The 115,274-nt window shown below is 54.7% G+C and overlaps 1 protein-coding gene across 2 annotated transcripts; it reads right to left on the bottom strand.

Annotated features, from left to right (window-relative positions):
• Positions 1-15,394: 15,394 nt before the first annotated feature.
• LOC140387197 (uncharacterized) lies at positions 15,395-107,766 on the bottom strand. 2 transcript variants are annotated; one of them, XM_072470176.1, is made up of 7 exons: positions 107,550-107,766; positions 96,003-96,074; positions 89,708-89,761; positions 85,545-85,565; positions 80,276-80,359; positions 44,934-45,060; positions 15,395-15,675 (listed from the first exon to the last, which is right to left on the bottom strand). In XM_072470176.1, exons 1-7 carry the CDS (start codon positions 107,740-107,742, stop codon positions 15,558-15,560), a joined length of 669 nt encoding a protein of 222 aa, XP_072326277.1. In that variant the 5' UTR covers positions 107,743-107,766; the 3' UTR covers positions 15,395-15,557. The 2 variants fall into 2 exon arrangements, with proteins under 2 accessions (XP_072326277.1, XP_072326278.1); XM_072470177.1 differs by lacking the exon at positions 96,003-96,074.
• Between the last annotated feature and the right edge of the window lie 7,508 nt (positions 107,767-115,274).

The raw sequence follows: 115,274 nt of genomic DNA on the forward strand, positions 1-115,274 counted from the left end.
ACTGCTAATTCTATAATTCTATGATCTAACCCTGCCCACTGCTTTGCCAACTCGGCTCCAATGTCCTGAAAAATTCAGACCTCATTCCCCTCCAAGTCGCAGGTATGCTTCTCCCTGACCCAAAGCAAAATCTTCTCTTTCTTCACAAATTTGTGGAATCTCACAATCACAGCCTGTGGCGGCTCCCCAGCACTAGGCTTCTATCTCGGGGACCTATCCGCTTGGTCCATTTCAGACGCCTTATCTAGCACTACTTCTGCCACCAGCCCCGCCAGCATCTTCGAGACGTACCACGTGGCACTCACTCCTTCAGGCAGGCCCACTGCCTTCTCGAGGTATTCTCCTGCCCCTCCACCTTTGCCCTCAACGTTTTACACAGGTCCCCTAGCAGCCCCACCTCCACCTCCAGAGCCACCACACGATCACTGTGGTCCGAAATCACTCCTTCAATCTCCCAAATTTGTGACCACTGCACCTCCAAACACTTTTCCACCCGTTCCAAAGAACTCTTCAGAGGTGCCACAGCTCCCTCGATGGCCTTCGAGTGGTCCTCCCGCATCTCCTTCCTCTGCTGGCAGAACTCCTCCTTGATAAAAGTCATCAACTGCTCAATCTGGGGCCTTCCAACTTTCACCAGCCCCTCCACCGCAACCAGCCTTAAACTAGCTGCTGCAGCACATTTTTTCTCTAACATTTGGCCAGGTCTCTCACCGTCTTCTACCGGGTTTGGTAACCAGTGGACATACCACTCTCGGGGGAAATTACTCCTCCAATCTTCACTTCCGCCTTTTCATCAAAATTCCACCCAGTATCGGGTAGAAAGAGCTCTTTCCTGTGCACTACAGTGCAGAAGGAGGCCATTCGGCCCATCGAGTCTGCACCGACTCTTCAGAAGATCACCCTACCAAGGCCCAATCCCCCGCCATGTAATCCCAGCCTAAGCGGCAATTTAGCATGGCCAATTAACCTGACTAGCACATCTTTGGATTGTGGGAGGAAACCGGAGCACCTGGAGGAAACCCACGCAGACTCAGGGAGTAAGTGCAAACTCCACACAGACAGTTACCTGAAGTTGGAATCGAGCTAGTGTGCCTGGTGTTGTGAGGCAGCAGTGTTAACTGCTGTGCCACCCAAAGCTCCCTCAACACTGTCCTCATTAAACACTCCCAGGACAGGGACAGCTTGGGATTAGTTACAGAGTAAAACTCCCTCTACACTATCCCCATCAAACACTCCCAGGACAGTTACAGCACGGGGATAGATACAGAGTAAAGCTCCCTCTACGCTGTCCCCATCAAACACTCCCAGGACAGGTACAGCAGGGAATAGATACAGAGTAAAGCTCCCTCAGCGCTGTCCCCATCAAACACTCCCAGGACAGGTACAGCACGGTGTTAGATAGAGTAAAGCTCCCTCTACGCTGTCCCCATCAAACACTCCCAGGACAGAGACAGCGCAGGGTTAGATACAGAGTAAAGCTCCCTCTACACTGTCCCCATTCAGCACTCCCAGGACAGGCATAGTACGGGTTTAGGTTCAGAGTAAGGTTCCTCTACAGGACACAAATTATACTACGTTGGATGTTTTCCTGTCTCTCTTGGTCTCTATTTGATAAATTTTGTGAATCTTTTGTAATTCTCCCCGGAGCGGAGAAACTACGACATCTTCTTCACAGCCTTCAACACGTCATTGATGAAGATGAACATCTTGCCAAGATCATCCCCACACCCCCTTGCCTTCAAGCCAACTCCTCAGCTAAACCTTCAAGGCACTACTTGCCTTCAAACAACCGCGCAACCTCAAACAAACCATTGTTTGCAGCAAACTACCCAACCTTCAGAACATTGACCACGACACCACACAACCCTGCCATGGCAATCTCCGCAAGACGTGCCAGATCATCAACATGGATACCACCATTACACGTGAGAACACCACCCACCAGGTACGCGGTACATACTCGTGCGACTCGGCCAACGTTGTCTACCTCATACGCTGCAGGAAAGGATGTCCCGAAACGTGGTACATTGGCGAGACCATGCAGACGCTGCGACAACGAATGAACGGACATCGCGCGACAATCACCAGGCAGGAATGTTCCCTTCCAGTCGGGGAACACTTCAGCAGTCAAGGGCATTCCGCCTCTGATCTCCGGGTAAGCGTTCTCCAAGGCGGCCTTCAGGACGCGCGATAACGCAGAATCGTCGAGCAGATGCTTATAGCCAAGTTCCGCACACATGAGTGCTGCCTCAACCGGGACCTGGGATTCATGTCGCATTACATTCATCCCCCACCATCTGGCCTGCGAAATCCTACCGACTGTCCTGGCTTGACACAATTCACACCTCTTTAACCTGGGGTTACCCCATCTCTGGATCTGTAAAGATTTAATCACCTGCTAATGCTCGCATTCCAAGTATTGTCTGGCATCTTTGAATTTGTCTATATATATGTTTCTGGAACATACATCTTCATTCACCTGAGGAAGGAGCAGCGCTCTGAAAGCTAGTGACATCGAAACAAACCTGTTGGACTTTAACCTGGTGTTGTAAGACTCCGTACTTTGTAATTTACCACAAGCTTAATTCAGGCTGTGAAATCAAAGTGTGTTTTCTCAGCAAGGGATTAATTATTTAAAAACTGTTCCATCTGTTTTCCATTTTACTTTGAAGTGTTGACTGAGGGGAATCGCTTTTGCATTCGAAAAATCCTTTAATTAGCTCTGGGAATGACAAATAAGAAAATACAGGGCTTTGTTCGAACATGCTGCTTCCTGTTTCCCTATTGTGGTTGATTCATTTACATCACAAGCCAACTCCTCAGCCAAACCGAGGAACAGGAGGAGGCCCATTCAGCCGCTCTCGAGTGGCAGTGCATGCTGTGAGGAGGATGCAAAGAGGCTGCAGGGTGACTTGGATAGGCTGGCTGAGTGGGCAAATACTTGGCAAATGCAATATAGTGTGGGTAAATGTGAGGTTATCCACTTCGGTGGCAAAAACAGGAAGGCAGATTAGTATCTGAATGGTGGCAGTTTAGGAAAAGGGGAAGTGCAACGAGACCTGGGTGTGATGGTGGAACAGTCACTGAAGGCTGGCATGCAGGGACAGCAGGTGGTGAGGAAATCTATTGGCATGCTGGCCTTCATAGCAAGAGGATTTGAATATAGGAGTAGGGATGTCTTACTGCAGTTGTACAGTACCTTGTGAGGCCACACCTTGAGCATTGTGTGCAATTTTGGTCTCCTAGTTTGAAGAAGGACATTCTTGCTATTGAGGGTGTCCAGCGAAGGACCACCAGACTAATTCCCAGGATGGCAGGGCTGACATATGAAGACTGGATCGACTGGGCTTGTACTCACTGGAGTTTAGAGGAATGAGAGGGGATCTCATAGAAATCCTGATGGAACTGGACAGGCTAGGTGCGGGAAGAATGTTCTCCATGTTGGGGCCATCCAGATCTAGGGGTCACAGCCGAAGAATAAGGGGTAAGCCATTCAGGACTGAGATGAAGAAATATTTCTTCTCTCATTTAATTGTGAACTTCTGGAATTCTCGACCACAGAAATATGTAGGGACCAGTTTGTTGTGTATATTCAAGAGGGAGCTGGACATGGCCCTCGCGGCTAAAAGGATCAAGGGGTATAGAGAGAAAGCTGGGGTGGGATACTGAATTTGCATGATCAGTCATGATCATAGTGAATGGTAGTGCAGGCTCAAAGGGCCGAATGGCCTACTCCTGCATCTATTTTCTATGTTTCTATGAACAGGAGTGGGCCCATTCAGCCCCTTTGAGCCTGTTACACAGGAGCAGGAGGAGGCCCATTCAACCCCCTCGAGCCAGTTACACAGGAACAGGGGGAGGTCCATTCAGCCCCCTCGAGCCTGTTACACAGGAACAGGAGGAGGCCCATTCAACCCCCTCGAGCCAGTTACACAGGAACAGGAGGAGGCCCATTCAACCCCCTCGAGCCAGTTACACAGGAACAGGAGGAGGCCCATTCAGCCGCTCTCGAACCTATTACACAGGAACAGGGGGAGGCCCATTCAGACCCTCACAACCTGTTACACAGAAACAGGAGGAGGCCCATTCAGCCCCTCCAATCTGTTACACAGGAACAGGAGGGGGCTTATTAAACCCCCCTCGAGCCGTTGCAAAGGAATAGCCCATTCAGCCCGCTCGAGTCTGCTGCACAGGAACAAGAGGAAGCCCATTCAACCCCTTGAGCCTGTTATACAGGAACAGGAGGCACATTCAGCCCCATGAGTTTGTTACACAGGAACAGAAGGCACATTCAGCCTCCTCGAGCCTGTTACGAAGCAACGGGAGGCGATACATTCAGCTTCTTCGAGCCTTTTCCAAAGCAACAGGGGGAGGCCATTTAGCCCCTCGAGCCTGTTACAAAGCTACAGGAGGAAGCCATTCAGCCCCCTTCAGCCTGTTGCACAGGAACAGGAGGAAGCCCTTTCAGTCCCTCGAACCTGTTACACAGGAACAGGAGGAGGCCCATTCAGCCGCTCTCAAACCTATTGTTGTGTTATGCTGCTTCGGATAACACAGGCTGCTACTTGATGCAGTCTTAACTAAAGGATGCTCCAGACTCAGAAATGAGTTCAACGTGTTTATTGAACACAGTTCCCAAATGAGTTTGACTCTCTGCCAATCTAACTGTAGTAACTCAGTCTAACTGTAGCAGCTTGCTCTAAGCCACGTGCTGGGGTGCGATGCTGCTGATCAACCCTGTCTAACTCTCTAGATGTCTGTCTGTGGAAAGAGGCAGGGTGTGAGTGCCTCATCCCTTTTACAGTGTTATGTCATGCCCCCTTGTGGTGATGCCACATCTGTGTGTCCTGACTGCCCATTGGTTGTGTCCTATTCTGAATGTTTATTGGTTGCATGTTTGCATATCATGACATCTCCCCCCCTTTTTTGTTGTTGTAGATATATACATGTGAATGTGTCTGTCTAATGTGACTGACTGAGGAATACAGAACAGAACAATCAAAACAAGTTCTCATGAGTCCAGTCTCTGAGGCTTGCGTCTGATCCTCGTCGACCGCCGGCGGTGGTGGAGGGGATGACGGTGTCTTGACAGGCGAATGGGAGGCACAACTGGTGGCCTCGTGGTTCGAGGTGTCTGGAGGTGGCAATTCAACATGTGGAAATGGAGGGGAAAGTGGTTGTGGGCAAGCAACTTTTTGCAGTGCCCATCGATTCCTTCGCACAATGGAGCCATCAGCCATACGTATGACATAGGATCTGGGCGCTGCCTATCGAACAACGACAGCCGGAGCAGACCACCCACCATCTGGTATCTTGATCCTGACGGTGTCTGCTGGGGATAGCACATCCAGATCAGTGGCATGTGCATCATAGCCCTGCTTCTGGCTGTTGCAAAGCTGCTGGTGACTAACGATCGACTACCGAGAACTTAATAAGGTAACCCCTTCAGCAGCCCCCATTGTTGCCACGAGTCCTGTGACCATGCTCAAACAGGGAGTGCAGGCAAAGTATTTCACAGTGCTGGACATAAGCAATGGCTTTTGGTCCATCCCGTTAGACAGGGCCTGCCAGTATAAATTTGTATTTACGTTTCACGTGGACATGCCTCCCACAAGGATTCCATAACTCCCCCTCCATTTTCCACCGACAATTGGCCAACGGACTTTCTAAATTTCCCTGACCGAATGCTTAATACAATATGTAGACGATCTTCTCTTGCATAAGGACACAAAAGAGGAACACGTAGAGCTCTTATCTGAATTACTAGGCCTACTGCAATTAAGCGGATGTCAGGTAAACCCCAAAATGGCCCAGATTTTAAAGGAAAAAGTTCTTCATTTAGGAAGAGAGAAATTGAGCAAAAACGGATCAAGTCCATCTTTCAATTTCCCCTGCCCCAAAATGTCACTGCACTCCGGTCATTCCTAGGTTTGGTAGGATATTGCAGAAATTATATAGATGGTTTTGCCACCAAAACAGCCCCACTCTCAGAGCTCCTTAAAAAGAACGCCCCATGGGAATGGCTTCCGCAGCACACAGACGCCATTGACGATTTAAAACGCGCCCTAGGCACAGCCCCCGCTTTACAAGTTCCAGACCCAGACTTGCCCGATGCCATAGAAGTAGCAACCACTGACTGAACCCTGTCAGCAGTGCTCCTGCAAGAACGACACGATCACCTAGGACCCGTAGCCTATGCCTCAAGATATTAGACCCCGTAGAACAAGGATTCTCAGCCTGCGAACGGCATTTGCTTGCAGTCGTTTGGGCAGTACAGTACTTTGCGTATATCACAGGACTCAGTCACGATCTTGACCGAGCACACCCCCACGCAACTATTACTCAACGGTACATTAAAGGATGGTTCAGTCAGCCAAATCAGAGCAGCTCGCTGGCCACTACTATTACAAAGCAGGGACATTACGGTAAACCGCACCAAAACCCACACATTTCTGGCCGATAATCTCCAATATGCAGGGACCCCACATGAATGCCAGATCATAGCAGCCCAACACCACACAGGACCCTTTATCCCAAAGTCACTACACCCATGAGCAGGCAGTAAGACACAGGATTCCCAAACCACAGGGGATACTTAAAAAATTTATGTAGACAGTTCTTCCACAATTGAAAATGGAGTTAGAATGACTGGTTGTGGAATGTATGTGGAAGACGCGCAGGGACGCCCCCTAGAAGAGATCTCTTTAAAATTGTCTGGCCACCATGGTTCACAAGCAGCAGAACTCGCAGCCATAGCCTATGTAATTCAGCACCCCATCTCTTTTCCAACCCCCACAGACAGACACTCGGACACCCTGTATGTGTGCAACAGTTTAACAGGATTCCTGCCCCTGTGGTAATCTCGAGGTTTTGTTTCAGCCGATAGAAAACCCCTACCCTCTGCACTGTTGTTAAAGTGCATTCTTAAGACAGCCTCAGATCGCACATACGGTATCATTGAAGTAAGAAGCCATCATCGCTCCTCTCCACCCGGTAATGTAAAGGCAAACGCCTTCGCCAAAGCAGGATCACGCCATGGTCACTTCTGGCAGCCACCCGAAAGCGAATCGATACACTCAGTCCCAGTTTCCCAGACCAATGTTGAGGATCTATCTCAATCCCAAAAAGCAGACAACACCCTCAAACAGGTTTTAGACGACACCTTCCCAGCCCCCAATGATAAATGGAAGGATGCACTGACTGTGCAGGACGGCATTGTTTTAAAAAACGGAATTTATGTGGTCCCCGCCCAGGACAGAAACCACCTCATTTACCAGTTTCATGACTGACACGGACATCAGGGGATAGACAATACCATTGCCCTTTTAAGACCTTTGTGTTGGTGGCCCGATTTAAAAAGCGAGGTAACCCATTATGTCGAGAATTGCCTTATCTGTGCTCAGAACAATCCTGAACGTTACTCAAAGGACAATTACATCACACCCGACCTGTGAATGGCCCTTGGACAAATTTGCAAATCGATTACATTGGTCCCCTTCCCCCTTGCAGAAATGGTTTCAAGTACGTGCAGGTTTTAATCAACACCTTTACTAAATGGGTAGAAGCATTTCCCTCATGGACAAACACAGCAAAGGCCACCGCTAAGGTTTTGACAGAACAGATATTCACACGCTGGGGTCTCCCAGCAGCATTGAGTCAGAACAAGGTTCCCAATTCACCGGCAGAGTCATGCAAAATGTTTTAACAATTTTTGGAATCAGGCAGAAATTCCATATAGCATATCACCCCCAATCCAGTGGCATTGTCGAGAGAATTAATCGAACTTTAAAAGCGACCATTAGGAAGATGGTGCAACAGAACAATACCACGTGGGACACAGTTCTCCCATTTGCTCTCATGTTTATTCGGAACACCGTTTCCAGTTCCACAGGTTTCACCCCCCACACTCTCATGACCGGACGTCCCATGAAGGGTATTGAATATTTATTAGGTCTCGATCTGGCAAGCCCTACAGTAACCGCCCTCACCCACGAAAAAGCAGTCCAACAGGTTACAGATAACATTAAAGCGGCACAACTCGCTGCAGCTGTCCGATTAGGCGCTAGAAAGAAGCAGAGTAAAGCCTGCTTTGACAAAACCGACCATCCCGTAGAGTACTCGGTCGGTCAGCAAGTAATGATTTCACTTTACAACCCCAGTTCTTTCCTCTCCCTCAAATTTGCAGGACCCTACTCCATTTCAGACAAAGTGAGCCCCTCCATGTACAAGATAACGTATCCCAATGGTAAAACTGGTTGGTTCCACATCACCCAACTCAAAGTCTACGGATCACAATGTAGCCACTCCCACCACATCTCTCTGGCAATAGGAGGTGATAAGCCCTGCCCATCGACAACCTAGTCCAACCCCTACGGCAACCCTCCCCCAGCCATGCCGGCATTTATCCCTTGTCTACGCCCACAGATCCAAACTTGTCTCCACCCACAGGTACAGACTTTCACCTTGCACTTGGCTCCGACGACAGCGAGAGCCTCCCCGAATTTGATTACAATCCCTAAACACTGGCGCGATCTCTCTGCCACCAGTCAGCCCAGCCCCTGGAACCATGACTTAGATATCTTTGACCCCCTATATGCCCTCCCCCAGCCACCGCCATATCCACCGCCCGACCACAGTAACTTGCCCTCCACTCCCACCGCCCCTATGCCTCACAACAAACAAGCCCCTCTTTGGCACCGTGACAGCTCTTGCAGACTGGCAAGGCATAACGATTCGGACCATCCGACGGCCCACGCGGCCAAGGCACAGAAACGGCAGACACGAGTCTGGCAACCGGGAGATGGTGATGATTCAGATACTGAGTCTTGTTTCGGTAATACTTTCACAAAACTGTTTGGTACAGAACCCGGAGGTGTCCAGATGATGAGAAAGAGACACCGCCTAAGTATTAAGGTGTCCAAAGTTCTGATGGAGCCTGCCCGCCTTTTTCCTTCTTCTTCTACTACATGGTTTTAATTCATGTCGCCCGACACAAAATTACTCTTCTGATTCGAGGGTAAGATACCCAATGTCAGTTAAAGGCACACGTTTGTTGAGAAACAGATCACTGTTCTCCCAGTCTTTATGACAGGTTTCCACATGACTACAAACTCTTCCCGTTCATCCAGGTAGGGAATCACGGCACTGATCCCCGCCCTACCTGAGGACCCCAAATTCATCCGGTCAGTTAAGCTCGGGTAGTGGAGTAATGGCACTAACCCCCGCCCTACCCGGGGATTCTACCTATTCTTCTCTTGCAGCGATCCACACGCACCTCATGTTCCCGTCACTTCATACACTCTGGAATGGTTCGCTACATTCTACGTCGCCTTTGGCAGGCCTTAGTTTCACCTCCTCTACTCTCCCTTTGGTTGTGGTATAAAGAATGTATTTTGCCACGTTCCGTACGCTCACCTCTTCTTTCCTTTACCTCCCGCGATCCCCTGGTCATTCCCCACATGCTATTCACACATATGACACAATTGGTTGCTGTTCACTGCTGCTATACATACACGCTGCTGCACACGAACTACCTCTGAGCCCTGGGAAGAAAATCTATAAAACTGGCCGCCCTGAAATTCGGCTGGTTAAGATAAGCCTCAACCACCACTGGTTGCAAGTAAAGAAAAGACTGGTTGAAGGAATTGTCCGATCACTCCCTGCATCGACCACAAGCTGCGAGAGTCTCTGTACTTCAAAAATTTGCATTTCTTGTCTCTCCAAAATTGTATTAAAAAAAAAAAAGAAAATGAGGGAGTCACACATGGTGACAATCATAACGGGTAATTGGAGAAAGGAGAGAACGACTAATAAAACAAGATCTTAACCAAAGATAATAACAGATACTATGCTTGCATCCCCAGGGTTACACAGAAAACAGACAACACAGGATGAAGCAAGGACTGTTGACATGCGTTTGGATCATCGCTGGACTTCTGCAACTGCGCGTGGGCAATGGACTTTTGTTACAAACCCCACACCAGCCCCGAACACTATCACCCAACAGGCCACCGCCAGCCTGGACACTGCAACACACATAAAGACAGACATCGAAACCCACACCTGGTACGAAAACATTGCCAAATGGAACCCCCTTTCATACATACTCGAGGCCCTTCTAGTAATTGCAATAATCTACAGTGTCATTCAGACACTCCGACTCCGTAAATGGCGAGCAAAAGCCTCCCGCTCCCCGAAATATACAGTCCGAGCCCCCTTTGGAATTCTACAAAATTGAACTCATGCAACAATCGCTGCTAAAAATAAACCATGTTCCTCTTTAACTTTATTAGGATTAAGTAGAAATGTGATGCTGCTGTTTTAAATTTTGTACTGAATATAAGTTCTTTGATATTCACCAGCAGCATGAGAGTAGCTTAGATAGCGTTAGGTAGAGATCAACTGTGCGGATAAATTAAATGTAATAGTGACCTAAATTATAGTAACCGTTAAAGATGAATTAATTTATGAATGTATTAATGGAATATTAAGTAAATGTCCCAGACCATAAGATAGAGAGTAGAGTAGAACCTTGCCTTGACCAAGGGTGACCGCTCCACCAAGGATGAACAGGGATCAATAGTGTGTTCCACCACGCTTCGCGTTCAGGATCAAAAGGACGGAATGTAGCCATCTAAGATGGCCACCTGCAAAGGACCATGGGAATTATGGTCAACCCAGGACTCCGACAGATACACCGCCTATGTGTATCTAAAACACAGGTAACCAGACCTGACCGAAACCCCCGCTCGTTTACATTTCAATGACCCATTTTCCCAGGACAAAAGAACTCCAATCAAGCAATCGGTACAGCCACAGACTGATCGGTGCCACTCCCCTTACTCAGAAAGCACAACTGCCAAGGTCAATGACTGCTAAGGACCCGCCCAGCTACCAAGGCACCTGCCCCTTTATTGGCCGAAATGGAAGAGAGTGATCAGAGCCCTGTTGAACTATTGGGTCCAAGGTTAAGGACCGCCCCAAAGAGTGCGAAATCCCAGGGAGATAAGAGAGAGCGCAGCCATGTGTCCTGTCTCTCTTGGATGCGGCCTGTGCCTACCCAATTGCAGCAGGACCAACCAGCTAAGTACAAGACCAACGATCGCTACCTTATGGATGAGCCCAGCAGAGACAGAGCCACTTTCTTCGAACCAGCCAAGTGAAATCCAGAAAAAGGCCTTTCTCCATTTGCACAGTGCCGGTCGCCCTGAAGTTAAGTATAGGTTATTGTAGCTGATAGGTGTAGTTTAACTCTTAGTAGATATTGTGTTTGCATGTTGAGATAACTCTTGTGTATGTAAATAACCCATCTTTTGAACTAACTAACTGGTTGTGTGGTCATTTGATCAATATGAGGGAAAGGCTTGTGGTTCACCGAGATAAATAAATAGTGCAACACCTCCACTATCCCTGATCGGCCCTACTCTCACTCTGATCATCCTCTTATTTCTCACATCAGTGTAGAACGGCTTGTGTTTTCCCTAATCCTTCCCGCCAGGGCTTTTTCATGCCCCTTTCTAGCTCTCCTCAGTACATTTTTGAGTTCCGTCCTGGCTACCTTGTAACCGTCTAGAGCCAAGTCAAATCCTTGCTTCCTCAACCTTACACAAGCTTCCTTCTTCCTCTTGACTAGAAGCTCCGCTTCGTTTGTCATCCAAGGCTCCTTCGCCTTACCATTCCTTCCTCGTCTCAGTGGGACAAAACTATTCAGCACTCGCAGCAAGTGCTCCTTAAACAATCCCCACATTACTGTTGTGCATTTCCCCAAGAACAATTGTTCCCACTTTCTGCTACTCAGCTCCTGTCTAATAGCAGTATAATTTCCCCTCCCCCAATTAAATACCTTCCCATACTGTGTGTTCTTATCCCTCTCCATGGCTGTGGCAAAGGTCAAGGAGTTGTGGCCACTGTCACCGAAATTCTCTCCCACCGAGACATCTGAAACTTGGCCTGGTTTGTGCCGAGCACCAAGTCCAATATGGCCTCCCTGTAGAAGCCAGGTATTTCGAGTACAACTAGTATAGGTAAAAGATAGCTGTTTAAATACTCATTTTAAAAATGAGAATTTTAGCACACATAAATTCAGGACTTCAACATGATACATGAAACAGCATAAAATTCCATCATAGGTTATAACAGCACAGTTGCAAAACAATTTGACACTGCTTGTGCTAATTGTCAAGGACAAGGACTGAATACCATAGCAACATGAAGGCACCATTGTCCACAATGCAGATAACAGCTAAGCTCGCTTAAAACCAGTCTATTGCTGGTAAAGATTAGCAGAATATCACATTCCATAACATGTAGACATGAAACAATTAAAAAGCTGATGTTGCACATTGAAGATGGACGGCTTGCCATCAAATCAAATGTGTTTGAGTCTAACCCAAACCAATTAGGATTATATTGGGGTGTGATTAGATGACTTAAGACAGATATGAAAGTGTATAACTGAAAGGTTTCCGCCCGCCATTTTGGTGTTGTCTTTAGTGTTGTCTGTCCTTAATTTCTGTCTTTGATTCTGTCAGTGAGTCTTTCTGTAGTGTCTTGGTGTTGTGTTGTCTTTCTGTTAGTTTAGTCAGTTTTGTCCTTAATAGTCTTTCTGTTAGTTTTAGGTTTTGTCTTTTGGGGGTTCTGTCAGTCTGTGTCAGTGATGAAGTGCACTTTTGACTTTGGGTTTGAGTTTAGCTGAAGATTAGCTCTCTCTCTCTCTCTTCATGTTTCATTGCCAGACTTTGACCTTTTAAAAGTTACTTTCGAGCTGTCTGCCTAAGCAAAGAAAGATAATGTCTGTAATTCTCTGAAAGCTTCGAATTGTCTACGAATTGCCTTTTAAATGACTTTCAAATTGTAATCAAGCGACTACAAATAAAACAATTCTTTTTGGCACCTGAGAAGTTTTAACTGAAGTTTCTGCTGAGTCCCAGTATTCGCAAAGTGCTACTGGTAACCGAATAGTAGAAATAATACAAATTCCTTCAACTTTACACAGTCGAATAATACAAGGAATCCAACAACTTGGCATAGTCGAGAAATATTAAATCTTACAACTTGTCGTATTGCGCCAGGACTTTGATTCATCAACTAAGCTTCCCCCAAACTTGGCGTAGTTCGACAGGTTAAGATCCTAGAAATTAAAGATTTCTACACTCCCCACTAGTCGGCCTATCTACATATTGAGTCAGGAATCCTTCCTGTACACACCCGACAAAATCTGCTCCACCCAAACCATTTGCACTAAGGAGGTTCCAGTCAATATTAGGGAAGTTGAAGTCACCCATGAACAACACCTCTGTTACTTCAGCACTTTTCCAAGATCTGCCACCCAATCTGTTCCTCTATCTCTCTGCTGCAATTGGGGGGGTCTATAGAAAACACCCAATAAAGTCGCTGCTCCTTTCTTGTTTCTGACTTCCACTCATACTGACTCAGTAGACAAACCCTCCTCAACTACCTCCTTTTCTGCAGCTGTGGTGCACTCCCGAATTAACAATGCTACTCCCCCTCCTCTTTTACCTCTCTCCCTATTTTTCTGAAAACATCTAAACCCCAGAACATCTAACAACCATTCCTGCCCCTGTGAAATCCATGTCTCCGTAATGGCGACAACATCATAGTTCCTTGTCCTGATCCATGCTCTAAGTTCATCTCCCTTATTCCTGACACTCCTTGCATTGAAACAGACACACTTTAACCCATTCCACTGAGTGCAACAGGAGGAAGCTATTCAGCCCCCTTCAGCCTGTTACACAAGAACAGGAGGAGGCCATTTAGTCCTCTCGAGCCTGTTACACAAGAACATGAAGAGGCTCATTCAGCCCCTCAAAACTGTTCCAGAGGAACAGTAGGAAGCTCATTCAGTCCCTCGAACCTGTGACAGAAGAACAGGAGGAGGCCCATTCAGCCCCTCGAACCTATTACACAGGAACAGGTCCATTCAACCCTTCGGGCCTGTTACACAGGAACAGGAGGAGGCCCATTTAGCCCCCTCGAACCTGTTACACAGGAACAGGAGGAGGCCCATTCTGCCCCCTCGAGCCTGTTACACAGGAACAGGAGGAGGTCCATTTAGCCCCCTCGAATCTGTTACACAGGAACAGGGAGGCCCATTCTGCCCCCTCAAGCCTGTCACACAGGAACAGGAGGAGGCCCATTCAGCCCCCTCGAGCCTGTTACACAGGAACAGGAGGAAATCCATTCAGCCCCTTGAGCCAGTTACACAGGAAAAGGCCCATTCAGCCCCTCGAGCCTGTTACAGAGGAATAAGAGGAGGCCCATTCAGCCCCCTCGAGCTTGTTACACCGGAACAGGAGGAGGCCCATTCAGCCCCCTCGAGCTTGTTACACCGGAACAGGAGGAGGCCCATTCAGCCCCCTCGAGCCTATTACACAGGAACAGGTCCATTCAACCCATCGGGCCTGTTACACAGGAACAGGAGGAGGCCCATTTAGCCCCTTGAGCCTGTTGCACAGGAACTGGAGGAGGCCCATTCAGCCCCTTCGAACCTGTTACACAGGAACAGGAAGAGGCCCATTCTGCCCCCTCGAGCCTGTTACACAGGAACAGGAGGAGGCCCATTCTGCCCCCTCGAGCCTGTTACACAGGAAAAGGAGGAGGCCCATTCAGCCCCCTCGAGCCTGTCACACAGGAACAGGAGGAGGCCCATTCTGCCCCCTCGAGCCTGTTACACAGGAACAGGAGGAGGCCCATTCTGCCCCCTCGAGCCTGTTACACAGGAACAGGAGGAGGCCCATTCAGCCCCCTCGAGCCTGTTACACAGGAACAGGAGGAGGCCCATTCAGCCCCCTCGAGCCTGTTACACAGGAACAGGAGGAGGCCCATTCAGCCCCCTCGAGCCTGTTACACAGGAACAGGAGGAGGCCCATTTAGCCCTTCGAGCCTGTTACACAGGAAGAGGAGGAGGCCCATTCAGCCTCCTCGAGCCTGTTACACAGGAAGAGGAGGATGCCTATTCAGCCCCCGCGAGCCTGTTACACAGGAAGAGGAGGAGGCTGTTCGCGTGTCTGATATTTATGCCTCAACCCACGCCACTGACCACCAAAAGGAAAACATAGGGTGGATCTGGGACCCGAGCAAGCGGCTGTTTGCGGAATCCTGCCATGGGCAAATCAGGCACGCGCATTTCCTACATGGGCAACAGCTGCCACCCTGCCGTGCAACAAAACAAAAGTCGCTGGTTGTCTGAGAAATGCGTTGGGGAGTTCTGGAGATGGCGCAAGGCAGGGCTGCCCCCATCTGGTCTCGTTAATTGTGATTCCACCCTCGGCCTGAACTCATCAGATAGCGAGTGACCCGAACGGCATGGTGTCTCCCAGCCCTGCCGCCCGCGCGGCTCAATAAACAGGCGAGTGCTGGCATTTGCTTCCTTGTTTGTGTGTGCGCATGTTTGTGTCTTTTAATTAAAGATTTTTTACATTATTTGAAATGTTTTTTTTTTCCGATCACGTCCATATGCAAGGAGTGCCTCGTTCAGTCCAGCAGATATATTCCTGATTCCGGTTCTGGGATTGGGAAGTAGCCATTGTGCCACCACCTTATCTGTACGTGGGGACCACCTTCTCATCCTTGAGGTAGCGGAATCCAACGTTGCACCGTGCTGTGTTCTCCCTGGTCTGTTTCAGCCACAGCAGGATGACGATCAGCACAGCCACGCTGCAAAATGTGAAAGACAGCGGAACAAGAACATTAGAACTTTCAATTCGCAGTCTCCCTTCAAACTGCAAATCAGCGGGTGTATATAGTTACGGACGGTCAGCACTGAGGAAGCGCCATACTGTCAGAGGGTCAGTACTGAGGGAGCGCCACATTGTCAGAGGGTCAGCACTGAGGGAGTGCTGCACTGTCAGAGGGTCAGTACTGAGGGAGCGCCACATTGTCAGAGGGTCAGTACTGAGGGAGCGCCACATTGTCAGAGGGTCAGTACTGAGGGAGCGCCACACTGTCAGAGGGTCAGTACTGAGGGAGTGCTGCACTGTCGGAGGGTCAGTACTGAGGGAGTGCTGTACTGTCAGAGGGTCAGTACTGAGGGAGTTCTGCACTGTCAGAGGGTCAGTACTGAGGGAGCGCCGCACTGTCAGAGGGTCAGTACTGAGGGAGTGCTGCACTGTCAGAGGGTCAGTACTGAGGGAGTTCTGCACTGTCAGAGGGTCAGTACTGAGGGAGTTCTGCACTGTCAGAGGGTCAGTACTGAGGGAGTGCTGCACTGTCAGAGGGTCAGTACTGAGGGAGTTCTGCACTGTCAGAGGATCAGTACTGAGGGAGCACCATACTGTCAGAGGGTCAGTACTGAGGGAGTGTTGCACTGTCAGAGGGTCAGTACGGAGGGAGTGCTGCACTGTCAGAGGGTCAGTACCGAGGAAGTGCTGAACTGCCAGAGGGTCAGTACTGGGGAGTGCTGCACTGTCAGAGCGTCAGTATTGAAGGGGGGCTGCATTGTCAGAGGGTCAGTACTGAGGGAGTGCTGCACTGTCAGAGCACCAGTACTGAGGGAGTGCTGCACTGTCAGAGTGTCAATACTGAGGGAGTGCTGCACTGTCAGAGGTTCAGTACTGAGGGAGTGCTGCACTGTCAGAGGGTCAGTACTGAGGAAGTGCTGGACTGTCAGAGGGTCAATACTGAGCGAGTGCTGCACTGTCAGAGAGTCAGTACTGAGGGAGAGCTGCACTGTCAGAGGGTCAATACTGAGGGAGTGCTGCATTGTCAGAGAGTCAGTACTGAGGGAGAGCTGCACTGTCAGAGGGTCAATACTGAGGGAGTGCCGCACTGTCGGAGGGTCAGTACTGAGGGAATGATGCACAGTCAGAGGCTCAGTATTGAGGGAGTGCTGCACTGTCAGAGAGTCAGTACTGAGGGAGTGCTGCACTGTCAGAGAGTCAGTACTGAGGGAGTGCTGCACTGTCAGAGGGTCAGTACTGAGAGGGAATGCTGCACTGTCAGAGGGTCAGTACTGAGGGAGTGCTGCACTGTCAGAGAGTCAGTACTGAGGGAGAGCTGCACTGTCAGAGGGTCAGTACTGAGGGAGTGCTGCACTGTCCGTGGGTCAGTACTGAGGGAATGATGCACAGTCAGAGGCTCAGTACTGAGGGAGTGCTGCACTGTCAGAGAGTCAGTACTGAGGGAGTACTGCACTGTCAGAGGGTCAGTACTGAGGGAGTGCTGCACTGTCAGAGGGTCAGTACTGAGAGGGAATGCTGCACTGTCAGAGGGTGAGTACTGAGGGAATGCAGCACTGTCAGAGGGTCAGTACTGAGGGAGTGCTGCACTGTCAGAGGGTCAGTACTGAGAGGGAATGCTGCACTGTCAGAGGGTGAGTACTGAGAGAATGCTGCACTGTCAGAGGGTCAGTACTGAGGGAGTGCTGCACTCTCAGAGGGTCAGTACTGAGAGGGAATGCTGCACTGTCAGAGGGTGAGTACTGAGGGAGTGCCGCACTGTCAGAGGGCCAGTACTGAGAGGGAATGCTGCATTCTCTTGTCAGAGGGTGAGTACTGAGGGAGTGCCGCACTGTCAGAGGGTCAGTACTGAGGGACTGCTGCATTGTCAGAGGGTCAGTACTGAGGGAGTACTGCACTGTCAGAGGGTCAGTACTGAGGGAGTGCTGCACTGTCAGAGAGTCAGTACTGAGGGAGTGCTGCACTGCCAGAGGGTCAGTACTGAGGGTGTGCTGCACTGTCAGAGGGTCAGTACTGAGGGAGTGCTGCACTGTCAGAGGGTCAGTACTGAGGGAGTGCTGCACTGTCAGAGAGTCAGTACTGAGGGAGTGCTGCACTGTCGAAGGATCACTACTGAGGGAGTGCTGCACTGTTGAAGGGGGCAGCCTCACCGAAGAGTTATTGAACTATCTATTCTATTCTCGTGAGCATTGTCAGAGGATCAGTACTGAGGGAGTACTGCACTGTAAGAGGGTCAGTACTGAGGGAGTGCTGCACTGCCAGAGGGTCAGTACTGAGGGTGTGCTGCACTGTCAAAGGGTCAGTACTGAGGGAGTGCTGCACTGTCAGAGAGTCAGTACTGAGGGAGTGCTGCACTGTCAGAGGGTCAGTACTGAGAGGGAATGCTGCACTGTCAGAGGGTGAGTACTGAGGGAATGCAGCACTGTCAGAGGGTCAGTACTGATGGAGTGCTGCACTGTCAGAGGGTCAGTACTGAGAGGGAATGCTGCACTGTCAGAGGGTGAGTACGGAGAGAATGCTGCACTGTCAGGGGGTCAGTACTGAGGGAGTGCTGCACTCTCAGAGGGTCAGTACTGAGAGGGAATGCTGCACTGTCAGAGGGTGAGTACTGAGGGAGTGCCGCACTGTCAGAGGGTCAGTACAGAGGGACTGCTGCATTGTCAGAGGGTCAGTAATGAGGGAGTACTGCACTGTCAGAGGGTCAGTACTGAGGGAGTGCTGCACTGCCAGAGGGTCAGTACTGAGGGTGTGCTGCACTGACAGAGGGTCAGTACTGAGGGACTGCTGCATTGTCAGAGGATCAGTACTGAGCGAGTACTGCACTGTCAGAGGGTCAGTACTGAGGGAGTGCTGCACTGCCAGAGGGTCAGTACTGAGGGTGTGCTGCACTGTCAGAGGGTCAGTACTGAGGGAGTGCTGCACTGTTGAAGGGGGCAGCCTCACAGAAGAGTTATTGAACTATCTATTCTATTCTCGTGAGCATTGTCAGAGGATCAGTACTGAGGGAGTACTGCACTGTCAGAGGGTCTGTACTGAGGGAGTGCTGCACTGTCAGAGGGTCAGTACTGAGGGAGTGCTGCACTGTGAGAGGGTCAGTACTGAGGGAGTGCTGCACTGTCAGAGGGTCTGTACTGAGGGAGTGCTGCACTGTCAGAGGGTCTGTACCGAGGGAGTGCTGCACTGTCAGAGGGTCAGTACTGAGGGAGTGATGCACTGTCAGAGAGTCAGTACTGAGGGAGTGCTGCACTGTCAGAGAGTCAGTACTGAGGGAGTGCTGCACTGTCAGAGGGTCAGTACTGAGAGGGAATGCTGCACTGTCAGAGGGTGAGTACTGAGGGAATGCAGCACTGTCAGAGGGTCAGTACTGATGGAGTGCTGCACTGTCAGAGGGTCAGTACTGAGAGGGAATGCTGCACTGTCAGAGGGTGAGTACGGAGAGAATGCTGCACTGTCAGAGAGTCAGTACTGAGGGAGTGCTGCACTGTCAGAGGGTCAGTACTGAGGGAGTTCTGCACTGTCAGAGGGTCAGTACTGAGGGAGTGCTGCACTGTCAGAGGATCAGTACTGAGGGAGCGCCATACTGTCAGAGGGTCAGTACTGAGGGAGTGTTGCACTGTCAGAGGGTCAGTACGGAGGGAGTGCTGCACTGTCAGAGGGTCAGTACCGAGGAAGTGCTGAACTGCCAGAGGGTCAGTACTGGGGAGTGCTGCACTGTCAGAGCGTCAGTATTGAAGGGGGGCTGCATTGTCAGAGGGTCAGTACTGAGGGAGTGCTGCACTGTCAGAGCACCAGTACTGAGGGAGTGCTGCACTGTCAGAGTGTCAATACTGAGGGAGTGCTGCACTGTCAGAGGTTCAGTACTGAGGGAGTGCTGCACTGTCAGAGGGTCAGTACTGAGGAAGTGCTGGACTGTCAGAGGGTCAATACTGAGCGAGTGCTGCACTGTCAGAGAGCCAGTACTGAGGGAGAGCTGCACTGTCAGAGGGTCAATACTGAGGGAGTGCTGCATTGTCAGAGAGTCAGTACTGAGGGAGAGCTGCACTGTCAGAGGGTCAATACTGAGGGAGTGCCGCACTGTCGGAGGGTCAGTACTGAGGGAATGATGCACAGTCAGAGGCTCAGTATTGAGGGAGTGCTGCACTGTCAGAGAGTCAGTACTGAGGGAGTGCTGCACTGTCAGAGAGTCAGTACTGAGGGAGTGCTGCACTGTCAGAGGGTCAGTACTGAGAGGGAATGCTGCACTGTCAGAGGGTCAGTACTGAGGGAGTGCTGCACTGTCAGAGAGTCAGTACTGACGGAGAGCTGCACTGTCAGAGGGTCAGTACTGAGGGAGTGCTGCACTGTCCGTGGGTCAGTACTGAGGGAATGATGCACAGTCAGAGGCTCAGTACTGAGGGAGTGCTGCACTGTCAGAGAGTCAGTACTGAGGGAGTACTGCACTGTCAGAGGGTCAGTACTGAGGGAGTGCTGCACTGTCAGAGGGTCAGTACTGAGAGGGAATGCTGCACTGTCAGAGGGTGAGTACTGAGGGAATGCAGCACTGTCAGAGGGTCAGTACTGAGGGAGTGCTGCACTGTCAGAGGGTCAGTACTGAGAGGGAATGCTGCACTGTCAGAGGGTGAGTACTGAGAGAATGCTGCACTGTCAGAGGGTGAGTACTGAGGGAGTGCCGCACTGTCAGAGGGCCAGTACTGAGAGGGAATGCTGCATTCTCTTGTCAGAGGGTGAGTACTGAGGGAGTGCCGCACTGTCAGAGGGTCAGTACTGAGGGACTGCTGCATTGTCAGAGGGTCAGTACTGAGGGAGTACTGCACTGTCAGAGGGTCAGTACTGAGGGAGTGCTGCACTGTCAGAGAGTCAGTACTGAGGGAGTACTGCACTGCCAGAGGGTCAGTACTGAGGGTGTGCTGCACTGTCAGAGGGTCAGTACTGAGGGAGTGCTGCACTGTCAGAGGGTCAGTACTGAGGGAGTGCTGCACTGTCAGAGAGTCAGTACTGAGGGAGTGCTGCACTGTCGAAGGATCACTACTGAGGGAGTGCTGCACTGTTGAAGGGGGCAGCCTCACCGAAGAGTTATTGAACTATCTATTCTATTCTAGTGAGCATTGTCAGAGGATCAGTACTGAGGGAGTACTGCACTGTAAGAGGGTCAGTACTGAGGGAGTGCTGCACTGCCAGAGGGTCAGTACTGAGGGTGTGCTGCACTGTCAAAGGGTCAGTACTGAGGGAGTGCTGCATTGTCAAAGAGTCAGTACTGAGGGAGTGCTGCACTGTCAGAGGGTCAGTACTGAGAGGGAATGCTGCACTGTCAGAGGGTGAGTACTGAGGGAATGCAGCACTGTCAGAGGGTCAGTACTGATGGAGTGCTGCACTGTCAGAGGGTCAGTACTGAGAGGGAATGCTGCACTGTCAGAGGGTGAGTACGGAGAGAATGCTGCACTGTCAGGGGGTCAGTACTGAGGGAGTGCTGCACTCTCAGAGGGTCAGTACTGAGAGGGAATGCTGCACTGTCAGAGGGTGAGTACTGAGGGAGTGCCGCACTGTCAGAGGGTCAGTACAGAGGGACTGCTGCATTGTCAGAGGGTCAGTAATGAGGGAGTACTGAACTGTCAGAGGGTCAGTACTGAGGGAGTGCTGCACTGCCAGAGGGTCAGTACTGAGGGTGTGCTGCACTGACTGAGGGTCAGTACTGAGGGACTGCTGCATTGTCAGAGGATCAGTACTGAGCGAGTACTGCACTGTCAGAGGCTCAGTACTGAGGGAGTGCTGCACTGCCAGAGGGTCAGTACTGAGGGTGTGCTGCACTGTCAGAGGGTCAGTACTGAGGGAGTGCTGCACTGTTGAAGGGGGCAGCCTCACCGAAGAGTTATTGAACTATCTATTCTATTCTCGTGAGCATTGTCAGAGGATCAGTACTGAGGGAGTACTGCACTGTCAGAGGGTCTGTACTGAGGGAGTGCTGCACTGTCAGAGGGTCAGTACTGAGGGAGTGCTGCACTGTGAGAGGGTCAGTACTGAGGGAGTGCTGCACTGTCAGAGGGTCTGTACTGAGGGAGTGCTGCACTGTCAGAGGGTCTGTACCGAGGGAGTGCTGCACTGTCAGAGGGTCAGTACTGAGGGAGTGATGCACTGTCAGAGAGTCAGTACTGAGGGAGTGCTGCACTGTCAGAGAGTCAGTACTGAGGGAGTGCTGCACTGTCAGAGGGTCAGTACTGAGAGGGAATGCTGCACTGTCAGAGGGTGAGTACTGAGGGAATGCAGCACTGTCAGAGGGTCAGTACTGATGGAGTGCTGCACTGTCAGAGGGTCAGTACTGAGAGGGAATGCTGCACTGTCAGAGGGTGAGTACGGAGAGAATGCTGCACTGTCAGAGAGTCAGTACTGAGGGAGTGCTGCACTGTCAGAGGGTCAGTACTGAGGGAGTTCTGCACTGTCAGAGGGTCAGTACTGAGGGAGTGCTGCACTGTCAGAGGATCAGTACTGAGGGAGCGCCATACTGTCAGAGGGTCAGTACTGAGGGAGTGTTGCACTGTCAGAGGGTCAGTACGGAGGGAGTGCTGCACTGTCAGAGGGTCAGTACCGAGGAAGTGCTGAACTGCCAGAGGGTCAGTACTGGGGAGTGCTGCACTGTCAGAGCGTCAGTATTGAAGGGGGGCTGCATTGTCAGAGGGTCAGTACTGAGGGAGTGCTGCACTGTCAGAGCACCAGTACTGAGGGAGTGCTGCACTGTCAGAGTGTCAATACTGAGGGAGTGCTGCACTGTCAGAGGTTCAGTACTGAGGGAGTGCTGCACTGTCAGAGGGTCAGTACTGAGGAAGTGCTGGACTGTCAGAGGGTCAATACTGAGCGAGTGCTGCACTGTCAGAGAGTCAGTACTGAGGGAGAGCTGCACTGTCAGAGGGTCAATACTGAGGGAGTGCTGCATTGTCAGAGAGTCAGTACTGAGGGAGAGCTGCACTGTCAGAGGGTCAATACTGAGGGAGTGCCGCACTGTCGGAGGGTCAGTACTGAGGGAATGATGCACAGTCAGAGGCTCAGTATTGAGGGAGTGCTGCACTGTCAGAGAGTCAGTACTGAGGGAGTGCTGCACTGTCAGAGAGTCAGTACTGAGGGAGTGCTGCACTGTCAGAGGCTCAGTACTGAGGGAGTGCTGCACTGTCAGAGAGTCAGTACTGAGGGAGAGCTGCACTGTCAGAGGGTCAGTACTGAGGGAGTGCTGCACTGTCCGTGGGTCAGTACTGAGGGAATGATGCACAGTCAGAGGCTCAGTACTGAGGGAGTGCTGCACTGTCAGAGAGTCAGTACTGAGGGAGTACTGCACTGTCAGAGGGTCAGTACTGAGGGAGTGCTGCACTGTCAGAGGGTCAGTACTGAGAGGGAATGCTGCACTGTCAGAGGGTGAGTACTGAGGGAATGCAGCACTGTCAGAGGGTCAGTACTGAGGGAGTGCTGCACTGTCAGAGGGTCAGTACTGAGAGGGAATGCTGCACTGTCAGAGGGTGAGTACTGAGAGAATGCTGCAAGGTCAGAGGGTCAGTACTGAGGGAGTGCTGCACTCTCAGAGGGTCAGTACTGAGAGGGAATGCTGCACTGTCAGAGGGTGAGTACTGAGGGAGTGCCGCACTGTCAGAGGGCCAGTACTGAGAGGGAATGCTGCATTCTCTTGTCAGAGGGTGAGTACTGAGTGAGTGCCGCACTGTCAGAGGGTCAGTACTGAGGGACTGCTGCATTGTCAGAGGGTCAGTACTGAGGGAGTACTGCACTGTCAGAGGGTCAGTACTGAGGGAGTGCTGCACTGTCAGAGGGTCAGTACTGAGGGAGTGCTGCACTGCCAGAGGGTCAGTACTGAGGGTGTGCTGCACTGTCAGAGGGTCAGTACTGAGGGAGTGCTGCACTGTCAGAGGGTCAGTACTGAGGGAGTGCTGCACTGTCAGAGAGTCAGTACTGAGGGAGTGCTGCACTGTCGAAGGATCACTACTGAGGGAGTGCTGCACTGTTGAAGGGGGCAGCCTCACCGAAGAGTTATTGAACTATCTATTCTATTCTTGTGAGCATTGTCAGAGGATCAGTACTGAGGGAGTACTGCACTGTAAGAGGGTCAGTACTGAGGGAGTGCTGCACTGCCAGAGGGTCAGTACTGAGGGTGTGCTGCACTGTCAAAGGGTCAGTACTGAGGGAGTGCTGCACTGTCAGAGAGTCAGTACTGAGGGAGTGCTGCACTGTCAGAGGGTCAGTACTGAGAGGGAATGCTGCACTGTCAGGGGTGAGTACTGAGGGAATGCAGCACTGTCAGAGGGTCAGTACTGATGGAGTGCTGCACTGTCAGAGGGTCAGTACTGAGAGGGAATGCTGCACTGTCAGAGGGTGAGTACGGAGAGAATGCTGCACTGTCAGGGGGTCAGTACTGAGGGAGTGCTGCACTCTCAGAGGGTCAGTACTGAGAGGGAATGCTGCACTGTCAGAGGGTGAGTACTGAGGGAGTGCCGCACTGTCAGAGGGTCAGTACTGAGGGAGTGCTGCACTGTCAGAGGGTCAGTACTGAGGGAGTGCTGCACTGTCAGAGGGTCAGTACTGAGAGGGAATGCTGCATTGTCTTGTCAGAGGGTGAGTACTGAGGGAGTGCCGCACTGTCAGAGGGTCAGTACTGAGGGACTGCTGCATTGTCAGAGGGTCAGTACTGAGGGAGTACTGCACTGTCAGAGGGTCAGTACTGAGGGAGTGCTGCACTGCCAGAGGGTCAGTACTGAGGGTGTGCTGCACTGTCAGAGGGTCAGTACTGAGGGACTGCTGCATTGTCAGAGGATCAGTACTGAGCGAGTACTGCACTGTCAGAGGGTCAGTACTGAGGGAGTGCTGCACTGCCAGAGGGTCAGTACTGAGGGTGTGCTGCACTGTCAGAGGGTCAGTACTGAGGGAGTGCTGCACTGTTGAAGGGGGCAGCATCACCGAAGAGTTATTGAACTATCTATTCTATTCTCGTGAGCATTGTCAGAGTATCAGTACTGAGGGAGTACTGCACTGTCAGAGGGTCTGTACTGAGGGAGTGCTGCACTGTCAGAGGGTCAGTACTGAGGGAGTGCTGCACTGTGAGAGGGTCAGTACTGAGGGAGTGCTGCACTGTCAGAGGGTCTGTACTGAGGGAGTGCTGCACTGTCAGAGGGTCTGTACCGAGGGAGTGCTGCACTGTCAGAGGGTCAGTACTGAGGGAGTGCTGCACTGTCAGAGAGTCAGTACTGAGGGAGTGCTGCACTGTCAGAGAGTCAGTACTGAGGGAGTGCTGCACTGTCAGAGGGTCAGTACTGAGAGGGAATGCTGCACTTGCAGAGGGTGAGTACTGAGGGAATGCAGCACTGTCAGAGGGTCAGTACTGAGCGAGTGCTGCACTGTCAGAGGGTCAGTACTGAGAGGGAATGCTGCACTGTCAGAGGGTGAGTACGGAGAGAATGCTGCACTGTCAGAGAGTCAGTACTGAGGGAGTGCTGCACTCTCAGAGGGTCAGTACTGAGAGGGAATGCTGCACTGTCAGAGGGTGAGTACTGAGGGAGTGCCGCACTGTCAGAGGGTCAGTACTGAGGGAGTGCTGCACTGTCAGAGGGTCAGTACTGAGGGAGTGCTGCACTGTCAGAGGGCCAGTACTGAGAGGGAATGCTGCATTGTCTTGTCAGAGGGTGAGTACTGAGGGAGTACTGCACTGTCAGAGGGTCAGTACTGAGGGAGTGCTGCACTGCCAGAGGGTCAGTACTGAGGGTGTGCTGCACTGTCAGAGGGTCAGTGCTGAGGGAGAGCTGCACTGTCAGAGGGTCAGTACTGAGGGAGAGCTGCGCTGTCAAAGGATCACTACTGAGGGAATGCTGCACTGTTGAAGGGGGCAGCCTCACCGAAGAGTTATTGAACTATCTATTCTATTCTTGTGAGCGGGAGGGAGGGGGGCAGTAAGATTGCACAGTCACTGTTTGAAAGATGAGCTGGGGAGGCCAATATCTTTCTCTCAACACACTGGCAATAGCAGGTGATCAAAATCATTATCACATTGCTGATTGTGGGAATTTTCTGTGCCCGAATCGACTGCTGTGTTTCCTACATTACAAGAGAGACCTCACTTCAAAAAAGTTGTTCACTGGCTCTGAACAGTATTGGGATGTGTTTGGGTGCCTGAGAAATGGAAGTGTTTCATTTTTAATGGCTTGTGCTGTAAAGCACCACCACCTGGTGGCCGCATGCCAGTATTACAGTGACTAAGCCTGTCGCGATTCAGTCCACACCAGGGAATGAATGATGTGTCTGCGTGCAACTGCAATTGCCCCTTTTGAAATTTCCCGTTGAATCTGCTTCCACCGGCCATTCAGGCAGCACCTTCCAGATCACAACAACTCGCTGTGTGTGAAATAGAAATTGTCCTCATCTCCCTCCCTCTGGTTCTTTTCCCGATTCTTTTCAATCTGTGTCCCCTCTGGTAACCGAGCCTCCTCCCGCTGGGAATCACTTTCTCCTCACTGACTCTATCCAATACGCCTCATGATTTTGAATGTCTCAATTCGATCTCCCCCTTCATCTCCGAGGAGGAAATTCCCAGCTTCTCCCTGTTGCTCCACATGAACTGAATTCCCCTCATCACCCGGAACATTCTGCAATGCCCGAGCTACACAAAGGGGTGTGTCATGAAACAGCTTGTATTTATATAGCACCTGTGAAATAGTATAACATCCCCAAGTTGCTTCACGGGTGGGAAAATCTGGTAATTTCTCACCCCAACCCATTCGGGACAGGCAACCAAAGGTTTGCTCAAAGAAGTCAGTTTACCAGGAGCGTCTTAAAGGAGAGAGTGAGGCAGGGAGAGAGGGGCGGAGAGGTTTAGGGAGGTAATTCCAGAGTTTAGGGCCCCAGGCAGCTGAAGGCACGGCCACCATTAGTGGCTCGATCGGAATCTGGGGAAGCTCCATAAACTGGGATTGGAGGAGCACAGAGACCTTCGAGGGTTGTAGTGGCTGGGAGAGGTTACAGAGATAGGGAAGGTTGTAGTGGCTGGAGGAGGTTACAGACATGGGGGGGGGGGGGGGGTTGTAGGGGCTGGAGGGGGTTACAGAGATAGGGAGGGTTGTAGGGGCTGGAGGGGGTTACAGAGATAGGGAGGGTTGTAGGGGCTGGAGGGGGTTACAGAGATAGGGAGGGTTGTAGGGGCTGGAGGGGGTTACAGAGATAGGGAGGGTTGTAGGGGCTGGAGGGGATTACAGAGATAGGGAGGGTTGTAGGAGATGGAAGAGGTTGCAGAGATAGGGAGGCCTGTAGGGGCTGCAAGAGGTTGCAGAGATAGGGAGGGTTATAGGGGCTGGAGCAGGTTACAGGGATGGGGGGGGCGGTTTCGCGGTGAGAAGGGTTTTTTTGGGAGCGGGGCCAAGGGTGAAGTTGGGCTGTGCAAGGGTCGCTGAGGAGGGGGTTTGAAGTGGTCAGGCATGAGGTGGGGCTGTGCGTAGGTTGCAGAGGTGGCGTGTTTGTGGAAGGGAGTCAGAGGTGAGGAGGGGCTGACTGGGGGTTAATGAGAAGGAGGTTTTTGGGGTTCAGGAGTGAGATGGGGTTGTCCAGGGGTTTGGAGGAGGGGCTTTTGGGAAGGGGTTGGATGAGGTGGGGTTGTGTGAGGGGGTTTTTGGGGAGGGTGGTCAGGGGTGAGTTGGGGCTGTGTGGGGGTTGTTGCGGAGAGGGTGTGGTGAGGGGGTCCAGGGGTGAGGTTGGGCTGGTCGGAGGTTTCTTTTGGGAGGGTGGTCAGGAGTGAGATGGAGCCATGCGGGGTCGGTGAGGAGGGTGTTCTGGGGAGAATGGTCAGGGGTGAGTGGGGTTCAGAGAAGGGGTTTTGAGAAGGGTCAAAGGTGAGGAGGGGCTCTGCGGGTGTCGCTGAGGAAGGGGTTTTGAAGGATCAGTGATGAGGTGAGGCTGTGCGTGGGTTGCTGAGGAGGGGTTTTTTGAGAGGGGAGTCAGAGGTAAGGAAGGGCAGACCCGGGGTCACTCAGGAGGAGTCTCTGCGGGGGGCGGTGAGGAGGGGGTTTGGTACAGGAGGTCAGGGGTGAGATGGGGCTCTGCGCGGGTGGTGAGGAGGGTGTTTAGGAGGGGGTCGGATGAGGTTCGGCTGTGCGGGGCTCAGTGAGGAGGTGGGTTTTTGAGGGTGGTCAGTGATGAGGTGGGGCTCTGCGCGGGGCGGTGAGGAGGGGGTTTGCCAGAGGGGGGCAGGGGTGAGGTGGGGCCTAGCGCGGGGCGGTGAGGAGGGGGTTTGGGAGGGGGGGGTCAGGGGTGAGGTGGGGCTCTGCGCGGGGCGGTGAGGAGGGGGTTTGCCAGAGGGGGGCAGCGGTGGGGTGGGGCTCTGCGCAGGGCGGTGAGGAGGGGGTTTGGGAGGGGGGTCAGGGGTGAGGTGGGGCTTTGCGCGGGGCGGTGAGGAGGGGGTTTGGCAGAAGGGGTCAGGGGTGAGGTGAGGCTTTGCGCGGGGCGGTGAGGAGGGGGTTTGGCAGAGGGGGTCAGGGGTGAGGTGGGGCTCTGCGCGGGGCGGTGAGGAGGGGGTTTGGGAGGGGGGTCAGGGGTGAGGTGGGGCTCTGCGTGGGCGGTGAGGAGGGGTTTGGGAGGGGGGTCAGGGGTGAGGTGGGGCTCTGCGCGGGCGGTGAAGAGGGGGTTTGGCAGAAGGGGTCAGGGGTGAGGTGAGGCTTTGCGCGGGGCGGTGAGGAGGGGGTTTGGGAGGGGGGTCAGGGGTGAGGTGGGGCTCTGCGCGGGGCGGTGAGGAGGGGGTTTGGGAGGGGGGTCAGGGGTGAGGTGGGGCTCTGCGCGGGGCGGTGAGGAGGGGGTTTGGTAGAGGAGGTCAGGGGTGAGGTGGGGCTCTGCGCGGGGCGGTGAGGAGGGGTTTGGGTAGTGGGGGTCAGGGGTGAAGTGGGGCTCTGCGCGGGGCGGTGAGGAGGGGGTTTGGGACGGGGTCAGGGGTGAGGGGGGCTCTGCGCGGGGCGGTGAGGAGGGGGTTTGGGTAGTGGGGGTCAGGGGTGAGGTGGGGCTCTGCGCGGGGCGGTGAGGAGGGGGTTTGGGACGGGGTCAGGGGTGAGGTGGGGCTCTGCGCGGGGCGGTGAGGAGGGGGTTTGGGAGGGGGGTCAGGTGTGAGGTGGGGCTCTGCGCGGGGCGGTGAGGACGGGGTTTGGGAGGGGCGTCAGGGGTGAGGTGGGGCTCTGCGGGGGGCGGTGAGGAGGGGGTTTGGTACAGGAGGTCAGGGGTGAGATGGGGCTCTGCGCGGGTGGTGAGGAGGGTGTTTAGGAGGGGGTCGGATGAGGTTCGGCTGTGCGGGGCTCAGTGAGGAGGTGGGTTTTTGAGGGTGGTCAGGGGTGAGGTGGGGCTCTGCGCGGGGCGGTGAGGAGGGGGTTTGCCAGAGGGGGGCAGGGGTGAGGTGGGGCCTAGCGCGGGGCGGTGAGGAGGGGGTTTGGGAGGGGGGGGTCAGGGGTGAGGTGGGGCTCTGCGCGGGGCGGTGAGGAGGGGGTTTGCCAGAGGGGGGCAGGGGTGGGGTGGGGCTCTGCGCAGGGCGGTGAGGAGGGGGTTTGGGAGGGGGTCAGGGGTGAGGTGAGGCTTTGCGCGGGCGGTGAGGAGGGGGTTTGGCAGAGGGGGTCAGGGGTGAGGTGAGGCTTTGCGTGGGCGGTGAGGAGGGGGTTTGGGAGGGGGGTCAGGGGTGAGGTGGGGCTCTGCGCGGGGTGGTGAGGAAGGGGTTTGGGAGGGGGGTCAGGGGTGAGGTGGGGCTCTGCGCGGGGCGGTGAGGAGGGGGTCTGGGAGGGGGGTCAGGGGTGAGGTGGGGCTCTGCGTGGGCGGTGAGGAGGGGGTTTGGGAGGGGGGTCAGGGGTGAGGTGGGGCTCTGCGTGGGCGGTGAGGAGGGGGTTTGGGTGGGGGGTCAGGGGTGAGGTGGGGCTCTGCGTGGGCGGTGAGGAGGGGTTTGGGAGGGGGGTCAGGGGTGAGGTGGGGCTCTGCGCGGGGCGGTGAGGAGGGGGTTTGGGAGGGGGGTCAGGGGTGAGGTGGGGCTCTGCGTGGGCGGTGAGGAGGGGTTTGGGAGGGGGGTCAGGGGTGAGGTGGGGCTCTGCGCGGGGCGGTGAGGAGGGGGTTTGGTAGAGGGGGTCAGGGGTGAGGTGGGGCTCTGCGCGGGGCGGTGAGGAGGGGGTTTGGGAGGGGGGTCAGGGGTGAGGTGGGGCTCTGCGTGGGCGGTGAGGAGGGGTTTGGGAGGGGGGTCAGGGGTGAGGTGGGGCTCTGCGCGGGGCGGTGAGGAGGGGGTTTGGTAGAGGGGGTCAGGGGTGAGGTGGGGCTCTGCGCGGGGCGGTGAGGAGGGGGTTTGGGAGGGGGGTCAGGGGTGAGGTGGGGCTCTGCGTGGGCGGTGAGGAGGGGTTTGGGAGGGGGGTCAGGGGTGAGGTGGGGTTCTGCGCGGGGCGGTGAGGAGGCGGTTTGGTAGAGGAGGTCAGGGGTGAGGTGGGGCTCTGCGCTGGGCGGTGAGGAGGGGGTTTGGGTAGTGGGGGTCAGGAGTGAGGTGGGGCTCTGCGCGGGGCGGTGAGGAGGGGGTTTGGGACGGGGTCAGGGGTGAGGGGGGCTCTGCGCGGGGCGGTGAGGAGGGGGTTTGGGAGGGGGGTCAGGTGTGAGGTGGGGCTCTGCGTGGGCGGTGAGGAGGGGTTTGGGAGGGGGGTCAGGGGTGAGGTGGGGCTCTGCGTGGGCGGTGAGGAGGGGTTTGGGAGGGGGGTCAGGGGTGAGGTGGGGCTCTGCGCGGGGCGGTGAGGAGGGGTTTGGGTAGTGGGGGTCAGGGCTGAGGTGGGGCTCTGCGTGGGCGGTGAGGAGGGGGTTTGGTCGAGGTGGTCAGGGTGAAGTGGGGCTTGCACATGTATCGCTGAGAAGTGGATTTTGGAGAGAGGGGTCGGGGTGAGGTGAGTCTGTGCAGGGGTTGGTGAGGAGGGGCTTTTGGGAGGGTGGTCAGGGTGAAGTGGATCTGTTTGGGGTTCGATGAGGAAGGGATTTGGGGAGGGTGGTCATGGGTGATGTGTGGCTGTGTGGGTCAGTGAGGAGGGGATGTGGGGAGGGTCAGGAGGTCAGGGGTGAGATGGGGCTCTGCGCGGGTGGTGAGGAGGGTGTTTAGGAGGGGGTCGGATGAGGTTCGGCTGTGCGGGGCTCAGTGAGGAGGTGGGTTTTTGAGGGTGGTCAGGGGTGAGGTGGGGCTCTGCGTGGGGCGGTGAGGAGGGGGTTTGGCAGAGGGAGGTCAGAGGTGAGGTGGGGCTCTGCGCGGGTCGGTGTGGACGGGGTTTGGGAGGGGGGTCAGGGGTGAGGTGGAGCCTAGCGCGGGGCGGTGAGGAGGGGGTTTGGCAGGGGGCGTCAGGGGTGAGGTGGGGCTCTGCGCGGGGCGGTGAGGAGGGGGTTTGGCAGAGGGCGTCAGGGGTGAGGTGGGGCTCTGCGCGGGTGGTGAGAAGGGGGTTTAGGAGGGGGTCGGATGAGGTTCGGCTGTGCGGGGCTCAGTGAGGAGGTGGGTTTTTGAGGGTGGTCAGGGGTGAGGTGGGGCTCTGCGCGGGGCGGTGAGGAGGGGGTTTGCCAGAGGGGGGCAGGGGTGAGGTGGGGCCTAGCGCGGGGCGGTGAGGAGGGGGTTTGGGAGGGGGGGGTCAGGGGTGAGGTGGGGCTCTGCGCGGGGCGGTGAGGAGGGGGTTTGCCAGAGGGGGGCAGGGGTGGGGTGGGGCTCTGCGCAGGGCGGTGAGGAGGGGGTTTGGCAGAAGGGGTCAGGGGTGAGGTGAGGCTTTGCGCGGGGCGGTGAGGAGGGGGTTTGGCAGAAGGGGTCAGGGGTGAGGTGAGGCTTTGCGCGGGTCGGTGAGGACGGGGTTTGGCAGAGGGGGGTCAGAGGTGAGGTGGGGCTCTGCGCGGGTCGGTGAGGACGGGGTTTGGGAGGGGGGTCAGGGGTGAGGTGGAGCCTAGCGCGGGGCGGTGAGGAGGGGGTTTGGCAGGGGGCGTCAGGGGTGAGGTGGGGCTCTGCGCGGGGCGGTGAGGAGGGGGTTTGGGATGGGGGTCAGGGGTGAGCTGGGGCTCTGCGCGGGGCGGTGAGGAGGGGGTTTGGCAGAGGGGGTCAGGGTGAGCTGGGGCTCTGCACGGGGCGGTGAGGAGGGGTTTGGGAGGAGGGTCAGGGGTGAGGTGGGGCTCTGCGTGGGGCTGTGAGGAGGGGGTTTGGGATGGGGGTCAGGGGTGAGCTGGGGCTCTGCACGGGGCGGTGAGGAGGGGGTTTGGGAGGGGGGGTCAGGGATGAGGTGGGGCTCTGCGTGGGGCGGTGAGGAGGGGGTTTGGCAGAGGGGGTCAGGGGTGAGGTGAGGCTTTGCGCAGGGCGGTGAGGAGGGGGTTTGGCAGAGGGGGTCAGGGGTGAGGTGGGGCTCTGCGCGGGGCGGTGAGGAGGGGGTTTGGGAGGGGGGTCAAGATGAGGTGGGGCTCTGCGCGGGGCGGTGAGGAGGGGGTTTGGGAGGGGGGTCAGGGCTGAGGTGGGGCTCTGCGTGGGCGGTAAGGAGGGGGTTTGGGAGGGGGGTCAGGGGTGAGGTGGGGCTCTGCGTGGGCGGTGAGGAGGGGTTTGGGAGGGGGGGGTCAGGGGTGTGGTGGGGCTCTGCGTGGGCGGTGAGGAGGGGTTTGGGAGGGGGGTCAGGGGTGAGTTGGGGCTCTGCGTGGGCGGTGAGGAGGGGTTTGGGAGGGGGGTCAGGGCTGAGGTGGGGCTCTGCGTGGGCGGTGAGGAGGGGTTTGGGAGGGGGGTCAGGGGTGAGTTGGGGCTCTGCGTGGGCGGTGAGGAGGGGTTTGGGAGGGGGGTCAGGGCTGAGGTGGGGCTCTGCGTGGGCGGTAAGGAGGGGGTTTGGGAGGGGGGTCAGGGGTGAGGTGGGGCTCTGCGCGGGGCGGTGAGGGGGGGTTTGGGTAGTGGGGGTCAGGGCTGAGGTGGGGCTCTGCGTGGGCGGTGAGGAGGGGTTTGGGAGGGGGGTCAGGGCTGAGGTGGGGCTCTGCGTGGGCGGTAAGGAGGGGGTTTGGGAGGGGGGTCAGGGGTGAGGTGGGGCTCTGCGCGGGGCGGTGAGGAGGGGTTTGGGTAGTGGGGGTCAGGGCTGAGGTGGGGCTCTGCGTGGGCGGTGAGGAGGGGGTTTGGTCGAGGTGGTCAGGGTGAGGTGGGGTTTGCACGTGTATCGCTGTGAAGTGGATTTTGGGGAGGGGGGTCGGGGTGAGGTGAGTCTGTGCAGGGGTTGGTGAGGAGGGGCTTTTGGGAGGGTGGTCAGGGTGAAGTGGATCTGTTTGGGGTTCAATGAGGAAGGGATTTGGGGAGGGTGGTCATGGGTGATGTGTGGCTGTGTGGGTCAGTGAGGAGGGGATGTGGGGAGGGTCAGGAGGTCATGGGTGAGATGGGGCTCTGCGCGGGTGGTGAGAAGGGGGTTTAGGAGGGGGTCGGATGAGGTTCGGCTGTGCGGGGCTCAGTGAGGAGGTGGGTTTTTGAGGGTGGTCAGGGGTGAGGTGGGGCTCTGCGCGGGGCGGTGAGGAGGGGGTTTGCCAGAGGGGGGCAGAGGTGAGGTGGGGCTCTGCGTGGGGCGGTGAGGAGGGGGTTTGGGAGGGGGGTCAGGGGTGAGGTGGGGCTCTGCGTGGGCGGTGAGGAGGGGGTTTGGGAGGGGGGTCAGGGGTGAGGTGGGGCTCTGCGTGGGCGGTGAGGAGGGGGTTTGGGTGGGGGGTCAGGGGTGAGGTGGGGCTCTGCGTGGGCGGTGAGGAGGGGTTTGGGAGGGGGGTCAGGGGTGAGGTGGGGCTCTGCGCGGGGCGGTGAGGAGGGGGTTTGGGAGGGGGGTCAGGGGTGAGGTGGGGCTCTGCGTGGGCGGTGAGGAGGGGTTTGGGAGGGGGGTCAGGGGTGAGGTGGGGCTCTGCGCGGGGCGGTGAGGAGGGGGTTTGGTAGAGGGGGTCAGGGGTGAGGTGGGGCTCTGCGCGGGGCGGTGAGGAGGGGGTTTGGGAGGGGGGTCAGGGGTGAGGTGGGGCTCTGCGTGGGCGGTGAGGAGGGGTTTGGGAGGGGGGTCAGGGGTGAGGTGGGGCTCTGCGCGGGGCGGTGAGGAGGGGGTTTGGTAGAGGGGGTCAGGGGTGAGGTGGGGCTCTGCGCGGGGCGGTGAGGAGGGGGTTTGGGAGGGGGGTCAGGGGTGAGGTGGGGCTCTGCGTGGGCGGTGAGGAGGGGTTTGGGAGGGGGGTCAGGGGTGAGGTGGGGTTCTGCGCGGGGCGGTGAGGAGGCGGTTTGGTAGAGGAGGTCAGGGGTGAGGTGGGGCTCTGCGCTGGGCGGTGAGGAGGGGGTTTGGGTAGTGGGGGTCAGGAGTGAGGTGGGGCTCTGCGCGGGGCGGTGAGGAGGGGGTTTGGGACGGGGTCAGGGGTGAGGGGGGCTCTGCGCGGGGCGGTGAGGAGGGGGTTTGGGAGGGGGGTCAGGTGTGAGGTGGGGCTCTGCGTGGGCGGTGAGGAGGGGTTTGGGAGGGGGGTCAGGGGTGAGGTGGGGCTCTGCGTGGGCGGTGAGGAGGGGTTTGGGAGGGGGGTCAGGGGTGAGGTGGGGCTCTGCGCGGGGCGGTGAGGAGGGGTTTGGGTAGTGGGGGTCAGGGCTGAGGTGGGGCTCTGCGTGGGCGGTGAGGAGGGGGTTTGGTCGAGGTGGTCAGGGTGAAGTGGGGCTTGCACATGTATCGCTGAGAAGTGGATTTTGGAGAGAGGGGTCGGGGTGAGGTGAGTCTGTGCAGGGGTTGGTGAGGAGGGGCTTTTGGGAGGGTGGTCAGGGTGAAGTGGATCTGTTTGGGGTTCGATGAGGAAGGGATTTGGGGAGGGTGGTCATGGGTGATGTGTGGCTGTGTGGGTCAGTGAGGAGGGGATGTGGGGAGGGTCAGGAGGTCAGGGGTGAGATGGGGCTCTGCGCGGGTGGTGAGGAGGGTGTTTAGGAGGGGGTCGGATGAGGTTCGGCTGTGCGGGGCTCAGTGAGGAGGTGGGTTTTTGAGGGTGGTCAGGGGTGAGGTGGGGCTCTGCGTGGGGCGGTGAGGAGGGGGTTTGGCAGAGGGAGGTCAGAGGTGAGGTGGGGCTCTGCGCGGGTCGGTGAGGACGGGGTTTGGGAGGGGGGTCAGGGGTGAGGTGGAGCCTAGCGCGGGGCGGTGAGGAGGGGGTTTGGCAGGGGGCGTCAGGGGTGAGGTGGGGCTCTGCGCGGGGCGGTGAGGAGGGGGTTTGGCAGAGGGCGTCAGGGGTGAGGTGGGGCTCTGCGCGGGTGGTGAGAAGGGGGTTTAGGAGGGGGTCGGATGAGGTTCGGCTGTGCGGGGCTCAGTGAGGAGGTGGGTTTTTGAGGGTGGTCAGGGGTGAGGTGGGGCTCTGCGCGGGGCGGTGAGGAGGGGGTTTGCCAGAGGGGGGCAGGGGTGAGGTGGGGCCTAGCGCGGGGCGGTGAGGAGGGGGTTTGGGAGGGGGGGGTCAGGGGTGAGGTGGGGCTCTGCGCGGGGCGGTGAGGAGGGGGTTTGCCAGAGGGGGGCAGGGGTGGGGTGGGGCTCTGCGCAGGGCGGTGAGGAGGGGGTTTGGCAGAAGGGGTCAGGGGTGAGGTGAGGCTTTGCGCGGGGCGGTGAGGAGGGGGTTTGGCAGAAGGGGTCAGGGGTGAGGTGAGGCTTTGCGCGGGTCGGTGAGGACGGGGTTTGGCAGAGGGGGGTCAGAGGTGAGGTGGGGCTCTGCGCGGGTCGGTGAGGACGGGGTTTGGGAGGGGGGTCAGGGGTGAGGTGGAGCCTAGCGCGGGGCGGTGAGGAGGGGGTTTGGCAGGGGGCGTCAGGGGTGAGGTGGGGCTCTGCGCGGGGCGGTGAGGAGGGGGTTTGGGATGGGGGTCAGGGGTGAGCTGGGGCTCTGCGCGGGGCGGTGAGGAGGGGGTTTGGCAGAGGGGGTCAGGGTGAGCTGGGGCTCTGCACGGGGCGGTGAGGAGGGGTTTGGGAGGAGGGTCAGGGGTGAGGTGGGGCTCTGCGTGGGGCTGTGAGGAGGGGGTTTGGGATGGGGGTCAGGGGTGAGCTGGGGCTCTGCACGGGGCGGTGAGGAGGGGGTTTGGCAGAGGGGGTCAGGGGTGAGGTGGGGCTCTGCGCGGGGCGGTGAGGAGGGGGTTTGGGAGGGGGGTCAAGGGTGAGGTGGGGCTCTGCGCGGGGCGGTGAGGAGGGGGTTTGGGAGGGGGGTCAGGGCTGAGGTGGGGCTCTGCGTGGGCGGTAAGGAGGGGGTTTGGGAGGGGGGTCAGGGGTGAGGTGGGGCTCTGCGTGGGCGGTGAGGAGGGGTTTGGGAGGGGGGGGTCAGGGGTGTGGTGGGGCTCTGCGTGGGCGGTGAGGAGGGGTTTGGGAGGGGGGTCAGGGGTGAGTTGGGGCTCTGCGTGGGCGGTGAGGAGGGGTTTGGGAGGGGGGTCAGGGCTGAGGTGGGGCTCTGCGTGGGCGGTAAGGAGGGGGTTTGGGAGGGGGGTCAGGGGTGAGGTGGGGCTCTGCGCGGGGCGGTGAGGGGGGGTTTGGGTAGTGGGGGTCAGGGCTGAGGTGGGGCTCTGCGTGGGCGGTGAGGAGGGGTTTGGGAGGGGGGTCAGGGCTGAGGTGGGGCTCTGCGTGGGCGGTAAGGAGGGGGTTTGGGAGGGGGGTCAGGGGTGAGGTGGGGCTCTGCGCGGGGCGGTGAGGAGGGGTTTGGGTAGTGGGGGTCAGGGCTGAGGTGGGGCTCTGCGTGGGCGGTGAGGAGGGGGTTTGGTCGAGGTGGTCAGGGTGAGGTGGGGTTTGCACGTGTATCGCTGTGAAGTGGATTTTGGGGAGGGGGGTCGGGGTGAGGTGAGTCTGTGCAGGGGTTGGTGAGGAGGGGCTTTTGGGAGGGTGGTCAGGGTGAAGTGGATCTGTTTGGGGTTCAATGAGGAAGGGATTTGGGGAGGGTGGTCATGGGTGATGTGTGGCTGTGTGGGTCAGTGAGGAGGGGATGTGGGGAGGGTCAGGAGGTCATGGGTGAGATGGGGCTCTGCGCGGGTGGTGAGAAGGGGGTTTAGGAGGGGGTCGGATGAGGTTCGGCTGTGCGGGGCTCAGTGAGGAGGTGGGTTTTTGAGGGTGGTCAGGGGTGAGGTGGGGCTCTGCGTGGGGCGGTGAGGAGGGGGTTTGGCAGAGGGAGGTCAGAGGTGAGGTGGGGCTCTGCGCGGGTCGGTGAGGACGGGGTTTGGGAGGGGGGTCAGGGGTGAGGTGGAGCCTAGCGCGGGGCGGTGAGGAGGGGGTTTGGCAGGGGGCGTCAGGGGTGAGGTGGGGCTCTGCGCGGGGCGGTGAGGAGGGGGTTTGGCAGAGGGCGTCAGGGGTGAGGTGGGGCTCTGCGCGGGTGGTGAGAAGGGGGTTTAGGAGGGGGTCGGATGAGGTTCGGCTGTGCGGGGCTCAGTGAGGAGGTGGGTTTTTGAGGGTGGTCAGGGGTGAGGTGGGGCTCTGCGCGGGGCGGTGAGGAGGGGGTTTGCCAGAGGGGGGCAGGGGTGAGGTGGGGCCTAGCGCGGGGCGGTGAGGAGGGGGTTTGGGAGGGGGGGGTCAGGGGTGAGGTGGGGCTCTGCGCGGGGCGGTGAGGAGGGGGTTTGCCAGAGGGGGGCAGGGGTGGGGTGGGGCTCTGCGCAGGGCGGTGAGGAGGGGGTTTGGCAGAAGGGGTCAGGGGTGAGGTGAGGCTTTGCGCGGGGCGGTGAGGAGGGGGTTTGGCAGAAGGGGTCAGGGGTGAGGTGAGGCTTTGCGCGGGTCGGTGAGGACGGGGTTTGGCAGAGGGGGGTCAGAGGTGAGGTGGGGCTCTGCGCGGGTCGGTGAGGACGGGGTTTGGGAGGGGGGTCAGGGGTGAGGTGGAGCCTAGCGCGGGGCGGTGAGGAGGGGGTTTGGCAGGGGGCGTCAGGGGTGAGGTGGGGCTCTGCGCGGGGCGGTGAGGAGGGGGTTTGGGATGGGGGTCAGGGGTGAGCTGGGGCTCTGCGCGGGGCGGTGAGGAGGGGGTTTGGCAGAGGGGGTCAGGGTGAGCTGGGGCTCTGCACGGGGCGGTGAGGAGGGGTTTGGGAGGAGGGTCAGGGGTGAGGTGGGGCTCTGCGTGGGGCTGTGAGGAGGGGGTTTGGGATGGGGGTCAGGGGTGAGCTGGGGCTCTGCACGGGGCGGTGAGGAGGGGGTTTGGCAGAGGGGGTCAGGGGTGAGGTGGGGCTCTGCGCGGGGCGGTGAGGAGGGGGTTTGGGAGGGGGGTCAAGGGTGAGGTGGGGCTCTGCGCGGGGCGGTGAGGAGGGGGTTTGGGAGGGGGGTCAGGGCTGAGGTGGGGCTCTGCGTGGGCGGTAAGGAGGGGGTTTGGGAGGGGGGTCAGGGGTGAGGTGGGGCTCTGCGTGGGCGGTGAGGAGGGGTTTGGGAGGGGGGGGTCAGGGGTGTGGTGGGGCTCTGCGTGGGCGGTGAGGAGGGGTTTGGGAGGGGGGTCAGGGGTGAGTTGGGGCTCTGCGTGGGCGGTGAGGAGGGGTTTGGGAGGGGGGTCAGGGCTGAGGTGGGGCTCTGCGTGGGCGGTAAGGAGGGGGTTTGGGAGGGGGGTCAGGGGTGAGGTGGGGCTCTGCGCGGGGCGGTGAGGGGGGGTTTGGGTAGTGGGGGTCAGGGCTGAGGTGGGGCTCTGCGTGGGCGGTGAGGAGGGGTTTGGGAGGGGGGTCAGGGCTGAGGTGGGGCTCTGCGTGGGCGGTAAGGAGGGGGTTTGGGAGGGGGGTCAGGGGTGAGGTGGGGCTCTGCGCGGGGCGGTGAGGAGGGGTTTGGGTAGTGGGGGTCAGGGCTGAGGTGGGGCTCTGCGTGGGCGGTGAGGAGGGGGTTTGGTCGAGGTGGTCAGGGTGAGGTGGGGTTTGCACGTGTATCGCTGTGAAGTGGATTTTGGGGAGGGGGGTCGGGGTGAGGTGAGTCTGTGCAGGGGTTGGTGAGGAGGGGCTTTTGGGAGGGTGGTCAGGGTGAAGTGGATCTGTTTGGGGTTCAATGAGGAAGGGATTTGGGGAGGGTGGTCATGGGTGATGTGTGGCTGTGTGGGTCAGTGAGGAGGGGATGTGGGGAGGGTCAGGAGGTCATGGGTGAGATGGGGCTCTGCGCGGGTGGTGAGAAGGGGGTTTAGGAGGGGGTCGGATGAGGTTCGGCTGTGCGGGGCTCAGTGAGGAGGTGGGTTTTTGAGGGTGGTCAGGGGTGAGGTGGGGCTCTGCGCGGGGCGGTGAGGAGGGGGTTTGCCAGAGGGGGGCAGAGGTGAGGTGGGGCTCTGCGTGGGGCGGTGAGGAGGGGGTTTGGGAGGGGGGTCAGGGGTGAGGTGGGGCCTAGCGCGGGGCGGTGAGGAGGGGGTTTGACAGAGGCCGTCAGGGGTGAGGTGGGGCTCTGCGTGGGCGGTGAGGAGGGTGTTTGGTAGAGGAGGTCAGGGGTGAGGTGGGGCTCTGCATGGGCAGTGAGGAGGGGGTTTGGTAGAGGAGGTCAGGGGTGAGGTGGGGCTATGCGCGGGGCGGTGAGGAGGGGGTTTGGTAGAGGAGGTCAGGAGTGAGGTGGGGCTCTGCGCGGGGCGGTGAGGAGGAGTTTGGGTAGTGGAGGTCAGGGGTGAGGTGGGGCTCTGCGCGGGGCGGTGAGGAGGGGTTTTGGGAGGGGGGGGTCAGGGGTGTGGTGGGGCTCTGCGTGGGCGGTGAGGAGGGGTTTGGGAGGGGGGTCAGGGGTGAGATGGGGCTCTGCGTGGGCGGTGAGGAGGGGTTTGGGAGGGGGGTCAGGGGTGAGGTGGGGCTCTGCGCGGGGCGGTGAGGAGGGGTTTGGGTAGTGGGGGTCAGGGCTGAGGTGGGGCTCTGCGTGGGCGGTGAGGAGGGGGTTTGGTCGAGGTGGTCAGGGTGAGGTGGGGTTTGCACGTGTATCGCTGTGAAGTGGATTTTGGGGAGGGGGGTCGGGGTGAGGTGAGTCTGTGCAGGGGTTGGTGAGGAGGAGCTTTTGGGAGGGTGGTCAGGGTGAAGTGGATCTGTTTGGGGTTCAATGAGGAAGGGATTTGGGGAGGGTGGTCATGGGTGATGTGTGGCTGTGTGGGTCAGTGAGGAGGGGATGTGGGGAGGGTCAGGAGGTCATGGGTGAGATGGGGCTCTGCGCGGGTGGTGAGAAGGGGGTTTAGGAGGGGGTCGGATGAGGTTCGGCTGTGCGGGGCTCAGTGAGGAGGTGGGTTTTTGAGGGTGGTCAGGGGTGAGGTGGGGCTCTGCGTGGGCGGTGAGGAGGGGTTTGGGAGGGGGGTCAGGGGTGAGGTGGGGCTCTGCGCGGGGCGGTGAGGAGGGGGTTTGGGAGGGGGGTCAGGGTTGAGGTGGGGCTCTGCGTGGGCGGTGAGGAGGGGTTTGGGAGGGGGGTCAGGGGTGAGGTGGGGCTCTGCATGGGCGGTGAGGAGGGGTTTGGGAGGGGGGTCAGGGGTGAGGTGGGGCTCTGCGCGGGGCGGTGAGGAGTGGTTTGGGTAGTGGGGTTTAGGGCTGAGGTGGGGCTCTGCGTGGGCGTTGAGGAGGGGGTTTGGTAGAGGTGGTCAGAGTGAGGTGGGGCTTGCACGTGTATCGCTGTGAAGTGGATTTTGGGGAGAGGGGTCGGGGTGAGGTGAGTCTGTGCAGGGGTTGGTGAGGAGGGGCTTTTGGGAGGGTGGTCAGGGTGAAGTGGATCTGTTTGGGGTTCGATGAGGAAGGGATTTGGGGAGGGTTGTCATGGGTGATGTGTGGCTGTGTGGGTCAGTGAGGAGGGGATGTGGGGAGGGTGGTCCTGGGTGATGTGTGGCTGTGTGGGTCAGTGAGGAGGGGATGTGGGGTGAGGTGGGTCAAAAACAAGAACAAAAACAGTGCAGCACAGGAAGAGGCCCTTCAGCCCTCCAAGCCTACGCCGATCACGTGTCCTATCACGCCTGCTCATGTGTCTATCCAGATAAGTCTTAAAAGTCACTAACGTATCTGCCTCAACCACCTCACTTGGCAGTGCATTCCAGGTCACCTCCACCCTCTGTGTAAAATACTTCCCCGCACATCTCCACTGACCGTCTCCCCTGACCTTGAACTTGTGCCCCGCTTGTAATTTTCAATTCCGCCCTGGGAAATGTTCACCTGATCTATACCCCTAATAATTTTATACACTTCTATCAGGTCGCCTCTCAGCCTTCGTCTTTCTGGGGAGAACAATCCCAGTTTATTCAATCTCTCCTCATAGCTCATACCCTCCATATCAGGCAACATCCTGGTAAACCTTTTCTGTACTCACTCCAAAGCCTCCATGTCCTTACCTTGGGGCTGGTTTAGCACAGGGCTAAATCGCTGGCTTTGAAAGCAGACCAAGGCAACCCAGCAGCACAGTTCAATTCCCGTAACAGCCTCCCCGAACAGGCGCCGGAATGTGGCGACTGGGGGCTTTTCACAGTAACTTCATTTGAAGCCTACTTGTGACAATAAGCGATTTTCATTTCATTTCTGGTAGTGTGGTGATCAGAATTGGACACAATATTCCAAATGCGGCCTAACCAACATTCTATGTAACTGTAACATAACTTGCGAGCTTTTATACTCAATGCCCCATCCGATGAAGGCAAGCATGCCATATGCTTTCTTGACTACCATTTCCACCTGTGCTGCCACTTTTAAGGATCTATGTATCTGCTGGTCCCGATCTCTCTGTGTCTCGATGCCCCTGATGGTTCTGCCATTTATTTTATAGCTCCCATCTGCATTGGAGCTACCAAAATGCATCACCTCTCATTTGTCCGGGTTAAATTCCATCTGCCATTTCTCCGCCCAATTTTGCAGCCTATTGTATTATACCCTGTTGTATTCTCTGACAATATTCATCACTATCCACAACTCCAGCAATCTGAGTATCATCCGCAAACTTGCTAATCAGACCTGCTGCGTTTTCTTCCAAGTCATTTATATATATTACAAAGAGCAGAAGTCCCAGTACTGATCTCTGTGGAACAACACTAGTTACAGACCTCCATTTGGAAAAACACCCTTCCACTGCTACCCTCTGTCTTCTATGGCCAAGCCAGTTTTGACTCCATCCAGCTAGTTCACCCCTGACCCCATGTGATTTCATCTTTTGCACCAGCCAGCCATGAGGGACCTTATAGATGCTTTACTAAAGTCCATGTAGACAACATCCATAGCCCTTCCCTCGTCAATCATTTTTTTGTCACCTCCTCAAAAAACTCAATTAAATTAGTGAGACATGACCTCCCTTATTCAAACCATGCTGTCTGTCGCTAATAAGACCATTCACTTCCAAATGTGCATAGATCCTATCTCTGAGAATCTTTTCCAACAATTTCACTATCATTGACGTCAAGCTCACTGGCCCATAATTACCTGGATTATCCTTGCAATCTTTCTAAAATAACGGTACAACATTGGCTATTCTCCAATCCTCTGGGACCTCACCTGTGGCCAACGAGGAAACAAAGATTTCTGTCAGAGGCCCAGCGATTTCATTTCTCATCTCCCTCAGTAATTTGGGATAGATGCCATCTGGCCCTGAGGATTTGTCTACCTTAATGCTTTTTAACACACCTAACACTTCCTCCCTCGTAATAAAGTGCTTACACATCCGTCTGAGGCACTACCAATCAATGTGCCCCTCTCCTTTGTGAATACTGATACAAAATACTCATTAAGGACCTCAACTACTTCCTCTGGTTCTACACATAATTTCCCTCCTTTGTCCTTGAGTGGACCAACTCTTTCTCTAGCTACCCTCTTGCTCCTAATATACGTATAAAATGCCTTGGGATTCTCCTTAATCCTGTCTGCCAAGGACATTTTGTGTCCCCTTTTTGCTCTCCTAACTCCCTGCTTGAGCTCTTTTCTATTTTCCTTGTATTCCTCAAGTGCTTTATCTATTTTTAGTTGCCTGTACCTCACACAGGCATCTTTTTTCTTTTTGACAAGATTCTCAATTTCCCTGGTAATCCATGGTTCCCGAACCCTGCCTTTCCTGTCTTTCCTTTTTACCGGCACATGCCTGTCCTGCACTCCCATCAAATGCTCCCTCAAAGACTCCCACGTGCCAAATGTGGATTTACCCTCAAACAGCCTCTCCCAAACAACAGCCTCCAAATCCTGCCTAATCTGGCTGTAGTTAGCCTTCCCCCATTTTAGCACCTTAACCCGAGGACAACATTCCTCCTTTTCCATGATTATCCGAAAGCTGACGGAATTGTGGTCACTGTTCGCCACCTGTTCCCCCACTGCAACTTTGATGACCTGGCCGGGTTTGTTCCCTAGTACTCGGTCCAATATAGCCCCCTCTCTAGTCAGACTATCCACATATTGTTCCAAAAAACCTTCTTGGTCACACTTAACAAATTCCTCATCATCCACACCCCTAGCCCTCAGGGATTTCCAGTCAATATGAGGAAAATTAAAGTCTCCCACTACGACAACCCTATTATTTCTACATCTATCCAACTGTTCATCAACTTTCCGTGGGCTATTGGGAGGCCTGTAGTACACCCCTATCATAGTGACTGCCCCCTTCCTTTTCTGAGTTCTACCCATAGTGTCTCGTTACTTGATTCTTCCATGGTGTCCTCCCTCTGTACAGCTGTAATATGTTCTCTAACCAGTATTGCAACTCCCCCACCCCTTTTATCTTCCTCCCTGTCTCACCTAAAACACCTATATCCTGGAATATTTAGCTGCCAGTCCTGTCCCTTTTATAACCAAGCCTCTGTTACATAGATTATCATAGAATTTACAGTGCAGAAGGAGGCCATTCGGCCCATCGAGTCTGCACCAGCTCTTGGAAAGAGCACCCTACCCAAGGTCAACACCTCCACCCTATCCCCATAACCCAGTAACCCCACCCAACACTAAGGGCAATTTTGGACACGGAGGGCAATTTATCATGGCCAATCCACCTAACCTGCACATCTTTGGACTGTGGGAGGAAACCGGAGCACCCGGAGGAACCCCACGCACACACGGGGAGGATGTGCAGACTCCGCACAGATAGTGACCCAAGCCGGAATCGAACCTGGGACCCTGGAGCTGTGAAGCAATTGTGCTAACCACTATGCTACCGTGCTGCAACAACCACATCCAAGTTCTGCGCATGAATCAAGGCTTTAAGTTCATCTGTCGTACCTGTTATACTCCGTGCATTGAAGCAGATACACTCCAGACCTCCAGGCCCACGGAGTTTGACTCCCCCAGCCTGCCCTTCCTCTCAGCCAGCCTGGCCCTTGTACCATGCTCATCCCCAGTCTTTACATTTGCTGGCTTACGGTTCTGATTCCCATCCCCCTGCCACATTACACCCATACTAGCAAACCTCCCAGCCAAGATATTGGTGCCCCTCCAGTTCAGGTGCAGGCCTTCTTGTACAGGCCCCACCTTTCCTGGAAGACATCCCAGTCATCCAAAAAACTGAAGCCCTCCCTCCTGCACCAGTTCTTTAGCCACGTGTTCAACTTCACTTTATCCCTGTTGCTAGCCTCGCCAGAATGTGGCACAGGGAGTAATCCTGAGATTACTACCTTAGAGGTCCTGCTTTTTAATCTTATACCAAGCTCCCTAAATTGCCGTTGCAGGACCTCGCTAATCTTTCTGCGTAAGTCATTCGTGCCAATGTGGACAATGACCTCTGTCTGATTTCCCTCCCATTTTAAGATGCTTTGTACCTTCTCAGAGACTGTGCAGAGTTCGGTGAGGAGGGGCTGTGCAGGGGTCAGTGATTAGGGGCTGTGCAGGGGTCACTGAGGAGGGGGTTTTGAAGGGTCAGGGATGAGGTGGGACTGTGCGCGAGTTGGTGAGAAGGGAGGGGAGTCAGAGGTGAGGAAGGGAGTCAGAGGGAGTCAGAGGTGAGGATGGGAGTCAGAGGGAGTCAGAGGTGAGGATGAGAGTCAGAGGGAATTAGGGGTGAGGAAGACAGACCGTGGGTCACTGAGCAGCAATTCTTTGGGGAGGGGTTCAGGGGTGAGAAGGGGCTGTGCGGGGGTCAGTGAAGAGGGTGTTTTGGGAGGGGTCAGATGATGTGGGGCTCTGCGGGGGTCAGTGAGGAAGGGTTTTTGGGAGATGGTCAGGGGCGAGGTGGGGCTGTGCGGGGGTCAGTGAAGAGGGTGTTTTGCGAGGGGTCGGATGATGTGGGGCTCTGCGGGGGTCAGTGAGGAAGGGTTTTTGGGAGATGGCCAGGGGTGAGGTGGGGCTATGCGGGGGTCACTGAAGAAGAGGTTTTTGGAGAGGGGAAGAGGAGGTTTTGGAGAATGGGGTCAGTGGTGAGGAGGTCAGGTTAATTATCATTAACTTACAGTCCAATCAGCAGGATGGCAATCATCGGGAACATAATCATTTCAGCCACTCTCCACTTCTCCGCGAGCTGTGGGTCACTTCCTTCGATCGCTCGCCTGTACCTCTTCCTCTGCTGCATCTCGGATTCTGAAAGATACAGAGAGTTAGCAAGAGAGATGTCAGCCTGTGGGACACTTAGCACTCGGGTCTGAATTGGACCTCACTGCGCGGAGTGGAAATTAAACAAAAACATGGCCAGGGATACCCACTGCACCAGGATTGAAGACATGAACTGTCTGTCCATTAGATCTTATGCCCAGGACCTATTTTTACCAAACGACCATCCTTCGGGACCCACGGCAGCCAAACTACGTGGCCCATGTTGCCCGAACTTCCTTACTGGCTATTTTGCTTACCTGTAATACGACAGGTAAGCCTGCTTGGTCCTCATGATCTCACTTGCTTTGTTATTAAATGTTGCATTTCTGCTAAGGGCATCTGCAGATGATTTAAGTTCTCGCTGTATCCTTTGAAAAAAAATTATGAAGTTTGTCCCCAAACTCGCCATGCTCAGTCTTCAAAGGCTTTTGAAGTTTTGAGGGTTTTATCTTTCATTCATCAGTACTTCCAGACACATAAACACATAGGCTTTGCAACCTGCTTTGCATTGGCACAATTAATAAACCCATACCTCAGAAACTAATCTTTATACTGCTTTGTTTCCGATTTCAGCTTCTTGTTAATGGGTTATTCATCAAAGACCCTGGAGCTTACATCAGCACTGCTTTATTCCACCGTGGAGTCTCCTGCGAATTGGAGACTCGCAGCAGATTCAGTTGTGAGTTCCTAGACTGGTTTGTATCTGGCCCTCTCTTCCTTATTACAAACTGATCCCATCTTCGGTTTTTTTCACATTCCTGTTGTTTGCTTGCTGGCAGCTACAAAATGGAGGAAATTCTCCTTCAGGATGTTGCGGCCAAAGCATGGCTCACGTGACATCAATGTTCGTGCCGGGCACGTGACCTGCTCCCTCTCGGCTCTTCTGGTGTGAAGACACGCTTTCTGTAATTTGGTCCTGGGTCAGCACACTGACATCAGGAGGAGACGGTACTGGGTCAGCGCACTGATGTCAGGAGGAGACGGTACTGGGACAGTGCGCTGACATCGGGAGGAGACGGTACTGGGTCAGCGCACTGACGTCAGGAGGAGGCGGTACTGGGACAGCGCACTGGCGTCAGGAGGAGACGGTACTGGGACAGCGCGCTGACGTCAGGAGGAGACGGTACTGGGACAGTGCGCTGACGTCAGGAGGAGACGGTACTGGGTCAGCGCACTGACGTCAGGAGGAGGCGGTACTGGGACAGTGCGCTGACATCGGGAGGAGACGGTACTGGGACAGCGCACTGACGTCAGGAGGAGACGGTACTGGGTCAGCGCACTGACGTCAGGAGGAGACGATACTGGGGCAGCGCACTGACGTCAGGAGGCGATGGTACTGGGACAGCGCACTGACGACAGGAGGAGACGGTACTGGGTCAGCGCACTGACGTCAGGAGGAGACGGTACTGGGGCAGCGCACTGACGTCAGGAGGAGATGGTACTGGGACAGCGCGCTGACGACAGGAGGAGACGGTACTGGGACAGCGCGTTGACGACAGGAGGAGACGGTACTGGGACAGCGCATTGACGTCAGGAGGAGACGGTACTGGGTCAGCGCACTGACGTCAGGAGGAGACGGTATGGGACAGTGTGCTGACGTCAGGAGGAGACGGTACTGGGTCAGCGCGCTGACGACAGGAGGAGACAGTACTGGGATAGCGCATTGACGTCAGGAGGAGACGGTGTGGGACAGTGTGCTGACGTCAGGAGGAGACGGTACTGGGTCAGCGCGCTGACGGCAGGAGGAGACAGTACTGGGATAGCGCATTGACGTCAGGAGGAGACGGTACTGGGACAGCGCGCTGACGACAGGAGGAGACGGTACTGGGATAGCGCGCTGACGTCAGGAGGGGACGGTACTGCGGCAGCGCACTGACACCAGGAGGGGACGGTACTGCGGCAGCGCGCTGACATCGGGTGGAAAAGGTACTGGGACAGCGCACTGACGTCAGGAGGAGACGGTATGGGACAGCGCGCTGACGTCAGGAGGAGACGGTACTGGGGCAGCGCACTGACGTCAGGAGGAGACGGTACTGGGACAGTGCGCTGACATCGGGAGGGGACGGTACTGGGACAGTGCGCTGACGTCAGGAGGAGACGGTACTGGGACAGCGCGCTGACATTAGGAGGAGACGGTACAGGGACAGTTCGCTGACGACAGGAGGAGACGGTACTGGGATAGCGCGCTGACGTCAGGAGGAGACGGTACTGAGACAGCGCACTGACGTCAGGAGGAGACGGTACTGAGGCAGCGCGCTGACATTGGGAGGAGACGGTACTGGGATAGCGCGCTGACGTCAGGAGGAGACAGCATGGGACAGCACGCTGACGTCGGGAGGAGACAGTACTGGGACAGCGCACTGACGTCAGGAGGAGACGGCACTGGGACAGCGCGCTGACGTCAGGAGGATTTGGTACTGGGACAGTGCACTGACGTCGGGAGGAGACGGCACTGGGACAGCGCGCTTACGTCAGGAGGAGTCGGTACTGGGGCAGCGCGCTGACGTCGGGAGGAGACGGCACTGGGACAGCGCGCTGACGTCAGGAGGAGACGGTACTGGGGGAGCGCACTGACGTCAGGAGGAGACGGTACTGGGAGAGCGCGCTGACATCGGGAGGGGACGGTACTGGGACAGCGCACTGACGTCAGGAGGAGACGGTACTGGGGGAGCGCGCTGACATCGGGAGGAGACGGTACTGGGACAGCGCGCTGACGTCAGGAGGAGATGGTACTGGGGGAGCGCACTGACGTCAGGAGGAGACGGTACTGTGGGAGCGCGCTGACATCGGGAGGAGACGGTACTGGGACAGCGCACTGACGTCAGGAGGAGACGGTACTGGGACAGCGTTCTGACGTCAGGAGGAGACGGTACTGGGGGAGCGCACTGAAGTCAGGAGGAGACGGTACTGGGGGAGCGCACTGACGTCAGGAGGAGACGGTACTGTGGGAGCGCGCTGACATCGGGAGGAGACGGTACTGGGACAGCGCACTGACGTCAGGAGGAGACGGTACTGGGACAGCGTTCTGACGTCAGGAGGAGACGGTACTGGGGGAGCGCACTGAAGTCAGGAGGAGATGGTACCGGGACAGTGCACTGACATCGGGAGGAGACGGTACTGGGACAACGCGCTGACGTCAGGAAAAGACGGTACTGGAACAGCGCGCTGACGTCAGGAGGAGACGGTACTGGGACAGCGCACGGACGTCAGGAGGAGACGGTACTGGGACAGCGCACTGACGTCAGGTGGAGACGGTATGGGACAGCGTGCTGACGTCAGGCGGAGACGGGACTGGGACAACGCACTGACGTCAGGAGGAGACGCTACTGGTACAGTGCGCTGACGTCAGGAGGAGACGGTACTGGGGCAGCGCACAGACGTCAGGAGGAGACGATACTGGAACAGCGCACTGACGTCAGAAGGAGACGGTACAGGGACAGTGCGCTGACGTCAGGAGGAGACGGTACCGAGACAGTGCGCTGACATCGGGAGGAGACGGTACAGGGACAGCGCACTGACGTCAGGAGGAGACGGTACTGGGACAGTACGCTGACGTCAGGAGGAGACGGTACTGGGACAGCGTGCTGACGTCAGGAGGAGACGGTACTGGGTCAGCGCACTGACGTCAGGAGGAGACGGTACTGGGACAGTGGCTGACATTGGGAGGAGACGGTACAGGGTCAGCCCACTGACGTCAGGAGGAGGCGGTACTGGGACAGCGCACTGACGTCAGGAGGAGACGGTAACGGGACAGCGCACTGACGTCAGGAGGAGACAGTACTGGGGCATCGCGCTGACGTCAGGAGGAGATGGTACTGAGACAGCGCGTTGACGACAGGAGGAGACGGTACTGGGACAGCGCACTGACGTCAGGAGGAGATGGTACTGGGACAGCGCGCTGACGTCAGGAGGAAACAGTACTGGGACAGCGCACTGACGTCAGGAGGAGACGGTACTGGGACAGCGCGCTGACGTCAGGAGGAGACAGTACTGGGACAGCGCACTGATGTCAGGTGGAGACGGTACTGGGACAGCGCACTGACGACAGGAGGAGACGGTACTGGGACAGCGCACTGATGTCAGGTGGAGACGGTACTGGGGCAGCGCATGGATGTCAGGAGGAGATGGTGCTGGGACAGCGCGCTGACGACAGGAGGAGACAGTACTGGGATAACGCGCTGACGTCAGGAGGAGACAGTACTGGGACAGCGCACTGACGACAGGAGGAGACGGTACTGGGATAGCGCGCTGACATCAGGAGGAGACAGTACTGGGACAGCGCACTGACGTCAGGAGGAGAGGGTACTGGGGCAGCGCGCTGACATTGGGAGGAGACGGTACTGGGATAGCGCGTTGACATCAGGAGGAGACGGTACTCGGACAGCGCGCTGACATCGGGAGGAGACGGTACTGGGATAGCGCGCTGACGTCAGGAGGAGACAGTACTGGGACAGTGCACTGACGTCAGGAGGAGACAGTACAGGGACAGAGCGCTGACGTCAGGAGGAGACGGTACTGGGACCGTGCGCTGACATCGGGAGGAGACGGTACTGGGACAGCGCGCTGACATCGGGAGGAGACGGTACTGGAACATCGCGCTGACCTCAGGAGGAGAAGTTACTGGGAGAGCGCGCTGACGTCGGGAGGAGACGGCACTGGGACAGCGCGCTTACGTCAGGAGGAGTCGGTACTGGGGCAGCGCGCTGACGTCGGGAGGAGACGGCACTGGGACAGCGCGCTGACGTCAGGAGGAGACGGTACTGGGGGAGCGCACTGACGTCAGGAGGAGACGGTACTGGGAGAGCGCGCTGACATCGGGAGGGGACGGTACTGGGACAGCGCACTGACGTCAGGAGGAGACGGTACTGGGGGAGCGCGCTGACATCGGGAGGAGACGGTACTGGGATAGCGCGTTGACATCAGGAGGAGACGGTACTCGGACAGCGCGCTGACATCGGGAGGAGGCGGTACTGGGATAGCGTGCTGACGTCAGGAGGAGACAGTACTGGGACAGCGCGCTGACATCAGGATGGGACGGTACTGCGGCAGCGCACTGACGTCAGGAGGAGACGGTACTGGGTCAGCGCACTGACGTCAGGAGGAGACGGTACTGGGGGAGCGCGCTGACATCGGGAGGAGACGGTACTGGGATAGCGCGTTGACATCAGGAGGAGACGGTACTCGGACAGCGCGCTGACATCGGGAGGAGACGGTACTGGGATAGCGCGCTGACGTCAGGAGGAGACAGTACTGGGACAGCGCGCTGACATCAGGATGGGACGGTACTGCGGCAGCGCACTGACGTCAGGAGGAGACGGTACTGGGTCAGCGCACTGACGTCAGGAGGAGACGGTACTGGGACAGCGCACTGATGTCAGGAGGAGACGGTACTGGGGCAGCGCACTGACGTCAGGAGGCGATGGTACTGGGACAGCGCTCTGACGACAGGAGGAGACGGTACTGGGTCAGCGCACTGACGTCAGGAGGAGACGGTACTGGGTCAGCGCACAGACATCAGGAGGAGACGGTACTGGGGCAGCGCACTGACGTCAGGAGGCGATGGTACTGGGACAGCGCACTGACGACAGGAGGAGACGGTACTGGGTTAGCGCACTGACGTCAGGAGGAGACGGTATGGGACAGTGTGCTGACGTCAGGAGGAGACGGTACTGGGTCAGCGCATTGACGTCAGGAGGAGACGGTACTGGGACAGCGCGCTGACGACAGGAGGAGACGGTACTGGGATAGCGCGCTGACGTCAGGAGGAGACGGTACTGGGATAGCGCACTGACATCAGGAGGAGACAGTACTGGGATAGCGCGTTGACATCAGGAGGAGACGGTACTCGGACAGCGCGCTGACATCGGGAGGAGACGGTACTGGGATAGCGCGCTGACGTCAGGAGGAGACAGTACTGGGACAGCGCGCTGACGTCAGGAGGAGACGGTACTAGGACAGCGCGCTGGCGTCAGGAGGAGACGGTACTGGGACAACGCGCTGGCGTCAGGAGGAGACGGTACTGGAACAACGCGCTGACGTCAGGAGGAGACGGTACTGGGACAGCGCGCTGACGTCAGGAGGATTCGGTACTGGGACAGTGCACTGACGTCGGGAGGAGACGGCACTGGGACAGCGCGCTTACGTCAGGAGGAGTCGGTACTGGGGCAGCGCGCTGACGTCGGGAGGAGACGGCACTGGGACAGCGCGCTGACGTCAGGAGGAGACGGTACTGGGGGAGCGCACTGACGTCAGGAGGAGACGGTACTGGGAGAGCGCGCTGACATCGGGAGGGGACGGTACTGGGACAGCGCACTGACGTCAGGAGGAGACGGTACTGGGGGAGCGCGCTGACATCGGGAGGAGACGGTACTGGGACAGCGCGCTGACGTCAGGAGGAGATGGTACTGGGGGAGCGCACTGACGTCAGGAGGAGACGGTACTGTGGGAGCGCGCTGACATCGGGAGGAGACGGTACTGGGACAGCGCACTGACGTCAGGAGGAGACGGTACTGGGACAGCGTTCTGACGTCAGGAGGAGACGGTACTGGGGGAGCGCACTGAAGTCAGGAGGAGACGGTACTGGGGGAGCGCACTGACGTCAGGAGGAGACGGTACTGTGGGAGCGCGCTGACATCGGGAGGAGACGGTACTGGAACAGCGCACTGACGTCAGGAGGAGACGGTACTGGGACAGCGTTCTGACGTCAGGAGGAGACGGTACTGGGGGAGCGCACTGAAGTCAGGAGGAGACGGTACCGGGACAGTGCGCTGACATCGGGAGGAGACGGTACTGGGACAACGCGCTGACGTCAGGAAAAGACGGTACTGGAACAGCGCGCTGACGTCAGGAGGAGACGGTACTGGGACAGCGCACGGACGTCAGGAGGAGACGGTACTGGGACAGCGCACTGACGTCAGGTGGAGACGGTATGGGACAGCGTGCTGACGTCAGGCGGAGACGGTACTGGGACAACGCACTGACGTCAGGAGGAGACGCTACTGCTACAGTGCGCTGACGTCAGGAGGAGACGGTACTGGGGCAGCGCACAGACGTCAGGAGGAGACGATACTGGCACAGCGCACTGACGTCAGAAGGAGACGGTACAGGGACAGTGCGCTGACGTCAGGAGGAGACGGTACCGAGACAGTGCGCTGACATCGGGAGGAGACGGTACAGGGACAGCACACTGACGTCAGGAGGAGACGGTACTGGGACAGCGTGCTGACGTCAGGAGGAGACGGTACTGGGTCAGCGCACTGACGTCAGGAGGAGACGGTACTGGGACAGTGGCTGACATTGGGAGGAGACGGTACAGGGTCAGCCCACTGACGTCAGGAGGAGGCGGTACTGGGACAGCGCACTGACGTCAGGAGGAGACGGTAACGGGACAGCGCACTGACGTCAGGAGGAGACAGTACTGGGGCAGCGCGCTGGCATCAGGAGGAGACGGTACTGGGACAGCGCACTGACGTCAGAAGGAGACGGTACTGGGACAGCGCACTGACGTCAGGAGGAGACGGTAACGGGACAGCGCACTGACGTCAGGAGGAGACGGTAACGGGACAGCGCACTGACGTCAGGAGGAGACAGTACTGGGGCATCGCGCTGACGTCAGGAGGAGATGGTACTGAGACAGCGCGTTGACGACAGGAGGAGACGGTACTGGGACAGCGCACTGACGTCAGGAGGAGATGGTACTGGGACAGCGCGCTGACGTCAGGAGGAAACAGTACTGGGACAGCGCACTGACGTCAGGAGGAGACGGTACTGGGACAGCGCGCTGACGTCAGGAGGAGACAGTACTGGGACAGCGCACTGATGTCAGGTGGAGACGGTACTGGGACAGCGCACTGACGACAGGAGGAGACGGTACTGGGACAGCGCACTGATGTCAGGTGGAGACGGTACTGGGGCAGCGCACGGATGTCAGGAGGAGATGGTGCTGGGACAGCGCGCTGACGTCAGGAGGAGACGGTATGGGACAGCGCGCTGACGTCAGGAGGAGACGGTACTGGGGCAGCGCACTGACGTCAGGAGGAGACGGTACTGGGACAGTGCGCTGACATCGGGAGGGGACGGTACTGGGACAGTGCGCTGACGTCAGGAGGAGACGGTACTGGGACAGCGCGCTGACATTAGGAGGAGACGGTACAGGGACAGTTCGCTGACGACAGGAGGAGACGGTACTGGGATAGCGCGCTGACGTCAGGAGGAGACGGTACTGAGACAGCGCACTGACGTCAGGAGGAGACGGTACTGAGGCAGCGCGCTGACATTGGGAGGAGACGGTACTGGGATAGCGCGCTGACGTCAGGAGGAGACAGCATGGGACAGCACGCTGACGTCGGGAGGAGACAGTACTGGGACAGCGCACTGACGTCAGGAGGAGACGGCACTGGGACAGCGCGCTGACGTCAGGAGGATTTGGTACTGGGACAGTGCACTGACGTCGGGAGGAGACGGCACTGGGACAGCGCGCTTACGTCAGGAGGAGTCGGTACTGGGGCAGCGCGCTGACGTCGGGAGGAGACGGCACTGGGACAGCGCGCTGACGTCAGGAGGAGACGGTACTGGGGGAGCGCACTGACGTCAGGAGGAGACGGTACTGGGAGAGCGCGCTGACATCGGGAGGGGACGGTACTGGGACAGCGCACTGACGTCAGGAGGAGACGGTACTGGGGGAGCGCGCTGACATCGGGAGGAGACGGTACTGGGACAGCGCGCTGACGTCAGGAGGAGATGGTACTGGGGGAGCGCACTGACGTCAGGAGGAGACGGTACTGTGGGAGCGCGCTGACATCGGGAGGAGACGGTACTGGGACAGCGCACTGACGTCAGGAGGAGACGGTACTGGGACAGCGTTCTGACGTCAGGAGGAGACGGTACTGGGGGAGCGCACTGAAGTCAGGAGGAGACGGTACTGGGGGAGCGCACTGACGTCAGGAGGAGACGGTACTGTGGGAGCGCGCTGACATCGGGAGGAGACGGTACTGGGACAGCGCACTGACGTCAGGAGGAGACGGTACTGGGACAGCGTTCTGACGTCAGGAGGAGACGGTACTGGGGGAGCGCACTGAAGTCAGGAGGAGATGGTACCGGGACAGTGCACTGACATCGGGAGGAGACGGTACTGGGACAACGCGCTGACGTCAGGAAAAGACGGTACTGGAACAGCGCGCTGACGTCAGGAGGAGACGGTACTGGGACAGCGCACGGACGTCAGGAGGAGACGGTACTGGGACAGCGCACTGACGTCAGGTGGAGACGGTATGGGACAGCGTGCTGACGTCAGGCGGAGACGGGACTGGGACAACGCACTGACGTCAGGAGGAGACGCTACTGGTACAGTGCGCTGACGTCAGGAGGAGACGGTACTGGGGCAGCGCACAGACGTCAGGAGGAGACGATACTGGAACAGCGCACTGACGTCAGAAGGAGACGGTACAGGGACAGTGCGCTGACGTCAGGAGGAGACGGTACCGAGACAGTGCGCTGACATCGGGAGGAGACGGTACAGGGACAGCGCACTGACGTCAGGAGGAGACGGTACTGGGACAGTACGCTGACGTCAGGAGGAGACGGTACTGGGACAGCGTGCTGACGTCAGGAGGAGACGGTACTGGGTCAGCGCACTGACGTCAGGAGGAGACGGTACTGGGACAGTGGCTGACATTGGGAGGAGACGGTACAGGGTCAGCCCACTGACGTCAGGAGGAGGCGGTACTGGGACAGCGCACTGACGTCAGGAGGAGACGGTAACGGGACAGCGCACTGACGTCAGGAGGAGACAGTACTGGGGCATCGCGCTGACGTCAGGAGGAGATGGTACTGAGACAGCGCGTTGACGACAGGAGGAGACGGTACTGGGACAGCGCACTGACGTCAGGAGGAGATGGTACTGGGACAGCGCGCTGACGTCAGGAGGAAACAGTACTGGGACAGCGCACTGACGTCAGGAGGAGACGGTACTGGGACAGCGCGCTGACGTCAGGAGGAGACAGTACTGGGACAGCGCACTGATGTCAGGTGGAGACGGTACTGGGACAGCGCACTGACGACAGGAGGAGACGGTACTGGGACAGCGCACTGATGTCAGGTGGAGACGGTACTGGGGCAGCGCATGGATGTCAGGAGGAGATGGTGCTGGGACAGCGCGCTGACGACAGGAGGAGACAGTACTGGGATAACGCGCTGACGTCAGGAGGAGACAGTACTGGGACAGCGCACTGACGACAGGAGGAGACGGTACTGGGATAGCGCGCTGACATCAGGAGGAGACAGTACTGGGACAGCGCACTGACGTCAGGAGGAGAGGGTACTGGGGCAGCGCGCTGACATTGGGAGGAGACGGTACTGGGATAGCGCGTTGACATCAGGAGGAGACGGTACTCGGACAGCGCGCTGACATCGGGAGGAGACGGTACTGGGATAGCGCGCTGACGTCAGGAGGAGACAGTACTGGGACAGTGCACTGACGTCAGGAGGAGACAGTACAGGGACAGAGCGCTGACGTCAGGAGGAGACGGTACTGGGACCGTGCGCTGACATCGGGAGGAGACGGTACTGGGACAGCGCGCTGACATCGGGAGGAGACGGTACTGGAACATCGCGCTGACCTCAGGAGGAGAAGTTACTGGGAGAGCGCGCTGACGTCGGGAGGAGACGGCACTGGGACAGCGCGCTTACGTCAGGAGGAGTCGGTACTGGGGCAGCGCGCTGACGTCGGGAGGAGACGGCACTGGGACAGCGCGCTGACGTCAGGAGGAGACGGTACTGGGGGAGCGCACTGACGTCAGGAGGAGACGGTACTGGGAGAGCGCGCTGACATCGGGAGGGGACGGTACTGGGACAGCGCACTGACGTCAGGAGGAGACGGTACTGGGGGAGCGCGCTGACATCGGGAGGAGACGGTACTGGGATAGCGCGTTGACATCAGGAGGAGACGGTACTCGGACAGCGCGCTGACATCGGGAGGAGGCGGTACTGGGATAGCGTGCTGACGTCAGGAGGAGACAGTACTGGGACAGCGCGCTGACATCAGGATGGGACGGTACTGCGGCAGCGCACTGACGTCAGGAGGAGACGGTACTGGGTCAGCGCACTGACGTCAGGAGGAGACGGTACTGGGGGAGCGCGCTGACATCGGGAGGAGACGGTACTGGGATAGCGCGTTGACATCAGGAGGAGACGGTACTCGGACAGCGCGCTGACATCGGGAGGAGACGGTACTGGGATAGCGCGCTGACGTCAGGAGGAGACAGTACTGGGACAGCGCGCTGACATCAGGATGGGACGGTACTGCGGCAGCGCACTGACGTCAGGAGGAGACGGTACTGGGTCAGCGCACTGACGTCAGGAGGAGACGGTACTGGGACAGCGCACTGATGTCAGGAGGAGACGGTACTGGGGCAGCGCACTGACGTCAGGAGGCGATGGTACTGGGACAGCGCTCTGACGACAGGAGGAGACGGTACTGGGTCAGCGCACTGACGTCAGGAGGAGACGGTACTGGGTCAGCGCACAGACATCAGGAGGAGACGGTACTGGGGCAGCGCACTGACGTCAGGAGGCGATGGTACTGGGACAGCGCACTGACGACAGGAGGAGACGGTACTGGGTTAGCGCACTGACGTCAGGAGGAGACGGTATGGGACAGTGTGCTGACGTCAGGAGGAGACGGTACTGGGTCAGCGCATTGACGTCAGGAGGAGACGGTACTGGGACAGCGCGCTGACGACAGGAGGAGACGGTACTGGGATAGCGCGCTGACGTCAGGAGGAGACGGTACTGGGATAGCGCACTGACATCAGGAGGAGACAGTACTGGGATAGCGCGTTGACATCAGGAGGAGACGGTACTCGGACAGCGCGCTGACATCGGGAGGAGACGGTACTGGGATAGCGCGCTGACGTCAGGAGGAGACAGTACTGGGACAGCGCGCTGACGTCAGGAGGAGACGGTACTAGGACAGCGCGCTGGCGTCAGGAGGAGACGGTACTGGGACAACGCGCTGGCGTCAGGAGGAGACGGTACTGGAACAACGCGCTGACGTCAGGAGGAGACGGTACTGGGACAGCGCGCTGACGTCAGGAGGATTCGGTACTGGGACAGTGCACTGACGTCGGGAGGAGACGGCACTGGGACAGCGCGCTTACGTCAGGAGGAGTCGGTACTGGGGCAGCGCGCTGACGTCGGGAGGAGACGGCACTGGGACAGCGCGCTGACGTCAGGAGGAGACGGTACTGGGGGAGCGCACTGACGTCAGGAGGAGACGGTACTGGGAGAGCGCGCTGACATCGGGAGGGGACGGTACTGGGACAGCGCACTGACGTCAGGAGGAGACGGTACTGGGGGAGCGCGCTGACATCGGGAGGAGACGGTACTGGGACAGCGCGCTGACGTCAGGAGGAGATGGTACTGGGGGAGCGCACTGACGTCAGGAGGAGACGGTACTGTGGGAGCGCGCTGACATCGGGAGGAGACGGTACTGGGACAGCGCACTGACGTCAGGAGGAGACGGTACTGGGACAGCGTTCTGACGTCAGGAGGAGACGGTACTGGGGGAGCGCACTGAAGTCAGGAGGAGACGGTACTGGGGGAGCGCACTGACGTCAGGAGGAGACGGTACTGTGGGAGCGCGCTGACATCGGGAGGAGACGGTACTGGAACAGCGCACTGACGTCAGGAGGAGACGGTACTGGGACAGCGTTCTGACGTCAGGAGGAGACGGTACTGGGGGAGCGCACTGAAGTCAGGAGGAGACGGTACCGGGACAGTGCGCTGACATCGGGAGGAGACGGTACTGGGACAACGCGCTGACGTCAGGAAAAGACGGTACTGGAACAGCGCGCTGACGTCAGGAGGAGACGGTACTGGGACAGCGCACGGACGTCAGGAGGAGACGGTACTGGGACAGCGCACTGACGTCAGGTGGAGACGGTATGGGACAGCGTGCTGACGTCAGGCGGAGACGGTACTGGGACAACGCACTGACGTCAGGAGGAGACGCTACTGCTACAGTGCGCTGACGTCAGGAGGAGACGGTACTGGGGCAGCGCACAGACGTCAGGAGGAGACGATACTGGCACAGCGCACTGACGTCAGAAGGAGACGGTACAGGGACAGTGCGCTGACGTCAGGAGGAGACGGTACCGAGACAGTGCGCTGACATCGGGAGGAGACGGTACAGGGACAGCACACTGACGTCAGGAGGAGACGGTACTGGGACAGCGTGCTGACGTCAGGAGGAGACGGTACTGGGTCAGCGCACTGACGTCAGGAGGAGACGGTACTGGGACAGTGGCTGACATTGGGAGGAGACGGTACAGGGTCAGCCCACTGACGTCAGGAGGAGGCGGTACTGGGACAGCGCACTGACGTCAGGAGGAGACGGTAACGGGACAGCGCACTGACGTCAGGAGGAGACAGTACTGGGGCAGCGCGCTGGCATCAGGAGGAGACGGTACTGGGACAGCGCACTGACGTCAGAAGGAGACGGTACTGGGACAGCGCACTGACGTCAGGAGGAGACGGTAACGGGACAGCGCACTGACGTCAGGAGGAGACGGTAACGGGACAGCGCACTGACGTCAGGAGGAGACAGTACTGGGGCATCGCGCTGACGTCAGGAGGAGATGGTACTGAGACAGCGCGTTGACGACAGGAGGAGACGGTACTGGGACAGCGCACTGACGTCAGGAGGAGATGGTACTGGGACAGCGCGCTGACGTCAGGAGGAAACAGTACTGGGACAGCGCACTGACGTCAGGAGGAGACGGTACTGGGACAGCGCGCTGACGTCAGGAGGAGACAGTACTGGGACAGCGCACTGATGTCAGGTGGAGACGGTACTGGGACAGCGCACTGACGACAGGAGGAGACGGTACTGGGACAGCGCACTGATGTCAGGTGGAGACGGTACTGGGGCAGCGCACGGATGTCAGGAGGAGATGGTGCTGGGACAGCGCGCTGACGACAGGAGGAGACAGTACTGGGATAGCGCGTTGACATTAGGAGGAGACGGTACTGGGACAGCGCGCTGACGACAGGAGGAGACGGTACTGGGATAACGCGCTGACGTCAGGAGGAGACAGTACTGGGACAGCGCACTGACGACAGGAGGAGACGGTACTGGGATAGCGCGCTGACATCAGGAGGAGACAGTACTGGGACAGCGCACTGACGTCAGGAGGAGAGGGTACTGGGGCAGCGCGCTGACATTGGGAGGAGACGGTACTGGGATAGCGCGTTGACATCAGGAGGAGACGGTACTCGGACAGCGCGCTGACATCGGGAGGAGACGGTACTGGGATAGCGCGCTGACGTCAGGAGGAGACAGTACTGGGACAGTGCACTGACGTCGGGAGGAGACGGTACTGGGACAGCGCGCTGACATCGGGAGCAGACGGTACTGGAACATCGCGCTGACCTCAGGAGGAGAAGTTACTGGGAGAGCGCGCTGACGTCGGGAGGAGACGGCACTGGGACAGTGCGCTTACGTCAGGAGGAGTCGGTACTGGGGCAGCGCGCTGACGTCGGGAGGAGACGGCACTGGGACAGCGCGCTGACGTCAGGAGGAGACGGTACTGGGGGAGCGCACTGACGTCAGGAGGAGACAGTACTGGGAGAGCGCGCTGACATCGGGAGGGGACGGTACTGGGACACCGCACTGACGTCAGGAGGAGACGGTACTGGGGGAGCGCGCTGACATCGGGAGGAGACGGTACTGGGACAGCGCGCTGACGTCAGGAGGAGATGGTACTGGGGGAGCGCACTGACGTCAGGAGGAGACGGTACTGTGGGAGCGCGCTGACATCGGGAGGAGACGGTACTGGGACAGCGCACAGACGTCAGGAGGAGACGGTACTGGGACAGCGCGCTGACATCAGGAGGGGACGGTACTGGGACACCGCACTGACGTCAGGAGGAGACGGTACTGGGGGAGCGCGCTGACATCGGGAGGAGACGGTACTGGGACAGCGCGCTGACGTCAGGAGGAGATGGTACTGGGGGAGCGCACTGACGTCAGGAGGAGACGGTACTGTGGGAGCGCGCTGACATCGGGAGGAGACGGTACTGGGACAGCGCACTGACGTCAGGAGGAGACGGTACTGGGACAGCGTTCTGACGTCAGGAGGAGACGGTACTGGGGGAGCGCACTGAAGTCAGGAGGAGACGGTACTGGGGGAGCGCGCTGACATGGGGAGGAGACGGTACTGGGACAGCGCGCTGACGTCAGGAGGAGATGGTACTGGGGGAGCGCACTGACGTCAGGAGGAGACGGTACTGTGGGAGCGCGCTGACATCGGGAGGAGACGGTACTGGGACAGCGCACTGACGTCAGGAGGAGACGGTACTGGGACAGCGTTCTGACGTCAGGAGGAGACGGTACTGGGGGAGCGCACTGAAGTCAGGAGGAGACGGTACCGGGACAGTGCGCTGACATCGGGAGGAGACGGTACTGGGACAACGCGCTGACGTCAGGAAAAGACGGTACTGGAACAGCGCGCTGACGTCAGGAGGAGACGGTACTGGGACAGCGCACGGACGTCAGGAGACGGTACTGGGACAGCGCACTGACGTCAGGTGGAGACGGTATGGGACAGCGTGCTGACGTCAGGCGGAGACGGTACTGGGACAACGCACTGACGTCAGGAGGAGACGCTACTGGTACAGTGCGCTGACGTCAGGAGGAGACGGTACTGGGGCAGCGCACAGACGTCAGGAGGAGACGATACTGGAACAGCGCACTGACGTCAGAAGGAGACGGTACAGGGACAGTGCGCTGACGTCAGGAGGAGACGGTACCGAGACAGTGCGCTGACATCGGGAGGAGACGGTACAGGGACAGCGCACTGACGTCAGGAGGAGACGGTACTGGGACAGTACGCTGACGTCAGGAGGAGACGGTACTGGGACAGCGTGCTGACGTCAGGAGGAGACGGTACTGGGTCAGCGCACTGACGTCAGGAGGAGACGGTACTGGGACAGTGGCTGACATTGGGAGGAGACGGTACAGGGTCAGCCCACTGACGTCAGGAGGAGGCGGTACTGGGACAGCGCACTGACGTCAGGAGGAGACGGTAACGGGACAGCGCACTGACGTCAGGAGGAGACAGTACTGGGGCAGCGCGCTGGCATCAGGAGGAGACGGTACTGGGACAGCGCACTGACGTCAGAAGGAGACGGTACTGGGACAGCGCACTGACGTCAGGAGGAGACGGTAACGGGACAGCGCACTGACGTCAGGAGGAGACGGTAACGGGACAGCGCACTGACGTCAGGAGGAGACAGTACTGGGGCATCGCGCTGACGTCAGGAGGAGATGGTACTGAGACAGCGCGTTGACGACAGGAGGAGACGGTACTGGGACAGCGCACTGACGTCAGGAGGAGATGGTACTGGGACAGCGCGCTGACGTCAGGAGGAAACAGTACTGGGACAGCGCACTGACGTCAGGAGGAGACGGTACTGGGACAGCGCGCTGACGTCAGGAGGAGACAGTACTGGGACAGCGCACTGATGTCAGGTGGAGACGGTACTGGGACAGCGCACTGACGACAGGAGGAGACGGTACTGGGACAGCGCACTGATGTCAGGTGGAGACGGTACTGGGGCAGCGCACGGATGTCAGGAGGAGATGGTGCTGGGACAGCGCGCTGACGACAGGAGGAGACAGTACTGGGATAGCGCGTTGACATTAGGAGGAGACGGTACTGGGACAGCGCGCTGACGACAGGAGGAGACGGTACTGGGATAACGCGCTGACGTCAGGAGGAGACAGTACTGGGATAGCGCGCTGACATCAGGAGGAGACAGTACTGGGATAGCGCGCTGACATCAGGAGGAGAGGGTACTGGGGCAGCGCACTGACGACAGGAGGAGACGGTACTGGGATAGCGCGCTGACATCAGGAGGAGACAGTACTGGGACAGCGCACTGACGTCAGGAGGAGAGGGTACTGGGGCAGCGCGCTGACATTGGGAGGAGACGGTACTGGGATAGCGCGTTGACATCAGGAGGAGACGGTACTCGGACAGCGCGCTGACATCGGGAGGAGACGGTACTGGGATAGCGCGCTGACGTCAGGAGGAGACAGTACTGGGACAGTGCACTGACGTCAGGAGGAGACAGTACAGGGACAGAGCGCTGACGTCAGGAGGAGACGGTACTGGGACCGTGCGCTGACATCGGGAGGAGACGGTACTGGGACAGCGCGCTGACATCGGGAGGAGACGGTACTGGAACATCGCGCTGACCTCAGGAGGAGAAGTTACTGGGAGAGCGCGCTGACGTCAGGAGGAGACGGTACCGGGACAGTGCGCTGACATCGGGAGGAGACGGTACTGGGACAGCGCACTGACGTCAGGAGCAGACGGTACTGGGACAGCGCGCTGGCGCCAGGAGGAGACGGTACTGGGACAGCGCGCTGACGTCAGGAGGAGACAGTACTGGGACAGTGCACTGACGTCGGGAGGAGACGGCACTGGGACAGCGCGCTGACGTCAGGAGGAGACGGTACTGGGGCAGCGCACTGACGTCAGGAGGAGACGGTACTGGGGGAGCGCGCTGACATCGGGAGGAGACGGTACTAGGACAGCGCGCTGACGTCAGGAGGAGACGGTACTGGGGGAGCGCACTGACGTCAGGAGGAGACGGTACCGGGACGGTGCGCTGACATCGGGAGGAGACGGTACTGGGACAGCGCACTGACGTCAGGAGGAGACGGTACTGGGACAGCGCGCTGACGTCAGGAAGAGACGGTACTGGAACAGCGCACTGATGTCAGGAGGAGACGGCATGGGACAGCACGCTGACGTCGGGAGGAGACAGTACTGGGACAGCGCTCTGACGTCAGGAGGAGACGCTACTGGGACATCGCGCTGGCGTCAGGAAGAGACGGTACTGGGACAGTGCACTGACGTCAGGCGAGACGGTACTGGGACAGCGCACTGACGTCAGGAGGAGACAGTACTGGGACAGCGCGCTAACGTCAGGAGGAGACGGTACTGGGACAGCGCGCTAACATCAGGAGGAGACGGTACTGGGACAGCGCACTGACGTCAGGAGGAGGCAGTACTGGGACAGCGCACTGATGTCAGGAGGAGACGGTACTGGGACAGCGCACTGACGTCAGGAGGAGACAGTACTGGGACAGCGCGCTGACGTCAGGAGGAGACGGTACTGGGACAGTGCGCTGACGTCAGAAAGAGATATTCTGGGCCTATGCACTGCTGGAACTAACTGAAAGGGCATGACTGTGGATGGCATTCTTTTTTTTTAAAAAACAGCACATAGTGTCCCATGAGTTTTGTTTGTGAACACTTATAACTTATAAAACACCATTATAGTGTCTTCTTCTGGGCTGTTAGTTTGAAGAACAAACAAATTGCTGTAATCCCTGTTTATGTAGCTATCATATACTTCCTCCTCACAAAGAACAAAGAAAAGTACAGCCCAGGAACAGGCCTTTCGGCCCTACAAGCCCGTGCCGACCATGCTGCCCGACTAAACTACAATCTTCTACACTCCCTGGGTCCGTATCCCTCTATTCCCATCCAATTCATGTATATGTCAAGATGCCCCTTAAATGTCACTGTCATCCCTGCTTCTACCACCTCCTCCGGTAGCGAGTTCCAGGCACCCACTACCCTCTGTGTAAAAAACGTGCCTCGTACATCTACTCTAAACCTTGCCCCTTGCACCTTAAACCTCTGCCCCCCAGTAATTGACCCCTCAACCCTGGGGAAAAGCCTCTGACTATCCACTCTGTCTATGCCCCTCATAATTTTGTAGACCTCTATCAGGTTGCCCCTCAACCTCCGTCGTTCCAGTGAGAACAAACCGAGTTTATTCAACCTATCCTCATAGCTAATGCCCTCCATACCAGACAACATTCTGGTAAATCTCTTCTGCACCCTCTCTAAAGCCTCCATATCCTTCTGGTAGTGTGGCGACCAGAATTGAACACTATATACTCCAAGAGTGGCCTAACTCAGGTTCTATACAGCTTCAACATGACTTGCCAATTCTTATACTCAATGCCCCGGCCAATGAAGGCAAGCATGCCGTATGCCTTCTTGACTACCTTCTCCACCTGTGTTGCCCCTTTCAGTGACCTGTGGACCTGTTCACCTAGATCTCTCTGATTTTCAATACTTTTGAGGGTTCTACCAGTCACTGTATGTTCCCTACATGCATTAGACCTTCCAAAATGCATTACCTCACATTTGTCTGGATTAAACTCCACCTGCCATCTCTCCGCCCAAGTCACCAAACAAACTAAATCCTGCTGTATCCTCTGACAGTCCTCATCGCTATCCACAATTCCACCAACCTTTGTGTCGTCTGCAAACTTACTAATCAGACCAGTTACATTTTCCTCCAAATCATTTATATATACTACAAACAGCAAAGGTCCCAGCACTGATCCCTGCGGAACACCACTAGTCACAGCCCTCCAATTAGAAAAGCATCCTTCCATTGCTACTCTCTGCCTTCTATGACCTAGCCAGTTCTGTATTCACCTTGCCAGCTCACCTCTGATCCCGTGTGACTTCACCTTTTGTACTAGTCTACCATGAGGGACCTTGTCAAAGGCATTACTGAAGTCCAGATAGACAACATCCACTGCCCTACCTGCATCAATCATCTTTGTGACCTCCTCGAAAAACTCTATCAAGTTAGTAAGACACAACCTCCCCTTCACAAAACCATGCTGCCTCTCACTAATACGTCCATTTGCTTCCAAATTGGAGTAGATCCTGAGTCGAAGAATTCTCCCCAGTAATTTCCCTCCCACTGACGTAAGGCTCACCGGCCTGTAGTTCCCTGGATTATCCTTGCTACCCTTCTTAAACAGAGGAACAACATTTGCTATTCTCCAGTCCTCTGGGACATCACCTGTAGTTCCTTCCTCTTCTCCAGCTTCGCTGGGTCCCCATCTTCTGCATAACTCCTCGACAGTGAGGATCCAAAGATTTCTGTCAAGGCCTCAGCAATTTCCTCTCCAGCCTCCTTCAGTATTCTGGGGTAGATCCCACCAGGCCCTGGGGACTTATCTACCGTAATATTTTTCAAGACGCCCAACACCTCGTCTTTTTGGATCTCAACGTGACCCAGGCTATCTACACACCCTTCTCCAGACTCAACATCTACCAATTCCTTCTCTTTGGTAAATACTGATGCGAAGTATTCATTTAGTACCTCGCCCATTTCGATTTTATGTACTTGACGGTGTAGACATTGAAGTACTTGTGGAAGCCAGTGAACTGGTGCTGACTGGCAGCATTGTGACCCGCCATTCTCACCCCTCACACAAACATCACTCGGCCTCTGTCCGTGTCCTTCACAGACCCAGGGCTCCAACAGTCCCATCGCCGGGAATACCGCCCCTGCCTCCTCCTATTGGTCAGTGGAACAATGGACGCTGGATGTGTCGTGAGGAAAGCTGATCATCCATTGGACAATCTAGGTGGCAATCAGATGGAGCAAGGCAAAGTGCTGGGCTGCTGGCGATGGGGCCGGAATTCTCAACCTAAAAGCCAGTCACAGCTGTTGGGCGCTTCCCTCGCCATTGGGAGCGCCACGCCCGATTGCTCCGTGACCCTCCTGACACCCACCCGCAACCCACCCGCAGGTCGCGATCCGGGGTGTGAAAAACCCTGCACTAGATGAAACTAAAACTGAGGAGGGAATTCAGGTGAGAGAAAGAGAGAGAGAGAACGAGGGATGAGGCAGAGAGGGAGAGAGAGAGAGAGACAAGGGAGCGAGAAAGTGAGAGACAAGGGAGAGAGAGAGTTAGAGCGAGTGAGATAAGGGAGGGAGAGAGAACAAATGATGAGGGAAAGATTGAGAGATGAGCAAGAGAGAGAAAGACAAGAAAGAGAGAGAGACTGAGAGCTGAGGAAGAGAGGGAGAGGGAGAGGGAGAGATGCGGAAGTGAGAGACCGAGAGTTGAGGGAGAGAGATGTTGAGATGGGAGGGAGAAAATGAGAGATGAGAGAGAGCGAGAGATGAGGGAGGGAGGGAGAGTGAGGTGAGGGCGGGAAAGAGAGAATGAGGGACAAGGAAGAGAGAAAGCGAAAAATGAAGAAGAGAAAAGAAAAATGGTGGGATTGAGTGAGATGGGGGAGTGGAGATAGTGAGGTATGGTTGTGGGAGAGCATGTGCGAGGGGTGGGGTGGGAACACCGAAGGAGAGATGGAGAAAGGAACACAAAAGGAGAGATGGGGACACAGGGAGCGAGTGAGACATGAGGGGAGCGTAGAGGGTTGGTGGGGACTGAGAGAGAGATGGGCCTGGGGGAGAGTGATGGGGACAGAGAGAGGGACAGAGAGAAAAAAGAGAGAGAGAGATGATGTGTTCGGCAGGTTGGTTCGATGTGGACTCACTCGATGCAGGGAAGTTAGAAACAGACGTCTAACACAGGAGAAGATCCAACACTCTTTTATTCAACGAGATGAACTGCTGTACATATTCAGCTGTGGGTCGACACTATACTGATCTGACTAGTGACCTTGTAGTAGCCTGACCAGACTTACTAGCTACCGCATGGTGTTTGTGCTTGCTAGCTCGTGGACTCTGACTGTCTCAGTAGCTGGGTCCCGAGAGAGCGGGAAACCTAGTGCCCTCTGGCTTTATAGTGGTAGTGTCCTGTCTGGTGATTGGCTGTGCTGTGTTGTATGCTTACTGGTCATCCTATGTGTCAATCACTGCCTGTCTGCATCTCATTATATACATGAATGGATATTGTGACATCTGCCCCCTTTTAATTTTGAGTTAAATAAATACTGAGGCGTGTATATATATATATAGATATATATATGTCTGACTATATACAAACGGTGATTGAACAAACGTATATACATGGGAAGGTGTCGATAGTGCAGATACATGGCAAACTAAGCAATATTTACAAGAGTTAAGTCGATGGATTCAGTCACAAAAATTTACAAAAGTTAAGTCTACAGATTCAGTCTTTGTGGCGGGCGACGAATTCTTGTGGATCACCGCAGAGGTGGATCAGGAGCCGCCTGCACGTGGAGAGGTGGGATCGCTGCCATTGCATTGGTCGCGTGGGCCGGCAGGATCGCTGGCAGATCGGTGGCCTCGTGGCAGGGTACGTCCGGAGGAAGCATGATAGCTGGCGGAGCACTGCGGTCAGGTGGTGGGCGTGGAACTCTTCACAATGCCCGTCTGTTGCGCCGTGGCAGAGAGCCATCAGCCATGCAAACAATGGAAGACCTCGGGGCAACTTGTCTGACAACATCAACTGTGGCTGACCAACTGCCCTCAGGCAGCTGGACGCGAACATGATCAGTTGGGGCCAGCTCAGGTAAATCCGTGGCATGAGCATCATATGTGGCCTTCTGTTGGGCCCGGGACTACTGCACTTTTTGTAGTACCGTGAGGTGGTCAAGGTCTGGAACATGGATGGCTGGAACTGTGGTCCTCAGAGTGCGATTCATGAGCATCTGCGCTGGAGACAACTCAGTGGACAGTGGAGTTGCCCTGTATGCCAGCATTGCCAGGTTGAAGTCGGAGCCTGAGTCTGCAGCTTTGCACAGCAACCGCTTGACAATATGGACCCTTTTCTCGGCCTTCCCGTTTGATTGCGGGTAGTGGGGACTGGAGGTAACGTGACGGAAGTTGTAGGACTGTGAAAAATCAGACCATTCTTGGCTGTAAAAACATGGACCGTTGTCGCTTATTACCGTGAGCGGTATCCCATGTGTGATGAACGGTTACTGCCTTATCATCATGTAAGGTGATGTCCCCTTTAAGACCAGGCTTGGAACCCTGGGGACTCCGCCTCTGGCTCCGCCCATCTGGGAGCCATACATAAAGGCCTGCCTCATGGTCTGTATAGCAGTCAGCTCTCGCCCATATCTGTAGCATAGTTATTAGCCTAATAAAGCCTTCTTTACTGTTTAATCTCTAAGCATCATTATTGAGGGTACCTCAATTTATTAGGCTAAACTAGATTCAGGATGGACGCAGGCCTAAAACCAGAGAAGCTCCATCTGGAAGCACGAACGCCGGAAGGCAAAGGAAATTTTTTAATACTGGCTGCGGTGCTTCGAGGCCTACCTGGACTCCGCAGAGACTCCCATCCTGGGGCCACGCAAGCTGCGTCTGCTCCACGCCCGGGTGAGTCACAGAATCTCCGCCAAGCTCGAAAAGGCGACGACTTATGAGGAAGCGATTGAGTTGCTCCGCAAGCGGTTTGTCAAACCCGTCAATGAGGTGCACGCCCGGCATCTGCTCTCTAACTGCCGGCAGCGCTCGGGGGAATCGCTCGACGAGTTTGTTGAGAAACTCACCGCGCTGGCCAGGGACTGTGACCATCAGGATGTGACAGGGGAAGTCCATATGAACCTGCACATCAGAGATTCTTTCGTGTCCGGCATCCGCTCAACCTACATCCGGCAGCGACTGCTCGAAAATGGGGCAAAAGACCTCCAGGAGACGCTAACGCTCGCCTCCTCGCTGGAGGTGGCCCGACATAACTTGGGTACATACCCCGCGGACTCTGCCAGCCCCCCCCGGACTTCCTCAGACTCGCCCGTATTACAGGCCTGCGCCACGCGGCGACCCGCTCACCATGGGGGCACACCTTGCTACTTCTGCGGGCAGGGCCAGCACCCACGCCCACGCTGCCCAGCCCGCTCCGCGATCTGCAGCGACTGCGGGAAGAAAGGGCACTTTGCGAGGGTCTGCCTGGCCAGACCCAGGGGCCAGGAAAACAAAGAACAGCCGGTCCGAAAATCAGGCTCTCAGGCCCGAAGGCCTCGCAATGCTGCTGCGCACCGACCCGACACGTCCTCTTCTGACGCGTCATCAGCCTCGTGCGAATCATGGGAGCGGCCATCTGGTCGGCGGCCATCTTCTCGACCCGACACGTGCGACCAACGGCAGCGGCCATTTTACGACTCCGACTACCCGCGACTGGGTGCGATCAACCTCGATCAAACTCGGCCAAAACACCTGCAGAACTCCATGATGCAGGTCCAGGTCAACGGGCACGACACTGCATGTCTCTTCGACTCCGGGAGCACGGTGAGCTTTATCCACCCTGAAACGGTAAGGCGCTGCTCCCTATGCACCCATCCCACATCCCAAACCACAGCCCTCGCATCTGGGTCCCACTCGGTACAAATCACGAGGTACTGTATTGCGGATCTCTCGATCCAGGGTGCCAAATACACCCGTTTCAAATTTTATATCCTCCCTCACCTCTGTGCCCCCCTGCTGCTCGGACTGGATTTCCAGTGCAGCCACCGAAGCCTGACACTGAAGTTCGGCGGACCCTTGCCCCCCCTCACGGTGTGCTGCCTTGCGACACTGAAAGTCGCACCCCCCTCGCTATTCGCTAACCTCACTCCCGACTGTAAGCCCGTCGCCACCAAGAGCCGGCGCTACAGTGCCCAAGATACGGCTTTTATCAAGTCAGAGGTCCAGCGTTTACTGGGAGAGGGGGTCATCGAGGCGAGCAACAGCCCTTGGAGAGCGCAAGTGGTGGTAGTCCGGTCCGGGGAGAAGAAACGGATGGTCGTGGATTATAGCCAGACCATAAACCGATTCACGCAGCTTGATGTGTACCCCCTTCCTCGCATCGCGGAAATGGTAAATCGGATCGCCCAATACCGAGTCTTTTCCACGGTCGACCTCAAATCTGCCTACCACCAGCTCCCCATCCGACCAAAAGACCGCCCCTATACTGCCTTTGAAGCAGCCGGCCGGCTCTTTCACTTCCTCAGGGTCCCCTTTGGTGTCACAAATGGGGTCTCTGTCTTTCAAAGGGCGATGGACCAAATGGTGGACCAGTACGGTTTGCGGGCTACATACCCGTACTTGGACAATGTCACCATCTGCGGCCATGATCAGCAGGACCATGACGCTAACCTCAAAAAGTTCCTCCAGACCGCCCGAGCCCTTAACCTGACCTATAACGAGGGCAAATGCGTTTTCCACACCACCCGGCTGGCCATCCTCGGCTATGTCGTGGAAGACAGGGTCCTAGGTCCCGACCCCGACCGCATGCGCCCCCTTAAGGACTCCCTCTCCCCCGGAGCCTCAAGGCCCTCAAACGGTGCTTGGGGCTTTTCTCCTATTACGCCCAGTGGGTCCCCAAGTATGCGGACAAAGCCCGCCCACTCCTAAAGACCACCACTTTTCCCCTCTCGGCTGAGGCTCAATTGGCCTTCAACCGCATCAAGGCCGACATCATCAAGGCCGCCATGCACGCGGTGGACGAAACCATCCCTTTCCAGGTAGAGAGCAATGCATCAGACATCGCCCTGGCTGCTACCCTCAATCAAGGAGGCAGACCAGTAGCGTTCTTCTCCCGAACCCTCACCGCCTCCGAGATTCGACACTCTGCAGTCGAAAAGGAGGCACAAGCCATTGTGGAGGCTGTGCGGTGCTGGAGACACTACCTCGCCGGTAGGAGGTTTACCCTCGTCACCGACCAACGGTCGGTCGCCTATATGTTCGATAACACGCAACGGGGCAAAATAAAAAACGATAAAATTTTGAGGTGGAGGATCGAACTCTCCACCTACTCGTACGATATCAAGTATCGTCCAGGGGAGCTCAACGAGCCCCCAGATGCCCTGTCCCGCAGCACAAGCGCCAACGCGCAGGAGGACCGCCTGCAAGCCATCCACAATGACCTCTGCCACGGGGGGGTTATCCAGCTCGTCCATTTCATCAAGTCCCGCAGCCTACCTTACTCAACCAAGGAGGTCAAGGCCATGGTCAGGGCCTGCCAGGTCTGTGCGGAGTGCAAACCGCACTTCTATCAGCCAGACAAGGTTCGGCTCGTGAAGGCCTCGCGCCCCTTTGAGCGACTGAGCGTGGACTTCAAGGGGCCCCTCCCGTCCACCAACCGTTATGCCTATTTCCTCACCGTGATCGATGAGTTCTCCCGTTTCCCATTCTCCATTCGCTGCACCGACATGACCTCAGCCACGGTGATTAAGGCCCTGCACAGCATCTTCACCCTGTTCGGTTTCCCTGCTTATATCTACAGCGACCGGGGTACATCGTTCATGAGCGATGAACTGCGTCAGTATCTGCTCAGCAAAGGCATCGCCTCGAGCAGAACGACCAGCTATAACCCACGGGGAAACGGGCAGGTGGAGAGGGAGAACGCAACCGTGTGGAAGGCTGTCCTTCTGGCCCTGCGGTCGAGAAATCTCCCAACCACCCGCTGGCAGGAGGTCCTACCCGATGCCCTACACTCCATGAGGTCACTCCTCTGCACGGCCACAAATGAGACCCCTCATGACTGATTGTTTCTCTTCCCCAGGAAGTCTACCTCCGGGGTCTCGCTTCCACCTTGGCTGACGGCTCCGGGACCTGTTCTTCTCCGGAGGCACGCGAGGAGCCATAAAACGCACCCCCTAGTTGAAAAGGTCCGACTGCTCCACGCCAACCCCAGTTACGCCTACGTGGAGTACTCCGACGGCAGGCAAGATACGGTTTCCCTCCGGGATCTGGCGCCCGCTGGATCCTCCACCACAGACGCCCCTTCCCGCGCCGCTCCCCTGCAGGACCCGTCGCCCCCTACAACACACCCCCTTCCGGCCCTACCACCCGTTGGTGAGCTCCTACCGTGCGCCCCCACTTTACACACCCTGCCGGCGCCGGCTCCGCTACCCCCGGCCCTGCCTAGTTCCTCTGCCCCGACCCGGACCGAAGCTCCGACAGCTGTGCTCCCGGATGTGCCCTCAACCGGGACGTCCGTGCCCGCCGCACCACCGCCCGAACTGAGGAGATCGAGGAGGACGGTGCGGCCGCCGAGACGGATGGACCTATGATGGCACTTCACCCCCGCCGGACTCCTTTTTAAACAGGGGGTGAATGTGATGAACGGTTACTGCCTTATCATCATGTGTGATGTCCCCTTTAAGACCAGGCTTGGAACCCTGGGGACTCCGCCTCTGGCTCCGCCCATCTGGGAGCCATACATAAAGGCCTGCCTCATGGTCTGTATAGCAGTCAGCTCTCGTCCATATCTGTAGTATAGTTATTAGCCTAATAAAGCCTTCTTTACTGTTTAATCTCTAAGCATCATTATTGAGGGTACCTCACCGTGCCTGGCGAACGTTTCTTTGCAGGCTTTGATGACCGCCTTCGACGTGAGGTCGGACAGTTTCACCACTTCTGAGTAACTGGAGAAGTAGTCGAACAGGAGTACGTAGTCACGCCCCTTGGTGTGAAAAAGGTCTACACCTACTTTGGACCACGGAGAGGTCACAATCTCGTGCTGTTGCAGCGTTTCCTTGGGTTGAGCCGGTTGAGTCGAAGAACGCTAGAACTGGGGCTGTGGTGAGCTTTGCCTTCAGCTCACGCCATTCCGCTTCATGTGTGGGCAGCCACTGGAATTCCGTTGACTTCTTGATGAGATGGCGGAGGGCCGTGGTGTGGGATGCCATATTGGGAATGAATTTCCCGAGAAAGTTGACCATCCCGAGGAAGCGGAGGACTGCCTTCTTGTCCTCCGGGGTCTTCATGGCGTTGATCACCAATGCTTGGTCGGGCCCGGATGGTGTCGAGGTCGGATTGTGAGATGAGGTTCGCAGACGCACCGGTGTCCAGTTTAAATCGGATGCGAGCCTAGTTAACCGTGAGGACAGCACATCACTCATCGTCGGGATCCACACTGAGGATCGAGAGGCATTGTGTAGGTGTGGTGGAAGGCAGCGCATGTGTAGTTATGATGCCCACCCGGTATGGGGACTTGAGGCAGTCAGCATCAGGGTCCGTTGGGCTGTCGGGATCAGAATCTGGCATGCCTTGTTGTATTGAGCGGATACGTCTGCGCCGCAGCTGGGATCGCTGGCTGCTGAGCGGTGGAGCGGATCTGCAGAGGGCTGCGTAGTGGCCAAGCTTGCCACACTGGAGACATTGGCGTCCTCTTGCCGGACATTGCCGCTTTAAATGGGCGGAGCCACAATTCGGACACGTCATGACGCTGACGTCAGCGCAATCCGTGCGCCATTGCGCATGCACAGTGCGGTTGGCCGACGTACGCACCTGCGCAGTCGGGTTTTCAGTCTCGTCGTCCACTCGGTCGTGGCACGCATACGCAGGGATCTGAGAAAAGCGCTCGAAACGGCCACTCTCCTCAATGCTCAGGCCCTGCATCCGTGCAATGGCCTGCACCCTTTCTGCCTCGTGGGAGGCCAGCTTTGCCGCCCTGATGTGCGAGTAACGATTCTTGGCCTGCTCATGAACAACGCACGTCTCGATAGCGACAGAGAGGGTCAACTGTTTGACAATCAGGAGCTGCTGCCAAAGGGAGTTGGGGTGGACCCCGAAAACAATCTGATCCCGGATCATGGAATCAGCCGTCAAGTCATAGTTACATGACTGCACTAGGATGCGGAGATGGGTCAAGAAGGACTGAAAAGGTTCATCCTCACCCTGAAGCCTCTGCTGGAAGATGTACCGTTCAAAGCCCTCATTCACCTCAATGTCGCAGTGGCTGTCGAACTTCTGCAGGACTGTTTTGAATTTTGTTTTGTCTTCGCCGTTGGCGAACATAAGCGAATTGTAGATATGGATGGCGTGGTCCCCCGCAGTGGAGAGAAATAGCGCGATCTTCCTGGCATCCGATGCTAGCTCGAGGTCGGAGGCCTCGATGTACAAGAGGAACTTTTGCTTGAAGATTTTCCACTTGGCACCGAGGTTGCCGGAGATGTGGAGGAGGCTGGATGTTTTCCATTTCGCTGGATGGCTGCTTGCTGGTCAATGCTGATTCACTCGAGGTAGGTCCGTCAAGATCAATATCACTCTGGGACCATGATGTGTTAGGCAGGTTGGTTCGATGTGGACTACACTCGATGCAGGGAAGTTAGAAACAGACGTCTAACACAGGTGAAGATCCAACACTGTTTTATTCAACTTGATGAACTGCTGTACATATTCAGCTGTGGGTCGACACTATACTGATCTGACTAGTGACCTTGTCGTAGCCTGACCAGACTTACTAGCTCCCGCATGGTGTTTGCACTGTGCTAGCTCGTGGACTCTGACTGTCTCAGTAGCTGGGTCCCGAGAGAGTGGGAAACCTAGTTCCCTCTGGCTTTATAGTGGTAGTGTCCTGTCTGGTGATTGGCTGTGCTGTGTTGTATGTTTACTGGTCATCCTATTGTCAATCACTGCCTGTCTGCATCTCATTATGTACATGAGTGGATATTATGACAAGAGAGATGGGGATAGAGAGAGAGATGGGGCAGAGAGAGAGAGATGGGGATAGAGAGAGAGATGGGGCAGAGAGAGAGAGATGGGGATGGACAGAGAGATGGGGACAGAAAGTAGGTGACAGAAAGAGAGAGTGAGATGGGAACAGAGAGATAGGGACAGAGAGCAAGATGGGGGACACAGAGAGAGATGAGACAGAGAGAGAGAGAGAGCAATAGGGACAGAGAGAGAGCAAGATGGGGACAGAGAGAGCGAGATGGGGACAGAGAGAAAAAAAGAGATGGGGACAGAGAGAGAGGGATGGCAACAGAGAGTGAGGAATAGGGATAGAGAGAGAGAGATGGGGACAGAGAGAGAGAGAGAGAGATGGAGCAGAGAAAGAGATGGGGACAGAGAGAATGGGACAGAGAGAGAGAGAGAGAGAGAGAGATGGATTCTCCTTTTCAGCGGCTAAGTGCCGGCTCGAACGGAGAATTCAGCGGAGGTGTGCGTCGAAAAGAATCGGCGCCGACCCCTCACCAATTCCGGGACCAGTGAGGGGCTAGCAGCGGCGGTGGGAGAAACTCGCAGAATGGCCGGGTCCTGGGATGCGCATACGCACGGCTGACAACCTGCAGCGGTCGCAGTGTACAACATGGTGCCGGCCGTGTGCGGACCCAGTCTGCCATCCGCGACCCCACAGGCCACCCCCACCGACCCCTCACCTACCCCCCAGCTACCCCCCAGCCTTCGCGGAAGCTCCTCCGGCCAGCGGCACGGATCCCTGCCGAGTGTGGCGGCGGTGGTCACAGTCCGCAGCCACCACGCTGGATTCCCAACTCTCTGGGAGAGAGACAGCTCGGGGAGAGAGACAGCTCGGGGGTGAGAGAAGCTCGGGGGAGAGAGACAGCTCGGGGGAGAGAGAGACAGCTCGGGGAGAGAGACAGCTCGGGGAGGGAGAGGAGCTCGGGGGAGAGAGACAGCTCGGGGGTGAGAGAAGCTCGGGGAGAGAGAGGAGCTCGGGGGAGAGAGAAGCTCGGGCAGAGAGAGGAGCTCGGGGGAGAGAGACAGCTCGGGGGAGAGAGAGACAGCTCGGGGAGAGAGACAACTCGGGGAGGGAGAGGAGCTCGGGGGAGAGCGACAGCTCGGGGGTGAGAGAAGCTCGGGCAGAGAGAGGAGCTCGGGGGAGAGAGACAGCTCGGGGGTGAGAGAAGCTCGGGGAGAGAGAGGAGCTCGGGGGAGAGAGAGACAGCTCGGGGGAGAGAGCCAGCTCGGGGGAGAGAAGACAGCTCGGGGAAGAGAGAGACAGCTCGGGGGAGAGAGAGACGCTCAGGGGGAGAGAGAAGCTCGGGGGAGAGAGAAGCTTGGGGGAGAGAGAAGCTCGGGGGAGAGAGAAGCTCATGGGCAGAGAGAGAGACTCGGGGGAGAGAGAGTAAAGCTCGGGGGAGAGAGAGAAAGAAGCTTCATGGAGTGAAGCTCGGGGGAGAGAGAAGCTCGGGGGAGAGAGAGTGAAGCTCGGGGGCAGAGAGAGAGAAGCTCGGGGGAGAGAGAGAGACTCGGGGAAGAGAGAGAGACTCGGGGGAGAGAGAGAGACTCGGGGGAGAGAGAGAGACTCGGGGGCAGAGAGAGAGAAGCTCGGGGGAGAGAGAGAGACTCGGGGAGAGAGAGAGACTCGGGGGAGAGAGAAGCTCGGGGGAGAGAGAGAAGCTCGGGGAGAGGGAGAGACGCTCGGGGAGAGGGAGAGAAGTTCGGGGAGAGGAAGAGACGCTCGGGGAGAGGGAGAGAGGCTCAGGGAGAGGGAGAGAAGCCGGGGAGAGAGAGACGCTTGGGGAGAGCGAGAGAAGCCGGGGAGAGAGAGACGCTTGGGGAGAGGGAGAGACGCTCGGGGAGAGGGAGAGACGCTCGGGGAGAGGGAGAGAAGCTCGGGGAGAGGGAGAGAAGCCGGGGAGAGAGTGACGCTCGGAGAGAGGGAGAGAAGCTCGGGGAGAGGGAGAGAAGCCGGGGAGAGGGAGAGAATCTCGGGGAGAGGGAGAGACGCTCAGGGAGAGGGAGAGATGCTCGGGGAGAAGGAGAGAAGCCGGTTAGAGGGAGAGACGCTCGGGGAGAGGGAGTGAGGCTCAGAGAAAGGGAGAGATGCTCGGGGAGAGGGAGAGATGCTCGGGGAGAGGGAGTGAAGCTCGGGGAGAGGGAGAGAGGCTCAGGGAGAGGGAGAGATGCTCGGGGAGAGGGAGAGACGCTCGGGGAGAGGGAGTGAAGCTCGGGGAGAGGGAGAGACGCTCGGGGAGAGGGAGAGAAGCTCGGGGAGGGGGAGAGAAGCTCGGGGAGAGGGAGAGAAGCTCGGGGAGAGGGAGAGAAGCTTGGGGAGAGGGAGAGAAGGTCGGGGAGGGGGAGAGAAGCTCGGGGAGAGGGAGAGAAGCTCGGGGAGAGGGAGAGAAGCTTGGGGAGAGGGAGAGAAGCTCGGGGAGAAGGAGAGAAGGTCGGGGAGAGGGAGAGAAGCTTTGGGAGAGGGAGAGATGCTCGGGGAGAGGGAGAGAAGCTCGGGGAGAGGGCGAGACGCTCGGGGAGAGGGAGAGAAGCTCGGGGAGAGGGAGAGAAGCTCGGGGAGAGAGAGAAGCTCGGGGAGAGAGAGAAGCTCGGGGGAGAGCGAAGCTCGGGGAGAGGGAGAGAAGCTCGGGGGAGAGAGAAGCTCGGGGGGAGAAAGAAGCTCGGGGGAGAGAGAAGCCCGGGGGAGAGAGAAGCTCAGGGGAGAGAGAGAAAAGCTCGGGGGCAGAGAGAGAGAAGCTCGGGGAAAGAGAAAGAAACTCGGGGAGAGGGAGAGAAGCTCGGGGAGAAGGAGAGAAGCTCACGGAGAGGGAGAAAAGCTCGGGGAGAGGGAGAGAAGCTTGGGGAGAGGGAGAGAAGCTCGGGGAGAAGGAGAGAAGCTCGGGGAGAAGGAGAGAAGCTCGGGGAGAGGGAGAGAAGCTCGGGGGAGAGAGAGAGAAGCTCGGGGGAAGAGAAAGAAACTCGGGGAGAGGGAGAGAAGCTCGGGGAGAAGGAGAGAAGCTCACGGAGAGGGAGAAAAGCTCGGGGAGAGGGAGAGAAGCTCGGGGAGAGGGAGAGAAGCTTGGGGAGAGGGAGAGAAGCTCGGGGAGAAGGAGAGAAGCTCGGGGAGAGGGAGAGAAGCTCGCGGAGAGGGAGAGAAGCTCGGTGAGAGGGAGAGAAGCTCGGGGAGAGGGAGAGAAGTTTGGGGAGAGGGAGAGACGCTCGGGGAGAGGAAGAGAAGCTCGAGGAGAGGGAGAGAAGCTCGGGGAGAGGGAGAGAAGCTCGGGGAGAGGGAGAGAAGCTCGGGGAGAGGGAGAGAAGCTCGGGGAGAGAGAGAGAAGCTCGGGGAGAGGGAGAGAAGCTCCGGGAGAGAGAGAGACGCTCGGGGAGAGGGAGAGAAGCCGGGGGGAGAGAGAAGCTTGGGAGAGAGAGAAGCTTGGGGGAGAGGGAGAGAGGCTCGGGGAAAGGGAGACACGCTCGGGGAGAGGGAGAGAAGCTCGGGGAGAGGGAGAGATGCTCGGGGAGAGAGAGAGAAGCTCGGGGAGAGGGAAAGACGCTCGGGGAGAGGGAGAGAGGTTCGGGGAGAGGGAGAGACGCTCGGGGAGAGGGAGAGAAGCCCGGGGAGAGGGAGAGGCTCAGGGAAAAGGAGAGATGCTCGGGGAGAGGGAGAGAAGCTCAGGGAGAGGGAGAGATGCTCGGGGAAAAGGAGAGACGATCGGGGAGAGGGAGAGATGCTCGGGGAAGAGGAGAGACGCTCGGGGAGAGGGAGAGAAGCTCAGGGAGAGGGAGAGAGGCTTGGGGAGAGTTAAAGGTGCTCGGGGAGAGGGAGAGATGCTCAGGGAGAGGGAGAGAAGCTCGGGGAGAGGGAGAGAAGCTCGGGGTGAGGGAGAGAAGCTCGGGGAGAGGGAGAACAGCTCAGGGAGAGGTTGACAAGCTCGGGGAGAGGGAGAGATGCTCGGGGAGAGGGAGAGAGGCTCGGGGAGAGGGAGAGACTCTCGGGGAGAGGGAGAGATGCTCGGGGAAAAGGTGAGACGCTCGGGGAGAGGGAGAGACGCTCGGGGAGAGGGAGAGAGGCTCGGGGAGACGGAGAGAGGCTCGGGGAGAGGGAGAGAGGTTCGGGGATAGGGAGAGAAGCTCGGGGAGAGGGAGAGACGCTCGGGGAGAGGGTGAGATGCTCGGGGAGAGAGAGAGAGGCTCGGGGAGAGGGAGAGACTCTCGGGGAGAGGGAGAGATGCTCGGGGAAAAGGAGAGACGCTCGGGGAGAGGGAGAGAAGCTTGGTGAGAGGGAGAGATGCTCGGGGAGAGGGAGAGATGCTCGGGAAGAGGGAGAGAAGCTCGGGGAGAGGGAGAGATGCTCGGGGAAAAGGCGAGACGCTCGGGGAGAGGGAGAGAAGCTCATGGAGAGGGAGAGAGGCTTGGGGAGAGGGAAAGGTGCTCGGGGAAAGGGTGAGATGCTCTGGGAGAGGGAGAGAATCTCGGGGACAGGGAGAGAAGCTCGGGGAGAGGCAGAGAAGCTCGGGGAGAGGGAGAGAAGCTCGGGAGAGGGAGAGAAGCTCGGGGAGAGTGAGAGAAGCTCGGGGAGAGGGAGAGAAGCTCGGGGAGAGGGAGAGAAGCTCGGGGAGAGAGAGTGAAGCTCGGGGAGAGGGAGAGAAGCTCCGGGAGAGAGAGAGACGCTCGGGGAGAGGGAGAGAAGCCGGGGAGAGAGAGAAGCTTGGGAGAGAGAGAAGCTTGGGGGAGAGGGAGAGAGGCTCGGGGAAAAGGAGACACGCTTGGGGAGAGGGAGAGAAGCTCGGGGAGAGGGAGAGATGCTCGGAGAGAGAGAGAGAAGCTCGGGGAGAGGGAGAGACGCTCGTGGAGAGGGAGAGAGGTTCGGGGAGAGGGAGAGACGCTCGGGGAGAGGGAGAGACTCAGGGAAAAGGAGAGATGCTCGGGGAGAGGGAGAGAAGCTCAGGGAGAGGGAGAGATGCTCGGGGAAAAGGAGAGACGCTCGGGGAGAGGGAGAGATGCTCGGGGAAAAGGAGACACGCTTGGGGAGAGGGAGAGAAGCTCGGGGAGAGGGAGAGATGCTCGGAGAGAGAGAGAGAAGCTCGGGGAGAGGGAGAGACGCTCGTGGAGAGGGAGAGAGGTTCGGGGAGAGGGAGAGACGCTCGGGGAGAGGGAGAGACTCAGGGAAAAGGAGAGATGCTCGGGGAGAGGGAGAGAAGCTCAGGGAGAGGGAGAGATGCTCGGGGAAAAGGAGAGACGCTCGGGGAGAGGGAGAGATGCTCGGGGAAAAGGAGAGACGCTCGGGGAGAGAGAGAGAAGCTCAGGGAGAGGGAGAGAGGCTTGGGGAGAGTGAAAGGTGCTCAGGGAGAGGGAGAGATGCTCAGGGAGAGGGAGAGAAGCTCGGGGAGAGGGAGAGAAGCTCGGGGAGAGGGAGAGAAGCTCGGGGAGAGGGAGAAAAGCTCGGGGAGAGGGAGACAAGCTCGGGAAGAGGGAGAGAAGCTCAGGGAGAGGGGGTGATGCTCGGGGAAAAGGAGAGACGCTTGGGGAGAGGGAGAGAAGCTCGGGGAGAGGGAGAGACGCTCGGGGAGAGGGAGAGAAGCTCGGGGAGAGGGAGAGAAGCCGGGGAGAGGGAGAGAAGCTCGGGGAGAGGGAGAGAAGACGGGGAGAGGGAGAGAAGCTCTGGGAGAGGGAGAGACGCTCAGGGAAAGGAAGAGATGCTCGGGGAGAGGGAGAGAAGCTCGGGGAGAGGGAGAGAAGCTCGGGGAGAGGGAGAGACGCTAGGGGAGAGGGAGAGACGCTCGGGGAGAGGGAGAGAGGCTCGGGGAGAGGGAGAGAAGCTCGGGGAGAGGGAGAGACGGTCGGGTTGAAGGAGAGATGCTCGGGTTGAGGGAGAGATGCTTGGGGAGAGGGCGAGAAGCTCGGGGAGAGGGAAGCCCCTACCCCATTACCAGCAGGAACAGATAGTAGACACAGCAAGCCACTTACCCGAGCCAGGACTCCTTACCTTGGCAGATCATTGGCCAGCTGCAACTGACGGATTTGATGGAACAGTTCGAACAGTACAGCACCTGAACCGGGTACTCGGAGTCTGCAGACAAACAACAGGCATTACGTTTGAAAGTGACAAGAGTTTATTCTGAAACTGGGGACTTAAAGCAAAGCAAGGCAGGTATGAGGGGGCGGATTGAGGAAAATGGACTAAAAAGTCTGAGAGAAATTGGTGAGTATTTAAAGAACTGTTGCAAGGTCTACAACAAAAATGTACATTACCCTGAAGGCCTAAGACCCCGACAGGGAAGATGGATCGCTTGTGGCTCAGAAAAGAAGTCGAAGATTGCATTGGATCGTGGGAAGTGGGTTGTAATGATCCCAGCCCAAGGAATGCCAGCAATTTAGAATCCAGCAAAGGAGGACCAAGAAACTGGGAAAGAAAGGGGAAAGAGAATATGAATACAGACCAGCGAGAAGCATAAAAGGGTCTTCAGGTTTGTGGAAAGGAAAAGATTAGTGAGGTCGATTGTGGCGAGAATTTATAATGGAGGACAGGGAAAATCACAGACGAACTAAACAGTTACTAAATGATGCAACAGTCTTCCCGGAGGTAGTTAGAGAAAATCTCACAGAAATACTGAGAAATCGAGGGACCTGTGAAAATTAGGAACCAAACATATTTAGTGCTAGTACAGCGGCAGTACTGAGAAAGCTAACTGGATTGAAGGTTCATCAGTACTTGGGGTGCAGGTGAGCCACGTTCCAGAATGTTGGAGTGATAGTGGACACTTTGGTGGCTATCTTTCCAAAATTCTACAGATTCTGGACAGTTTCCTGCGAACAGGCATAAATATAAGCACATTATTTGAGAAGGGAGGGAGTGAGACAAGGACAGACCTGTGAAACTGACGTCAGTCGGAGGGGAATGTTAGAATCTATTATAAAGGTTGTGACAACTGGACACTCTGACGACTGGAAAGCTTTAGGAATATTGGATTCTAAGTATTGGGCAATTGAAAGGTTAAAAGCCTGGGGTTAAAGCGTGTTTGACTGCAGTGGTCATGTGTTTTTAAATAATTCTGTTTTGCCTGGGTGTTTTTAGCAGCCAGAAGGTAAAATTGACAAAGGAGTGCAGATTTCAGTCTGGGCAAATAGACTGTGGTTTGACGAGGGAAGTCCCTGAGGGATTAATGAGCTTTGCAGCCTGCAGAGATCATTTGTTTTTCTGGATGGGGAGATGAGATCATTGCTGGGTGGAGCCAAGGAACACAGAGAGACATTTTGAAAAGCTTTAGAGCAGCAGTTTTTTTGGGGAAAGCTTTGGAGACAGGAGTTGAATTCTGACCTGCCTGATGCTGAGTCCACAATTCTCCCACAGTAAGATGGATTGTGAGCTGTATGTTTCTTTTCTTGTGGTTTAAAGGGAAATTGAGTAGTAATGTTTAAGGGGTTATTGTAAGCTGTTCTTTTCGGGCGTGACGTTAAAAAAATTATATTGTAGACATAATAAAGTTTTGTTTTAAAAATACCCAAAACCCTATTTCTTTTTTGATAAGAAATTTAAAGTAGCCAATTCTTATTTTCCAATTAAAGGGCAATTTAGCGTGGCCAATCTATATATCCTGCACATCTTTGGGTTGTGGGGATGAGATCCACGCAGACATCGAGAATGTGCAAACCCCACATGGACAGTGATCTGGGATCGAATCCAGGTCCTCAGCACCGTGAGGCAGCAGTGCTAACCACTGCGCGCAGCACCATGCCACCCTAGCCCTCTGCCTGAATGCCATGCCACCCTAGCCCTCTGCCTGAATGCAATTCGCTCCAGGAGCGAATCATTCTTTCTGCACAGTCTTACAAATAAACTAAAATATCTGGGTTTTTGTACAGTTTCCTAACCACTCATCTGGGATCGTAATAAAAATTAGAAATAATGGTAAAACTGGGCAGAGCCAACAAGGACTGGGCAGAGCCAACAAGAACTGGGCAGAGCCAACAAGGATTTATGGAAGGGAAATCACGTTTGACAAACTTGTTGGAGATTTTTGAGGCTATTACATGTAACCCAGATTAAGGGAAGCCAGTGGATGTGCTGTATTTGGATTTTCGGAAGGCTTTTGATGAGGTTCCAAGCAGGAGGTTAGCCAATAAAGTTAAGGCACATGGATTTGGGGTGGTATCGGTAGGGATAGTAATATATTGGCATAGATCGAGAATTGTTTGACAGAGAATATGAATAAACAGGTTGGCAGGACGTGACTCGCAAGGTAAGTGCTTGGGCTGCAGCTATTCACAAACTATATCGATGATGTGGGTGTGGAGACCCAATGTGATATTTTCAAATTTGCTGATGATGGAAAACTCAGGCAGAATGTGAGTTGGGAAGGGGATGCAAGGGGGATTCAAAGGTATTTATGGACGGGACCAGACTAAGTGAGTGGACAAGAACATGGCAGATAGAATAACCATAGAATCCCTCCAGTGCCGAAGGAGGCCATTTTGTCCATCCATTCTGCACTGATCCTCTGAAAGAGCACCCTGCCTAGGCCCACTCTACTGCCCTATCCTCGTAACCCAGTAACCCCACCTAACCACAGCTTTGGACACCCAAGGGGCAATTTAGCCTGGCCAATCCATCTAACTTGCCCATCTTTAGATTGCAGGAGGAAACTGGAAGAAATCCACGCAGACATGGGGAGAACGTGCAAACTCCACACAGATAGTCACCCAAGATCAGAATCGAAACCAGGGCCCTGGCGCTGTGAGGCAGTAGCATTAACCATTGTGCCACCGTGTCACCCGAGCAACGTGAATGTGTGTGAGATTATCCACATTGGCAGGAAAAACAGAAAGGCAGAGTTTATTTCTGAAACAGTGAGAGGTGGTGGTGAGCCGCCTTGAACTACAGTGCGTGTGGTGTAGGTACAGCCACAGTGCAGTTAGGGATGGAGTCCCAGGATTTTGACCCAGCGTGAAAGGAACGGCTTATAGAATTCAAAGTCGGGATGTTGAGCGGCTTTGGAGGGGAACCTCCAGGTGGTGGTGTTCCCAGGTATCTGCTGCTCTCGTCCTTCTGGATGGAAGTGGCCATGGGTTTGGAAGGTTCTGCCTAAGGAATCTTCGTGAGTTCCTGCAGTGTAACTTGTAGATGGTGCACACACGGCTGCCACTGTGCATCGGTGGTGGAGGGAGTGAATGTTTGTGGATGGGTTGCCGATCAAGCGGGGCTGCTTTGTCCTGGAGGATACTGGGTCTGTATTGTCTAGAATTCCAAAGAATGGAAGGTGATCACATTGAAACGTATAAACTTCTGACAGGGTAGATGTCAAAAGGATGTTTTGCACCGCCTTGGGGTCTCAGAATAAGGGATTGGCCATTTAGGATTGATATGAGGAGGAATTTCTTCACTCAGATGGTGGTGAATGTTTGGAATTCTCTAGTCTGTGGAAGCTCAATCATTGAGCATGTTGAGGATATGAGGATACCAAGGGATATGAGCATATTGTAGAAAATGGCGTAGAGGTAGATTATCAGCCATGATCTGTTTGAATGGTGGAGCAGGCTCGATGGGCCGAATGGCCTTCACCTGCTCGGTGTTCCTCAGAAGGTTCCATGGAATTATCAAAATGATCTGCAATGCGTGGATTTCCTCCAGTTTCCTCCTGCAACCCATCAGCAGATTTCTCTGAAATCTCCTCTGCTCATTCACAACAACCAGGTGCATTTACAAAGCATCAAAACTGCAGCTAAACCATCGCAGAGGAGCTTCGCCGGAGCGAATGATCAAATTATTAAAGGAGAAGAGAGCAAGACAGAGAGAGGGATGGGGAGGCGGAGAAGTTTAGGAAGCGAATTCCAGAACTCGGGGCCCAAGACAGCTGAAGGTATGGCCACCAATGGTGGAGTGATGGGATGGGAATGGCGGCTGCTCAAGAGGCCGGAATCGGAGGAGCGCAAAGATCTTGGAGGGTTGTAGGGGCTGGAGGAGGACAGAGAGAAAGGGAGGGGTGTAGGGACTGGAGGAGATTAAAGAGATAAGGAGGGTTGTAGGGGCTTGAGGAGGCTACAGAGATAGGGAGGGATGAAGGAGCTGGAGGAGGTTGCAGAGGTAGGCAGGATTGTCTGGGCTGGAGGACGTTGCAGAGAAAGGGAGGGTTTTAGGGGCTGGAGGAGGTTACAGAGATAAGGAGGGTTGTAGGGCCTGGAGGAGGTTTCAGAGATAGGGAGGGTTGTAGGGGTTGGGCGAGGTTGCAGGGATAAGGAGGGTTGTGGGGGTAGGAGGTGGTTGCAGAGATAGGGGGATGTGGGGTGATTTGAAAATAAAGCTGATATTATTTAAATTGGAGGCATTGCTGGACATGGATCAAAATGAGTGACAGGGTTGAACAGGATTGGGTGAACGTTTGGACACATTGGGGGCAGTAGATTTTCAGATGAGTTCCACTGATCCCAATCCCAAATATTTGAACCGGATGTGTGATGCCATACACACCATGGGTGTCATTCTCCGACCCCCCGCCGGGTCGGAGAATGGCCGTTGGCCGCCGTGAATCCCGCCCCCGCCCCCGCCGAAGTCTCCGGTACCGGAGATTGGGCGGGGGTGGGAATCGGGCCGCGCCGGTTGGCGGGACCCCCCGCTCAATTCTCCGGCCCGGATGGGCCGAAGTCCCGCCCAAAAATTGCCTGTCCCGCCGGCGTAAATCAAAGCTGGTATTTACCGGCGGGACCAGGCGGCGTGGGCGGGCTCCGGGGTCCTGGGGGGGTTGCGGGGCGATCTGACCCTGGGGGGTGCCCCCACGGTGGCCTGGCCCGTGATCGGGGCCCACCGATCCGCGGGCGGGCCTGTGCCATGGGGGCACTCTTTCCCTTCCGCCTCCGCCAGGGCCTCCACCATGGCAGATACGGAAGAGACTCTCCCCACTGCGCATGCGCGGGAAACTGTCGGCGGCCGCTGATGCTCCCGCGCATGCGCCGCATTTCCGCGCCAGCTGGCGGGGCACCAAACGCCATTTCCGCCAGCTGGCGGGGCACCAAACGCCATTTCCGCCAGCTGGTGGGGCGGAAATCCCTCCGGCGCCGGCCTAGCCCCTCAATGTTGGGGCTCGGCCCCCAAAGATGCGGAGCGTTCCGCACCTTTGGGCCGGCGCGATGCCCGTCTGATTGGCGCCGTTTTTGGCGCCAGTCGGCGGACATCGCACCGTTGGGGGAGAATTTCGCCCCATATGAGTAAATGTAACTTTTAATTCAATGTTCTTATATTTGGGGAAAATATCCATACTTACGGCATTCTTGACTACAAACAGCTGGTGATAAGGAATAAATGAAAAGAAGGTAGAGAGTTATTGACCAGAGACAGACAAACGGTTAATTTCCTTTCCCACACTCCCGGCTGGGCTGCATTTACAAGGCATGTGTGTTGGAGATATCTGGTTATCCAGCATGATCTCCAATTCACCCCTCGCTGATTGCATTGGCCAAATTGAAAATTAGAAAACTTTCGATGAGAAACATGCAACCGGATTCTCCATTCCTGAGACTAAGTGTTGTTGCCAGGGCAGAATTAGTGTTGTTCTACAACAGAAAAACTGGCATTGCAAAGGTCGATGAATTGACTCCGGTGCAATGCTAGTTTTGCTGTCATAGAACAACACCAAACTGCAGTGGGAATGTTGGGAATAGCGTTAGACAGGAAATCAGAGATGCATGTGATAAAGGAACATCTGTGATTATGGGTGACTTTAATCTGCATATCGATTGCTGACTCAAATTTGGTGGTCTATATACCACCCCTATGAGTGTTTTGTTGCCCTTGATGTTTTTTAACTCGACCCAGACAGATTCCAGATCATTGGCATTAATATCTTTCCTCAATATTGTATCAATACATTCTTTAATCAACAATGCAACTCCACTTCCTTTTTTCTCTGTCTTCTAGAAACTAAATAGCCCTCAATGTTTCGTTCCCATCATTGGTCACCTTGCAGCCATGTCTCCATAATCTCAACTATGTCATATCCCTTAACATCTATCTGCGCAACTAATTCATCCATTTTATTTTGAATGCTCCGTGCGTTCAGGTAGAAAACCTTAAGGCTAGTCTTTTTAACATACCTTATCCCGTCCCTACTATTTTTTAGTGTTATTATCTGATACAGGCCTTTGATTTCTTGGCCAATTACTTTTCTTATTCTCCTTTCTGTCTTTTTCTCTTGTTCTTGACTCCCCCTGCTTTGAATCCTTACAGAGGTTCCCACCCCCCCTGCCATATTAGTTTAAACCCTCCCCAACCGCTCTAGCAAGTATCCACCCCTCCAGCCCCCACAAGGACATCACTCTTGGTCCTGCCCAGATATAACCCGTCCAGTTTGTACAGATCTCACCTCCCCAAGAACCCGTCCCAATGCCCCTGGAGTCGGAAACCGTCCTCCTCACACCATCTCTTCAGCCACATCTTCATCCGATACATCCTACTATTCTACTCTGACCAGCACGTGGCACTGGTAGTAATCCTGAGATCACTACATTTGAGGTCCAACTTCTCAACTTTCTTCCTATTTCCCTATATTCTGCTTTCAGGACCTCATCCCTTTTATTTATCTATGTCGTTGGCACCAATATGTACCACAACCACTTGCTGTTCACCCTCCCCCTCCAGAATGTCCTGTAACCGCTCTGAGACATCTTTGTTCCTAGCAACAGGGAGACAACATACCAATCTGGAGTCTCGTTGCAGCCACAAAAACACCTATCTATTCATCTTACACTCCAATCCAGTATAACCATTGCATTTCCATACTATTTAACTCCTCCCCTCTGCAGCAGAACCAACCATGATGCAATGAATTTGGCTGTTGCTGCTTTTCCGAGAGGTCATTCCCCTCAACAGTATCCAAAGCGGTATATCTGTTTTTCAGGGGAGTGGCCACAAGAGATTCCTCAACTGCCTGCCTAGTCCTCTTACTCTGCCTGGTGGTCACCCATTACCTTCCTGCCTGTGGAGTCTGAGCCTGCAGGGTGACCACCTCTCTATACGTGCTGTAGATGATGCTCTCCGCCTCGCAGATGCACCACAGTGTCCCCAGCCACAGTTCCAGCTCCAAAATGCGGGCTTCCAGGAGCTCTAACTGGGAATATGCTGGCCCCGGGATCTGGGAATTCTGCCGGCCTCCCACATGCAGCAAGAGGAACAAACTAAGGCTTTGAATTCTCCTGCCGTGACCTACCATTTTAAAATTCTCTCGCTTCTTTTACGGCCTCAGAAATTCACAAAGCTGTTCACAGCCAATTATTGTGAAGTGTGGTCAGAGTTCTAATGCAGAAAATGTGCCAGCCAGTTTGTGCACAGCAGGATTACACAATCCGCAATGCAATCATTATCAGACTTCTTTTTCAGTGATGTAAGATGGGGGATACAAGGGGGGGGGAGCTCTGCCCCAAGCCCCCCGCCCTCCATCCACCCCCCCATCCTGCTATTCTTCCAAATAGTGGGCTCTGGGATATTTTAGGTTTATCAGAGAATACAGATAGGGCTGAAATTTCTCAATACTGAATATCTGACAGTTCAGCACTCTCTCAGTACTGACCCTCTGACAGTGCAGCACTCTCTCAGTACTGACCCTCTGACAGTGCAGCACTCTCTCAGTACTGACCCTCTGACAGTGCAGCACTCCCTCAGTACTGACCCTCTGTCAGTGCAGCACTCTCTCAGTACTGATCCTCTGACAGTGCAGCACTCTCTCAGTACTGACCCTCTGACAGTGCAGCACTCTCTCAGTACTGACCCTCTGACAGTGCAGCACTCTCTCAGTACTGACCCTCTGACAGTGCAGCACTCTCTCAGTACTGACCCTCTGACAGTGCAGCACTCTCTCAGTACTGACCCTCTGACAGTGCAGCACTCCCTCAGTACTGACCCCCGACAGTGCAGCACTCTCTCAGTACTGACCCTCTCACAGTGCAGCACTCCCTCAGTACTGACCCTCTGACAGTGCAGCACTCTCTCAGTACTGACCCTCGACAGTGCAGCACTCCCTCAGTACTGACCCTCTGACAGTGCAGCACTCTCTCAGTACTGACCCTCGACAGTGCAGCACTCCCTCAGTACTGACCCTCTGACAGTGCAGCACTCCCTCCGCACTGACTCTCCGACAGTGCAGCACTCACTCACTACTGACACTCTGACAGTGCAGCGCTCTTTCAATACTGACCCTCTGACAGTGCTCTTCTCTGTCAGTACTGACCCTCTGCAGTGCAGTGCTTCCTCAGTACTAACCCTGTGACAGTGCAGCATTCCCACAGTATTAACCCTCTGACACTGCAGCACTCCCTCACTACTGACACTCTGACAGTGCTGCGCTCCCTCAATACTGACCCTCTGACAGTGCTCTGTTCCGTCAGTACTGACCCTCTGCAGTGCAGTGCTCCGTCAGTACTATCCCTGTGACAGTGCAGCACTCCCACAGTACTGACCCTCTGACAGTGCAGCACTCCCTCAGTACTAACCCTGTGACAATGCAGCACTCCCTCAATACTGACTCTGACAGTGCTGTGCTCCATCACTACTAACCCTGTGACAGTGCAGCACTCCCTCAGTACTTACCCTCTGACATTGCAGCATTCCCTCAGTACTGACCCTCTGACAGTGCAACACTCCTTCAGTACTGATCTCTGACAGTGCAGCACTCCCTCAGTACTGACCCTCTGACAGTGTTTCACTCTCTCGGTAATGACCGTGTGACAGTGCAGCACTCCCTCAGTACTGAGTCTCTGACAGGGCAGCACTCCCTCAGTACTGACCCTCTGACAGTGCAGCACTCCATCAGTACTGACCCTCTGACAGTGCAGCACTCCCTCAGTACTGACCCTGTGACAGTGCAGCACTCCCCCAGCACTGACCCTCTGACAGTGCAGCACAGCCTCAGTAACCCTATGACAGTGCAGCACTCCCTCAGTACTGACCCCCTGACAGTGCAGCACTCCCTCAGCACTAACCCTGTGACAGTGCAGCACTCCCTCAGTACTGACCCCCTGACAGTGCAGCACTCCCTCAGTACTGACCCTCTCACAGTGCAGCATTCCCTCAGTACCGACCCTCTGGCAGTGCAGCACTCCCTCAGTACTGGCCCTCCCACAATGCAGCACTTACTCAGTACTTTACTAAGTAAAGCTGCATCTGGACATAATCACGGACGTGCCGCCCATGGTAGCCATCTAAATAGAGCAGATAACCCGGCATTGCCTTCCCAGAGAGCATGGAAACAATTGAGAGGCTAACCCTTTTCTCAGTGTTTGCTGGTTGTGTGAAGAATATTGCCCCAGCATGTTGAGGGTACCATTGTGTATTTTGCAGCGTTTGTTATTCATCCATACAGGGAAGCTCATTCAAATATATTAGAGAGAGCGAGTGGTTGGTTTAACACTTCTTATTAAAGAAATAGAGCCTGACCTGCTTTCAACTTGACTTGAAGAAACGCATGCACCATATCAAGTGGTTCGTAATCTGTTGACACAAAGAGAATCTTCACTTATTCAAATCCAATTCTCTCTTTCATTTTCTTCTGTAAAAAAAGAGAGGCCAGGAACAACCTCCTGGTTCAGCCAGTCACCATACATCAGCAACGTCTTACTGCCTGGACCATCCAGCTTTACAATCTTCACCAGAAACGGCACTAACATACACCAGGCGCTTGATATTGCTCTCCTCACCCACTCAACCCCACTCCTCTATTCCCTCTCCTCTCTCTCTGTCCCCTTCCTTTCCTCTCCCACCCACTTTCCCTTTTGTTCCCTCTCCCTCCCTCCTTCTACTGCCTCCATTCCACACTCTCTCTCTCTCTTCTCTCTCTCCCCTCCACATTCCCTCTATCTCTCTTCTCTTCCATTATCCCTCTCTATTTCTCGTTCCCTCACTCCCCCATCATTCTTCTCTCGCTCCTTCCTTCTCTCCCCTCCACCATCCTTCTATCTCTCTCCACTTTGCCATCCCTCTATCTTTCTCTCACTCTTTCATCATCTCTCTCTCTCTCTCCTTCCCCCTCACTCCCCTGCATATCTCTCCACGCTTCTCTCTCTTCCATATGCTATCCCTCACTCTCTCTCCTGTCCTCTCTCCCCTCTGCCGTCCCTCGATCACTCTCCCCACCTCCCTCCACCATCTCACTCTCTCTCCCTCCTTCCCTCTCTCTCCTCCAGTAACCCTCCCTCTCTCCTTCCGGATTTAAAAAAAGGGTCAAGATGGAGGAGAAAGGTCGCAGTCTAAAGTTGTTGGCCTCAACATTGAGGTCCTGAGTGTGGTGGTGCCATGGTTATATTGCAATTCACCGACTGGCCACTAGAAGTCTCATTCGTATATAAGTGAATGTTAGAGTCAGGTGACCCTTCAGACTGGCTGGAGAAAGCTGGAGAGAGAGGTTGCTTGTGCATGATCTTACTGTTATTCATCTGTTGTTTTGTATATAGTTTACCCACAGTTAATGTTAAATCATTTATGGCTTTCGCTGCAAGTGTTCTTGTAATATAAATCAGGTCATCTGTCAAGAACATTACATGGTACCAGGGCTAGATGATATTAAACACTGAGAAAAAAACTATCACGTCATTGGTGAAACCTGCCACGTGGTTCACAAAGATTTGAAGATTTTGCAGAGTTAACAATATGACGTCGCTGAAGCCACCAATGAGCCTCAGATTGAATGATAATGTGGACAGCAACTGGCGTGTGTTTAAACAACAATTTATTCTGTTTCTTAATGCAGTAAATTCAGACGATCAATCAGATTCGCGTAAGGTAGCAATGCTCCTAACAGCAGCAGGGTCTGAAGCAATTGGCTTAATACGTTTAAATTTGCAAACGATGAAGACAGTAAAAATTTTAAGGAAGTAATTCGAAGATTTGATGCACATTGCACCCGAGAAAGAATGAAATTTATGAACGCTATGAGTTTAGATCACGTTTATCGATGACAGGAGAGTCCATAGATCATTTTATCACTGAGTTAAAGTTCAAAGCTAAAACCTATAATTTTCCTGCGGTAGAATCTTTCAGAATTGGGACCAGATTGTGTTTGGTGTGAATGAAAATAAGCTGAGGGAACGGTTGCTGAGGGAATCGGAGCTGTCTTTGGAACAAACAGTTAAGATTTGTCAGGCTCACGAGCTCGCAGCCCAGCATTCTAAACTGTTTCCCAGTAATGGCGGCGTCTTCTTGGAGGAAAGCATTCCGGTTGCCGCCCTTTTTTCAAAAAGGTGGGAAACTTCTGAAAAACGGCGGGAAGGTTCCCGCAGCTCCTCACACACCAACAAGCAGGTTAAAGATCAGGAAAAAGTATTTCTGTGTGAAAGATGTGGGGCGGAAGTTTCCATCCCGCCGCACCAGATTTCTGTGCAGCATGCGCTGGGATTTTCCGTCTTGCCAGCCGGCCAATGGGGTTTCCCATTATGGGCAGGCCCACACCATTGGGAAATCCCCGGGCTGCCAGTGCAATGGAGTACCCCGACAGCGGAAAATCCAGCTCGTGGTCAAAGGCACAAATTAAGGCAGTGTTCAGCGTTTGGCAAGTTCTTTTCCAGATCCAAAAGAAAAAAAATCACTTTACTCAGTACTGTTACTCTGAGCTCGACCACAGTGGAAGATAGTCTCCGGTGATGAAACATCATTGTTTGTTGGAATAATAACAGAGAAGAAGAATTTTTTGGAGACATCAAAGATTTAAAATAAATGCAGTTGATAAGGACAAATGGCTTCCACCACTAGAAGTGAATGGTACAGTGGTCCAATTAAAGTTAGACACCGGTGCCAGGGCCAATTTAATCAGCATGGCTGCTTTAAACAATCTAAAAATTCAGCCGATTAAAAGAAATCACAAAATATATCTGAGAGATAATAATGGTTCAAGCATTAAATGTTATGGTGCTTGTGACCTGAGTATGGTGATGAAGAACAGTTTATTCCGTCCCATTCTGTATCGTATCTGAGGGCTTGGATTCATTATTAGGTGATCAGTCCTGTGAAGAATTAGGTCTAGTGCAGTTGGTATATAGCATTCACAAAGGATTGGATCAGCACTCCAACGATTCTGAGAACACTATCAGCAAATTCAGCGATGTGTTCACAGGTTTTAGTACACTACCATTCACCGACAAGAAACAACTCAAAGAGGATGCAAAACCTGTGATACAGGCACCCAGAAGAGTACTTGCACCTCTTTGGGATCGCCTCAAAAAGGAGCTAGACAAAATGATAAAATTAAAAGTAATCGGAAAGATAGAAGAACATACCGACTGGGTAAACTCCATGGGTTATGTGAAGAAAAAGAATGGCGATATTCGCATATGCATGGATCCTGAAGACATCAACAAGAATATCAAAAGCGAACATTACCAAATACCAAAGCGTGAGGAAATCACATTTGAGATGGCTGGTGCACAATTCTTTACAAAAGTTGGAGCATTTCAGAGTTTCTGGCAACTAAAGCTAGAGGAACAAAGTCCAAAATACTGCACTTTTAATACGCCATTCGGTCAGTAATGTTTTCTAAGAATGCCGTTTAGCATAATTTCAGCATCAGAAATTATTCACCGTGCCATGGAGCACATAATCGACAACATCGAAGGTGCACGTGTGTACATGGGTGATATCATTTTGGGGGGCTCAACCATAAATGAGCACAATACAAGATTGCTTAAAGTTCTAATGAGCGTCAGGAGAAATGGGCTGAAGTTCAACAAACAAAAGTGCCAATTTGGAGTAACTGAGGTCACATTCCTAGGTGACAAGCTCTCATCACATGGCATTGAACCTGACGAAGACAAACTCCAAGCAATTCTCAACATGCCAAAACCACACGACAAGAAAGCAATCTGAACGGTGATGGGTATGATCAATTTTATACGGAAATTCATTCCAAACCTGTCAGCAAAAACAACACATCTACGTGATCTCCTGCACAAGACAACGGATTTCACTTGGACTGAGCAACATGAGCAAGAGTTGAAACAGCTCAAGTCTTCACTAACCACCACGCCAGTTCTCACATTTTTTTGACCCATCTAAGCAGATTAAAGTGGCAACACAAACAGAGGCGTCCAAAGATGGAAGCAGTTCTTCTGCAACTTGAGCATGACAATTAGAAACCAGTTGCGTATGCATCACGATCCATGACGACAACAGAGCAGAGGTACGCTCAAATCGAAAAAGAATGCCTGGGTTTAGTTGTAGACTTGGGAGAAATTCCACAATTACGTGTATGGGTTTCCAATTTTCACAGTTGAGACAGATCATCGTCCTTTGGTTCACATCATCAAAAGAAATCTCAACCAGGTGTCTCCATGCTTTCAAAGGTTGATGATGAAGTTCCAACGCTATGACTTCAATCTCATCTACACGCCAGGCAAATATTTATTCTTAGCAGATGCATTATCGAGAGCGGCGATACAAAATATTAGTCGTGAAATGGCAGAAGATGTAGATCTGCATGTCAATCCTATTCCCACACTCCTACCAGTATCAGATACGAAACTATGTGAGATCCAAGAAGAGACCAGGAAGGATCAAACTCTTCAAGAGGTGATGAGGAACATCAAATCACACTGGCCCAGAGGTCAATGTTTGGAGTTTTACAATATAAGATCTGAAATCACTAACATTAATGGACTGGTGCTTCATTTGAACACTATGGTTATACCTCAATCTCTTCGCAAGGATGTACAAAAGAGGATACATGAAGGACATGTCGGGATTGAAAAATGTCAATGGAGAGCTCGTGGCTGTTTACCAGCCAGGTATGAACCAGGATATTGACAGGATGGTCAGTTGTTGTGACACATGCCCGATGCATCGTTGTAAGCAAACAAGAGAACCTGTGCAAATATTTGATTTACCTACTGCACCACGGCAGAAAGTAGCTATGGATCTCTCACCCACGAGGGAAAGATTATTTAATTGTCACAGACTATTTCTCAAACTATCCGGAAATGGATCTACTGTCAAGCATAATGACAAGCAGTGCATACTGCATAGCAAGTCAATTTTTGCTGGACATGGAATTCCGCAAGTTGTTGTGAGTGACAACGGTCCTTGTTTTAGCTGTAAAGAGTGGCAACACTTCGCAGTCACGTATGATTTCAATCATGGCATGTCAAATGTCAAGAATGTCATGGACAACATTGAATCTACAAGTTCTGAGCAAGGTCAAACTTTGAGAAAATCAACCAGAAGCAGAAGAAAACCTTATTGGCTCAATTTGTAGATTTGGACTATTTGGACATACCATGCTTGCTTTTGTTAAACCAGTTTTAAAATTTAAAAAAAAATCATATTGTTGGACTCACAGGCTAATGATATCACATGTAAATATACTGATGATAATATATTGATTTCTTCCTTCAAAGGAAAGATGTAGTGATATCATGGTTGTGTTGTAATTCACTGACTGACCACCAGGAGTCTCATTAGTATATAAGTGAATGTTAGAGTCAGGTGATCCCTCAGACTTGCTGGAGGGAGCTGGAGAGAGGTTGCTCGTGCATGATCATATGTTATTCATCTGCTGTTTTGTGTATATTTACCCACAGTTAATGTTAATAAATCATTTACAGCTTTAGCTACAAGTGTTCTTGTAATATAAATCGGGCCATCCAACAAGAACGTTACACTGAGGATTGCAATGTTCCCACTCGGAAGACAAGGTGCAACTCCTCCAGCTCGGGTTGGGCATCGCTGGAGCATTGTAGCAGGCCAAGAACGAACACGTGGGCATGAGAGCAAGGTTCTCATGTAAGAATGGCAAATGACAGGAAGGTCAGGGTGGCTCTTGTGGATGGGGGGAAGGTGTTCTGCAAAGCAGCCGCCTAGTCTGTGTTCAGTCTCAGTAATGTGGAAGGGACCGCATTGGGAGCAGGAAATTCAGTAGAGCAACTTGGCGAAGGTGCAGGTGAAATTCTGTTTAACCTGTAAGGAGTGTTTGGGGCCTTGGATGTTGAGGGGATAGGAAGTAAAGGGGCAAGTGTTGCACGTTCTACGATTGCCAGGGAAGAAGGGGTGAAGAGTTTAAAAAAAATAAATTTAGAGTACCCAATTCTATTTTTTCAATTAAGGGGCAATTTAGTGTGGCCAATCCATCTACCCTGGACATCGTTTTAGGTTGTGGGGGGTGAGACCCACACAGACGTGAGGAGAATGTGCAAACTCCACAGGACAGTGATCCATGGCCACTATGGACCCGGGTCCTCGACGCCGTGAGGCAGCAGCGCTAACTACTGCACCCCCAGGCCGCCCGGGGATGAAGAGTTGGGTGTAATTCAAGAGTGGATCAGGGTGTCATGGAGAGAGCGGCCCCTGCGGAATGCTGATGGGGTGTGATGGAGGGGCTGAGGGGAAGATGTGTTTGTGCTGGCATCACGCTGCGATCGGCAGAAGTTGTCCAAGGACAGTTGAGGAGGAACATTTTTCCACCCAGTGGGTGCTGGCAATCTGGAACTTGCTGCTGCAATGTGTGGCAAAGACGGAAACCCTCATCACGTTTAAAAATAAAATCTGTTTACGCGCTCAAGGTTTCGCAAACTACAGGGCTGAGGGCCAAATGGGATTAGATACCTTTTAACTGTTCAGCTGGCACAGAGACTGAATGCCTTCCTCTGTGCTGTAACACTTCCCCCATGTTAAGTCACTGAGTCGAGTAAAACCCCCGAACTTCTCTGGACCCGGTAGTTGCAGGTGCTTCACCTCCCGGAGACCTACTTACCCAAGATGAACATGAATGGATAGATCAGGTCCATCAGTTTGAGGAAGCTTTGGATCATCCCATCAGTGTACACTAGAACGAGGCGGGGAGGGTGGGGGGGGGGGGGGGGATAGTGGGAGGAGAAAAAAGAGAAAGGACAGTGTCAGATCTATGTGGGATGGCATAATCAAGATAATGCTGGAATACGGATTGTTAGACGTTTTAGTTGCTGTGATATGAAGAGTCTAAAGTTCTGTTCCATTTTCACCAACACACATTTATTTCATTCCAACAGACTTTGCACAAAACTCTAACTACACATCACCTGTCAGAGGCCACCTGACGCCCCTTTACATATCAGTGTCAATTAATGGATACTTAACATAAATGAGACAACTAATTGCAATGTCTCTTAACCCATTACTTAACAGTCTGCCCTTTGGAGAAAAAAATAATTAGATGAAAACAAAATGTCAAGAAACTCAAAAACACACACATGATTTCCTCCCCTTTTTTCCCAGTTTTTTTTTGTGAAGGCGAGAAAGAAAAAAAGTCACAGAAAATAGCGCCCTTCATTAACAATAGCCAAAAGTTTTGGTGAACTCGCCCCTCTTTTCGTCAAACAGTCTGACAGTTGATAGCTACTGTCGACCCATTTAATTTTTGTGATTTCCCCTCTGTCCAACATCTGCTTCAAACTTAGGATGTCTATCCGTAACCTCTTTTCATTGACACTTTTTGTAGAGTGCACATTTTCCCACAGGGATTTATTGTCAATGTGACAGTCAATAGGTATATCACCCAAATCCCCTAATCCCAAAATTTCTGTCAATATCTGACTTTTATAAAAGGCCATATCCACCACCTCTACAAGGCTTAACGTCTCAGCAGCCAAAGTGCATTTTATCACTCTCCTTATTTTCTTTGTTTTCCACACAAGAGGGCAACATTTACCATTGTTCCCCAAAAGGAAAATTATAAAACCTCCTGCGCTTGAAACCCCTTCACATAAATTTGCGCAGGACGCATCACTATAAACTATGAGTTTCAAGTGCCTAAGGTCACCTAAAACCGAGAACTTCAAAACACACTCCTGCATTTTTAGTTTGGCCAACGCTTTATTTGCTCTTATTATGTCTTCCACTTTGGGATTATTCATTTTTGTACTTAACTCTAAGACATCAAAACTCACGTCCGGTCTAGTCTGTCTACCTAACCAGTTCAGTTGCCCAATTAAACTTCGCAGTTGCTCTTTTTCTGTCTTTGAAACCATTGCATCTTTTTGTGAAACACGAGCACGGCTAATTGCTATTGGGCTGATGCTTTCCAAATAAGATTGCTGACGTAAAGTTGCCCCTAACTTAGTCTGTCCAATTTCCAGTCCAATATATTTAAATGCACCGGAAGCCTGACTTCCAACCCTGAATTCTTTCCTCAAACCAGAGATTACAATAGCTTCAAAATCACTCGTCCTACCCCACAAAAAATCATCGACATGCATCATAAAGATGCCAGAAAGATTTCCTTTATAGTGCCAGTAAAACATTGCAGGATCTGCTTTCAACTGGCAACAGCCTAACTTTAACAAAGCTGACCTTACTGAAAAATACCAGACTCTAGATGCATCATTTAATCCATCTCCACATTTGTTCAACTTCCAGAGTACCCCTTCTGTGTTAGCTGCTTCTTTAGGAGGACGGAGAAAAATGTCTCTCTGGAGCTGATGCCCCTGCAAAAAAGCAGCTTTTATATCTATAGATTTGCATTCCCATGCCTTTGCGGCTAATAGAACCCAGAAGATCTTTAAAATAACCTTTCCTGCTGTAGGTGAATCTACCCTTAAATCCTGATCTTCTAAGTTTTCTTCAAATCCCTTGCCACAAGCCTGGCCTTTGCCTTATAAGTTCCAACCGGAAGAAACTTTTCCGTGCAAATCCATCTGTGGGATAGGGCTCTTTGTCCCCAGTCTGGTTCTTCCGCGTATACCCCAAATTCACTCCAATGATGCAATTCTTGCTGTTTAGCATCTTTGATAACTTTTTCATCTAATTTATTTGAAGCCACCAAAATCTCACGTGCATGTGGACTTCTACTTCTAATAGTATTCGTAGTCTTACTCATGTTCCGAGATCTTGATAAACTACGTCCCCTCTCCAGCGTGGTATCTCGTTCTGTACTGCTACTGCTTGATCTTTCCCTTCTGCTGTGGGATGACCTTTCAATAGTTCTCGACCTTTTCCTGCGGACCTGTTCACTATCCGATGTACTATCTGAACTGGCACTGCGTTTCTGTGCCCTCCATTTTTGAACTTCATTTTCCCAATCCATTGTCTTGACTCCTTCCCCTGAATGCTGTACATACAACCAATGTTTATACTTTCCAGTGGCCTTCCCTGCTCTACTAATAACAGTTGCATCCTTCCATTGACTAGACCCTTTTGTACCAACTTTTGGCAGTTGCCCTTTCGGAAAAATGGCCTGTTCTAATTCATCAGAAGTGTTGTGTTCCTCGACAGAAACCCTGTCTATATCAGTTAACTGGTCCTCATAGTTCTGTAACACATGTGTACCAGATGACTCTGGTTCCTCGTCATGTCTGTCTGCTCTGTCTAAATTTGAAAATTTGTAATCTGTACCCATTATCCTTGGTGAATGTACCCTAACAGTTTGATTACCATGTTGCAAAATAATTGTTTTGCCATCTATGCCTATGATCTTCCCTGGGCCTTTCCATTCATTAGAATTGTCTCTCTTATAGTATACCATGTCTCCTTGCTGAAAAACGGCATCTGAAGGCCGTATGTTATGTCTTAAAGCTCTGTGAATACTTTCAGAGACTTCTGCTTCCAAAAAAGGCTTTTCTACTGCTATGTAATGCATTTAAATGTTCAGCAAAACCAGAGCTAATTGTAGTCCCCTCCCAAGCTGGAGGCTGGTCATCCAAAATGGACGGAATTTTTGGATTTCTACCAAACACTAATTGATAAGGACTATAGCCCCCAACCATCTGCAATAATTCTTTGCATGTACCGCCCATGCTAAAGCTGAATTTAGCCTGCAATTTGGTCGATCTGCCAAAATTTTCCGAAGCATTTCATCGATGACAGCATGATTTCTTTCACAGACACCATTACTAAATGGGCTTTCTGCAGCCGTATTCATAACTCTGATATTCACGTTTTCACACATATCCCTAAACTCATCATTAGCAAATTCGCCCCCATTGTCCGTAAGGAATTTTGCCGGTGGACCCATTCCTGTCCCTGTCCATTTTTCCACAATTTGATCCAGAATTACTCTCTTTTCTTTACTTCGTACAATCGTTGATTGACTAAATCTGGTTGCTAAATCTACAAAATAAATATATTATTTGCTTTATCCCAGATCTTAAGGTCCATGGCCACAATGTTGTTAAAATCCCTGGCCAAAGGTAGGGTTACTATCGGCCGTGCTGGTGTCCTTCTGTACTTCCTACAAACTTCACAGCGGTCACTAACCTGTTCTATTAGTTTAGTATAGTCGTCATCCCTTACCCCTGCATCCTTTAATACATTTCTCAGCCTCCGAGGAGACGGATATGCAAATTGCCTATGCAGTTTTAATACCACAAGCTTTTTATCAGCTAAAGTCCCATTTTCAACTGCCATTAACACATCCTTAACCACTCTACTTGAAAAATTATTTGTCAGTAATGGAATACAACAGTGTCCCGACTGTGTAAATTGTAAGTCCACCGTCTTTCCAAAAACTGTTGCCTTATCCTGTTCCATATCCAGTTTCAAGTGTACTTCATCGACGGTCTGCTCAGAAGCAGAGGTATCTCACTTGATGCAACATCCGTGCTAATGAAATGATTCACTCCGGCAATATTGCACTGTAAATTCTATGAAATTCTATGATAATCTATGAATATTGCAAGGGATCACCACTCTTTTCAGCGACTTCAGAGTATTATCATCCCCAAACCTGAAACTTGTGGAACTTTCAAATTCCTTAACCTTGTTACGATTTTCAGCATTCAAGGAATCCAGATAACATTTTAACCAGTCAATTCCACACACAGTAGATGTGCAGCCACTGTCCAATACAGCACAGTTGAAGGATTCTGCAACCAACACCCTCATTACCGGCGTAAAACTGCTTGTCAATAGGACAATGCGTTCTTTCTGGTCACTATCTTTTTCCTCTTCTGACTCTTCCATGTCATGTGTCGCTTCAAACACTCTATCATAACGAGTTGGACAGTTGAAAGCATAATGGTATTGAGAGTCACATCGAAAACATCGATTTATCATGCCCCATGCATTTCTGGGGTGCATCTTCCTATTGTAGGTTCTAACTGGGTTTCTGTCTTCATAATTTCCTTGTCTCGGTCTCCTTCTATAGTCTTGAGCCCTGTTTGTAGCCATATGATTTCGCCATCCTGTTAGTAGTGTATCTTCCATATTCTGCCTTATTGCAGGCTGACCTATTTGGGTCATCAGAGCCATTGGAATCGAATATTTCCCCAGAAACCTTTTTAAGCTTTTGTCATCTGTTCGAATAAGGTATCCTTACCAGTAAACTGAACTCCTGTCAAAACCAGGAGCCTATCCATGTTGCTCACTCTCGCACAGTCAAATAATTTAAAGGCCAACACAGACTGTGGAAATTCCAGGTTGTGTTTCTACAGCCTTTTATATAGTCTGCCAAATTCCATTATATACTCTTCCATGGAGATATCCTCCATTTTCCGGAACTTATCAAAATCTGACCATGCTTCATACGCACTTAACAAGTCATCTTTCTTATCAATCTTATTCATATAATGTAATAAAGTCTCCAGACCTTCTTCTGAGTCTAACTCTTCCAATTCCAGCTCAGAAAGCACTTTGTTTCGGATTTTACTGCCATATGGTAGAGAAAGAGCCAATGCCACACCTTGTTTTTTCTTTCCCAAAGCAGTTACCTTAGTCCACATAACTACTGCACTTCTCCATTGGTCGTACGATTCCCTTTCAGAATATAAGGGAGGATAGTCATATCCAGCCATCTTTATCCTCGATGCAGCCATATACCCCTTTTTTTCTTTTCTCACTCACTCCTTGGTTTGATCTGGAAAGTTGCATCTTTCAACCCTTCACATTTACACAGCAACCATCCTCTGCTACCAATTGTTAGACATTTTAGTTGCTGTGATATGAAGAGTCTAAAGTTCTGTTTCTTTTTCACCAACACACATTTATTTCATTCCAACAGACTTTGCACAAAACTCTAACTACACATCACCTGTCAGAGGCCACCTGACGCCCCTTTACATATCAGTGTCAATTAATGGATACTTAACATAAATGAGACAACTAATTGCAATGTCTCTTAACCCATTACTTAACACGGACCATACCCAACCAGCTCATGTTAGCAAAACCCCAGGGCATGACATCTTACGTTCAATATGATTCCACGTTTTGCACAGCACTTGCCGACAAACGCCAAGTGTGCTAATAGTCACACTCACATTAAGTTCCAGATTATTGATCGGGCGAATAATGTGGCTGAACCTGCCAGGAACTACAGATATTCATCTGCAGGAAAGAGGGACATGTCCAAGCATTGCACCCTTTCTTGAATTAAAGAGAAACTTGGGCAACAGTTCCCTGGGTGCATTCTGCATGGGAGCATCTCCAACAATCCTGTCATTTATTACAAGAGGGTTTGAGTCCAGGATTAAAGATACCTTACTGCAATTAAGGTATAACAGAGCCTTTGTGAAACCACACCTGGGAACACTGTGTCGGTCTCCTTCCTAAAGGAAGGTCTCCTTCCCAAAGGAAAGATATACTGGCCATCAAGGCAGTGCAATGACGGTTTGCCAGACTGATTTCTGGGATGGAGGGACTGTCCTTTGAGGAAAGATAGGGCTTTTATTCTCTGGATTGTAGCATAATGAGTGGTGCTATCAGTCAAATGTACAAAGTGCTTACAGGGTGTGACAGGGTCGCTTTGGATGGGAGAACTGGGGGTTACAGTCTCAGGATAAGGGGCAGGTATATGAGGGCTGAGATGAGAAGGAATTTCTTCACTGAGAGGGTGATTAATCTTTGGAATTCTCTACCCCAGAGAGGGACTCCAGAGGGTCAGTCATTGGATATGTTGGAGACTGAGAGCGGTGGGTTTCTACAAATTAAAAGCATCAAGGGGTATGGAGGCAATGCAGAGAAATGGTATTGAAGTAGAAGATCAGCCATGATCTCCTTGAATAGCGGAATAGCCTCCGCCTGTTCATATTTCTTATGTTCCATGTTCTTAGTCAGAGTCAACTCGTCAACCAACCAATCTGGAATACCGAGAACAGTTCTGGTCCCTTTTTCTGATGAACGATACACTGGCATTGAAGGCAATCCAAAGAAGGTCCACTAGGTTGCTCACAGGTAGGGGAGGATTTTTTTTATGAGGATAGGTTGAATAGGTTGGGTCTCTGCTCGTTGGAGTTTAGAAGAATGAGAGGCAACCTTATTGAAACATTTGGGATTGTCAGGGGGCCTGACAGGGTAGAGGCTGAGAGGATGTTTCCCTTTGTGAAAGAGTCTCAGACCAGCTCATAATCTCAGAGTAAGGGGGACACCACATTCAAGAGAGAGAGGAGGAGGAATCTCTTCTCTTGTGGGTTATGGAACCTGTGGAATCTTTTACCACAGAGGCTGGGTTGTTAAGCATGTTCAAGGCTGAGAACGGCAGATTTGTAACAAGTGAGGGAATCAAGGGTGACTGGAATAAGTTGGCAAAGTTTGAGTTGAGGGTTATCACATCAGATTGTTGAATGGTGGAGCAGACTGGATGGACCGAATGGCCGACTTCTGCTTCCTATGTCTCACGGTCTTTCCTCATTCAGTATAAACTTTCGCCCCCTTTAAAATTTGGCATTCTTGTATCTGTCCTGATGTGTGCAATATGAAAAGCTTTGAACAGTAAGCCTCCTATTTTGCCAGTGTTTCAGTTCTGCGATATCAAATGGCTATTTCAATAATCCAGATGTGAAACATTTTATCCCCTCCCTTCCAATTTCTTCTCTCCCTTTTGGAGTTCTGTCTCTGGCCAGCGTGTGGCTCCACACACTCACGTACTGTCCTGTGTCAATGCGTCAGCAAGTGCATGGTTTGGCGATTACATTGTTAAGCTAGTTGCCTCATTGAAGGCAGGTATTCGCACAATTACCAGAAAGAGTAGAATGGGGGACCCACAGGGCCTTTGTATTTCCACTGAGCTGGTATGTCGAATAAACTTGTTGAAGGGAAAAGACAGCTGAGCACCAACTCGCACCCACAGGCATGCTTTGCCCAGCACAGCTCACACTGATGATCAGCAAGGACAGAGAATCCTGTCTGATTGTTATCTCCTCCTTCTGCTCATCTCTCTATCTTTCTGCTCTTTCCACCTCTCTCTCTTCCTGCACCCGTTCTAACCCTACATCCCGTTGCCAACCTCCCAGCAATTATCTTCGGAAAAATTAGGTGATGAAATTTGAGGACGGTAACCAATCCCAAGGTCAAAACAAATCAAATATATTTATTTGAAACTGTTGTAACTTAGGAAATGCAGCCGGTGGTTGGTGCATGGCAAGATCCCACAAACACCAAAGACCCAGATCATTTGTCTTTTTAGTGAAGTTGTTTGACGAATAAATATTGGTCCCAGGACACTGGGGGAAACTCCCCACATCCGTCAACACCCTCCTGCTCCTTTTCCAAATAGTGACGTGGGATATATTACACTCAATTGAAGGGGCAGATGGGGCTTTGATTTAATGTCTCATCTGAAAGATGTAATCTCTGACAGTACAACATTTCCTCCATACTGACCCTCTAACAGTGCAACACTCCCTCAGAACTGAACCTCTGACAGTGCAGCACCCCCTCAGTACTGACGCTCTGGCAGTGCAGCACTCCCTCAGTACTGACCCTCTGACAGTGCAGCACTCCCTCAGTACTGACCCCGTGACAATGCAACACTCCCTCAGTACTGACCCTCTGACAGTGCAGCACTCCCTCAGTACTGACGCTCTGGCAGTGCAGCACTCCCTCAGTACTGACCCTCTGACAATGCAGCACTCCCTCAGTTCTAATCCTCAGACAGTGCAGCACTCGTTAGTACTGACCCTCTGACAGTGCAGCACTACCTCAGTACTGGCCCTCTGACAGTGCAACACTCCCTCAGTACTGACCCTCTGACAGTGCAGCACTCCCACAGTACTGACCCTCTGACAGTGCAGCACTCCCTCAGTACTGACCCTCTGACAGTGCAGCACTCCCTCAGTTCTAATCCTCTGATGGTGCAGCACTCCCTCAGTACTGACCTTCCGACAGTGCAGCACTCCCTCAGTACTGATCCTCTGACAGTGCAGCACTCCCTCAGTTCGAAGCCTCTGACAGTGCAGCACTCCCTCAGTTCTAATCCTCTGACAGTGCAGCACTCCCTCAGTACTGACCCTCTGACAGTGCAGCACTCCCTCAGTACTGACCCTCTGACAGTGCAGCACTCCCTCAGTTCTAATCCTCTGACAGTGCAGCACTCCTTAGTACTGACCCTCTGACAGTGCAGCACTACCTCAGTACTGGCCCTCTGACAGTGCAGCACTCCCTCAGTTCTAATCCTCTGACAGTGCAGCCCTCCCTCAGTACTGATCCTCTGACAGAGCAGCACTCGCTCAGTACTGACCCTCTGACAGTGCCACGTTCCCTCAGTACTGACCCTCTGACAGTGCAGCACTCCCTCAGTCCTGAACCTCTGACAGTACAATACTCCCTCAGTAATCTTCGTACTGACCGACGAAGAGTGCAGCACTTCCTCAGTACTGACCCTCTGACAGTGCAGCACTCCCTCAGTACTGACCCTCTGACAGTACAACACTCCCTCAGACCCTCTGATAATGCAGCATTCCCTCAGTGCTGACCCTCTGACAGTGCAGCAATCCCTTCATACTGACCCTCCGACAGCGCAGCACTCCCTCAGTATTGACCCTCCGACAGTGTAACATTCCCTCAGTACTGACCCTCCGACAGTGCAAAACTCCCTCAGTATTGACCCTCCAACAGTGCAGCAATCCCTCAGTACTGACCCTCCAACAGTGTAGTACTCCCTCAGTACTGAATCTCGGACAGTACAACACTCCATCAGTACTTACCCTCCCCAGTGCAGCACTCCCTCAGTACTGACCTTCTGGCAGTGCAACACTCCTTCAGTTCTGACCCTCCGACAGTGCAGCACTCCCTCAGGACTGACCCTCTGACTCTGCAACACTCACTCAGTACTGACCCTCCGGCAGTGCAGCAATCCCTCAGTACTGACCCTCCAACAGTGCAGCACTCCCTCAGTACTGAACCTCTGACAGTCCAACACTCCCTCAGTACTGACCCTCCGACAGTGCAGCACTCCCTCAGTTCTAATCCTCTGACAGTGCAGCCCTCCCTCAGTACTGATCCTCTGACAGAGCAGCACTCCCTCAGTACTGACCCTCTGACAGTGCCACGTTCCCTCAGTACTGACCCTCTGACAGTGCAGCACTCCCTCAGTCCTGAACCTCTGACAGTACAATACTCCCTCAGTAATCTTCGTACTGACCGACGAAGAGTGCAGCACTTCCTCAGTACTGACCCTCTGACAGTGCAGCACTCCCTCAGTACTGACCCTCTGACAGTACAACACTCCCTCAGACCCTCTGATAATGCAGCATTCCCTCAGTGCTGACCCTCTGACAGTGCAGCAATCCCTTCATACTGACCCTCCGACAGCGCAGCACTCCCTCAGTATTGACCCTCCGACAGTGTAGTACTCCCTCAGTACTGACCCTCCGACAGTACAACACTCCATCAGTACTGACCCTCCCCAGTGCAGCACTCCCTCAGTACTGACCCTCTGACAGTGCAACACTCCTTCAGTTCTGACCCTCCGACAGTGCAGCACTCCCTTAGGACTGACCCTCTGACTCTGCAACACTCACTCAGTACTGACCCTCTGGCAGTGCAGCAATCCCTCAGTACTGACCCTCCAACAGTGCAGCACTCCCTCAGTACTGAATCTCTGACAGTCCAACACTCCCTCAGTACTGACCCTCCGACAGTGCAACACTTCCTCAGTACTGACCCTCTGATAGTGCAGCACTCCCTCAGTGCAGACCCTCTGACAGTGCAGCAATCCCTCAGTACTGACCCTCCAACAGTGCAGCAAATCCTCAGTACAAACACTCCAACAGCACAACACTCCCTTAGTACTGACCCTCTGGCAGTGCAGCACTCCCTCAGTGCTGATCCTCTGACAGTGCAGCAATCCCTTAGTACTGACCATCCGACAGTGCAGCACTCCCTCAGTACTGAACCACGAAGAGTGCAGCACTCCCTCAGTACTGACCCTCTGACAGTGCAGCACTCCCTCAGTACTGACCCTCTGATAGTGCAGCACTTCCTCAGTGCTGACCCTCTGGCAGTGCAGCAATCCCACAGTACTGACCCTCCAACAGTGCAACATTCTCTCAGTACTGACCCTCCGACAGTGCAAAACTCCCTCAGTACTTATCCTCTGACAGTGCAGCACTCCCTCAGTACTGACCCTCTGACAGTCCAACACTCCCCCAGTACTGACCCTCCGACAGTGCAACACTTCCTCAGGACTGACCCTCTGATAGTGCAGCACTCCCTCAGTGCAGACCCTCTGACAGTGCAGCAATCCCTCAGTGCTGACCCTCCAACAGTGCAGCAAATCCTCAGTACTGACACTCCAACAGCACAACACTCCCTTAGTACTAACCCTCTGACAGTGCAGCACTCCCTCAGTGCTGATCCTCTGACAGTGCAGCAATCCCTTAGTACTGACCCTCCGACAGTGCAGCACTCCCTCAGTACTGAACCACGAAGAGTGCGGCACTCCTTCAGTATTGACCCTCCGACTGTGCAACATTCCCTCAGTACTCACCATCTGACAGTGCAACACTCCCTCAGCACTGATCCTCTTACAGTGCAGCAATCCCTTCGTACTGACCGACGAAGAGTGCAGCACTTCCTCAGTACTGACCCTCTGACAGTGCAGCACTCCCTCAGTACTGACCCTCTGACAGTACAACACTCCCTCAGTACTGACTCTCCGACAGTGCAACACTTCCTCAGTGCTGACCCTCCAGCAGTGCAGCACTCCCTCAGTACTGACCCTCTGACAGTGCAGCACTCCCTCAGTACTGACCCTCTGATAGTGCAGCACTTCCTCAGTACTGACCCTCTGACAGTGCAGCACTCCCTCAGTACTGACTCTCTGACAGTGCAGCACTCCCTCAGTACTGACCCTCTGTCAGTGCGGCACTCCCTCAGTACTGACCCTCTGACAGTGCAGCACTCCCTCAGTCCTGACTCTCTGACAGTGCTGCACTCCCTCGGCACACCACTGGGAATGCTATGGTGGATGGCCTGGTCTCAGGTCTGAGGAACTGGGGGACTTGAAAGGTGCGAAGCTGCATGTCGCAGCCCAGGACAAGGCACCCCCATCCCCACCCTAGTCATGCACACACGCCTAACTGTGAACCGAGGGCAGGTGTGTACAGCTCACCCATTTCAAAATCCTTGGTGTATCTCAGCACAGGGTCGAGTTGGGAGGAACATTCCTGCTCAGTCGTCACCAGCAGACACCTCTTCATCATTTCCAGGAACTTGGCCCATAGCCTCCCATCGCAGTTCATGCAGCAATTTGTCCCGCCGAGCAGCAGGACGAAGACCAGCAAACCCCGAAACGCCAGGGGCATCTTCGTTCTGATTCCCAGGGCTGAGCACGGCTTGTGTAAGTTGCTGTCCTGGGCATGCACTCACCCTTCTCCTCCCCCCCCGCCCCCCTCCAGCCACCCCGCCACCCAGCTCCTGGGCTGAGGGTGACCGAGTGTAACAATGGTTTCCAGGACGATGCTTGGACACTCTCTGTTTACCGTCACAATCCGCACTCCAAAAGCCTGGGCACCTTTCCCAGCATTAAGCCTGCGGGAGCCTGTGGCACCATCGCCTCCTCCCCCACACAGCAATAGTGACTCAACGCAAAACCCTTGCCCAAACAAAAATCAGAAGCAACTCCCACCCGATTGGGGCATTCCGGCAATATAATTGTCCAAGGTCTTCCGTGACACACCCCTCCGCTGCCTCCAGTGAGGCAGCCCATCGGATTGAGAAAAATGCAACGACCCCAAATGATAAAGGGTGGGAGGGAGGATAGAGGGGGAGGAGCGGGGAGGAGGAGGGGAGTAGAGGAGGAGAGTGTGCAAAGGAGAGTGGAGGGGAAGTGGTGGAAGGATAGGGGAGGGGAGGAGAGGAAAGGGGGGAGTGGAGGGAAGACACCAATTGGGGAAAGGTGGAAATTGGCATATTGGAGACACTACATTTTACAATGGACTGAGGGAGATGTGGGGTGGGGGGCATATGGTGGGGGATGTCAGTGGAGGAGGAGGTGTGGCTGGCGATGGAGATGGAGGGAGAGAGGGGGGGAAAGAAAAGGGATTTCGAGAGACAGGAGCGAGGAGGGAGAATGAGGAGGTGGGGGAGGGAGAGGGGAGAGACAGGAGAAAGCGAGAAGGGAGAGTGAAGGGGTGAGGGGGAGGGAAGGGGGAGCGAGAGGGGGAGAAAGAGAGGAGGGAGAGAGATGGGGTGGTTGAATGAGATATGAAAAAGAGGGAGAGTGAAGGGGAGAGAAAGGAATGGAGAGAGAGAGAGAGAGATTGGGGAACAAAGAGGAGTAGAAAGACAATGGGGGAGAGGAGAGGGGAGGTGTTAAAAGAAGGCAGGAGAAAGAGAGGAGGGTGAGAGAGGGGTAACGAGAGGGTGAGAGGAGGAGGAGGGGAAGGGAGGAAGAGAGGAGAGGAGCGATCTAAAGGGGACATCAATCGAGGGACGAGAGGAGAGAGAGTGAGGGGAGAACAAGGGATGGGATAGAGGGAAGAGGGATAGGAAGGGGGGTCGAAAGAGAGCCAGCAGAAAAAGAAGTGGGAGAGTGAGGGGGGTGAGAGAGGAAGGGGAGACAGAGAGGAAGAGAGGAGGGAGAGAGAGGGTGTGTCAAAACGGAGCCAGTCAGCATCAAGTGAAAGTTTCTGAGAACGGTGTCCTGTAGTCAGCATTGCAGTGAAGCAGTCTGGGAACGGTGTCCTGTAGTCAGCATTGCAGTGAAGCAGTCTGGGAACAGTGTCCTGTAGTCAGCATTGCAGTGAAGCAGTCTGGGAACGGTGTCCTGTAGTCGGCATTGCAGTGAAGCCTTCTGGGAACAGTGTCCTGTAGTCGGCATTGCAGAGAAGCAGTCTGGGAACGGTGTCCTTTAGTCAGCATTGCAGTGAAGCAGTCTGGGAACAGTGTCCTGCAGTCAGCATCACAGTGAAACAGTCTGGGAATGGTGGCCTGCAGTCAGCATCACAGTGAAACAGTCTGGCAAGGGTGTCCTGCAGTCAGTATCATAGTGACACAGTCTGGGAATGGGTGTCCTGCAGTTAGCAACACAGTGAAACAGCCTGGGAACGGTGTCCTGCAGTCAGTATCACAGTGAAACAATCTGGGAATGGTGTCCTGCAGTTAGTATCACAATGAAACAGTCTGGGAATGGTGTCCTGCAGTCAGTATCACAGTGAAACAGCCTGGGAACGGTGTCCTGCAGTCAGCATCACAGTGAAACAGTCTGGGAACAGAATCCTGCAGTCAGTATCACAACGAAACAGTCTGGGAATGGTGTCCTGGAGTTGATATCACAGTGAAACAGTTTGGGAACGGAGTCCTGGAGTTCCATTCACAGTGAAACAGTTTGCGAACGGTGTCCTGCAGTCAGTATCACAGTGAAACAATCTGGGAATGGTGTCCTGCAGTCAGTATCACAATGAAACAGTCTGGGAATGGATGTCCTGCAGTCGGCATCACAGCGAAACAGTCTGGGAATGGTGTCCTGCAGTCAGCATCACAATGAAACAGCCTGGGAATGGTGTCCTGCAGTCAGTATCACAGTGAAACAGTCTGGGAACGGTGTCCTACAGTCAGCATCACATTGAAACAGTCTGGGAACGGTGTCCTGCAGTCAGCATCACAGTGAAACAGTCTGGGAATCGTATCCTGCAGTCAGCATCACAATGAAACAGTCTGGGAACGGTGTCCTGCAGTCAGCATCACAATGAAACAGTCTGGTAACGTGTCCTGCAGTCAGCAACACAGTTAAACAGTCTGGGAATGGTGTCCTGCAGTCAGCATCACAATGAAACAGTCTGGGAATAGTGTCCCGCAGTCAGCATCACCGTGAAACAGCCTGGGAACGGTATCCTGCAGTCAGCATCACAGTGAAAAGTCTGGTAACGTGTCCTGCAGTCAGCATCACAGTGAAACAGTCTGGGAACGGTGTCCTGCAGTCAGCATCACAATGAAACAGTCTGGGAACGTGTCCTGCAGTCCGCAACAGTGAAACAGTCTGGGAACAGTGTCCTGCATTCAGCATCGCAGTGAAACAGTCTGGGAATAGTGTCCTGCAGTCAGCATCACAATGAATCAGTCTGGGAATAGTGTCCCACAGTCAGCAACACAGTGAAACAGTTTGATAACGTGTCCTGCAGTCCGCAACAGTGAAACAGTCTGGGAATAGTGTCCTGCAGTCAGCATCACAATGAAACAGTCTGGAAACGTGTCCTGCAGTCAGCATCACAGTGAAACAGTCTGGGAACGGTGTCCTGCAGTCAGCAACACAGTTGAACAGTCTGGGAACGGTGTCCTGCAGTCAGCATCACAATGAAACAGTCTGGAAACGTGTCCTGCAGGTGCAACACAGTGAAACAGTCTGGTAACGCCTACTGCAGTCCGCAACACAGTGAAACAGTCTGGGAGCAGTGTCCTGCATTCAGCATCGCAGTGAAACTGTCTGGGAATGGTGTCCTGCAGTCAGTATCACAATTAAGCAGTCTGGGAACGGTGTCCTGCATTCAGCATCGCAGTGAAACAGTCTGGTCACGATTCCTGCAGTCAGCAACACAGTGAAACAGTCTGGTAACGTGTCCTGCAGTCAGCAACACAGTGAAACAGTCTGGGAACAGTGTCCTGCAGTCAGCAACACAGTGAAACAGTCTGGGAATGGTGTCCTGCAGTCAGCATCACAGTGAGACAGTCTGGGAACGGTATCCTGCAGTCAGTATCACAATGAAACAGTCTGGGAACGGTGTCCTGCAGTCAGCATCACAGTGAAACAGTCTGGGAATGGTGTCCTGTAGTTGATGTCACAGTGAAACAGTTTGGAAACGCTGTCCTGAAGTTAATATCACAGTGAAACAGTCTGGGAACGGTGTCCTGCTGTCAACATCACAGTGAAACAGCCTGGGAACGGTGTCCTGGAGTTGATATCACAGTGAAACAGTCTGGGAACAGTGTCCTGCAGTCAACATCACAGTGAAACAGCCTGGTAACGTGTCCTCCAGTCAGCATCACAGTGAAACAGTCTGAGAATGGTGTCCTGCAGTCAGCATCACAGTTAAACAGTCTGGGAACAGTGTCCTGCAGTCCGCAACACAGTGAAACAGTCTGGGAATGGTGTCCTGCAGTCAGCATCACAATGAAACAGTCTGGGAATAGTGTCCCGCAGTCAGCATCACAGTGAAACAGTCTGGCAACAGTGTCCTGCAGTCAGCATCACAATGAAACAGTCTGGTAACGTGTCCTGCAGTCAGCAACACAGTTAAACAGTCTGGGAATGGTGTCCTGCAGTCAGCATCACAGTGAAACAGTCTGGTCACGTGTCCTGCAGTCAGCAACACAGTGAAACAGTCTGGGAATGGTGTCCTGCCGTCAGCATCACAATGAAACAGTCTGGGAATAGTGTCCCGCAGTCAGCATCACAGTGAAACAGTCTGGGAACAGTATCCTGCAGTCAGCATCACAGTGAAAAGTCTGGTAACGTGTCCTGCAGTCAGCATCACAGTGAAACAGTCTGGGAATGGTGTCCTGCATTCAGCATCGCAGTGAAACAGTCTGGTCACGTGTCCTGCAGTCAGCAACACAGTGAAACAGTCTGGTAACGTGTCCTGCAGTCAGCAACACAGTGAAACAGTCTGGGAATAGTGTCCCGCAGTCAGCATCACAGTGAAACAGTCTGGGAACGGTATCCTGCAGTCAGTATCACAATGAAACAGTCTGGTAACGTGTCCTGCAGTCAGCATCACAGTGAAACAGTCTGGGAATGGTGTCCTGTAGTTGATGTCACAGTGAAACAGTTTGGAAACGCTGTCCTGCAGTCAACATCACAGTGAAACAGCCTGGTAACGTGTCCTGCAGTCAGCATCACAGTGAAACAGTCTGAGAATGGTGTCCTGCAGTCAGCATCACAGTTAAACAGTCTGGGAACAGTGTCCTACAGTCCGCAACACAGTGAAACAGTCTGGGAATGGTGTCCTGCAGTCAGCATCACAATGAAACAGTCTGGGAATAGTGTCCCGCAGTCAGCATCACAGTGAAACAGTCTGGCAACAGTGTCCTGCAGTCAGCATCACAATGAAACAGTCTGGTAACGTGTCCTGCAGTCAGCAACACAGTTAAACAGTCTGGGAATGGTGTCGTGCAGTCAGCATCACAATGAAACAGTCTGGGAATAGTGTCCCGCAGTCAGCATCACCGTGAAACAGTCTGGGAACGGTGTCCTGGAGTTGATATCACAGTGAAACAGTCTGGGAACGGTGTCCTGCAGTCAACATCACAGTGAAACAGCCTGGGAACGGTGTCCTGCAGTCAGCAACACAGTGAAACAGTCTGGTAACGTGTCCGCAGTTAGCATCACAGTGAAACAGTCTGGGAATGGTGTCCTGCAGTCAGCATCACAGTGAGACAGTCTGGGAACGGTATCGTGCTGTCAGTATCACAATGAAACAGTCTGGGAACTGTGTCCTGCAGTCAGTATCACAATGTAACAGTCTGGTAACGTGTCCTGCTGTCAGCATCACAGTGAAACAGTCTGAGAATGGTGTCCTGCAGTCAGCATCACAGTGAAACAGTCTGGGAATGGTGTCCTGCAGTCCGCAACACAGTGAAACAGTCTGGGAATGGTGTCCTGCCGTCAGCATCACAATGAAACAGTCTGGGAATAGTGTCCCGCAGTCAGCATCACAGTGAAACAGTCTGGGAACAGTATCCTGCAGTCAGCATCACAGTGAAAAGTCTGGTAACGTGTCCTGCAGTCAGCATCACAGTGAAACAGTCTGGGAATGGTGTCCTGCAGTCAGCATCACAGTGAAACAGTCTGGGAACGGTGTCCTGCAGTCAGCATCACAATGAAACAGTCTGGTAACGTGTCCTGCAGTCAGCAACAGAGTGAAACAGTCTGGTAACGTGTCCTGCAGTCCGCAACAGTGAAACAGTCTGGGAACAGTGTCCTGCATTCAGCATCGCAGTGAAACAGTCTGGGAATAGTGTCCTGCAGTCAGTATCACAATTAAACAGTCTGGGAATGGTGTCCTGCAGTCAGCATCACAGTGAAACAGTCTGGGAATGGTGTCCTGCAGTCAGCATCAGAGTGAAACAGTCTGGGAATGGTGTCCTGCATTCAGCATCGCAGTGAAACAGTCTGGTCACGTGTCCTGCAGTCAGCAACACAGTGAAACAGTCTGGTCACGTGTCCTGCAGTCAGCATCAGAGTGAAACAGTCTGGGAACAGTGTCCTGCAGTCAGCATCGCAGTGAAACAGTCTGGGAACGGTGTCCTGCAGTCAGCATCACAATGAAACAGTCTGGTAACGTCTCCTGCATTCCGCAACACAGTGAAACAGTCTGGGAGCAGTGTCCTGCATTCAGCATCGCAGTGAAACTGTCTGGGAATGGTGTCCTGCAGTCAGTATCACAATGAAACAGTCTGGGAATGGTGTCCTGCAGTCAACATCACAGATAAACAGTCTGGGAATGGTGTCCTGCAGTCAGTATCACAATGAAACAGTCTGGGAATGGTGTCCTGCATTCAGCATCGCAGTGAAACAGTCTGGTCACGTGTCCTGCAGTCAGCAACACAGTGAAACAGTCTGGTAACGTGTCCTGCAGTCAGCAACACAGTGAAACCGTCTGGGAATGGTGTCCTGCAGTCAGTATCACAATGAAACAGTCTGGTCACGTGTCCTGCAGTCAGCAACGCAATGAAACAGTCTGGTAACGTGTCCTGCAATCAGCAACGCAGTGAAACAGTCTGGGAATGGTGTCCTGCAGTCAGCATCACAGTTAAATAGTCTGGGAACAGTGTCCTGCAGTCATGAAACAGTGATTTTGTCTGCTCTCCCTCAGTCATCCCTCCCCTTCACTGGCTCCTTCTCCTCACCGTCTCCTCCCACTCAGGTTCGTCCTCCTCATTTACCCCATGGCCTCAGACTACTCCTCGTCACTGACCCATCCCCCTCACTGGCTCATTCTCCTCACCGTCTCCTCCCACTAAGGTTCCTCCTCCTCATTTACCCCTCGGCCTCAGACTACTCCTCGTCACTGACCCATCCCCCTCACTGGCCCCTCCCTGTCAGACCTCTCCCTTTACTGACTTCTCCCCCTCACTGTCCCCTCCTCCTCAGGCTTCTCCCCATTAGAGTTCCCGCCCCCTCACTGACTCCTCCTCAGGTTCCTCCCCGTTACTGACCCCTCCCCTGTCTGGCCCTGCCCCTCAGACTCCTCCACCTCACTGACCCATCCCCCTCACTGACGCTTTTCCCTCACTGACACCTTTCCTCTGATTCCTCCTCCTCAGTGTCCACTCCCCTGACTGCTCCCTCACTGTCCACTCCCCTCACTGACCTATCCCTCTCATTGACTCGTCCCTCAGATTCCTCCCCTCACTGACTCCACCCACTTACTGACCCCTCTCTCACTGGCCCCTCCCCCTCACTGACACCTTCCCTCCGATTCCTGCCCCTCACTGTCCACTCCCCTGACAGTCCCCCCTCTGTCCACTCCCCTCACTGACTCCTCCCCTTCATTGACTCATCCCTCAGATTTCTCCCCCTTACTGTCTTCCCCCCTTCAATGACTCCTCCCCTTAAATGACTCCTGCCTCAGATTCCTCCCTGTGACTCCTCCCCCGCACTGGCTCCTCCCTGTGACCCCTCCTCCTCACTGACTCCTCCCGTCATTGACCCCTCCCCTCACTGACTCCTCCGTGACTCCACCCCTTCACTGACTCCTCCTCCTCAGACTCCACCCTGCGACTCCTCTCCCTCAGACTCCTCCCTCAGATTCCTCCCCCTCACTGACTTCTCCCCCTCACTGGCTCCTCCCTATGACTCCACCCCCTCAGACTCCTCCCTGTGTCTCCTCACCCTCAC

Source organism: Scyliorhinus torazame, chromosome 12, assembly GCF_047496885.1.
Source record: "Scyliorhinus torazame isolate Kashiwa2021f chromosome 12, sScyTor2.1, whole genome shotgun sequence".
NCBI lineage: Eukaryota > Metazoa > Chordata > Chondrichthyes > Carcharhiniformes > Scyliorhinidae > Scyliorhinus > Scyliorhinus torazame.

Coding starts and splice junctions, on each gene's coding strand:
- LOC140387197 (XM_072470176.1), bottom strand. CDS start 107,742: ATGCCCCTGGCGTTTCGGGGTTTGCTGGTCTTCGTCCTGCTGCTCGGC. Junction 96,075..107,549: donor CACCAAGGATTTTGAAATGG/GTGAGCTGTACA, acceptor GCCTCGTTCTAG/TGTACACTGATGGGATGATC. Junction 85,566..89,707: donor TCAAGTCAAGTTGAAAGCAG/GTCAGGCTCTAT, acceptor CCTTATCACCAG/CTGTTTGTAGTCAAGAATGC.